Source organism: Elgaria multicarinata, chromosome 6 (assembly GCF_023053635.1).
Source record: "Elgaria multicarinata webbii isolate HBS135686 ecotype San Diego chromosome 6, rElgMul1.1.pri, whole genome shotgun sequence".
NCBI classification, from domain to species: domain Eukaryota; kingdom Metazoa; phylum Chordata; class Lepidosauria; order Squamata; family Anguidae; genus Elgaria; species Elgaria multicarinata.
In genome coordinates, this window is record NC_086176.1 from 44,615,416 (window position 1) to 44,729,154 (window position 113,739).

Sequence of the window (113,739 nt, forward strand, 5' to 3'; positions counted from 1 at the left end):
CCCTGGCTCACATCCAGTGATCATTTGGTGGCTTACTGGATTTGTGCAGTTTCTCCCTACCTTTCTAAAGGGGTGAAAAATAGGGCTGTGTATGGTTCTCCCCCCCCCCCCATTCACCTCGGAGGCTGTTTCACAGCACCCCAAATGGCCCCAATTTGCCTCAGGTTGCAACTCCTGGTCTCAGGTGAAGAAGAAAGAAAGAGCAAGAGCCTTTCCTCTGAGAGGAGAGACTTGGCAACTTTGGCAGCAGTGTGGTACCTTGGGGGGGGGGGGAGCGTAAGTCACCTAGTGGTTATCACTGGGAGTGATGCTATTTGCTGTGGGAGAAAGACATAACAAAAGAGGGTATTTTGAGATAATGGCAGTACTTGCCAGAAACATACTTTTAACAAAAGATAACTTTATATGTTAATGACTTTCTTAAAGACAGGCTGGAGTTCAACAACAGGAACACATTAGCATGTGCATGACCAGATATCATTCTTGCAATCCAGCATTCATATTGTTCTAAATTTTACTCCCACCTTTGTCTTTGGGGAATGCATTTTAGAAGGTCTTTTAGAAAATGGATTACTTGACCTAGCCTTGTGTGCTTTCAGTCCCATTCCTGTTCCTCAAGATGGAGTCAGTACTGCTCACTGACAAGAGAGCTAGTTTGTAACAATAACTATGTTGTTATCATCATCATCATCGTCATCTAATTTTAAGGTTTCTTCTCTATGTTATGTTTTCCAATTTCCAATTATTTTGCTCTATGTCCCATCTTTTACCACCTATCTTTTCTTTCATTTTTAAAAAACTTTTGTTAGTGACTTTTTTGCAGGAGTTATACAGCCATGTTTTATTCCCCCTCCCCGAGTTTTAATTCTTCTCATAAAGAACAAATACTCGAAATGAACCCTAGTTCCTATCCTTTGAAACAATTCCATTTTGGACATTGATTTTACCTTGTTTGGTTCCTATTGACTAGGTTTTGCTACTACTTCAGCAACAAAACACCATCATGGTATTGTAGTGGCAGTGGACAAAACAAGTGTATTGAGCATTTGTGTCTATCATGCTTCATTTGTGATTATCATGCATCTATTCATGGTGTCATTTAGATCCATTTCTACCAGAGTTTAGGGCTGGGGGAAACAGATGTGGGTGATAAGTTTCTCCCTCTCAGGTGGAAAGTGACATTGACAAGTAAAGGACACAATCCTATGCTTGTTTAGACAGGGAAAAGTCCTACAATTCCCAGCATGCCTCAGTCAGCTTGGCTGGCTGGAGGATGCTGAGAGTTGTAGGAGCTTTTTTTGTTCTAAACAGGCATAGGATTGTACCCTAAGAGATGCAGTAGAGGCAGAGGACAGGGTCAAGAGTGCATGGATTGTGAGAATTTCAACTCCTTTTATTTATTTGCAACATTTCTGTACCCACCTGTCAACAAAATCATATCTGGAAAGTCCACAAATAAAAGCGAAAAAGCATAAAAAAGAAAATAGAGACACAAAATTTTAAAGCCTAAAGCAGTGTCAGAATAAACCCAGCATAAAGCAAAAAGCAGAAAACAACAATAGTGCAAATAACTTTGAAATCACTACAGTTTAAAAGCTTGGGAAAATAAAAGGGCTTCACTTAGCATCGAAAAAGCACACGTGCTGGGAGATCATCTCTGGAGAGGCTGTTCCATAAGGAGGGCACCACCACAGAAAAGTCTCTCCAGGGACATCCATATCTGAAGATGATATCCAGGCAGAAAAAAAGTGTATGCATGACATCCCTGGACTTTTGCCTCAGCCCGACAGACACCTTGGTAAGAAAGGGATAGAAAGAAATAGTGTGAGCAAGTTCCTGGGAGTGAGTGCTATGCTGAGAAGTATGAGAGTAGGTTATGGCTACATAACTTTCCTGGAATAATACTCCACCCATCAAATCAGCATCAGAAGCCTAACAGAGCCAAAAGCCATTAACTTGATCCTAGCAACCGTAAGAATGAGCTGTCCCTAGGTCAACTTTCACCAACCTGGTGCCCTTTTGATGTGTTGGATTTCAACTCCTAGCATCCACCAGCCAACATGATCATTGGCCATCAATGACTCTTTTGACAGCAGGTATGTTCAGAGAGTATTTTCCTTGCACTGAATAATGTGTCTGAGATTAGGGTGTTAGATTACCAGCCTTGGTTTCCAGGCTCAGGAGCCTGGACACTTTTCATTTTACAGTTTAAATATGGCTTCTGATAATCTGGATTCTATATAATTTGTTTTCTCCCAAACTTTGGGATGTTACTCAGACACTATTCTGCATTGCAGGTCGACATTTGCATCAGAAACTCAGAGAGGCAGCAATTGCCTACTTTATATGACAACCCTGCAATGTGACTCTGAGGAGAAAATTTAGTCATTATGCTCAATTACTGTGTGAGCATGGTAAATGAGATCCCTCTTGAGCTAGCAATTACATTTTGGCTAAGGTTATGAAACTGAAAGGAAATGAAAAAGATCCTTGGAGCCTGAAAGAACCTCAGACCTGCACTACTAAAAATATTACTCAGAGTCCTGCGTGTCTTAATAACACTGTTTTGGCATGAACAGCCTTTGTGCTAATCCCTTTCTCCCTGGAAATTGGGCTTAGACTAATTAGAAAAAAGGGAGGCATTAAGTTTCCTATGGGAAAAAATAATCACAGGATCATACTTTGTTGAATGGTGTTTCTAATCATTGTGGGGTTAGGTTCCTGGAAGAAGAATACAGTGACACAAACGGAATGTGAAATATACAAGGAAAACATGAGAAAGAAATATGCAGCTCACCAGGACACACGTTTGTCAGCAATGTTGCACTTGCATGATTAGGTATTGTATTAATTTCCTCCTGCAAAGACAGAGGCAGTGGTAGGGCCAGCCCTACCATTAGGCAGAATGAGGCAGTTGCCTCAGGCAGCAGATGCTGAGAGGTGGCAGCTATGTGTTGGAGGAGAGCCCTGGGCTCACTAAGTTAAGTCTGTTGCTCTCAGATGGAAGATGCTGTCCCATTGCCATGGTTGAAAAAAAGTTCAGCTGTCAATCCAGGCAGCTTTTGTACATGGAATGGAAGAAGAGGCCATCTTGTTCTTCGTCTCAGGAAGCAAAATGTCCTGTCCAGGTAGTCTGGATGTGATTTGCTACTGGACAAGAAGATGCATTGTCAGTGCCTCAACTTTCTTTCTCCTTCCCAAAAGATCATTACAATCATTTCAGTAGAAGGTATTGTGTATGAGCATTAGCCTAGGTCACCAAACAACTGCCTCAAAACTGTGCTTTCTTCTGCTTCCTTCCCTAGAAACAGGTATAAAACTGGTTTCTGGCATTTAGCCTCAGCAGTAGCTAGAAAGGGCAGCCCTGTCCTCCATAGCTATTTTCTAGCTACTGACTTGAATTGATGAAGTACAGAAATATACAGTGGAGTTGGGGGGTGGGAGACTGTCCCCTCACATTAGACATTGCCTGCCTCCAGCTCTTCCCATAATTCTCATTTTTGATTCATAACCCCATTAGCTCACACACTCTCAGCCATTAAAAATTAAAAGCTGCAGAGAGAGGCAGCGAGATCCAGCCAGAGCCCAAATGCCTGATCTAGTCATGAAAAGTAAAGCTAACACTTTTGCCAAAGGGCCTGCCCCAATCAGACCTTGGGGATGGGGAAATGAGAGTTGAGAGGCTGAAGCCACGAGTTTATGTTTTAATTCATTTCATCCAGCTCTTAACATGGGCTGCTATCTCTCTCACAGTTTTCCAAATCAAAGGGTTTAAAACAAATTGGGAGACAGAAATTATCTTGCATAAGAAATCTCTTATATCTAACATGCCAGGAAACGTGACTGAATGAACCTTGGTTAAAGAATTAGCAGGAGGTGATACTGAAGACAAATATGGTTTGATAAGAGAATAATAATTCACCAGATTAGTTTCTGTTCTGCTACTGAATGCATCTCTACTTGTAACTTTTTAGTGCTCCAGCATAACCAAATGCACCTGCAACTTAAATATACTTAGAGAAAAAGAGAGGGTACTTTAATTTGAATTATGACAAAGTTAGGTTAACTCTCCAAATGACTCACAAGAAAAGCTTAAAACAACAAAACCGCTGTACATATAATATGAACAATCACATAAAATAAAATAAAAATTTCAAAATGAAGCAACTGGAGTTGTAGTCCAGCACCTTTGGAGGGCACCAGGTTGGGGAAGGGCTGCTCTAAACAAAAAAAGAGAAGTAGGTGGCCCTAAGTTGTTTGTCATCAGTTTCCCACAACCCCTCAGTCACCTCTGCATATCTAATTCTCCATCCTGTCCTCATGGTTTATTTGCTTTGGGAGAATGAGAATTTCACTGGCACTTTTTGCCTCCTTAGGGAGGATGTGGTGTTTCCCTGCTTTTTGGTGCTTGGTTGAAAACTGTAGAGCCTTAATGTTGTTTTGTAAACTGTAAATTTTTTGTTTAATGAATAACAAAGGCCCTCCAGAAGAGAACCATCTTTACTTGCCTTCTAAAGGCCAATAGGGAGGATGATAGATTAATCTTCTTGCTTATACATCCATGTTTTTTCCTACAATCATGTGGACTAGAAATGTAATTTGTATTCCAGATCAATCTTACTTGTAAGTTTCACTTAATTTGGTACTTATCCACAAGTAAAGATACCAGTTACTGCAACCTTACCTATCAGTCCTTACGGCAGTGGCCACAATGGTATTGATTTCAATTGCAGATTCCTGTCCTATTTTCTAAATCTGCTGTGGAAAGGAATATATTTTATGATCTCATTCCATATATCACTACAATGCTTTATCACTGTTGTCTCTACCCATCCAGATTAGTGTGTGTGTGTGTGTGTGTAGGGGGAAGGCTCAGGAAAACAACTAGCAATGGTTCTAGAAGAGATGTCACCAGTATAAGAAATACCTACACCTTTGATAGGATATTTTTCAATATGCATAGGATTTTGGAGCTGATTGTAATATTTGGAGGTTGGAAGGACTTGATGGGACACTAGTTTGGAGAGAGCCATGCTGCCAATATTGTATTACTATGAGGGATAAGCATACAAGGCCTCTCAAAATAAATGCCACAGTAAAATTGATATGGCATTATAATTCTACTGTCAGAGGATAAAAACCTGCTCTCAAGCAAAAGAAAAGTCATTTCAGCCATCACCACAGCTAAAAGACAACAGATGTTAATTACCAGCAACTCATCCAGGCCTTAGCTTAACTCTAGACCTCAGGCATAACACATGGCTCATTCTAAAGACATCAATGTCCAGTATAAGGCTAACTATGAGGAGACTGGAAGAAAAAAGAGTTTAATTTCTGTTTCTGAGTAAAGGGAGTTAGTTGTAACAGATGCAGTTGTGATATCATGGCCCCACTGGAGGAATCCTTTTCAGAAGAGGAGCTAGAGCTCCCAGGGACAAAGAGCTAAGAGCAGATTATGCCAGAAGCTCAGGAGGAACCTGGGGTCTTGGGGGGAAAGCCTGTGGGAACTCCATCTCTGGGAGAGGATGAGCACTGAGCAGGGGGTTGGACTCGATGGCCTTGTAGGCCCCTTCCAGATCTACCATTCTATGATTCTATGAGTATCAGCATCTTAAGAGGCAGGCCTGAACAACCTCTGTAAGAAGAGGTGCCTTTTTGCAAACGAAGTCTCCTCATGAGCGAAGGACTCCTTGTGAGTACTTCCCTGCTCATGAAGAAGACTTTTTCCAGAAGTCTCTCATGAGTTCTGGGGCTTGTCTATACGGCTTGTTTATTCCGACTTAAATGCGCATATTCATGTTTCAGGACACATGACGCAGCCGTCCATTCGCTGTAGTGCTGGGTTTTTAAAGCGATAATGCTCATATTCGCATTTATGATTTACTGTGACTTCTCAATCACATCCGAGTTTGCGCCGTGTTATGGTGATGTGTCTTTGGGGGAGTTAAATTGTATTTTGACATGTGGGTGGAGCTTTGAGGGTAGGACAATGTGATTGGCTGATTTCCCACCAATCGGCTGTTTCATTCCTTCATGCCATTTTTAGTTTGAATTCTCTGATTCTGCGGAGCTCCGCAGAGAAAGCTTGTTAAAACAAAGCGGGGGAACGGGCATCCTTGTCTGCAGCCTCGTTCCTTCCCCTGCCTGCTCCCGGTTACTGTTATATGTATCTGAGGAGCTCCGCATATGAAATTTATAGTTTCCATCATCTCCACTCCATAGCGTCATAATGCACATGTGCGCATTTATAACTGCACACTAAAAAAAATAAAATTAAGGAAATAAATCGCTGTTGCTGTGTGATGCTCTTTACCTACATTCAAATCAGTGGAAATTTGGGTTTATATTTAATGAGGAACAATCCCATTCTCGTATAGATGGGGGCCTACATGGAGCTCTGGACGCTCCAGATTAAAAACCTCAACCTTAGGCAGGAAGGGCTGCTGGAAGTGCATATCATTTTAGTTCCTTGAAATCTTACTTCTCCCTGGACTGATTTTGCATGCTGCCGGCCTTGGATCCCTGGTAACTGTTTCTTAAATTGTGCTTTTATTGGAATGTTTTCCAGAGCTTCTGACATCTGCCTGCCTTTTGACCTTTGAGATGGCTTTGTCCCATCGACTGCCTCAGGACTGAGCTGGAACTAGCCACAGCAGGACATGTAGGGATTTTCAAGCAAAACTGGCTTGGGCTGGTTAGAGGAACTCCAAATGCAAAATCGGATCAACACATATTCAAAATATTGGGTAGTAAGTGTTGTATCCGATGGTGGCTTTGAGCTAGCAGAAAGCACTCCCGGTTGTACAAAGCATGGCATCTGATTTTCACTGAATAAATGACCTGGGGAAAGATCAGATCAGTCAGTGAAGATACCCATCTCTGGTATACCATCAATGGCTGTGAGTTGGTAACTATCACAAAGACTTGATTGGGATGATCTGAAATGTAAATTAATTGGAATTTATTATAACATTTATCTAGTTTGGAACTCTTGTTATTCTCACTGGGAAGCTTAAATTAAGCCTGTTAGTCACATTCATAGGCAACTTAAATTGGCAACTTTACTCATTTTAGTCATATTTCTTCTTTATAGAATTACTTTAAGATTTATTCAGAAGGCTGCTTTCTCAGTATTGTGTCTCTTAATTACATTTGTTACCAGTCCTTGACAACGATGTTTAAAAGACCCACAAACTTTTGTGAATTACCAATCACAAGCAGGCTTGTTTAGAGGACCCCTAAGACTAAGATCTTGGTCGATCTTGGTGATTTATTATTTTCTGAATAAATTTATGGTTCTTGGGATGCTGTCAGGGGGTTCATGGAATTACACTCTTGGTGTACCTTTCTTAAATAGGTTCTAAATTTTGGTGAAAAGTTTTGTTTCATTTTCACCATAAGGACATTGTTCTAAGCCTCTGCCCACCCATATATTCAAGCAGGACGTCTCCTGCAGTATCTGTTGGAAATTCCGCCATGAAAAGAATTACTTTTAAAGTGGCAACATCCTGAAAAAAGTGGGATCTTCCACCACTAGATGGTGCTGTCTCAATGGAACTGAACAGAGGGGAAGTATTCAATTCAAACCATGTGGTCACCCATCTTGCCCATGTAATGCAGCACATAATGATCACACCAAAAAGCAGGAAGCACAAACACCCTGGGTAAGCAACACAATTTCCCCTTAATGTAAAGGCACCCAGAGCTGATCTAAGAGGATTTTTTTAAAAAACACACACATCAAAGCCTCCCCACCGCTCTTTATAGCCACCGTGCCTCTCTCTACAAGATTGGAACTCCGACCTCACAGCAGAGGGGAAACAGGTGTTTTAGGGGCATACCGGGTGGAGAGGGAATGGCTGAGAAGCTGAGAGATACTAAACCCTCCCAGCCACAAACTATGCCTCCAGCACTGATGCAAAGTTAGTCAAGCTCTGAGGCTTATCTAATTGGAGGATAGAAAGGCAAGAACTCGTTCTGCCATTGTGCCATTCCAATCCTACCACTTCATCGGCAAAAGCCCAGCAGAGCTTTGGATAGGGTAGAGGTTCTGAGGTTAGAATACTCTGTTGTTAGGGTCCTCACCATTAGGATTGTGCTCTAAAACAATATTAAATAGAATTGAAGATAGAGATCAGGTACAAATACCAATAAAGGTGATTCTATTCTTAACAATTTGTGTTGATAGCACACTAAGAATTTAAACAGAATCTGTTACAACTTTTGGGGGAGGAAGGGGTTGCCTTATGGTTCTCATTTGATTTGATAAATTTAGGAAACACACACATACACACCCTCCCCCATCCCCACCCCAAGAATTTGGAAGTTCAAATTCAAGATGAATATGACCACTACAGTGACCCAACTTTATATAGAAATATAAATGGTCACCACTCTCACAGTTGCTGTACATCTTGGTGACACAAAATCATCCTCCCAGTTAAAAGTCCAAAGAAAGGAATGTTCTTGATGCTCTTATCTTTCCTCCTCCTCTGAATAAGCAATGTTGCAAATATTTGGTGCCAGTTCACCAGCTGTTCTCTCCAGAGAAGTCTCATAAAAATAAATGGCGCTGCTCCAGAGAAAGCGGGTTATTGATCACAGCCATAGGATTACTGCCTGCATTTTCAAATCTTCTGTGTAGTCAACTGAACTGCAGACATAAATGTTTTCAAGGCCTAGAGCATTCGTCTCAGCATCTTAAAAGAAGGCTGTTGTTTTCTATGAACTAATGTAACAAAAGGCTACTGTTTATTAGAAAACAGTGTCAAGAACTGGAGGGAAAGTAGGAATTATCCTGTTCAGTTGTATGTTTTGCTTGTTTAGTTTTGGATTTACTCCTTGTAAAAATGGACAGAAGGAAAGTGGTCCATTGATTTTTACTAAGCAGGGGTCAAGTTTGGGTAAAACAAGGACATCAACTATCAAACCTAAGCCAAAGAAGAACAATTTGTATTCCGTCTTGAGCCTCTAGTGACATTTATCTTTAATTGTTTTGCCTCAGCTCTGTGACAGCAAGTACAAAGTCCAATTATGATAAGAAGCACAGCCCTATTGAGTAAAGCTTATTATGCCTACTAGAGTCTGATCACTATTAGTAATTACAAAACAACAAATACCCTTGTGAAAGCAGTTTTAGCACAAGCTTCATGAGCTGTCTCGAGGAGTAGATAAAGTATTTTAATCCAAATGTGCATGCATACTTAGGAAGATTCTGCTGTTTCATGGCTTTCAGGTTCTATTATTACAGAAAATAAAGAGAAAGAGGAGTCAGTGAAATGCTCTGTTCATATTTTGCGCTAGAATAAAATCATACCTGCTATTCCTGTTTTTTTTTTTTTTTTTTTAATATTTCATTCAAACAATAGAGAACACAGAACAGTGCTGGCTCCGGGTTTGTGGGAGCCCTCAGAAAAGGGCCAAACATGAGGCCCCATTTATGTCAGTGGGGCACCCTGTCTGTGGATTTCCTTGGCAAGGGATGGTTACAAGATGGGTTGTCATGTTAATTTCCCACAATACCCTGGAGCAATGCTATGTCACATACTTCAGGGCTTTCTGGAAAAATAAATAAATGGTGGCTAGTAGCTGCCCTTCACCCAGTGAGGGAGGGGGATCCAGGGTAGGCAGCAGCACTGGTGGGTCCTGGCAGGGTGCTGCCTAAGGATACCAGGTGCTGACATTAGACCTGGGTAAGAGCACAGTCCACAAGGAAGGGTTTTTTCAGGGCAACTCCTGCTAAAATAAATTAAGAACACAGTAGTGCTATCAGGCATGGACAGGGTTTCCTAGTAGATTTTCCCACTCCCCTGGAAGAAATTAAATCATTTTTCCCCATTTGTGTCCTCGGCTAATGTATGATACAACAATTTAGGTTCTGCAGACTTTTTTCTTTCCTAATTTATAAAACTACTTAAAGATAAATAGCACAGATCAAAGTATTATTAGCTTGATCCAAAAGTGTCAGGCTTTGGCCTCATCTAAAACCCACGTGGTCTTTATCATCAGTTATATTTTATTTCTGTGGTCTGCCCCTCAGCCCAAATCCCGTTTGTTTAATGTTAAACACAGCAAGTCTACGACAGTGAGGCACATTAAGTTGTCAGTTCAAATGTTGTCAGTATTGGTTTCTCTTGAAAAGATATCTACCCTATATGGCAGGGACCAACCTGGCTCTATCCATTGGCTATCACTCTCCCTGCCAGACAAGTCTCAGCTCCAGCTGACAGTTGCCTTGGAACTGGAGAGGGAAGCATACTCTCTGGCCTCCTCCATCAGCCAGTAGACTAATGGCCACTAGGATGCTGCCCACCCCCACCTCGGTCTCCCAAGAAGAACATCACAGCAAAGGGGAAACATTGGCCAGAGAAGGAGAAGGAGCTCCTCCTCCAATGCTTGCTTCCTCTTCCCTCCTCATTCCTTTTTTCCTTTTATATCATGTCTGTTAAATTGTAAGGGCCCTGCAGGCAAAGGCTATTCTATCTGTCTATCATTAATACAATTTTAGGTGCTTTATAAGTGTTTAATAATTTTTAATGATAGTACCTTCTAATATGACATATTGATGTAAAATATCCTTTAGAAAAGAGTGGGCAACTTGTGGGACAAAACATTTGGAGGGTGAAAAAACTCCCATCAGCCCTAGCCAGCAGTAGCCAACCGGGGGGGGGGATAATTTTGTTTAATTTATTTACTGTATTTCTATCCCACCTTTTTCCCTCCAAGGAACCCAAGGTGGTGTACATAATCCTCCTCCTCTCCATTTTATCCTCACAACAAGAACCCTGTGAGGTGGGTTAGGCTGAGAGTCTATGACTGGCCCAAAGTCACCCAGTGGGTTTCCATGGCTGAGTGGGAACTAGAACCCGGATCTCCCGACTCCCAGTCCAACACTTTAGCCACTACACCACACTGGCTCCCAGTGTGGTGATGAGAGTAGTAAACCAAAACATCTGGAGGGCCACAATTTGCCTACCGCTGTTTTAGAGTAGGCACTAATGCAGCGCTGGGCAGAAAGTAGATCTCCAGATTTATGTACATCAGCTCCCAGCATTCCTGACCATTGGACATGCTGGCAAGGTCTTCTGGGAGTTGAAGTCCAATGCATATGCAGATCTGCCTTCTGCCCACCCCCTTTTGGTAATAAACAGTTCCATACTATGCAGTGGCAGCTACATATACTCTATCCAAGTAAGCAGAATTCTGTCTCACCAGCTGCAGGCTTCTTGGCTACCCGAGAGACTTTGACTATGTATAATTAGCATCATTTTAAGATAAATCAATTCCAAACAGCCATGTGGGCCCCTGTTCAGATGGTTTGGGAGGCAATCCTATGCATGCTGGCTGGGGCAGGCTGGGAGGTGTTGCCGTTTTTTCTGTCTAAACATGCCTAGGATTGCGCCTTTACTTGCCCTTTGCCCCTCCTCCACACCAAGCACAGCTTTGAAGCTGATAAGTCAGGTGTATTTACTGCCATTGTCACAAGTGTAATGCAAGGGGAGGGAGCATGTGTCACTACTACTGGAAGAATAGATCACTGGACTGGTAGAATCAGATGGGAGGGCTGTACCTTTGTCCATTAGTAGGGTAAGCTCTTTACTGTTGCCTCACCTTGGCCAAGGAGTATAAATTCTAAAGATTATTGCAGCATGCCAAGAAATTCCATTGTTGAACTATGGACTGGAAAAAGCAGAAACACTGTTGTGTGTATTAGGCATGAACACAGTTCCACCGCAGAAAGAGCTGTTGGTCCATTCATCACATCACTGGGGTGGGTGGGGGTGGGGGTTCCAGATGAGGCATTTTACCATCCTATTGCCCTGCCTCAATCACAGAATGTTACAGGGGATCCAGATAACATTGTCTTTGTTTTCTTTAGTCTCCATACATATGCCCTAAAGCAGGGGTGGGTTGAAGGTAGATCTTCACATGCTTTGGACTTCAATTCACAGAAGCCCCTGCCAGTATGGTCAGGAATGCTGGGAGTTGAAATCCCCCCCCCCCAAATCTGGACACCTTTCTGCCCACCCTTGTCCTATGGTCAGTTGTGCTACCCTTTGTACTCTTCTGGCTCCTGTTGCTTTGCTGACACTCCCTATCCAGAGCTACACATACTGGCAATCTCCGGATATCTTGGACTACACCTCCCACAAGCCCCAGCCAGCGTGGCCAATGAACAAGAATCATAGGAGTATCATGCTTCCATACCTTCCTCTCCTTGCTCTCCCCAACACCATCCTTTGGATTCCTTGAAATGGATGTAGTCTTGTCTAAGGAGAAATTACATATTTTTTGCCTTAAAGATCCATAGTAAGATAAAACCTATTAAATTTGTTCTGCAAGATCTGTGTAGATTCAGCATTTCACTGTAATGTTTCTCACATATATTCCTTTAAGAAGGAAAACACACATCAAAAGGGGCTTTAAAAGCCACTCTGGAATTTTGTGAACCACCCAGAGAGCTCCGGCTATTGGGAGGTATAGAAATGTAATAAATAAATAAATTGGATCAGGAGAGAAAGGGTTGTGTTTTGAGCTATGTTCTGTATATAGTAATAGGGTTTTGCAGCTTCTGGGAGATCTATGGAGCTGGGATGTTGTGGAATGAGGCTGTGCCAGACCAGCTCTTTTGCTACAGTTAGTTTCACTTTCAACCACACAACTATCTTTATTAGGATCATAAATACCCCACCCTTCTGTTGCAATTGGAACAACAATATTCAGGGTAGCTTATAAGGAGTTTAAATTTCAAGAAGTTTATAAAAATGAAACAAAAATTAAACCACTAAAACATTAAACAGAAACAAGTGCCTCAAGACAAGAGGAGCATTTTGACAAGTTTAATTTTGTGCAGTTCCTCTTAATACATGCTTCTTTCCCAGTGCTGGCCTTATTATGAGGCAGAGTGAGGCAGTTGCTTCAGGCAGCAGATGGGTGGTGTGGTGAGGGCAGTAGTAGCAGCAGCTGCCCCCAGTTACAATAAAAAGATACAATAAAAGACTTCCTTCCAGATCAGTCACATGGAGTTTTGTACATGGTTCACACATACAAACAGGAATAGTTTTACTGTGACAAAAGATGCATTGCATCTGATGAAGTGGACCAAAGCTTATTCCATCATAAATCTGTTGGTCTTTCAAGATGCCACAGGGTTCTGTGGATTTCACAATTAAACAATATTTGGCAATCACTTAGTCCCTGGACTAAGGGGTGTGTGGCCTTGAGCGAAAATAAAACCCAAGTCCAAAACGACGGTTAACTTTTTTTCCTTTTTTTTTTAAAGGATCTAGACGAGGAGTGGCCAGATAGTGGATCTGGATCTGGTTGATTTGCAGTAGACTGGCAGGGTTCCTGGCTCCCAACTGTTTAACAACTCATACTGCTGAAATGATGAAGGCGTGGGTTAACCGCGAGTGGATTTTTATGTGGAAGGAGCTCCATTCATTGTTGCACTCTCAAAACCGATTCCGGGACTCAGCATTCTTTAATTTTAAGCGTGTGCGCTTTTGCACCAGACTCTGGTTGGCAGATGTCTCCGTTCTCGACTAAAACAAAGTCGATCCCGCAAGCCTGAGGTCTGCCAAAACCCTGTTCCAGTCAACAAAATCCCTCCTCGCCACCGCATTTGGAACCCAGAAGTCGTGCATGGCACTCCGTGAGTCTCAAGGCAATGAGCCCGGCTCGCCGCCTTCCCCAAGGCAGACCTTGCGCGATCCCTTCCTCCCACAGAGGCCTTGTGCGTCTCCGCCGGAGCTCTCGGGCAACACGTCGTGCTTTCACACGCCCTCCTTAGAGCGCGAGCGAGCGCCTGGGGTGGGAGGGGGCTGGGATTAAGGGGAGGACGAGCGCGGGCAGCCGGCGAGAGCTGAAGGCTGCGTTCAGGCGGGGAGAAGGAGCGGTGGGAGGGAAGAAAGGAAGGGGAAGAGCCTTGGTGCTGCCGGGCGGCGGGAGGGGCCTGAGCCGACGACAGCGCAGTTTGGGGGCTCCCTTCCCCCTTCCCCCACGCCAGACCTGGAGCTGGAAGGAGGAAGAGCGAGAGGCCGGCGGGCCGTGTGTGCGTTGCGCAGGGCTCCGGGGAAGCTGGCCGGCCGCTCTCACCTACAACGCAGGGGACTCTTCAGGCAGCAGGGCCGGAGCAGAAAGGCAGAAGGGAAGCAGCCCAGCGTGGGACTGAGCGGCGCGAGCAGGCTGCAACCCGGCGAAGAGACTGGCCGCCGCGGTGCCTTGGGGGAGCAGTTGCCGCCAAACGGCGCAGAGGCGCAACCGGGCAGGAGCGAGAGCGGAGGGCGAGAGAGCGAGGCAGTCGGCCGCCGCCGCCGCCGCAATTCCCTGCTGCGGCGGCTTGCCTAGAGTTGGTTTGGGCTCTTGGAATTGCGTCGCCTGCGGCAAGCTCGGAGTTGCTGGAGGTGGGTGTGCGAAGAGTCGGTGCGGCCGGCTGGCCCGTCTTGCGGGGCTGTCTTTCCACCGAACGCCCCCCCTTTTTTTCTTGCCTTTCCACCGAACCGGAGCTTGCTGGAGGGGAGGAAAGGGGCGCCGGGGAGTTGTGTGGTGGGGGATTACGGCGCGTTACGGTTTCAGAGGGGGATTGGCGCCAAGGTGAGTGGGGGGCCGGGGAGGCTGACTGGCGAAGGTGGGGGCCCTGAAGCGCTAGATTGAGGAATGGCACCCGGAAAGGCTCTTCTCCTACCCCTACCCCTTTTTGTTTCCTGCCTTGCTTTTGAATCCGGATTGAACAGGTGGAGGGGTGTTGCTGTTTTTGCCATCAATATACTGCACAGCTTCAGATTCCCTCTTTCTCTCTCAAAACAAAACGATACCCAAACCAACCCTTCACACGCTCACCGGTCAGTGAGGGTTAGGAAATGGGGGCTGCAATGCTCGAGATTCTTCTCGGCTTCAGAAACGAGACGTAGGGTGCTTTTCTCTCTCCCCCCCTCCCCACGTTTTCTTTTTTCGTGTTCAAATTGGGCAGTTTTTGCAGGTGCTTAACTTGCTATCTTGCGTGGCAGATGTGACTGATGATTGCAGGGTTCGAGGAAGTTGGGTGGTTTATGGCAGACAGTAAAATCAGAGCTCTGGAACACTCATTACCCCACTTACACATGTCACAATTTGTACGACAGGACTCTTCCCTCCCCCCCACCAAACTGAAAAGAAGCTTCCTGCTGGATCCGTAGGTGGCCTTAACAGGCAAAGAACACAGCAGTTCTTCTTAGCAGCTTGTAAGAATCAAGGCATTTAATAAGTTCTTTCTTACCCCCTACCCAGTTTTGCCTTCTGGTAACTGAAGCATCCTCTTGTGAAGAAGAGCAACAGTTAGACCTCTGTTAATGCTAGGCCATCTCCCTCTAATCATGATCTTGGTTCTTTATGGCTTGAGAAATCTTTCTAAAATGTGCAGCTGAAAATTGGTTGGTCTGTTCATTTGCTCTATTTCCCAATAAGATGAAACACTACTACAGTAATAGATTTCATCTCATTGAATCACTCCTGTATCCCAATCTTAAGCACATCAGTGGAAGAAAGACCCATCGATTTCCAGGGGTGCTTCAGAATGGCATGTTTAGGATTTGGATGCCAGATGATTTTAATGAATGTGTAAATGAGCTATTTGTTAAGTAAAAGAGTACCTGCTTTACATGAAGATTAAATCTCTGGACCTTGGAATAATTTATAAAATAGTGTTTTGTAACACCTAACTGAATTTCTTCTTCTAAATGTTAAAGATAAGGGGTGTGGTAAGAGATAATTGATTTTAGTGGAAAGAATAGGCACTGGATAATTCTATTGCCAACAGAAATATAGGAGAAAGATATTCATGTGCTGCCTTTTCTTTGCTGTGGGTGGGAGTACCAATAGCTCAGGACTGAGCTTGGATGTATGGAGAAGTAATGAAGCAGTTATACAGATGCACTTTTGACATGTTTAATTTTGCTGCATAATGCCCTTTAAGGAAGCTTTCTGCTCAAAATATGAAGTTTGCCTTGCATTATCACAAGGTTATTTGCCTAAAATAGCATTGCTTCCTGGAACCAATAGGTATTGCAGTGCTCTACGTAGTCAATGCAGGGGAGAGTTTTCTGTTTCACTATATGCAAAACACACCTTGTGTATTTGCTGTTCTTATCTTTGTTATATATTTTTCCATACAAGTACTGTTGAAATAGGTCAGCTGAAGAAAATGTCAATAGGAGCTAGTTCATGTTACCTTGAAAAATGGGTTGGAAACCTTACCTCAATTGGTTTTTATATGAATCTCAGAATGTTTTGTGATGGGAAGTATGAGAGAAAGAGAATCTTTAAGGGGTTTGTCAGTAATCCTCAAATGTGGAGAGCATGACATTGGGGTGGTTCAGATGTAATACTAAAACATCCTTTAGTGTTATGAGAATGAGCTTAGCATCTCCAAAAGCTTGTGTGTTCCATTCAATCCCCTTCTCTTTTGATACAGCCATGAACATTTAAGAAGCTTTTGCTTCTGTTTTAGATTAACTGCAGCTTGCTATATCACCTGAATCTGGATAAACTGTGGCTATTCTTAACCAGGGTTAGTGGAAACCAGCAAACTTCAGGCCATAGGCTTAAATCCAACATTAAGCGAAAAGTGTTATGCTTGCATGACTAGACTTCCCCATTCTCTGCACACACACCAAATCTGCTCTGGACAGTCCCCCAACCCTCCAGACCAATTTGGGGGGTGCACAGGGAGGAAGGGAAATATCTTCCATCAGTAGTTTTTGTTCTGCTGGTGGAAGGACACCGTTAGAGTCAAACCAGAGTTTATGAAGGTGGCTTTTTTTCACTGTCCATAATTAAGCTTAATTATAGTTTAGGGTTTGGACAACATGCTAAACCATGGTTAATCTAAAATGGAAGCAGGACTTCTGATCACTGCTACACTGAAGGGCTGGGGAGAGAGTGTATGAGGCCAGGCTCATTCTCATAACACTAATCCATTGCTTAACATTACATCAGAATGCAGCTATTCAGAGTTTACAGAGTAGCTAGGAAACATCAAGTTATCCATGATGTCTGCTGGTTTGATCCATGAGACACAGCCTACCCTTGCCTCCTTCCGGTTCATGCAAAATATGGGGAGACGTGTTCCCCAACTCTTATGTTGATGAGCAGTGGTGAGGATTTGCTAATTAGCATGTGAAATCTTCACTATGCACTATAAATCTTTCTGTGACCCCATGTGGCCGGTCTGTTTTATTTCATTTGATGGTAGTCATTGAATTGATTGCATGACCTCTGTAACTGTGTCTCAAGCTCAGTTTAGACAACACATTTCCACAGTGTTTACACCACTGTTGAGAAATGTGTTGTATGGAGGGAAAACTCCACCCTGCAGTGGAGGTTTATTTTGGAAAACACTCCATGCTGAATATCCACGCTGTGCAGAGGAGAGTTCCTGCACAACCGTTGTGTTGTGTGGAGGGCAGTGTGGAATCTCCTGTTGGGTTGAGTGGAATTTTTCCACTGGCTAAAGAGTTCCCTGGGAAGAGCGGCAAAAGGAGCGAGTGCCGCTCTAGGAGAGCTGTCGGGATTGTTTTTGGTTGTTTTGCAGCATGGAGGACTGGGGGAGGAGAGAGGGCGGAGGAATTGTCAATCAAACTTTGTGATGGATTTTACTCAACTCCACAGTAGCCCACACTCAGAAACGGTGGAGTTAGAACATGTTGTGTGGGGAGTACCCCCTAGGAACTCAACTGTTGAGTGCAGTTTTCCCACTGCATAGAGAAACGTGTTGTCTGAACTGAGCATCAGTCTTGATTTCCCATTCATTAATGATCAGAAAATCACACCCCTTCCTAGCTTACTCTTGTGTCATTGCAGCTTGATCTGCAGAAATCGGCAGCTGAAGCTTTTCATTAAAATAAGCACTTGGTACAGGTCAAGGTGCTCTTTATAGGCATAGGAGAAGAATAAAAATAGGAACTGTAAAATAGGAATAGTTGTAACAGAGATATTAAGGATGAATGGAACAGTTTTTAAAACTCTTCATAAAATCAAAGTTATGAAAAATTGAGCATTATAATAAACTATCTGCTTGCTTCTGGGATGTGAACAAAAGCTAGTATTTCTGATGGTTTCTTCTTTCTTTCTAAGGAGAGTTTTAACTCTGGGACATTACTGGACCTCATATAAATTGAGAAATTTCTTCTATACATTACCAGTGCAATCTTATACATGTTTACTGAGAAATAATTCTCATTGAGTTTGTATAGGATTACAGCCTAAAATTATTGTCTTGAAATCATTGAAGACTCAATGAAAATACAAGCGGTGTCAAAACTGATTAGTACATTTCTTCGATGAGATTCTTTTTGTATCTAGAAGAGAAATGTGTAGCATTATCTATTGTATGAGACAAGCATTACTATGTCTGTCAACAACAATGGGAATGAACCCCCCCCCCCAGAACACGCTAACCCCTTGTGGGTCACTCCTGAACCCAACCCACAGTGGGTTAGCATGTCGTCTGACCTCAGCTGTGGTCTACCACTGAGTGGATCAGAAAGGATAAAAATTCATGATTAATTTTTTAAAATCATATTTCTAAAATTTTAATTGGGTAGTTTTAATTCCTTTTTAAAAAAATATAAATACAATATTACAATTTTCTCTTATTTAAAACAAATCACATAGTTACAATTGTCTCATCATAACTATGATAAATTTACATTAACAGTCTCATAAAAAAAGAATTAATGGCTCTGTCACACTCACACTGGTAGGAAATTCAATCAAACATGGACATTCATTTTAGTTTTACATCTCATGAAAATGACTCTGTCCAGACTAATTACCAGCTCTTGCTGCTTGAAAGTTCTGGGCTTTCAGTTTCTGTTTCTCTGAATAATTATGTGTGCAAAGACACAGGCAGGGTAGGACTGTTCTTCTTTGTTCATTGTGATGGTAGACCTGTGTCAAGCGAGACAGAGGAATTAACTCAGAGAAAAAGACAGTGGCTGCGTTTGAACAACACATTAGTCAATGGTGGCTTAATAGTCAACTCCACGGTTGATTATTGAGGGGGTACTCCCCACATGACATGATTATAATTAACCGTGGTGTGGATTAAGGCCAGCGTTGAGTTGACTATTAGTCAACAGTGTTTGATTGACACATCCCCTGCACTCTCTCTCCCTCAGTCCTCCCATTGATATCCCATCAGCCATTGCGAGTTCTGCCACCACTTTGTCACTCCTGCCAGGGGACTCTAGTCGCTGAAAATAACTGTGTGACATGAAATAGTCAACGGTGTCTGACACATGACACAATAACCAACAGTTGTTCAAATAATCAGCTCTGCAATGTTGGTTATTTCAGCCAAATAACCAACCATAGGGTGAAAAAGTCCCGACAGATGACACAATAACCAACTGTTGGCGATTTAACACACCGTTGGTTATCGTGTTGTCCGAATCCAGTCAATATAGCAGAGTGGATAAAAATCAATGTTTTTTTTAAAAAATGGATTATTATTTTTTAAAAAATTGAATTTGTATTTTTTTTTTAAAAATAACTAGGTCAACATTAAGTAATATGCATATGAGTATGAGAGACATACACTTAATCTCTAAACCAAATCAACACCTCTACCAGTTAAAAGAGGCTCTTCTAGGGAAATGGCGAACCAATTCTGATTATTTCTCAAATACGACTATTGACACTGTACCTACCAAACATAGGCATTTCATTTCCGCTGATGAAAACAAACTAGTCTTCCCAGAAACTGTCAAACCTTAGTTTGACCTGTCAGGCAGGGTCCTGAATATTTCCGGGGCTGTGTGTGTTCTGGACCCTCTTGCATTATCTTGGGTAAATTTACAGAGAAGTAGCTGTGTTAATTTATTATAGCAAAACTAAGAAAGAATCTTGTCGCACCTTAAAGACTAACAAATTGATTATGGCTTAAGCTTTTGTGAACTGAGTCCATTTCACCAGATGGACTCCATTTCACTTTGGGCTTCGTTAAGCATACAAATGTGTAGCCAGAGATGTGTAGCTTTCTTAGTTCTTAGTCAGTAGTCAGTACACAGTGGTACCAATTGTGAAAAGGGGCTCTTTGTTTATAATCTGAACAAACTACTTTAGTACCCTAATTATGTAAACAAGACTTGAAGCTACTTTTGTGTAACCTACTGAAATTGAATATGTACGTTCATTCTTCTCATGCTATCTGTATCTTCTTTGCACATTCTCTTTCTTTTAGTAGTTCTGATTAGCTTATTTTGATCTGTGTATTCTGAATGTGTCAGTGTGAAGCGTAGCTGCATACAGCTTCACCTTCTACCATATTCATAAACTCACCCTGCAAATTCTATACCCATTAAAATTACATAAAAGCTATTAATAACGTCTGCTTAGCTAGATTTGAAGATATTATATACAAGATCTGTTGGGGTGGGGTTTGCATTAGTGTTTTTTTTAAAAAAAAGACACTGGCAGCAGAAATTATACAATCTATACATAGAAAAAGATATTTTGAGGCTGTTTCTAAAATTTTAGATTTCTGCAAATATGTGATTTTACGTTGCTCTGGTCAATGGCCAGAGCAGTGAAATAAACCTGCCAAAGGTTATATTGTGACTAATTCAAAGGTATACTTTTAGAAAATCTGAAGGAATATATGCAGAGAGTCTAGATTTTACTTGCAAATTCATTTTCCAAGTTTGTTATTAATATAATGATAACAAGAGTGATACTGTATGACTGAGGTTTTCAATAGGAGCACCTTGACCCTAAACAAGTTTATTCAGAGATAAGTCCAATTGACTTAATAGGGACTCATCTAAGTAAGTATCACTGTGGTTTCAATCCTAGGCACACAGTGTTCTGCTTCACAATACATGACTCTGGCTTAATTTACCCCGGGGGCTGTTTGCCTCATGCTGGGTGGCTGCAGATACCAGTTTTGTACAGTGCCTGCAGGTGCCTGTCTTGCCATGTGAACCCAAGCGGCACGTGGTGTTTGAGGATTAGACAACCCTCAAATAACCCATGGCTTGTTTTAGGGTTATTTGAGGGTTTTCTAACCCCCAAACAACAGCTGCTGCTTGGAATCGCATGACACAACAAGCCATGATAAACCAGGTGCCCATGGGCACCATACAAAAGTGCTGCCCACAAGTACCTAGAAAAACTTGACATCTCCCGAGGGTAAATTAAGCCACTGTGTACTGTTGTGTTGTACAAACCTCCACTGGGGGTAAGCCTCATTGAACACAGTGATACTACATTCTGAGTAAACATGCATGACTGTAATTGTATGTATGCTTATTGACGAGCAGGTCATATTGAATTCAGTTGGACTTTTCTGATGCATAGGATTAGATGATGAGTTTTATAACTCTGTATGTAACCATTTTCGGGTATGATGCATATATTATAGAAGCCAATTTTTTGCTTTGCCAGATTGTTGACGGATAATGACTCAGTGCTCATAGCTAGCTGAAGCTTTTGGCTTTTACTTGTGTTTCAGGTCAGAAACTTCTGTTGGCAGTGTGCATGTGTTTTCTGAAGTGATATAGGAAAAAACTTTATTGCAAGCCATTGGGGAATCCAAGATTTTTATTCTCTAAGGCTGAGGTGGAGAACTTATGACCGTTGGCCTAATTTCATCGCCCTTCGCATCATCTTGATTTCCAGACACTGTGAGTCCACTCTTATTCTCCATGCCACCCCTCTGGGAATTGCTTTCTCTTCCAATTTGTGTGTGTGTGTGTGAGAGAGAGAGAGAGACAGAAAGAGAGAGACTGAGACTAGGAGAGGTAGAGAATGGATTTGGTGACACAGGCAAAAAAGCTAAGTAATATAATTCTGTAAACGCCACCCACCATCAACTCTGGCTCTGTCCTCAATTGGCTGTTGCCACGGTTTGACTTTTCTCATAGGTTAGTGGCCCTTCATAGAGAAAAGATCCCTGCTCTTGCTCTAAGACTTGCTGGTGCTTGTTTCCTCATATAGCAGTGTGTATAGCTATCTCTCACCATGAGGAATAGGAGTCCCAGCAGCAGTCCTGGAGGGCAGCCTTCCAGCATTGTGGCCTCCGCTTTGTTGGTATAGTCACTTCACTATACCAACCTGGTATACCAACCTGGTCAACCTGAGTTGGGGTATGTGACCTTCCCATGTCATATGGTATGTTTTCTCAGAAGTAGGGGGAAACTTCCAGTCTCTCCACTGGTCAAGTTGTTATCATGTCTGCCCCTCCTCATCTCCTGTGAACTGAAAACTTTATAGTGTAACCCAAATGGTTAAGGCAACATAGAGGGAACTCTTACCTCTTTGGATGGTACAGGAGTCAAGTCAAGCTTAGATTTTCAAATTAATAAAGTTTAAGGGGAAAAAAACCTATGAAGGGGAAATAAGAGAAAGGCAGCAAGTATGCCAGTTAAAACAACATCAGTGACCTAAAATAGCTTGCTGGTCTACCTAAATCTATACAGAGCAGTCTGAAATAGCAGGTACACTTATATAGAGAGTCAGGGTCACTCTGATATTCCATGGAGCTTCTTGAGATGGTCAGAGAGTGACTTAAATAGGGGCAAATATTCCATATTTTGTGTCACCTACCAGAGTTGTTTTATTGACAGGTAAGGGGTGATCCACTAATAGGGAGAATGTGGGTAATCCTTTCCTGCCAGACAAGCTTGTGGATTGGTAGTATATGTGATCTGTAGGGTTGAATGAAATGTTGTTTAGGGTGCAATCCTATGCATGTTTAGACAGAAAAAAGCCCTAAACTTCCCAACATGCCCCAGCCAGGACTTATAGGACTTTTGTCTGGTGAAACATTCATAGGATTGCACTCTTAGTTACTCTGGCTACATGTATGGGGAATGTTCTGAATTCAAGTTTTACATCAAAGCATTCTTGTTCAGTATCTGGTGTATAATTTGCAACAGAGGAAGGACTATTGAAAGAGAATGGGAAGAGAAGCTGCTACTATGAAAAGCTGGGAGGTTTTGTTAATTAAGGGCGCATTCCTATCCACGTTTAGATAGAAAAAAGTCCATCATGTTGAGACTTTGGTAGGACTTTTTTCTTTCTAAACATGTAAAGGATTGTGCCCTAAGTGTAACAAAGCTAAAAAAAAATTTTTTTAAAACTACCTGCAATGTTTGCATGTCCCTGAGCCAGAGATAGTAACTCACAGCATTTCAGTTGCATACAACTAATTAGAGGCAAGCAATAACCACATCTGGTAACTCTAGCTAGTGGATAGGGAGCATATTACAAGACATTTGAAGGTACTAAGTTTTGTACTTGCGGATAAGATAGTGATCTGTTTGTCAACAATTGTCTGGATTATGTTCATGAATTCTGTGTTAGAGAGGCCAAAGTCAGCCATATAATGACTGTACATGTTCACACCATTCTCCCATTGTTAAGAACATTTAAAATGGTTCAAGGATTTTACTTGGAAATAATATCATTGTAGGAAAGTCATATGTGAAGTAGTCCTTGGAGCAGAGGCAGTCCCTCGCCCTGTACAGGTATATATCTGTTTTTACAAAATAAGCAAACCTTGAATTAATGTTGTTTCTCCAAAAACAGTCCTAAGAAAGCAAGAGAGAGAGAGAGAAAACCCTCAGTTCTGTTTTATTAATTTTATTAAAAATAGCAACAAAGAAGCTATTATGAAGATGTTTTGACTATGAAACAGTAATCCTTTTCGTGAAACAGCAGCTCCTAGCATACTATCCTCCTTAAAAATAGAAATGAGGTAAAATGCAACACATTTTAATGTGCATTTAAATTTATGTATTGCACTTAAATGCCAGCTTATACCAGAAACATACGTACACACCATGCAATCCTGCATGCTACTATATCATACAGTACAGTCTTCAGCCAGATCCTGTGTTATAGCTACATTTGTTCCAGACCCTCAGGTAAAACGACACACAGAAAGGGATTATAACAAATGTTCTAGAAGTAACAGTACCCACTCAGGTAAAGCAACATATCAGTAAGGACAGACAGGACCTAAAAATAACTTGTATAGGGCCAGACCAGCAAACTGACTGAACACTAACATTTCTCAATTTAAACATGTCTAGAGCATCCTTAAGGACGCACTGCAAATCCTAAGAAATGATAATTCCATCATGGAAACCTTAGGAGGTAGACTTGGTTTTGGTTCCAGACAACCACCCAACTGAAATCGCTATTCAGCAGCAGTGAGCCATGAAACAGGTGCAAACCAATCCTCTAACAAACTACTGGGCTTACATACACTCTCTTGCCTCCTCCCTCATGTGTGGGGAAAGTAAGTTTGAAGTTTCTGTTTCTGTTGTGGAACTAACCAAAGTTCCGCAATTCATTTGGAAACTGGTTTGTTCAATCAAACCAGAATATTAAAAACATTGTTTGGTTCTGATTTGATTGAACTAACTGTGATTTAAACAAACTATATTTCTCTGTATTTGGATTTAGTGGAAGCTAATTTGTTCCAAACTGCAAGTGGACGCTTTAAATGCCATCCTTCATTCACACAGGAGGAGGGGAAAAGAAAGAGGGCATGTGAGCTGAGGCTTTTGCCTACTCATTCTCATAATGAACCTGCATGTGATACAAATTAATCAAAGCACAATAAATTCAGTGGAAATGGCCCATGTGTTGGGCTGGTTGCTTGTCATGCAAACTTTAAATTGATACACAAAATATACACTTCAGCACAAAAATACAAACATGCATCTTGCTATTTCCTACCTCAATTGTTCTCATAATAAAGATCCCCCCTCCACAATAGAAATGGAAGTAGCACAATTTTATCATGCTGTACTTATTGGCTAAAACCTGGTTATTGTTGAATTGGCTTTCCTTTTCCTTTGTGCTGGGGATACAAAAGACAAAGGTATAAATATTTATTCAAAATAAGTGACATAATGCTTTAAGAATCTTAAAGTTGCAATCATATTCACAACTAAAGAACAAAACTATAGGAGGCTTCGCTTATGAGGCAAGCAAGCATTAAGTGCAGATCTTAAAGTCCTATCCCTGATTATTTTTATGTGGGTTTTTAAATTGTTGTTGTTGTTATATTTATACCCCATCTTTTGCCCAATGCATGGCCTCAAGGCTGCATTACAAAATGTAAAACATATTCATTTAAAAACCTAAATGGTTTTTAAATTAAAGGTTTTAATACTATGTTGTTTTGAAAGCTGTCTTGAGGGCTCTTGTTAGGGTCCAAAGACAGCATAGAAATGTCTTCTGGTTGATTGTTGCAGTTGTACTCATTTGTTCAGTTGCAAGAAAGCGCCATGAAAGTTCTATGCTGTCTTTGAACCCTAACAAGGCCCCTCAAGACATTTTTCAAATCGGGAGAGGCCGTGCACGTTCTGAACCAGTGCTTGGATACAGTTATGGCTTGGATGAGGGCCAACAAACTGAAGCTGAATGCTGACAAGACAGAGGCCTTGTGGGTTGGTGGTTCTCAGGTCTAGGAATTGGGGTGTTTGCCTGTTCTGGATGGGGTTGTACTCCCTCTGAAGGAGCAGGTCCATAGTTTAAGGGTGCTCCTCGAGCCATCTTTGTCACTGGAGGCTCAGGTGACCTCGGTAGCCCGGAGCACCCACTATCAACTTTTGGTTGGTATGCCAACTACAGCCATTCCTGGATGAGGATAGCCTAGCCATGGTCATTCATGCACTGCTAACCTTACGATTAGACTACTGTAATGTGATCTATGTGAGGCTACCCATGTGTGTGGTTCGGAAGCTGAAGCTAGTGCAGAGCGCAGCAGCTAGGGTGCTCACGGGGACACCTAGCTCTGCTCATATAAAACCGGTGTTAAAAGAACTGCACTTGCTGCCTTTTAGCTACTGAACCACATACAAGGCTATGCTGTTACCCTACAAAGCCCTAAACAACTTGGGACCAGCATACTTAGCAGACCACCTTCCCTTATATACACCTGGACGACAACTACGATCCCCACAGAAGGTCCTACTGACCATCCCGAAATGAAGAGAATTCTGCTTTGAAGAACCTCGGCGGCCGGCCTTCTCTGTAGCGGCACCCACCCTCTTGGAAACCCTCCCTCATTCGATTCAAGAGGTGGAAAACATAACATTTTTTAAACGCCTCCTGAAAACATAACTTTTCACACAGACTTTCCCTGGTTTTTAACTTAGCTGGTTTTTATATTGCCTTTTTAACTTCTAATGTTTTAAATTGATCTATTCTTGTTATATGTTATGTTTTTTTAAAAAAATTGCATTGCTCGGAGAGCTTCAGCTGATGGGCAGTATAAAAATGTAATAAATAAAGTAAAATAAATAATACTACAGTGTGGAACATAGGCAATAGCAGTGCTTCTGAACTTCTGTGTGGGAGGAAAATCCTTCAAGAATATTAATTGATGTGTAGTATGACCAACGTTTCTCTTGATTGTTTTTGTTTTCATCTATCCTTCATAGTCTGTTCTTTGCATGTTGCGGTACACGTACACAAAAAATCAACAGATGAAAAATGGGGAGGCAGCTGATATGAGACAAAATGTGTTGGTTCATTTGCTTGTTGATTCTTGCAGGTAAATTTACTGGTCCAGCATTGTTGAGGAACACTGCATGAAAGTTGCTATCGCTTTTAATGATAACCAACAGGGTTTTCAATATAAGCATTCAGATTCTAATGTTATGCCTTTTTAGTTTGTGTGTGATAGTGGTGTGGGGGATGCCTGTATGATGAGTGCATGCCATCTATGATTGGTGTGTACAGTATATGATTATTTACATGCTGAAAGAAATCATATTAAAAACAATATCTAATTGAATTTGAAATAGCCATTTTCTCCACATAAGACTGTTTCTGCTAATTTCCTACAGTTAATATCTTCAGTGGTTCTTTAGCTCTAATAGGAGTAGCTTTTGTGGCCTTCTACTGCCATTTTTAACAAGCTTGAAGTGAGCGCTTTTCTAGTTATCATTTTCGTTAGACATTAAATACACGTGGGAATTGTGCAGTGTGCCCTTTATGTTGCTGTTTTATAACTTGTTTCTGGCAAAGTTGTAGCTAGCATTTCTAGATCATGTTTGCAGATACCGGGACAGTGAAAGATGGAAGTATATTTGCTATTTCTGGTTTCATGGGAATGCAGCTCATAAATAACGACTCAAAAACAAGTCTCTTTGATTTTATTGAGAATCAGAAAGTTATTTCTTTGGATTGGTAGACTGAAACAAAAAGAATGTAGCTTGGGACCAACAGCTGAATACTGATAGTGTACTGTGACTAGGGTTTCCTGTTATTTCAGATCTGCTTTCTCCCCTGCCCAAGTGGCAGAGGGCTTTGGAGTAAAAACTAAATAATACATTGGTTCATTTTTAAAAATTGCTTGTTGGTGAGTTTAGTACAACGTATCTTTTAACATGTGGTTACTGAGAATAGTTCCTTCAAGGATTGTGGCTTCGTGATGGGCAATTGATAGAATGCTGAGTTTGGACATGAGAGACAAATATTTGCTCTCTCTTTTGGACTGTTGTTGAATAACTAAAGCCTGATATAAAGTCTTGTAACTTTCTGAGGAGTTTGGTTTAGACAGCAGGTTTAAGAAGAAAAACTTCATTGTTTTAAATGTAAATATCTATAAATCCCTGTGTAGAGGCATTCCTTTCTCACTCAGGAGAGATGCCTCTTCTGAGGATTGTGCCTGCTGCATTACGTGTGTGCATTGTTTAAAAACAAAAAATGTCCCCAACCCTACTTTAGACTGCGCTGTCAATATGCAAATGTATGCAGATTTAATACATTTAATCTATTAGAACTCATGATTAATTGATTAAGATTTCTTTGATTGACAGCCCTTCACTAATTGCACTGACAACTGGAAAAGGGTTTACAGTTAAGGCACTTGGAGAAACTTGAGAATATGAAAGTAAGATGTGACAGTTCTAGCCTATAGCCTGTCAGGATCACTTATGCTGAGAAAATTTGAAATTTCTGTGATAATTTTTGGATGGGAGATTAATAAATGTTTCCCTTTGGTATGGTAATATTTATCTTCCCTTCCTGGAAAATGCTTTAAATTCAGTTATGTATTGTCTCATGTCCAGTTGGAAGATCTTTGAGTGAGTGAGTATTTTGAAAAGTACCGTAAAAGATGCAAGTATAAGCAGAAGTTATGTCTTGGACGTGAGCCGCTCTTGCCTCACGACTCTGTAGGTATGGGAAATAATCAACAGAGCCCAACAGATGACACAATAATCAACGGTTGTGCAGATAATAAACTCTGCACACTGTTGATTATTTGTGTTGGTTATTTCATGGAAACAGTGAACTATTTAGTCTACAATGGTACAACCGTTGGCTGTTGTGTCCTGCAAACCCAGTCTTTGGGTTCCCTGAGTGGAGGGGAACAAACAGGAGACAGGGTGATGAAGCAGAGTAGCAAGGATGCATTGAGATACATAAGATAGTCTCTCAAGATATATGTTTGTTTCTTATGTCCAGTACTTTTTCTCAAAATGTTATTCTGCTTCACCCTGTCATGCATTTTTATTTTCAAGTGTTGCTTGTGAATGTGTGTGTGACATTCTATTCTGCTATTGCTGTGTTTATTCTGCTGTATGAATAAAAAGTTTCTTTTTCTTTGCAGAAGCAGAAAAGGATAGGTACATATCAATATTTTGGGGAATAAAGCTTTTTGATTGGGGTTCCTCCTCACTGACATTTACCAGAATCATGTGAGCTGAAGTTTAGCCATGTAGAAATGGGTTGGTGTCATGATGGTAAAGTAGTATGTGTTCTCCTCTTTATATGAAAAATGCCTAGGACTCATAGCTGTTTTTAATATATAAATACGAGGTCTCCTGAATTTTACCATGCTAGCCAAGCATAGCCCCCCAAACTTCTCTCTCAATAAACGATATTTGAAAAGAAAACCTGACATTTTCATTTTTCCTAAAACGTGATGGAGAGTTTGAATCTACTGGTATTTGCTACCATCACTAATGCACACAATCTAGACATGTTCACTCTTTCCAATGGATGAAACCACAGAATACCACACCGGAAATCATTCTTTATTTCTGTTATTTTTGGAAAGCTCTAGGTCCCCTTTCCTGCTTTTCAAAGTATTTCGTACGTTATGTTCCTTAAAGTGCATTCATTGAAGGTGATTTGGAATTATTTTTGGGAATAAAATTCTTGTTTTTTTGCTGCTTGTTGGTATGTTGAATGGCAGCAGATGCTCTGTGGTGAAAAAACCCAACCTTATTCCCTTGCGGCTGATGTATTGGTTGAAGCCAGTGGAGTGGTGAATGAAGAGCTTGAAACAATATGTTGACTTGACACTGCCTTGCTTGTTTCTGTTCTTCTTATTCTTCAGTTCATGTTAGTGAATATTCTGGTGCTTTAGGATTTGCTAAATAAAGTCTGAATGGAAAATAATTTTTATTATATTAAAACCAGAAAAAAGTATTTACTTTCTGAATTTCTTAAAGTACATGCTTTTTTGAAATTGTCACGTTAAAGTAAACATTTGTATAGCTTCCATGTTTTTATACCTAATTCATTTCTTATTTATCTTCCTTTTAAACACCAGTCAAGTCTCTGGCTCTGTTAAAAATCTAATAAATCACTGAATGTGATAAATCTAGCTTGGATAAATTTCTTATCTGTATAGTTCATTATACAAGCCAGCTGTAAAGTAGTATATCTTCCATGAAACTAGCTTGCATTTCTTTTACATTGTAAGACTTACATGAACAATGACTTGTTCTTTGCACTGCATGCTAAAAGATTGTTACAGGAACATTTACTTCCTCTTTTGTCTAATAGAATCTGTTTTAGTAGTGAGGGCAGGTCTGATTTAAAAGCTTATTCTCACCTTTTGTAAAATACAAACTAGATGGTCCCTCCGTGCATTGGCACTCAATAATAATTAGCACAGCTAATCTTTAGCTCAAATAAGTGAATCTTTTTAAAAGAAGGTGATTCTTTTCCCTACATTCCTCTACATTTTGTATTCAGTACAGCTCAGACATTGTTTCTCCTAACTCAGACCACATCCCTCATCATCCTTGATGAGGGATGTAATCTAGTTAGGGATGATGGGAGTTGTAGTAGTCCAAAACATTTGGAGGGCAGCATGATTGGCTCACCTGTGTATCAAAAAGTTTGTGTTAAATGAGATCTCTTCCCAAGTATGTCTGGGTAGAATTGCTATCTAGCACAGTTAACTTAGCACAACACTGATAAACTTGGAAAAGATGGATGCTTATAAGGAGTGCCTTACATGACAACTATTTACGTTTTATATCTTGTGGAAATAAAAATAATATGCCAGTCTCATTTTAATTGCGATAGTTAGAAATAATAAAACAAGTATTTACTTAGTATTTACTTATTCAGCAAAATAAGTATACAATAAAATATATGTATTTCGAGGGTTTAAGTTATTTTATCCAAGTACCTAGTATGTTTTGAATGGGTTTTCTTTTTGCTAGAAATACAAAACAGCTTGTGGTACAAATTACCTATAAAATAGCTCTGAAACGTGTCATTATTTCCACAGTTTTTTAAGAAACAATATTTTAGCACTATCTGTAAAGTATCTTAGTATCTGCTTCTGAAAGAAGGTTGTCAATGGTCACATATAGAAAAACACTTTTCCTGGTCGAAACTAAACCATTATTGGATTCTTCATTATGCTGTCCTTGTTATAACTGTGAAGACAATATACTTAGAGTTGTTGAATGCTTGTATGCTCTTGGTAGTTTTAAAATTATTTTGATAAGGGCTTTGCTAGGTAAATTGCATCTATGGCCTTGGAGAGAGAGAGAGAGAGAGAAATTGCTATTTATCAAGTAGGGCCAGTTTCAAAGAAAGCGCTAAATGTTTACTAGGTTCTCCACTACATTTCAATATGCAGAGAGGAACTTTTTTGATCTGTGTCCCATGACTGCACTAGCTAATTAGCATACTCAGCTTGAGGAATCCATTCTGATATCATGCATCTGCTCATTATCAATACTAAAAAATGGATATCAGTGTTGTATCCATGCTATGCTAAACTGAATCAGATTCAGGCCTTAGCTAGACCTACCTTTTATTCCACAACGGAAGAGGGAAGATCCCACGATGTGATTATTGCGAGATCCTCCTCTGTTTACATGTGAGGTGCGATGACCTCAGGAGGAGAGGCATTGTGCCCACCATTTAATTTTTTTTAAAGCAACAGGAGCACTCAAGCACTGAAAGGTAAGTTTTTTTTTTAAAAAAAAAAATAATTTCCCCGCTTCCCCCACCCTACCCCTGATGGGCACAGTGCTCCTGAGGAGCGCTGCGCCCCGTGTGCAGAATTGCACGGAGCCGGGTCAGCCTGCGGCAATGGGCCACATGTTCCATGGTCTCGGCCACGGAAAAACCGGGCCCAAAGTGTAGGGCTCTATCCCAAGGCAAGGGAGGGATCATCCCTCCCTGATCCCGGGATCTCCTGTGCGTCATGTGGACGCACAGGGGTGATCAAGGAGTTCGCCCCAGGATAAAGCCCGGTCTAGCTAAGGTCATAGTTACTCAATACTCAATCTAGGTAAGTTCATCCCAGAAGGACCTGCCTGCAAAAAGAATGTAATTTCATTTTTCAGGAGCAGAAGACTAGATGTCAAACATTTGTGGGGCACCACAGCTGAAGAATGGATGTACTGTGTTTTATCTAGGTACCCCATTCTGCAAGAATATGCCTGCCTGTTTCATTTTTGATTTTGGAATTGCTCTTGTATATATAGAGGAGCTGAGGAGACTGCGAGTTTCCGTTCATTTTAAAAATAAACAATAGGAAGTATGGTCATAGCAAGCCCATTTGCCTCCCCCCATTCCCACAGCTGTGTGCAGATAATTCCTTATCTTTGAATTTGACTCATAAAAAGGGCACAAGTTCATCTGCTATGAAGATACTGTTGAAGGATTCCTACTCAGATGTTTTTCTGGGTATAAACTTCCATAATCTTTGGTACTGCTTTTCCAGCCCAATCTTAAGCATATTTATTTGGAAATAAGCAATCTATTCAGTGCTACCCACTATCTAGTAAGCCTGCTTTACTACAGCTTTACTCTAGTGCAATATATTATAGTTCACTTTAACAGATAAGGAAATATAAGAACATAAGAGCCATGCTGGATCAGACCAAGGGTCCATCTAATCCAGCATTCTATGCACACAGTGGCCAACCAGCTGCCCATGGGAAATCCACAAGCAGGACATGAATGCAACAGCACCCTCCTGCCCATGTTCCCCAGCAACTGGTGTATATAGGCTTACTGCCTCTGAAAGCAGAGGTAGCATAGAGCCATCAGGACTAGTAGCCATTGATAGCTTTCTCCTCCAGAAATTTGTCTAACCCCCTTTTAAGCCATCCATATTGGCCATCCATGGTAGCAAAACCATGACTACATCTTGTGGTAGAGAATTCAGAATTTAACTATGCACTCTGTGAAGAAGTACTGCCTGTTATCTGTCCTGAATCTCTCACCATTGAGCTTCATGAGATGACCCTGGGTTCTAGTATTATGGGAAAGGGAGAAAAATGTTTCCCTATCCACATTTTCCACACCATGCATAATTTTGTACACTACTATCATGTCTTCCCTTAGCCCCTTTTTTCCAAGCTAAACAATCCCAGCTGTTGTAACCTTCCCTCATAGGGGAGATGCTCCAGTCCTGGTACAATTGTTCAGACTTGTAGTGCAGGAGTTTCAAAGAGAAGCTGACAGAATTTGCAGGGCTTTTTTTTTATATTGAACACGTACTGTTGCATTTCTTCCCCTTTCATCCAAAGATCCTAAATAACATTTAAAAGGAATTTTGCTGTGTGCCCAGAACAGAATGAACTTGCTTATTCCTTTAGTTTAGCAGCTTAAAAGCCACAATCAGATTTTCAGGTTGCACTGTGCCAGTCTCCTACACTAACTAAAAATCCTATTACAAATCAGGAACATAACTGAGCCATTTAATATGCAACAATAAGGGTGGAGAAGTTTCTGTGTACTATGTTTCCATCTGCTTGAAATATGGCTTAATCTTAAAATTAAAGGCATATAAGCTGGATGAATCAAAGTATTGCTCTTATGAGGATGGCAGTTGCCTTTATTGTGGTGCCCACAAATGCCTTTATGTAATATGCTCAGGTTTTCTCCGTTCCAGTCAGGTATGTCCTGGTCTGATTAAGGTATACTTCAACCAGCTAACATAGGCCAGTTCTCTGCTCCTGAAGAGTAAAATTGTGTTTATTTTGCAGGCAGGCCCTTCTGACCACAAAGAACATGCTCTTTCTGTGCCCCCATTGGATCACTGTGTAGCCAATTCATAAGCCAATTCAGGAAACTCTAGTTCATCTACCATGACAGGAGTAGGCAGAAGAAACATCATGGCCTGCTCCTGTTGGACTCTTCCCCCACCCCCACAGGGCAAACTGTCATCTTGGCCCTGTGGGGAAGAAGAAAGAACAAGGGGACAGGAGCAGGCAGAAGAAACATCATGGCCTGCTCCTGTTGGACTCTCTCTCTCTCTCTCTCTCCTCCCCCCCTCCTGAACTCCTGTTCCTTGCGTGTCATGTCTTTATTAGACTGTAAGCCTGAGGGCAGGGACTGTCTTTTTTGCTAAGTGTAAGCTGCTCTGAGAGCCTTTTTTGGCTGAGGAGCGGGGTATAAATATGATAAATAAATAAAGAGTACTGCAAATATATGTTCTGTAGCTTTTTTAATGTTTTACTGTTTTTTTATGTTTTTGTTTTAAGTTTTTGTTTTTGTTTACACTGCCCTGATGGCTAGTTAGCAAATTAGGCAGTTTATAAATGCTAATAATAAATAAATAATAATTTTGTGGTATCCAGTAGCGTTCTACAGAGTCATAAGAAGAGCCATGCTGGATCAGACCAAGGGTCCATCTAGTCTAGCAGTCTGTTCACACAGTGGCCAACCAGCTGTTGACCAGGGACCCACAAGCAGGACACTGTGCAACAGCACCCTCCCACCCATGTTGGCCAACAACTAGTATATACAGGCTTACTGCCTCGGATACTGGAGGTTGTACTTAGCCATCAGGACTAGTGGTCAATTTTGCATCCTATGCTCTTCAATACTTTCATAATTGTTTACACATAATAGTGATTTCTTTGATCCTGGGTTCTCCTAGTTCCTGGGGAACATGGGTAGGAACGTGCTGTTGCATCGTATCTTATTTGTAGATTTCCTGTGGGCAGCTGGTTGGTCACTCTGTGTTCAGAATGCTGGACTAGATGGACCCTTGGTCTGATCCAGTATGGCTCCTTTTATGCTCTTAGAATTTGGTTCCATGGTCAAATCTGTTTTACAGTGTGTGTTTATTGTCTTTTACTTTCTTCTGGGTTGGCCTCATGTAGTGCTGTTTAAAGACAAGAGATGTACTAATGGCTATTTTAATCACTTTACTTCTGTAGTGAAGGAGGGTCCTGTCTAATTAACCTTCTTCCAAAACTTCTTCATACAATAATAATACAATAACAAATATTATTGTAGCAAAAGAGCATTCAAAAGCAGTACCCAAAGAGCATTGTGAAGTAGACATTACATATATACAGACATGTTTTATTGTATTAGTCATAGGAACGTGGCGGGAGGCTGAGGATTATAGGTGGCATGATCAAAACATTTGTTGCCGACAGTTTACACGTTTTTATCGCACTAACATATCTAGTTAACAGGGTTGCATAATGTTTTGAAACAAAACAAAAACCTGTGAAACTTGTTTGACCAGAGTTTATAGTGAGATATGTGCATATTAGCCTTCTTGGACATTAAGATAATCGTCTGACGCCCTTTTCTTGGGGCCACTACCAATGAGGCGAGACTTGTGGCTACAAGAGAGGGCCTTTTCAGTGGTGGCATACTATTTATGGAATGATCTCCCCAGAGAGGCTCGCCTAGCATCTACATTACGGTCCTTCTGGTGCTAGGTGATGACCTTTTTATTTTTCCAGGCATTTTAAGAACTGTTTTAAGTGCTTTTAGTACTTTATTCTACTGATGGTTTTAATTTGGGAGTGGTGTTGGTTTGTTTTTAATGATATCATGGTTTTATTCTTTACTGGTGGTTTTATCTTGGTTTTTGAAACAGGGTGGGAGGAGTTGACTTTGAGAAAAGTGGGTGACATGTTGTGGATTCCTCTCTTTTCTCTATTGCTTGCTGTGTGTTTCCAGTTGCAGAAACATCTTATGAACTGGAAAGCAAATCCTTTCCCCTCTGTCAAGGCTCCTTCAGGCTTATAAAGCAGGGAGAGATTTCACTAAACACAGCAGCACTTTCCTATTAAGGAAACACATCGGCTCTGACTGTAAGGCTATAAACATCTTACTAGTGCTTCATCAATTAAAAAACAACAACACAATTTTGCTATTCTGAAAGAAGAGGTACTCCAAAATTTTGAAAAAAACATTTTATTCGGTTTATTTTAAGAGACAAGTTAGTAGAACATATACACAGCTTGGGAAACTATAAGCCAAAGGAGTGTTGTGGAACATCATGAAATTGACTAGAAAAATGAAGCAGGCTAGTTTCCTAGCCTACTTGTGAAACTGACCAGAAAAGGTCAGGGCTTATAACCCCATCATAACCATGTTCACTCAGAAATAAAGCTGCAATCTACTTGTCCTGTGTGGTAGCACTTTTAAAAGCAAACAAAATTAGGTTAAATGCATGGTTGTGCTTAGAAGTTTTGGGAGTGTGTAATGACTATGAGGGATTGGGGAAAAGGGAGAGGCTAACATTGCCCAGTCAGTTACATCACCCCACTGTGTGGATGGAACAGTGAAATGAACATACCAAAAAAGTGCAAGACCACTGAAGTTACCGTCAATGAAAACTCCATTTGTAGGTTACAGTGGAAGAGGAATGATTGACAGGGCTAGGAGCTTTCAATCTGGAAGCATCCCAATACTTGAATGACAAAAATAATCAAAACTGAAAAGTTGTACAAAATGTAATTATCCGTTCTCCTTATTTGAAGCTAAGTCAAATTTAAATTTCACCCTGTGTGACTAAAATACTCTGAATGTCCTGTTCCTAGCAGAAGATTGGGTTTTATTCAATTAGTGTTTTATTTTTATTTAGATTTATGGAGATAGCACAAGTTAGCTCTTAGCTCATGACTACTTTTTTGTGTGTGTGTTTTTAATTTCATGATCTACAAACATCATAGACACGGAGAAAAGACTCTTATTTGTATTCAATGTTTACACTTCATATGGACTTGTTCAGCTTTATGCATACAAATTGATTCAATTTATATTATTTTCCGTTTGTTAGTACACTGGTAGAGACAGCATCTTTCTCAAAGGCTTCTATATATTTTAGTTATTTTCTTATTTAAAATAAGAGCCTCCTTTCATTTAGTAAGAAAAAAAATTAAACAATTTGCCACAATGTCCTCTGGAAACTTTTTTTATGGATTCTCTTTCTGAAAAGTGTCAGGCTTCTGTCAATACAAATAGAATTTTTGCTTCTTCAGATTAAGGCTGCAACATTAATTGGTTTTAATCAATTTAAATGTGAACACACTAAGCATATCTCTAAGACTTCAGAAATCATTTTTTATTTTTAATATTTTACTTGTGTACAACAATCAAACAATGGCAACAATAACATTAAAACATTAAAACAGTAGACCATCAGTTAAAACAATAAAAAACAGTACTAATAAGCAAACATTTTCATTGCAAAATGGTTTGGGGCATAAAGTGTTTCCATCCCCCATGTTTATCTGTGTGCAGGCCTATCCTTCTTTGTAGTGGCTTGGGCTGCATTTTTAAAATCTGTGTTGCTGGCCCAATACCAATGACCAGCTTACTGAGTAGAAAGGTTTTCTACCACCAGTTTGCTTGGGCATTTCTTTTAACAAAGTGTTGTGCTTTTCTTTTTCTGGCCAAGCATTCTAATATTGATAAAGTGGTAAGCCTTCCTTGCACTAACCAATTTATGTTAGTCTTTTGTATTCATCCACAGATTGACTGGAAATGTGATTCCTGCTGATCAGGGGTTATGTAATGAACATAGTGACATCACAAATCCTATTTAGAGTGAGGACAATGTTTCCTGCTCTCACTCAGAATTGGCTTTGGACGTATATAATTGTCACAATCAGGTTATGCTCTGTGATTTTGTTTCAGAGCTAGTTCAGAGTAAAGGGAAGAACATTGTTCTTACTTGGGGTGGGTGGACATAGCAAGCACCTAGGCTATGCAGCCAGAGACAGTAGATAAGCCATTGCAGGCACTTATCTGCTGTCTCAGGTCATCTCATCCTCTAGTTCCTCTGCCGTCTGATTATCACATCCATTAGATGGTAACCATCTAATATGTGCAATATGTTCTTTTGTACATATTTGATGCAAATATGTACAAAAGAAACATGCACTATGAGCCATTTTAGTAAAAGCATTCATACTTCTTGATTGTATAGGAAGCAGTATTTCTTCTCAGATGTTGTCTGCTGCAACATCTGCATGAATCATTGAAAAGTGAATAATTTCCCCCTTCAGAGCTGGTGTTTTATTAAAATGAATATATATGCAGGTTTAATTGACTAATCAAAACCCATATAATTAATTGACTAAGACTTTTTTAATTAGGTGGCAGCCCTGAAGCTCAGCAAAACTAGTATTATAAAGTTATTTCTCTTTTACATACTTATTTAGAAATTGAATTGTGTGAGGGGTATAAAACCTAACAAGGCATTAAAGCTGATGTGCGTCCTTTCTTTTTTATATACAGTTGTACTGAAGTTAATAAACTGAATGACTTATCTGTATGTACTGCTTTATAGCGATGTCTGAAGCTGCACGTCTCTGGTATTGCTCTATTGAAACATATAAGCATTTACAAAACTATATAAAAATACAAAGATATCTCCATTCATTCTCCTAGTTTCATTAACATAGATTCTGTCAGTTTAAATTGTGTGTGCGCGTGCACACACACACACACACTTTGGAGGACAGGAATTTTCTGTTCCTCTTTGTGGTTCCAAGGAATAGGGTTGCAGGCTGACCAAAATAAACCCTGCTTGGCCTCTTCCTGTGCCTTCTTAGAAACAGCCTGACCTGTAGAAATTGGCAGGTGAAGCTTTTCATAACATGGAGCTAAAGCATAGTTATTATTATTATTATTATTATTATTATTATTATTATTATTATTATTATTTATTGCATTTTTATACCCCCCAATAGCCAAAGCTCCCTGGACGGTTCACAAAAATTAAAACCATTCAAAGTGTAAAACAAACAGTATAAAAACATGATATAAAATACAATATAAAAACACAACCAGGATAAAATCAGTAGCAGTGCAGAAATACAAATTTAAAATACAAATTTTAAACAGCAAAGTTAAAACTAAATACTTTTAAATACTGTTAAAAACAGACTGTTAAAATGCTGAGAGAATAAAAAGGTCTTCACCTGGCGTCTGAAAGAATATAGTGTCGGTGCCAGAAGGTTCTCCCTAGGGAACTCATTCCACAGCCGGGGTACAACAGCAGAGAAGGCCCTCCTCCTGATCGCCACCTGCCTTACATCCTTACTAGTCTTCTAATTCCTGCAAAGGTGCAGAAGAATGGGCCAGTAAAAAATAAAAATAAGTTAGCACTGCTCACTCGGAAGTTGCTCCTCACTTTTTGCCTCAACATTTTATTTCAAGGAAGGAAACAAATGCTGTTGTGTATTTTTAAATGTTGTTAATACCCTGAACCATGATGGTGTTCTGTTTATAAAAGAAGTTGAGTTACCAAAGTATTTCCAAAAAGCATCAGTACTGGTCTGGACACAGCAGAACTGGTGCTATAGGGAAAAGGATGGTGAACTTTCCTTTGAATCATGATTTGTTGTTTCTTTGGGACAGGACATTTAAGTTTTCAGCTTGTACTGAGAAGCCTAAATAACCACTTGAGTCATGTGCCTTAAGAGTTCTGTGCTGCTTCTTAGTCAAGCTTCTCCTCAGACTTTCCATTATGCTGATGTAGCTCAGTGGTGTAGTAGAGCACGTCCTTTGAATACAGAAAGTTTCAAGTTCAGCCCCAGGCATCTTCAAGTAGGGGTGGGAAAGACCCATACCAGGAACCCCGGAGAGTCACTGCCAGTCAGTGCTGACAGTACTGAGCTAGATGGTGCAACAGTTTGACTCTATAAGGCAGCTTCATATGTTCATACATTCAGTATTGGGAGGGGGCCACTAGGGGTGTCACACAGGCCTGAAGATCCTAGTTAGCCATTCCTGTCTAAAACCATAGAGTGAAATTCATCATTGTGCTAATAGATGTGTGCTAGACATTCTCCCTCTCTCCTCCCCACTGTAGACCTCCATGCTGCCCTAAAACCAGTCCTCCAGAGCAGCTTTTGAGGGTAGTTGGGGAGCTGCAGGAGGTGGGGAATCACCCCCTCACAGTTTCACTGACAGAACTGCTTCTGCTAGTGGAATAACAACACTGAATCCAACAGCTACTCTTGCGTTTTAATTATTATCAGATCTTGCAAAACTTTGTATTTGCATTAGTGGTGCTGAACATGAAGCCTGAAGATGTTAGATTTTATCTTGCCATCTTTGATGTGTATTACCATGCAGTTTTGAATGTCATTTAGAGAGATTCAGTATGTGAACTTAAAAGGTATGCTTGATATTTTTAGCACATTTGTCCAGCAAAGTAATCAAGACCAATAGATAATTTCATGGCAAAATGATTTAGTTGTGCAGTGATTTGAGGTTATTAATAAAGCTATTGTTTCCATGACTTCAGTATCATTATGATTTATTTTAAATAATTCTTTATAACAGGCATTTTGACTTTGACATCTACTGCTATTAAATAGGTCAGATAATATTAAGAGGAACAGCTGAGGTTTTTCACCATTGAATGTTGCTGTTAAAGATGTAGCAAGTTTTTATTAGGAAATGGCTATGCCTGAAAAATGCAGTTTACAAATTTTACACATTGAAGATGTTTCACTGGCTGTGTTCTCCGATTGCTGCTGGCGGTGGTGGTGGTACTACTGCTATTAGTTAGGGTGACCATATGAAAAGGAGGACAGGGCTCCTGTATCTTTAACAATAATGTAGAAAAGGGAATTTCAGCAGGTGTCAATTGAAGAGGATGAAATTCCCTCTTCATCACAACAGTTAAAGCTACACTAGCTATAGTAGAGTGACCAGATACAAAAGAGGGCGGGGCTTCTGCAGCTTTAACTGTTGTGATGAAGAGGGAATTTCACCCTCTTCAATTGACACCTGCTGAAATTCCCTTTTCTACATTACTGTTAAAGATACAGGAGCCCTGCCCTCCTTTTCATATGGTCACCCTGTATTAGCGGTACTAGCACTAATCAGCTCAATGAAAATAACCACCCAGTGTACAGTTGCTGTAGAAAAGGCAAATTCCATGTTGGACATAAGGATGTGCTTTGGATTCAGCTGAATCCCAAGCCAAATCAGGCTGATTTAGATAGTTTTGGGAGATATTTGCATTGAAGCTGGGGTCCTCCGAATCCTAATCTGAAGGTTCATGTTTTGGAAGGACACAGCTGGTTCATATGATCATTGTAGGCTAACAAAACCACAGTGGCTTGTTCAAGTTGTGGTGTATGCTGGGTGCAATTTGCATAATCACCCACCCAGCTGAAGCTTGTTGTGTTGTCTGAACCCAGGAAGTATGGCTTGTTTGATTGGGAAGCAGCCCTCAAATAGCCCAACAGCCCATGGCCATGTTCTGGTTCAGACCACACGAGAAGCTGTGGCCAGGTGGGTGATTATGCACATCGTGCCCAACACACACCATGGCTCAAACAAGCCACTGTGGCTTGTTTAGCCTACGATGATCATCGGAACCAATTCAGAGGCACATTCCTAGTTCACTTGATCAAAACAAGCTACCGTGAGCTGTGGCGCATGCTGGGTGCTATTTGCATAAACAATGCTCAAATAACCCTACAACAGCCCATGATTGATTTGAGGGTTATTTCCCTCTGAAACAAGCCATGCTGGCTGGGTTTAGATGATATGATAACCTGCAGCCAGGCAGTGATTATGCAAATCATGCCTGGCATGTGGCTCACAACAAGCCACCGGGTTTTGATTGTGTGAACTGGATAGGTCTCAAAAGCCTGATACATTTCTCAGAAAGAGCATCTATCCGTACAAATTTAATTCAATTCTGCCAAGAAATAATTTTTTGGCCCAGAAATCTTTGGTTATTGGATGGTATAAAAACATAGTAAAGAAAGTAAAACATACATAATTATTTTTTTAAAAAATAATAATTTAAAGGTGTATAGCACAACCCTTCCTGCACCTATTTGTCTGCAAATTGGCAGTCTTAATCCCTCCATAAGGAACTACTATGACCACAAATGCATTCCATTCTGACACAAAGAAAAACAGTTACAGCCTTTTGTTGATTTCCAATGATAGTCAATGGGAGGCATACAAATTTGGATTTCTGAACTGGGATTCGGATTTGGACTTGAGTCAAACTGGGCAGCCTCCAGGTAGGTCTGAGCTGAATTGGGCTGTTTTCTGAATTGCCGAGTCAGGATCCAAAGTGAATCTTGTGATTGGTGCACACCCCTAGCGACCACACTTGGAATATTGTGTACAGTTTTGGTCACCAGAACTCCAAAAAGATATTGTAGAGCTAGAAATGGTGCAGGGAATACTGGAGTAAATAGGTCTTTGGTCTGATCCAGCATGGCTTTTCTTGTGTACTTATGTTGTTGTTATTTTTCTATAAAAGAAAATCTGTGCACTTGATAGTGACAGGAGAAAAACAGGGATGTTCTCTACATTTGTGACTGTCATGACTTTCTTTCCGTGCTCGAGAATATATATAAGGCTGTGACTGGCCATGAGGAAACATGAGTTTGAACTTTCATGTGATCGCTAAGGCTCAGTGGACCCTTGCTCCTTGCATGTAGGAAGCCAGGAATGGTGCTCTGTCCGGTTTATTTGGTGGTATCAAGACAGGAGCTGGCTCTCCATATGCTGGTAAATGAATGTAATGTCTTAGCAATTGAGACCATTCCTCCAACGTCTCGAATATAGATAATGCATCCAGAAGTTCCTGATAGAATAGTCTTCTCCTATAGTTCCCTGCCATTTTTTTTAGCATGCCTAACTGGAAAGGCTCTAAATTAGACCTTCATTATAAGCCTGCAATATTCACTGAATATGAAGAGCTGATTCTGAGTCTCTGTGTTTCCCCAAACACCTTTTTCCGGTGTTTCTTTAATCTGAGTGAGCACATTTCTAACAAGACAGATCAGTGGCTTGCAGAGATCAAATACGGTGGCACTCCAGGAGTTTCCTTTTGCTGTAATCAAATGAGGGCTGCACAAAAGTGACAAGAACTGGTGGACGTGCAATCCCGTTGAAGAATGTATTGTGCAAATGTGCCGGAAAGTGCCACACTGTGCAGCAGAAATATATTAAGGAACTAAGTTTTTAGGAAATGTCTACTAAGCAAATATAGAGCTTTTCTGGTTTGAGAGGGTCAGTAGCATTCCAGTTCTCTTAAGAATACTTTCCCAAACTTAAATTACAGTGAGATTCCTAAACCAGTTTGCTTAGGAATGCTTCTTTAAAGTATCTTCCCAAATCTTTTGGACCCTGATACTGCACAACACTAACACTTTGTCCAGATCTTCATAAGATGTGGGAAAATGCAGACATACAAGTCAGTTCAGTAAACAGAACAGCTTTTACAAATAGGCAGTCTTTACTTTATTCAGTTTAACTTGCAGGGTCAATTGTTTCCTCTATTCAGGAGATCCCCATCTATCTCCCTAACCTTGGCAGCATTACAGATCAACATTCACATGGATTAAAACATTGTTGAATAATTTTTCCAAATATATTGGGCACAAACAAGCCTTTCTTCCACATTGCGCACAAATGGTTCCTTCTAATTAGAAAGACATTCCAAGTCTGCGTTTGTAATTGACCTGATTATGGCTCAGTTCAGACAACATGTTTCTCAATGGTGGTTTTAGAACTCCACGGTGGATTCAGCACAGATGGGGGCGACTAATCAATACACTTGTCATCCTCTTATGACTGGTACGAACGGGCACTGTTAGTATGAGCAAGGCTGGTGAGCATTCTGAGGCACCTTTTTTTGCGAAAGGTGATGTTTGAGGCCTCCCGCTCAGGGTTTTGCAGCCCCAGTGAGAGAATGAGGGTTACCTGTAGGGCCAACTCACCACACCCATCCTGTGTTTTGTGGTCTGGGAGGGAGTGACATGGGAAGGGCCTCCCTTCCCCAAATGAGGTAGTACTTCTAGACACCACTCAGCAGGCATAGAATGTTACACCCAAATATAAAATGCTGGGCTAGTTGCTGACATAGATAAGGTGCTCGCCCAGGAATTTTGGCTTTGCAGATTTTCAATAAATGTGGCCCAAGTTTTATATCATATACATGTGTCTCATATCTTTATTTCCCTCCTCCTTTCATCCGCAAAGGCTGGTTCACATAGCCATGTGCTTGAAATAGCCACGTGCATTGGCTGTTTCCTGCTTGAAGTGAGCCAGCTATGTGCAGGCACTCCTATGCATGGGATTTGGCCTTTACTCTGCCTCTGCTAACTATAAATAGGGTGATATGTGTCAGTGTATGCAGGCACCTGTATGCAGCCAGCTCACTGCAGGCAGGGAGCCTATGTACACATGTGATAGTCATGCAACCTGTGTAATAACTTACAGCCCGATTCTATGATCTGTTTAGTGCCAAGAGAGAACAGTACTGTGAAACGTTCCAATGCACTTTCAGGAATATTATGCAAGGAGCTTTCTGGATAATAGGAATTTCCTGAGGAGGCATTGCTCATGCCCCTGCCATAGGATCTTGACAGGTATGGGAGCAACCTGCCCATCTAACAGTGGCACAAACTTGCACTGGAAAAATAGGATAGAATTATGGTGAAGCCTCTTGCTCGTGCTGCAATATATGTGGCATGGGATAGGTTTCAGCTGCTCCTTACTAATATTTCTATCTTTGTTAAACTTTTCATGAGAGAGGGTTCTTAACTAGTACTGTTGTATTGATGCCTATGTGCCTAAATTTTCCAAGGGCTATCATCTGGTCTGCTTGCACTGGCTGCCTGTATGTTTCCGAGCCCAATTCAAGGTGCTGGTTTTGACCTATAAAGCCTTACACGGCTTGGGACCACAATACCTGACGGAACGCCTCTCCCAACGTGAATATACCTGGTCACTACGTTCAACATCTAAGGTCCTCCTCCGGGTGCCTACTCCGAGAGAGGCTCGGAGTGTGGCAACAAGGGATAGGGCCTTTTCAGTGGTGGCCCCCAGACTATGGAATGATCTCCCTGACGAGGCTCGCCTGGCACCAACGCTGCTATCTTTCCGGCACCAGGTTAAGACTTTCCTCTTTGCCCAGGCATATGGCGGCACATCTTAATCACCCACATGTTTAGTTTTTAATTGGTTTTTAATGCTTTATGTGTGTATGTTCTGTGTTTTAGAGTTTTAAATTTTGTATACTTGTTTTTATCTCAATTTTAGAATTTCTGTAAACCGCCCAGAGAGCCCTGGCTATGGGAGCGGTATATAAGAGCCCGCCGCTCTGACCATGTCACTCCGCTTCTGAAATCTCTTCATTGGCTCCCAATTCACTCCAGAATCCAATATAAACTTCTCCTGTTGACCTTCAAAGCTTTTCATGGTCTAGCTCCTGCCTATCTCTCCTCTCTCATCTCACACTATTGCCCCGCTCGTGCTCTTCGCTCCTCTGATGCCATGCTTCTCGCCTGCCCAAGGGTCTCTACTTCCCTTGCTCGGCTTCGTCCATTTTCCTCTGCTGCCCCTCATGCCTGGAATGCTCTTCCAGAACACTTGAGAACTACCAACTCAATCACAGCTTTTAAAACTCAGCTAAAAACTTTTCTTTTCCCTATAGCTTTTAAACTTTGAGTTTGTTCTGACTCTATACTGTTAGCTTCACCCTACCCGGTGCCTGTTTACACTTCCCTGTGCCTGTTTGCATTCTCTTTCCCTCCTTATTGTTTACTACAACTTTATTAGATTGTAAGCCTATGCGGCAGGGTCTTGCTATTTACTGTGTTATCTGTACAGTACCATGTACATCGATGGTGCTATATAAATAAATAAATAATAATAATAATAAATAAATAAATAAATTTCTATCTCAATGCATGCCTTTTTCCTGAGTGCACAAAATTCAGTAAACGAGCTCTGTAATTTTTCCTCCTTGGAAACGCCCTATTCAAGTTAATAAGGGGTTAATTGATGGGATAATTGGACTGGATGTTAACTGAAACATTTGAAAGGTCATGTGATCTATTGAAAAATGCTGTTGTGGCATTTCCAAAGGATTTTCTTAAACGTTCTGTTTTAGCCTCTAATGCAGACTCCATGTTCATAACATAGCACTTCGGCTGGTTTTGCCTAAGAAAGGGAGATTTCCGTGGGTCATTTTCAGAACACGTCAACTGAACACATATTTGCAACCATTTGTGTTGTAGTTTAGGACTGTGTGGTTATTGGTTCACAAATATTGTCATCACTGAGAATGGCATATTGTTTAATCCAGGCTCTGGAAACCCCTTAGCCCGTGGGTTGAATACGGCCCACTAGAGCACCCCATCCAGCTTCTTTCTTGCTGATCAGCAAAAACGAGTTTTTCCTTGCTGAGCACAGAGTAAGGTGCTCTTTCTTATTGCTCTACAGGAAAAGCTTTTATCTTCAATCAGCTGCTGATCCGAGATAAGAGCTTTTCCCGTTCACTTCTGGATAGACATGCAGAGGCTTTCTCTGTTTACTTGTGAGTAGTCATGCTGCTCAAGCTTAGTTCTGAGTAGATATACAGAGGCTTGGTATTGGGGATACTATTTGAAAGTGCTGGGAATTATTAATTCCTGTTTACAACTGAGTAGTCATGCAGAGGGTTGCACTGCTTACTTCTGAGTAGGTTTAAAATAAGTAAGAACCACATTTGCCTATGGCCACTCTGCCTTGGGCCGTGCTCACAGATGGAATGCAGCCTGCCAAAACCTTTCCCAGACTGGAATTTCAGCTCTTGGACTGAAAAAGAATTCCCCACCCCTAGTTCATTTGAGGCAGGTCTCAGAAACTGAGGCCAATTTCCAGGAGCAAACTTCGTATTCCCAACATGCAGTGTGTGGTGAGATCCTATAATTATGTTATTCATGAAGTTACCCAAAAGAAATAAGAAAATGCAGGGTTGGTTTTGGCACAACGTTGTTATTGGGCACTCACTTGGTGGCTGGTGGCAAGTAACAATTGTACCTAGATGTGACACCGATGCCACTGTGCAAGGCCTTGTCCTCTCCCCCTTGGCCCTGCAGGAGAAAAACACACACACAGTGTCCGCAACAGCTTTATTATCCTGCTGTATATACACATATTCTCTTTTGGTTCAAGATAGAGTGATAAAACTGTCAGCAGAAACAGCTTCCACTTTGTTTCCTGAGTTAGATGGAGGGGGAGGGGACAAAGGAGAACCCTGTCTGTTGTGTCTGCGCACAACAATTCCCTCTTCTACTATGAGAGGGATCTCACAAGCTGTGGCAAGCAAACAGAACAGGGTTGCTGACTGACTAGACTCTTACTGCATTGTCCTGGTCAGCTGATGGTTTGGCTGAGAATTTGCACATTTGTGCTAGAGTTATAGTATATGTATGCACTCTGAGGCATCTGTGTGTGTATGAGCCCATTAGGTGTTTAGTGCATTTTGATGCATCAACACAGCCTCACAAGTGAGATTTGAGGGTATGGTGACCTTCTCCATGCTCTGGTAAGAAGGCAGCTACATGGGTTCAGAGAGCAGATCGGACTGTGCTGAGGAAAGGAGGATATGGTGCTTCCTAATCAATGACCCTGTTCAGATGACACGCTAAGCCAGAGTGGTTAAGCTTTTTGAGCTAAACATTATGGCTTAGTGTGTCATGTGAAACATTCCTAACCATGGCGACTACATAACCATGGTTTAAACACGTTCACTAACCCTTTGCTGAAAAAGGGTTAGTGGCCTAACCATGGCTTAGCTTGCAGTCTGGACAGGCCCAATGTGCATCACTGTCTCAAGCTCCCTTGCCAATTTTGGACCAAATTGTGGGGTAGTTAGCTGCCTCTTCAAACGTGACTTCCAAACACATAAGTACATAAGTCATAATTTTCAGTGGTTATATATGAATAATATTGCATGTATTAGAGATTTAAAATACTCATATGTCATGAGCTGTAACTATTTGCTGTTTGATTAGCAAACTTGCATTTAGACAGAATAGACTACTAAATTGAGTTAGTTACTTGCACCATTCTGGATCACTTATATGATAACATAGTTACAGGATGGGGGGGAGGGGCTTAGGGAAGAATTCCAACAATTTTTATAAATAGATCCATTGAAATTGGCTCACCGCTCCCTCCGTCATGTGCTTTCTCCATAAGCTCTTCAAGATGGGTGTTATGTTTTGACTTTATTTTGCACAATGCTTTGTGCATTTATTTAATCATTTATTTTAATTTTTTATTTAAAATTCGTTTCTTAAATATTCTATAAAATATTTATAATAAGTGGTCATGAATGCCATAGCACAAAGGCTATATTTATGTACAGAATGGAGGACCATATTGATTGGCTCTGCGTACCAAGGCATGAATATGTAATGTATAACATAATTTACATATGTATTTTATATATATATATATATAAGTTTTTTTGTTTTGTTTTTTAAATAGTGCCTTAGAAAAATTGACAGCATCAATGAATGGGTTGACTGTCTCTCTCAACTCCAGATTATTTGCAACATAGCTAAGAAAGGTAGGTTCATTCTAATATTATCAGTAATAATCTAGTAAGGTTTTAGAGCCTGTCTTTAACTGCTGGTGTAGGTGGTATATTTAGACATAGATGGGGAAAAGAAGAGGAGTGATTTGTGACACTGCAGAGTCCAGGCAGTTTCCAAGCAGTATCTTTATGTCCATGATTATTCAATTTACTGTACGTATTTTGGATGTCCAAACTATTAGATCAAACATCTAAATTGGAAGTACATCTTTCTTGTTTAACAACTTCTGGTGCAGGCTTCCTCAACCTGGTGCCTCCAGATATTTTGGACTATAACTCCCACCATTCACCAATGGCCATGCTGGCTCAGATGATTGAAACTGATTGAAACACATCTGGAGGGTGTCATGTTGGGAAGGCTCATTCAGTGCGTGTATCAACTTTTCCCCCCAAATGGGATCGGTAAAGAAGCCAAATTTCAGTTTTTAAAGAAATGCTTTAGTAAAGCAGTATTTAGAGCATGAACTGAGAATTTGTATTTTCATTTCTTGTATATTGCTTTATAGTAGGTGTGGAGAACCTCAGGTACAGGGTCCCAATTTGGCCCTCTGAGGTTCCCAGTGGCAATGTCTCCTCCCTCTAGTCACCCCCCTTCCCCTTAACCACTGATAGTTGGTGGTTTTCTGGCCTCTCCTAAGGCTTAGTTTTTGGCAGTAAGAGTTTTAAGCAACAATATCCTGGTATATTTTGTATGTTTAGGTACTTTGGGTCCTACCTCTTTTACCTTTTACCTTGCCCCCACCCACCATTGGGAAGGAGCCCACCATTGGGATGTGGCCCCTGAGAGCTTCCCCCAAATTGAAAGAGGCTTCCCACCCCAACTTTATAGCCTGACTGCAAGGCCCGATGAAACCATTTAATTGTACCTATTTATAATTATCTTAAATTAAAATATTGTCCATGGTAGCATATATACCAATTCAAAACAGTGTCACTGGCTACCAGTTTGTTTCCTGGCAGAATTCACAGTTTTGTGATTGCTTTTAAAAGCCCTAAATAGCTTGGGCCCAAGATACTTAAGGGACCGTTTCCTCCCCTACCAGCCTGTCTACTCCCTAAGATTTGCTAGGAGGCTCTTCTTTTTGCCCAGTAGTGGCTGAAGCACATCTAGTTGGAAGGGGACTTCCCTATGGCTGTGCCTAGATTCTGGAATTCCCTACTTCAGGAGACTATTTGGGCTCCTTTCCTTCTTGCTTTTTGCAGCCTGGCAATTTTTGCTTTGTAGTTGAAATCTTCATTGAAGACCTTTCTCTCTGTTCCTGGAACCTTCATTATTATATTTTAGACACTAGGCACTTAAGGGGTCTCCTGGGCTTTTAATAGCATTTGATCTGCCTTTTAGGATTACTCCCTCTGTTCTTCTGTCATATTTCTACTGGCCTGTTAACATTGATTTTAAAATGTTTGCTTTTCTTAATTTTGCTTTGTTATGAAGTGATTACTGTTTTATCTTATTTGACTATTATGTTCCTTGAATCTTATTTTAAAAGGTGGGATTACAAACCATAAGTAATATTTATGTTTTTTTAAAATATCTTTTCAGATGCAGACAATAACGGAAAATGGAGATCCTTCTTCTGGAAAACAAAATGAGGAGAAAACGTATAAAAAGGTTTTAAAAGTTGCATGTAACTTTGTTAAGATTATTTCATTTTATGCCAGTTCAAATAGAGCGCTAAAATTGACACAGTTCTATCTTTTTGTGAACTATATATCATCAAAGCAGAAAATGTATTGCCCTAGAGTTTAAAGCTAGTACTTATAGACTGGGTTCGAAAAACACGATAACTAATGGTAGTTTAAATAGTTGAACCACTGTTGGTTATCATGTCATGTGGAGGGCACTGTTGGTTATTTTCTCAGCCACCATTGGTTATTTTCATCAGCCACAGAGTCTCAAGGCAAGAGTAGTCAAAGCAGCATTTGCTGCTCCAATCCAGCTGGCAGGATAGATTTTTGGCAACAATGGCTGATGGGATACTAGCAGGAGGACTGAGTGGGGGAGAGAGTCAACTCAGTATGAATAGTCAACTCAACGCTGATCCTAATCCACACCATGGTTGATTATTATCATGTTGTGTGGGGAGTACCTCCTAGATAAACACCTGTCAAATTGATTATTACGCCACCATTGTCTATCACAGCCATCTTGTCCTCTTTATGTAAAGCTAAATGTACAAAATGCTGCCTGTACCAGCCACGACAAACACAAGCTGATGAGAAGCCATTTCCTGGCACTTGCCTTACCCCTATGCCATCAAGAGGGAAGTTTAAGTGCCACCTGCTCACTTTTGTGGCAGCATTTTCCTTTTCTTGTCAAGAGAGGATCCTGCCACAATTGTGTTCTCTCCTTGGCCTTTCTGGTGTTGGCTGCTCTTGACTGTTCTTTCCTCTCCTGAGTGCAGACAAAGAGAGAGAGAACAAGGAAAGAAAATAGCTGGGACCGCAGTTTCCTTGATTTTTATAGACCAGAAAAAAAATTAAGGGCTTCTCATCAGAGGAATCTCTTTGATATGTGATGAATCCAATCCCTGACCTAGAGTGAAACATTTCGTTTAACTGGCACCCTTGACTTAAAACAAAGTTATCGCTGGATAATGTTGGGAATACTTTGTTTAAGGTGCCAGTGTTACTTGATGGTGTAAATCTCTTTATTTAGCCTGAAGCAAAAGCACTTTTAGACAGGTAAATCTCTATAGTTATGTTATGTGTCTTTAATTGGACCACATTTATACCAGATCAATGAACATTTGAAATTCATTTGAAGCCAAATTATGGCAGTGGGATTTGCTGGCCTGCACAATTCCATCTCAGTCTTAGAAGCACTGGCTCATTTCTAGTGGTGAATGTTGCTGGCTTAGTGTTAATTTAATGACTTGATTGTTTCTCATAATGCTTCCACAGGATTATCTCTACTTTTGAAGAGAGCTAGCTTTCAGCATTGCTAATCTTGCCCACTTGCAGTTTATGTGGCCCAGTATTCTCACAGTTCAGTAAATGTGCTTGATTTGAGTTACTTACAGTCCTATAGAAATTAATATTTGTTTAATCAAGTCTAATATTTACTCTGTAGAAGTTTAACATGGCAAAGGTAATCACTGAGCAACTTTAAAGCTGCAAATGCTCAGTGGGTCAGTCTGTTAAAGACTAAACAGGTAACATTAATTTTAATGTCTTATCATCAAATGGAGAAGCCTTCAGATTGTTTTGAAAATGCCAGTGCAATGCCAGGATAGACAGTAACTAGGTTCAGACAACATGATAACCAATGGTAGTTTAAATAATTGACATTTGATTATTTAACCCACCATTGTGTTGTGTGGAGGGAGTTTTTTAGCCAACGTTTGGTTATTTGGCCAAAATAACCAATGCTGTGCAGAGTTGGCTATTTGAACCACCATTGGTTATCATGTTGTGTGGAGGGCACCGTTGATTATTTCCTTGGCCACCATTGGTTATTTCGTCAGCCACACAGTCACAAGGCAAGAGTGGTCAAAGCAGCATAGCAATGCTAGTTGGGGGGAAATGAGAACCAAGAAAAGCCTGTGAAACACATGTAAGGAGCAGGGTTTAGTGCCAAATTGGGTCTTGTATACTTTTCCACACTGCTGAGACGTTTGCTGGTCTGCCATTTCATTGCCAGCAGCCATACAGCCTCCTAATGAGTAAAGATGCGGTCTATTGGTGTAGAGAATTTTTGAACCATTATGGCAGCTAATACGGAAGTGTTTTACCACAAATTCCATCCCTGCAAGCATAGCCTTTCATTTTTTGCTCTACAAGGTCAATGACTCTTGCAGACATCTTTGCTCTGGGATATTTTATTTAGCTTAATTTTCTTAGATATTCCTTTCTCTAATCCAAAGCTCTGACTGTAGGTTGACTAATTTCAGATTACATAAACTTCTACCATTTAAATTGGCTGAAGTTGATTTTTAAGGGTTGGAGTTAGCTAGTTATTGTAGAATAGATAAAGCTATTAATTCTTTCAGGGCTCTTAAACCAAAATGGTACACTGCCATTTTTATAACTATTTCAAACATACATTGTAGAAATTCAAAAGCAGGCTTGTAGTTTATGCTTTAATACTATTATTATGCATGAATATACCATTTCCTGATATTCATTCTACAGTAAATGAACCATTTACAGAGGCTTGGTTCTATTATGAAGCTATATATAACAAGGGAAACAGACCCACGGAAAGTTTTAGTTTCTAATTTGCTATGCAATCATCCATAGGATAAAATGTAGTCCTACAAATATGCCTTGAGACTTAGTAGTATTTTCCATGTGCTGTGCTTCAAGAGGTAACTTTAATAATAATATTTCTGCATTTGTAAAATTATGCAGTTCATTTGTTTGGGATAACAGTAAAATTGGCCACTGTAGCAAAATCTCACTATAAACAGAAATATATGTACATAGAAACCAATCACAAGATGGTGTAATGTTTTTGTGTCATTAAATGCTTCAGTTTACTTTCTTGAAGCTTATTTACATAGCTGGCTTGGATGGATTTGAGGGACTATTCCTTCTAAGTTCCAGGTAGTAGAGTTAAAGATTACAAGGGCAATTCATAAACTATTTACACATGCCATGGACCTCGGTAAGAGACTACATCAGTATAGGCTGAGTGGCATCTAATGTACTTTATCTAGGTGCTCCCGACATTTAATTCCTAAACCTGTTTCTAGGCTCCTTTTCTCCTCCCTTCCATTCCATATAAAATCTCTTATAGTGTAATCCTATATATTCAGACACAAGTTCCATTTTTTTCATTGAGGGTTGCTTCCAGGTAAGTGGGTATAGGATTGCAGCCTTAAACTACAAAGCTTCTCTAAGTTCTTGAATCACTCAGGACTGATAATCTAACCTAAAGGCTTTCCCTCTTCTATATGATAGCTGCATATAAATTAGTTTGTGTAGGCATTTAATTGGTTGTGGCTTCTGTTAGTTAACTGTAACCGTTTTGGCCTTGTAATCTGCTTCAGACAAAGGGGCTCTGGGTCAGTCTAAATTCCCCTAGATTTTCTGTCCACAGTCAAAAATGTAATCTGAATTCAGTCATATTCTAGTATTTAGCATTTTCTTCTGTGAAAGAAGAAAAATGTGATGACACATCTTGGGGCCTTCCTAGACGAGGCCTTAGCGTGCTTTGAGACCCGGTTTCCCTGCTGTGCGTCCAGATGACGCACAGGGGAATCCGGGCCCAGGCTGCACTGAGGCCTCCTCTAACGCACCATAAGCGAAGTCGCTTAAGGCGTGCCTTTTTCGCAGCCCCAGCCTCAGGCCGCGGCTGTGAAACGTCTAGGAAGGTCCATGGCTTTTTGCAGCTACTCGCTTACTCGCGAGTAGCCGCGAAAAGCCATGGACCTGGCACAGCGCTCATACGAGCGCTGTGCCCATCGGCCCGGGGCGGGGGGAAGAGAGGGGCAGGGGGAAGGCCGGACCCGGCAGGACGGGGGGGGGGAGAGCAGGCATTGGGGGTGGCAAGGGGGGAGGGCAGGTGAGAGAGAAAGCGGCGGGCGCCGCTGCCCGGGCAATGCCCGGCATGGAGGGGGTGCACCGCCACCTGAGGAAGCGGCGGGTGCTGCCGCCCGTGCAAGGCTGGGGACAGGGAGGGCGGATGGCACAGGCATCAGGGCTGGGGGGATGTCTTGGGGGGACTTAGTTTTTTAAAAAACCGGACTTACCTGGTCCGGAGTCTTCGGGCCGCCAAAAAAAATGGCGGATGCTGCAGGGATGGAAGCTGGGAAGCTGGGGCGGGGCGTACTAACGTCAGCGCGCCGTCGCCCCGCCGGCTTATCCCGGCAGGTCTAGCAATGCCCTTGGACTAGCAGCACTCAAATCCTTTCTAGAGTTTGACACATGTGGGAATTCTTTATTGTCATAGTTTAAAAGGTTTCACAATGGTTACTGATTATAAACAGGATGGCAAGAATAAAATCAACACTTTATTCTTTAGCTCTATCTATTTCCGGTTCCTTCTCTTTTATATTTTAATTGCCAATGGTTTGCATGTTGAGCATTCATTAGTTGCTGACTCTTGTATAATGTATATACAGATTACACACAAGGCGCTTATAGATTATTACATGGCGAGAGGAAAACGTTTCTCGAAGAGGAAAAGAAGCCCTTTAAGGTTTTGTTTAGTCAAGTTGAAAGGAGGTAGGGTAGGTCTTATTGAATTGCAGACCGTTCGTAGAATGTTGCTACTTATAATATTAAAAGTGAACTAAGATTTCCTTGCAAGCAGATGTTTCTAGAGCAAGATGTGGTTCAGACTTGCCCTGTTCCATGGGACTAGAGTTTTAGAAAGTCTAAGTAGGCTTGGCAGCAATAAAGGAGGAAGTCAAAAATGGTGTCCTTTCTGCAGGCTGGAATTCTCTTCTTTACTGTGGGTCGATTCATAAAACATAGATGCCTGGTTCCAGATTAGAATTGCAGTTTCCTAGTTAACATCCCTGTACACTGCATTAAATGGATAAAAAGGGTTTCATTTTTTTTGTTGACGTTTAACAATAAATGTATATATTCTTACATTCTATAAGGTACCTGTGGCAACCTCGATCCAGCTGGCCTGATCCATATTATGTTCAGGATCAAACATGGAGCCTTTCCAATCCTATCCAGCTCCATGGAGTGCTTCCCCAAAGTATGTTCCAGAGGGTTGGGGGACCCTTAGAACAATGGAGGAGAGGGCACTATATCTGTAGCGGGATGGGAAATTGATGAAAGTAGTGTCTTTCTACTTCCACTGGCAGTAGTGTTCTGCATGGAACCTTTTTGGCAAAAGGAAATGCTGGATTCAATGCAGTGCATGGTGAGCACTCTTCCTTATAGGAGGTAATGTCAGTGGTTTTTAACCACAGGGATAGCATCAAAGGTAGGCATGGTTGGGTATTTGCCAAAGTCCCACATCCTAGCAGGAGCCCCGTATAGTTGCCCCTCCTCTTCACCATGGCAACCTGCTTGTTCACCTGTGTCTCATTCTGGCCCAGACAATGGTGCTGGTGAGGAGGAGAAGCAGTAAATCCCCCGGCCTACTTGCTCTCTTGCTCTCTGCCTGTCAAGCAAGCAACTGCTAGAAATTGTGGGAAATAGGAGGAGGAGCAATAGCAGCTGGTGACAAGAGCAGTGAGAAGGTAGACTCATTGAGAGAGGCAGGGTTTTTTTTAGTGTGCAGTTGGACACCAAATGTGCAGTTGGGGGGAAAATGTGCAGTTAGAAATTTGATAATGTGAAGTTGAAAAAAGTGGTGAAAAAATAAGACACGTGTTATGTGTATGTGTTTATTAAGAACTTAACAATAGACAAAGTCAGGGATGGCATGTAACACAAATTATATAAGGATGCAGGTGAAAGAGTCCTTGATGGTCTGATTGATGTTGTTGGGTCCCGTGACAGTGTTGCCTGAATAGATGTGGGGGCAGAGTTGGCACTTGGGTCTATTGCATGTCTGGTCCCTCTGTCTGTGTCTCTGCCCTCTGTACTGTTGCTGGTTAGCATCTGCTTCAGGTTGGGAGGTTGTCTGTAGGCCAGGACAGGTCTGCCTCCCAAGACTTGCGTGAGAGAAGTATCTGTACTGATGATGGGTTGGAGTTCACTGATGATCCGTTACAGTGGTTTCAGTTGGGGGCTGTAGGTGACAACCAGTAGTGTACTTCTCCAGTCAAATTGATCCACCATCATAGACTACTATTAACCTGAAGACAGACTAGTATCCCTGGTATATATATTTTGTTCAGTGCAGCTGTAGTATCTAGCTTTTCGGTAAATTTCTTTATCTTCTATAGGAATCAGATAGATAGATAGATAGATAGACACGTAGATAGATAGTTTCAGTTAGCATCCATTTTCTGTGACCATACTGTAAGGACTGGTTGGTTAACGAAAAGGCTCAGTGTGAAACAAAGCCAAATCAAAGTTACATAATTTAGTTCTCATGCAGGACATTAATCTTTTATAAAGACCTTTTCAGGAGAAGAAAAGGGAAATTTGTAAGCAAACCATTCAGTTCCTTTACCAATTAAAGTTGTATTTTAGGAATGATCAACTGTGCCTTGTTTGCAACAAACTGCCTGTTATGAACTGTTATGCAACTTGCAAGATTTGCTATTAATTGGCTTAAATAAAACAATAATTACCCATCAGCACTTTGTTTCTCATTTGAAAAATAAACCAAAACTAGAGAGATGCATTTTGGAGTACTGAATAAAGCTACTGTGCCACCAGTCTTTACTGTCAAGTTTCTTCAAGCCATAGGTGATATGAACTTTTATTTATTTGTTCCATTGCAAAGTCTCTGGAATCAGGCTGTAGTTGCAGAGAAACAGTAATTGGTAGATTGTTCCCTCTGCATTTTCTTTAATACAGCGTTCTATGAAATCCAGTACGAATGTGTGTGTGTGTGGCCATTTCTACACTGGCCTTTTCCCCTGGGATTGTCCCTGGGTGCTCCCTGTACATCCAAATGGCACACAGGGACTTCTGGGGGCAGGGAGGAGGGGCACGGGTTTTCCCAGGGATAAAAAACCCTGGGAAAAGCCAATTCTTCCAGTGGTCCCAGGACCATCCCAAGACTGTGGGAGGTGTGGGCACCCGTCCCGCCTGGTGCCTGCTTTCTTGTGAGTAAGCACGGCACAAAAACGGGCACGGAGCCATGAGTGTGAGTGAGTGGCAGGGAAGAGGAGGGGCTTCCAAGTCATGGTATTTTGGTTTGTTATCTTCTGTTTCTAAGGTTTAAAGTAATCTGAGCTGCCAGCCATTTCTCTGGCTAGCCCCTAACTCTACGCAATCTAATTAGCTAAATGGATGGTTCTAATTGTCTTGGTTTTGAGAATAGCAGGCCCAGTCAGGTACCCACTCTGTTGGTTTCATAATGAAATCAGCTTGGTTTTATTTTGTTCTGAATACCTATAACCGATAAAGAATGTGTAAACTTGAAATACTTTTTTTTAAAAAAAAAATCAGTTTGTCCAACAAAAACATGTCTCGGCTTTGTGTGTCTCTTAGATAACTCAGAGACTGGTGAGAAGGAACATTCCTTAGGAGATCTGTAGGAATTTTTGACTTCTGCATACTAGAGATCCACCTTTTCTTTAAAGAGAACACAACTCTCTCCAAAGCCCCTTAACCATATTATTCACTGAAACCCCAGCATAACTTCATTGTGTCAGCCTCAAGCACCACCAGAATCTGATTTCCTCACAAGTGGTACAGCCACCATCTCCCTACAGTAACCATCTGGCTTAAGCTCTTCAAATCAGATTCTAGGACTGTGCACTGACGGTTCTTCTTATCAGCTGCCTCACCCACCCTCCTGTTTTGCCTGCATAGCACCATAGTTCATGCACATCTCCATTTGCTTTGATAAGAGCCCCCAACAAATAAAAACAGCTCTAAAAGCAAGATAGGGGGACCTTTGGAGCTGCAAGAGTATAGAGCCACTTTGATTTTTACTGTTACATTTTAGGGTGTGGCGGGGAGGGGTTGTCTAGCACAGTTTCCCTCTCATCTCCTAGAAAAGTATAATGGTTAGTGAAACCGCTTAAAGTTCCTAGGAATCTCAAGCTCTTCCTTTTGTTAGAGACCACCTGCTTGTGAAAGAGCCAATCCAGACTCAGGAATGTTCATTTTTTGGGAGGAGGTTTTTTTGAGAGCTTTCTGCAGTTTGTGAGATGGCAGGTTTGAATACTTTGTTCAGTTCACTGTGATGTTTGTGAATAACTCAACCGTCATTTGCATGCTAGATTTCCATTTGCTATTACAATTTGTAATTGTCTCCAGACTTTTACTTCTGAGTAGTGACCTCCGCTTATAGATAAACTAACCTGTTATATATTTGGTGGGATGCCAAGGCAAATGGAAATTTTATAAATTTCATATGGGTCAAGAAAATCCATTTACAGAAAGCTGACACTTGCAAATGTTTTGTCTTTCTTTGCAGACTGCATCCTCGGCTATTAAAGGTACCATACAGCTGGGAATAGGATACACAGTGGGTAACCTCACCTCTAAACCAGACAGAGATGTGCTTATGCAAGACTTCTATGTAGTAGAAAGTGTGTTTCTTCCCAGGTAAGGGCAATATTTCATTATATTTTTCTTCCCCCCCACACCAACACCCCCATCTTTGCCAATTTATTTATTTACTCAGGCTTTATCCCAGTTTTCTCCCAAATTTCTCTTCCCCCCCCCATCCCTTTTTTAATTTCCCAACAACTGTGTGAGATTAAGCTGAGAGATGCTAACTGGCCCATAGTCTCCTACTAAGCAATACCACTGGCCACATTTTAAGGATGAATTTTAAAAATTGCTTTAAAATGGAATAATCTACTTCCCTTAATGCAAGGTAAAAAGGATTGTTTCATGAATATGCTAATAATAATAATAATAATAATAATAATAATAATAATAATAGTAAATTCACATAAAATGAAAGATGTATTGAAAGGAAGACCATGCATTCATATAAAATAGAAGATTTATTGGGAAAACAAATAAGGAGTCAATGTTTAGTGGGCCACAGTGTTATATTAAACTTCAAAAAAATGCATATAGTGTTGCAAGTACAGTTTATTTGTTCTTTTTGTCAATAATGAGAACCTGTTTTGAGGAAACAGGATTGTTATATTGTCTTAATTGCATTCCAGTGCAATAACAATGGTCATATGATGTATTTCTTTATTGTAAGTAATTACACAAAGCAAAGCTTACAGACAGTTCTCTACCTATTGAACTTTGCCCTTTCTCTATGCAACTATGTTTATTAACTATAGCCAAGCATATTCATTTCAGAGATTTTATATTTGAAACTATTATTTCGAAACACACCAAATATGGTTTTAAACTATCTACTAATTAGTTAATTTCAAAGGAAATTAAAATGGTTAAATGTAGGTTCTAGTTAAATGACATAGACAAGTTTGGCTATCCAATGCATTTGCTAACTGATAGTTACAATGGCACAAAATGTGACAGGGTGTTTGCTTTCCATTTAGGTAGTATAGGGGGCTGCAGAACCTCTTTCAATTTTGGAGAAGCGCTCAGGCGTCGCATTCCAGTGCTGGGTGGGGTCAAGGCAAAAAGAATAGGGCCAAAACACAAAAAAATCCAGCATATTGTAGCTTAAAGCTCTTACTGCCAGTAAGAAAGCCAGAGGGGAGGCATTTCAACCTTTTAGGGTTGGATCTGGCCTGTGGGCCTGACATTCTACACCTCTGGGGTCGTGCCATGAAGTCCCATTGGGATATCATGCAGATGGTCTTTCATCTTCCTTGCAAACAAACATCTCTAGACCAGTTCCGGTTTTTGCTTTCCTAATCTCACAGGAGAAGCTCTAACAGCAGAGTAGTTTCTGGGAATAATAGATGAAGACCAGTCATTCCATTTTTGGTACTTAACTATTTGGGAATTCCCAAGCAGAGCTGCCTAGAGGGTTTACTGGGCCTGGGGCAGGGGTCTACAAGGACCCATGCATGTGTGGTGAGATATGTCTTGATGCAGGATTACAGGACCTGAAATAAGACTTTTTGGGAGCTGGAGGCAAATTGACTTTGTGGCCTCCCCCTCAGTGGAGCCCTGTCCCAAGCAGATGCTGATAATTGGTAGTTTCTGCTAGCGAATACAACGGTTTATGTAAAAGTTTTTAAAAGGAGTGAATCTTCATTCATTACATAGCAATTGTATAACTATCCAGTGGACTTGCTGTTAAAAGGTGAGAATTGCTCTTTCTGCCCCTCCAAAGAATGCTTCAACCCATAATGTTTCCAGCAACCAGGGTGTAAGAGGCTACCAACACACAAACATCTGGACTTCCTACAGATCAGTGACACTGAACCAGAAGAATTCTTCATAAAAATATAATTTGTTGTTTATATGCTTTGTACTCTTCTTGGGATTTATAGATAGATGTTTAGTACATAATTGGGTTTTGAACTCAATCTGCTTCTGTCTTTGAAAACAGAACTCTCAATAAATAACTAAGAGAAGCTGTAGTCTGCATATGCTCATGGACCCCACATAACTGCTTTTGAATGTGAAGTTTTGCATATTGCAGCTTCCCCTTTACAAGTGCCTGTTGCTTGGCAAGATGATAGAAACAATCTTAACATTCTAGGGAGGTAGTACAATTCAGTCTTGCACAGTTCCTGATGCCAGAACTGTTACCTAAGTAGGTTGATCTGTGGGTCTGAGATGTGGATTTGAATACTTAATGGAGTTATGAGCGTATGATTCTAATTGTAACTTTCTGATGTCAAGAAAGAGACGACAAAGAAGCCACATCTTAAATGACATAATATTTCATTTTTTCTGTTGCTTTCTTTTTGAGTGTGGAGGTCATGAACTTTCACAGGTGGTCTCAGATATTGTATGATAGCCAGGTGTTTTGGAAAGCTTGGGGAGCGTTTTTCCTAGGAAGGGCCATTGACCCAAAGGAAAAGTCAACCAGGGGGCGCAGTTGATGGTGGGTGGAACAGGGCCTGAAGTGTGTGGAGTTTGCCGCACTGCAGGATTGTACTGCTTTTTCTTTCCGTGTGCCACCTGTTCCTTCCCTACTTCTTACTCTGTCTTGTGCACATACACAAAGCAGAAGCAATTCCCACAGGGCACTCCAGAAAGCAAGTGTGGGCCTGCAGTGTCCAGAGAAGTGACTCTGAGGCCTGCAGTTTCCCCACATTAACCCTTTGCAATGCATGGAGTAATTTGTTAGCATTGGGGTCAGGGATTCTTGTCTTGATGGCATAAATCCAGTGAATCAACCAGAGCTCCAAATCCAGTCCTGCATATTAAACAACATGATGTTTGTTACACTCTATATTATCTCAAGGCATGCAAACTTAAAACAAAAATAGTACAACCAATCATAATCTACAATCTACAAAATCTTTTGCTGGAATAAGCAGAGACAAGACAGAATGTTGCATAATTTGCATTCCCTCCCCTTGCTCAGTTACACAATTCAAGTGTTTTGTAGCATCAGTAAAGGCTTAAAGCAGAATAGGAGAATCCTAATAAATTCAGAAGTCCTGTACACATTTTAATCTGGAATATTTTTTCTCCCAACTGCTATCCCTTCTTTTTTGTTTCAGAACTGTACTTTTACTCTCCACTCCCCCCACCACTATGTTTTATCATTAGCCTCAAGGGTTTCCTTTATCACAGTATTGCTGTTCTTCAACTCAGCTGGCAGTGTGTGTGAACCAGTTACAGCCCTTCGTCATTCAATGTGCTGCATGTTCTGACAAAGAGAACCTCAAACTCCTGTCTGGCCTAGCTCTTCTGCATTATAATTGACTCTTCTGCTGTCTGAAGAATGCTATGTTATACTTATTTGCTTTGTTGTCTAAGTATTTCGGAGCAATATGTACCTGACTTAATCTGTAATACTGGATTATGCACAAAGTTTGCAAAAGAGCGTCATATTTTATTTTCAGGTGCAAGAAACAAAGTGACTTTAGAACTGTAAAGAGTGATAAAAAAATAAGAATTACTTACAGTCGTGTGAAAAAGAAAGTACAGCCTCTTGGAATTGTATGATTTTACATATCAGGACATAATAACAATCATCTGTTCCTTAGCAGGTCTAAAAATTAGGTAAATACAACCTCAGATGAACAACAACACATGACATATTACACCGTGTCATGATTTATTTAACAGAAATAAAGCCAAAATGGAGAAGCCATGTGTGAAAAAGTACGTACACCTTATGATTCAATAGCTTGTAGAACCACCTTTAGCAGCAATAAGTTGAAGTAATGGTTTTCTGTATGACTTTATCAGTCTCTCACATCGTTGTGGGGGAATTTTGGCCCACTCTTCTTTACAACTTGGCTTCATTCATTGAGGTTTGAGGGCATTTGTTTATGCACAGCTCTCTTAAGGTCCCGCCACAGCATTTCAATCGGGTTGAGGTCTGGACTTTGACTGGGCCATTGCAACACCTTGATTCTTTTCTTTTTCAGCCATTCTGTTGTAGATTTGCTGGTGTGCTTGGGATCATTGTCCTGTTGCATGACCCAATTTCGGCCAAGCTTTAGCTGTCGGACAGATGGCCTCACGTTTGACTCTAGAATACTTTGGTATACAGAGGAGTTCATGGTCAACTCAATGACTGCAAGGTTCCCAGGTCCTGTGGCTGCAAAACAAGCCCAAATCATCACCCCTCCACCACTGTGCTTGACAGTTGGTATGGGGTGTTTGTGCTGATATGCTGTGTTTGGTTTTCGCCAAACGTGGCGCTGTGCATTATGGCCAAACTTCTCCACTTTGGACTTGTCTGTCCAAAGGACATTGTTCCAGAAGACTTGTGGTTTGTTCAGGTGCAACTTTGCAAACCTAAGCCGTGCTGCCATGTTCTTTTTAGAGGGAAGAGGCTTTCTCCTGGCAACCCTTCCAAACAAACCATACTTGTTCAGTCTTTTTCTAATTGTACTGTCATGAACTTTAACATTTAACATGCTCACTGAGGCCTGTAGAGTCTGAGATGTAACTCTTGGGGTTTTTGCAATTCCTCTGAGCATTGCATGGTCTGACCTTAGGGTGATTCTGCTGGGACGTCCTCTCCTGGGAAGATTGGCAACAGTCTTGAATGTTTTCCACTTTTGAATCATCTTTCTCACTGTAGAATGATGGACTTTAAATTGTTTGGAAATGGCCTTATAACCCTTCCCAGATTGATGGGCAGCAGCAATTGCTTCTCTAAGATCATTGCTGATGTCTTTCCTCCTAGGCATTGTGTTAACACACACCTGAATACTCCAGACCAGCAAACTGAAAAAACTTTGGCTTTTATAGAGGTGGTCATACTTGCTGATGATCAATTAATCACGGGCATTTGATTAGCAGCACCTGTCTGCTACTTAGCATCTTAATTTCTATGGAAGCAGTAAGGGTGTACTTACTTTTTCACACATGGCTTCTCCATTCTGGCTTTATTTCTGTTAAATAAATCATGACACAGTGTAATATGTCATGTGTTGTTGTTCATCTGAAGTTGTGTTTACCTAATTTTTAGACCTGCTAAGGAACAGGTGATTGTCCTGATATGTAAAATCATACAGTTCCAAGAGGCTGTACTTTCTTTTTCACACCACTGTATATTTTCAATTTCCCCCAGCTTCTGAGTATAAATGCTAAATGATTTGATCCTGCTTCTTTCTTTGCCTTGACCTGCTACCTTCTGAACAGATATGCATAGGTTTGATATTTAGGATGCTCTTTTAAAGTGCTGCTGAGTGATACTTTCCTGGTTATGTCTAAGCAGGCACACAGGCGCTTGCCTGCTTACTTGTGAAGAGACATGTTGCTTATGCTTGCTTCTGAGTAGACATGCATCAACTTGATATTTAGGGTGCTATTTTTAAAAGTGCTGCTGAGTGATTTAGTCCTGCTTCTGAGTAGACACGTAGTCCTGCTCATTTATTAGTAGGCGTGCTTCCTAGTACAAATTGATAGCAATGGAATTACGGGGGAGGATTAGGCCCACCCGCTTTTGTGTGTGTCAGACACACTTTCGCCTTTGGTCCTGCCCATCAGTGGAATGTGAGCCCTAAGAGCTCAGGCTGATAAGGGTTTCTCACCCCTGCCATAAACAGATGTTGTTGTTGGCTGATTGGCATACAGTGCAATTCCATAAATATGTGAGCTCTATTGAATTCATTGGGGATTGTTCTTAGGCAAATGACTATAACTGCACCCATAGACTCTTTTTAGGAGAACACAGAAAATGATATTAGATTAGAGTGGTCAGAAAATGTACTGAGTCTTCGTACGCTTGTTGATTTGACAACAGTACAATCATGTTCGTTCGTTCTTGATTTGCTCTTACCTCGAAAGTTGGGATGTGAAGACCTTGGGGGGAAAACAGAAAATAAATTGAGGGTGGGAACCAAAACATTTTGAGGGGAAATTTCCTGATTTTTCCTATGATTTTTGAGAAATGTGAGGAGAAAGGATTTCCCCCCTCAAAATACCCTGTTTTATTCCATTTCTCCCCCGCCCCCTAAGCCTTCTCATTGTGGGGAGAGGGGAAAGAATTTCCACAAGTAAGCTATTTATAGTAAGATTTTTTTAATGCATATGTGTAATGTTTTAAACTTCTCTTTCAATTCAGTGAAGGGAGCAACCTGACTCCTGCTCACCATTATCCAGACTTCAGATTTAAGACCTATGCTCCTCTAGCCTTCCGCTACTTCAGAGAACTTTTTGGTATTAAACCTGATGACTACTTGGTAAGAATTTGCATTTCCCCCCTCACAAATAGGGAAAGAAATAGCTGTTTCTGAACCATTGGGGGCCAATTGTTTTACTCTAGGAGGAGACTGAACAGTATTCTTTGCTGCAGTACCATCTCCAAGCACCTGTAGCTGAGTTCAGGGTGAGAAGGTATGCCAGGTTTTGCTTGATTCACACAAAAAGAGCTAGTCTAACCATCTGTTCTTTCAAGGTGGCAGGGTGGTAAGACGAATTCCTTAGTAAGTGTGATCTACAGGGCTAAATTCATGAATTCCAGGTTGGGTCAGAGAGGGAGGTCCAATGTTGATGTGCGTCTGTGTGTATTTAAAGATTTTCTAACTTCTGTATAAATTTAGTTCTTGGCCAAGCATGTAATTGTTCAACTTGTAATTAGCTGCCCTAAAACCTGATGTGTTAATTGATAGCTCAGCAGCCAAACTATAGTTGCTGCTCAGGTCATTATTTCTACCAGAATATTGTAATTGAAGTTAAATACTCCTGTGGATTTTCCTGATTGAATTCTCGTTGAGGGACCTCCGGCTGTTAATTGCAATGTAATTGTCTAACAAAGTATATAAATATTTGCTTCCATATGTTGTAACCTTGACCTGGAAAACATGCATCCCATAGCATATCTTCACTATATTTTAAAACACTCATGCAGTTCTTGATTTTGAAGCTTTACACAGTCATTTAATGATTGGAAAAGACATGAAGCAACAGACGTTTACATGCAGATCAGCTGTAGCAGACAAACAGCAAGCAGTTGTACAGGGAAAAGACTGAATTCAGCAAGAGTTAATATAGTTGGAACCATACGCATTGCCTCATTGAGATGTGGCACCATGTTCTGAATAGCTGTAAGAGAAACAGCATATATATGTACTTGCAGTTGTCAGCAGTGTGTGAATTGTCTCTTCCTTTTGTCTTTAATATGACACTGTTATCAAAGGCAAGGCTAGAATTCTGTAAGGCCCACAGTGTGTCAGCATGAAAAAAGGAGGAGAGGTGTACTGATTTGCAAAAAGCCTGGAGTTCATCTTTTGCACTATTGATTCTTTAGTTAATGGTGACTTTTATGCTAATAATGAAATAAACCATAATGCATCATTAAGTGAAATAAAAACATTACTTTAAAAGTACTAATAGATAAAAATACACAGATACCAGCAGCTATCTGGTATGTAACGCTAAACAAGAGTTGGGCAATTTTGGCGGGGGGCTGGGGCCACATCTCACCCTCCCAGATGCCTGTGAGTTGTTGCTGCTGCACCACTGGCAAACTGTGATGAAGGTTTAAAAGGGACACATTTAGCTTGTTTTCAAACTAATAGGCAAACATTTCAGCAGTGCGACAGGGGTAGGGGGGCACTATGGAGGCCAGGGGGGCTTCCGTGGGCTGCATGTTGTCCATACCTGTGCTAAACCATAATTTAGTGCTATCCATATGAGCAAAATGGAGCCTCTGTGAAGTTCCCCCTCGCGTATCTTCCTCCCAGATGACCATGAGGAGGAATAAACCAAAATAAGTTTTAGCAGATTGCTAGTTTATTGTAGTGTGCAAACCAGGAATTGTGTTTTAAAATAAACTCTAGTTTGTTAAGCCAGCAAAAAAGCCCAGGTTTTGTTGTTGATCACTTTAGCAATTGACTAGTGTTTAATTTTGTTTTTGCTATAATTAGACAATTGGGGGTCAGAAATCCTTCCTAATCTAATCACCCAAAGATCTACCAGTAGATCCTGAGCTGTCTTCTGGCCACTTCTGGACTAGAGATGGTTTGGATAATCACAGCTCATTAATTCAAGCTATGGGCAGGCCTTTTTCCTGTGTATGCAGCCTTGTTGTTTCCCCCTTCGTGCAGCTTGCAGTTTCATCAGGAAGTCTCATTTCATTTTTTCTGAACTGGGAAAGTATGGTTTAGGAACAATCCAGGATATTAAACTATGGTTTGAAATTGGTTTAATATCCTGGCTTGCTCTGCAGCTCATAACCATAGTTTCCTAGTTTAGACAAAATGGGAGATTACTATATTTATTACTGCATGCCACAAGTGGACTGTATGCATGGGCAGAAACACTCATGCATATCTCAGTGTTCTAGGTCATGTTTTGTTTTTATTTACAGGCAAATTTCTTGTTAAAAGTATGATTAAATGTCAGCATAAAATATATCTCAAGTAATCCACTATGGAATTCAAAGCAATAAAAATTTGATATTTATGCTACAATTATTGGCAAGAAGAGAACTAGTATCTCGATCCACAGTTGCTGCATGAAATACCAGGGAGACTGTGCTGATTCCCTTGAACAGACTTGCTGGATTGGTCTTGGGGGCTTTCTGGTCCCCAGACCAAGAATCACAAACTCTTGCAAATATCAGATATTAACTCTGATCCTTCCCTCAATACTGCTATGGCTGGGATGAGGAATTTTCAAAGCCATGTTACAGAATGATGTTTGTTGCTTTTTAAGTGATATAACTTACTTCCATGTCTCTTGATATGGTTCTGTATATTGGTGGGGTGGGGTGGGGTGGGATGGAGGCGAAACTCTTACATGTTCAATTGTAGAATTACTTTGCCATTGATTACTTTTGTTTTTATATTGCTATTTCTCTCGTCTGTCATTAAGGGAATGCACAGTCTTTTGCAGAGAAAAGTTATCCATGTAGAAAACACTTCTAACCTAGTAAAACATTCTGTTTGTTGTAAGAGGTATATGTACACTAATGCATGCAAAATAAATATTTATAGTGAGTTGCCCCACCTCAGACTTTTCCATTGACTTAATATCTACACCTTCTTTGATGAAACTGCTAATAAGAAAAAAATTAGATCTACTTTGCTGGAGCTTTGGGATCTAGTTTGCCTCAGGTTTTTTTTTACTGCAACAATTCATATAGGAGTGAATCTCTGTTCTTAAGAACAAATAAAACACAGATTCACAGAATAACATACAAATTGCCTAGAAAGTAAATTCAAAGAGTGTTACTTAAATTCCAATTCCTATTTTGTGGGTGTGTGGGTGTTGGATTAAACAAGTTCCTGACAGGTTGAGAGAGCGCTCACAATAGGTCGGCCTGATCAGCTTGGAATTTTTCCTGAGCATGTTCTCTTGTAGAGAATGGGAATTGTGCAAGAAAATGGTTGTGCTCTTGCATGTTTTCTGTAGATTTTAATGACTCTTGCACAGAAGTTCCCAAAGATATGGGCCTAGTAAAGAAGACATTGAAAGCAGCACCAATGAAGTCTTATGAGTTACTTGCATACCAATTCTGGGAAAGAATGCATACCATGTAATGAGGAAGAACCTGTTTGTGTTCTATAAACTCTCTACTGGCATTGGCTTTCCAGAGTAACTGACTATTGTGATATGTTTAAATAGCAGGTTCATAAAGGTCTCCTTGGCCACCTTTTATGGTTAACCTACTTTTTAAAAAATGGCTTTTATATTTCCGTCACTCACAGTGGCATTAAATTTCTCTTTGTGTATTCAGTATTCAATATGCAGTGAACCTCTAATAGAACTATCCAACCCTGGTGCCAGTGGATCCTTGTTCTTTGTCACTAGCGATGATGAGTTCATAATCAAAACAGTTCAACACAAAGAAGCGGAGTTCCTTCAGAAGTTGTTGCCTGGCTACTACATGGTAAATAAATTCAAGTCCTTGACTTTTCCTTTTTGGTTTCTTTTGTGCATGTGAGATTTTACTTTGCTCTTTAACGATTTATTCAATACTTCCCCATGTTCTTGTGAATTGTAAATACTGCTTTCCCCCTTCCGTACTTTATACATGAAAGTAGGTGAACTTTTAAATATTCAAGGTTAATAGACAAACACCCTTAACTATAACAGTCAATATAACTGGCCATGATGCTGATTGACCACTTGTGTAATACCACCATTATATTCTGTTTTGTTATGTTGTACTTGCACTGATATTGGTAAAGCATATTGTTTGCATTTGTGTGCTAGTTCAGCCAGTTGTAGGAATTGCACGTTACATATAACTTTTATTTCCTCTTGTTTCAGAACTAGTCTATCTTAGGCCATGGCTAGACCAGGCCTATATCCTGGGATTGCCCTGGGATCATCCCTGTGCATCCAAATGACACACAGGCGATTCTGGGAGCAGGCAGGGACAACCCCTCCATTTGCTTGGGATAATCCTTAGGTCTAGCTAAGGCCTTAGTCTCCTTGAGTGTGTTTAAATTGTGGTTAGGTAACCTCCATGGTTAGGAATGGTTCACATAACACTCTAAGCTGTAATGTTTAGCTCAAAATGCTTAACCATCGCAGCTTGGCATGTCATCTGAACAAGATCAGCTTGTCATGTGAACCATTCCTAACCATGGTGGTTAAATAAGCATGGTTTAAAAATGCTCATTAACCATTTGCTGCAAAAGGGTTAGCAGCCTAACCATGATTTAGCATGCTGTCTGAAAAGGTCCATTGTATTCAGTGGGGTTTACTCCAGAATAAGTGGGTGTAGGATTGCAGCCTGAGAGAATTGTGTCCTCGCCAGTCCTAAGAGTGGAGACCATCTGATTAAGAGGCAACCTTTTTGTTAAACTTTAGAATGTTTTGGATTAGAATAACACATCTTTTTGAAGTAGTAGTCCAAAAAATAACAGCCTGCATTGTTTGGAATAGAACTGGTTCTCCTGTCTATATTTACATACATGTGGAAAATTTACCTTAAATATCTTACAAATGTTCATTGCTATTTTTTTGTTTTTTGTTTTGTTTTTAAGAATCTCAACCAGAATCCAAGGACACTCTTACCAAAATTTTATGGACTGTATTGTGTTCAGTCGGGGGGTATTAATATCAGGATAGTTGTGATGAACAATGTTTTGCCACGAGCACTGAAAATGCATTTCAACTATGACTTGAAAGGCTCCACGTACAAAAGGAGAGCATCCAGGAAAGAACGAGAGAAGTCCAACCCCACCTTTAAAGACTTGGATTTTCTGCAAGATATGCAGGAAGGATTATATTTTGACTCAGAAACCTATAGTGCACTGATGAAAACACTACAGAGGGACTGTCGTGTAAGTGAAACCTTTTGATACCAATTCCTGTTGTCAGACCATGATTCTCCTGTAACAAGGCACTGCATAAACACAGCAGAAAGATGAAGTGGGCTCTAGTCCACAAAAGGTTATGCCACCAGTTATTCATTTAAAGTATTTATAATAACTATGTGGGTTCACTATGGCGCTCAAAGCGATGCACACTTTAAAACAATATATGTGTTCACCTTTAAATCGCCACAGTACTCTTTTCTCTGAGTGCGAGCAGATATATAGTTTTTGTCTTGGACAGTATAGATGGTGTCATTCTGCAAACTCAAATAGTTCTAGCAGAGCTCCACTGAATCTTTCCGCTGTGCAAGTAGTTGCTCGTTACACTCGTGCAACTGTTTCACAATGTGCAACGGGTTGCACAAGCATGATGCGCAACAGTAACTTTAATTGGATTCCTAGTTTCCGCTAGTGCAACATCATATGCATTAACAGAATGACACATTTGGGAACTGCCCAATAACTAGTGCTGTGGCACAAGAGTTAGCATAGGTAATGTTCTTTGTATGTTTTTTTAAAATTTCATAGATCTTTGTTAACTTCTTGCCTTTTTAACCATACCAGCCATGTCCCCCCCATCCCCCGCCCTAGCTAGGTTCTCTGTTAAGCCTTCTGTTTTTTATTCTTTACCTTCATCCTTTAGGTTGTCTAAGGTTGCAATCCTAAGTACATTTACTTAGTAATAAGTCCCATAGAATTCAATAGGACTTACTTCCAAGTAGACATGCATAGGGTTGCACTTTCATTCCATGTTTTGGGATGAATTACCATGTCTATGATGATATTCTGTTACTCTTTTCTATCTCTAACCTGTCTTCTTCTTTGGTTAATCTTTCTTTTTGTAACCTTGCTATTTCCTGCTCATTCTTTTGAAACTTAATCTTTCAGATATAGTGTTTCTTATTTTACTTCTAGACCCTCCCCCTCCTCCTATGTGTATTCTGTTTTGTTGTCCATTGATGAACTATTTCTCTTCTTTCTCAAGCTCAAGATCATGGTGGTGTTTGGGTTCTTCCGTTTCCCCCCTCAGATTTTATCATTAACCAAATTTTGTCATTTTCAGTTGTTAAATGCGGGTTTTTTTTTCACTTGTTTCTTCCCACGCATTGGTTCATTCTCGTATTTTGTCCCAGTCAGACTGTTGTAATGCCTTTTTAATTGGTCTTGTTGGTTTCACCTTAAAGCTCTTGCTCGTGTTTTGCATTATACCACCCTCTTTATTATTTTTCTGCATGAAAACACAATCATGCTGCTTTATTTTTGTTTTCACTTTGCTAGCTACCTTTTTCCTCTGGAATCAGGTTCCATTGGGGGTTCATCAGGGGCCTTCTTTGTCCTGGGAAAAGCTCTAAAGACCTAATTACATCTTCTGCCTTTTTTGTAAGTTTTGGGCCTGCTGTTCTAGTTAACTTAAGTTTTTAATGATTTTTAAAAAATCAGTAATCTTTGTTTTTATTGACGGTTATTATATTGGTTTTGTATCTTGTACGCAGCCTTGTGAAGGTTTTACTCTTAAAGGTGGCCTAAAAATAATTTCAAACAAATAACTTTTGTACCTGGTTTTATTTATTTATTTTAAAAGTCTTGGACAATAAAAATATCTTTGCCTAGAGCCAAAAGGACAAGGTGAGCCTGTCCTGAGGAGAGTGTTCTGAATGTAGGGTGCCACAACTGAAATGCCTCATCTCACCTCAACCCAGACGGTGGAGGTCACTGGCAGATTAATTTTAAAAAATATATAGGAAATAACAAGCAACATTCAAATAGGTATAAACCAACCTTCTCCAACCTTGTGCCCTCCAGATGTTTTGGACTTCAACTCCCATCAGCTCCATCCAGCATGGCCATTGGTCAGGAACATTGGGAGTTGTAGTCCAAAACAATTGGAGGGCACCAGGTTGGGAAAGGTTGGTATTAACCAATAAAGCATCTATGGGCGTGGTGGTGGTGGTGGGACGCCTAAAGATAATCATTTTAAGATTGAATGTGAGGCTCTTGAAACTTGTTATTTTTCATTCTTCTAACGAACAGTTTAAGATCACACTGTTGTTTTTAGAAAGACTCTGTGTATTTAACTATCCGTTCCATTGCTTTTGTAAGTTTGTATCGGTTGCTAGATTAAAGTTGGTAGCTACCAACTGTATTTATGGTTTGGGACTCTTTCTCCAGAGGAGGACAGTAACTGGAATTTTGATTTTGCTGTTCAGTCCATAAGACCTTGCCAAGAAAAGCAATTGCAACCTCACATGTTGGAAGTTCCTTCACAGAAATCACTTCCACAGGAATTACCATGAAGTTCATGTGTGGTTTTTGATCTGTGTGGGCAGCTGAGGCCAATTATGGCTTACCCAGCTGTTTGTATATGCACACACACCCCAAATCCACCAGGAAAAATTCCATATGCACAAGATAATCAGTCATGACTATTTATTTATATACCATGAAATATAAATAAAATCCCTCAGCAGTTCAGATATAAAATACAATACTAAATTCTAATTGCACCAAAAACAATACAAGAAGCAGTAAGATGACTATATCAGGGGTGGGCAACGTCTGTGGGTCCAGGGACCAATTTCTCTCCCACTGGGAGCCACATCCTTCTGCTCCACCGCTTTAGCCCCTGAGGATTTCAGATACACGATTCTGCTTGCCAACAAGGCACGCTGTCCCTGCATGCCTTGTTTGAAAGAAAATGGCAGCTTTTTTGCTATAGCAGCAAATTTGTTGGTGGGGGCAACAGGAACTGCAAAAATGACCTGGGAGGGGCATATGTTGCCCATCCTTGATCTACATGTGGAATACATTCTGATTCCTCCAATGAAGTCTTTAATGTGAAGTGATCTCAGAGAATGGTGTAGGTGTATAAGGAAGACGGGGCAGGATAGATATTTTGATTGTGTGACAATAAAAGGAAAAAAAGAGAGGCAAGACTTTTAGGGAAAAGTATGAAAGTGCCCTGATAAGAAACTAGCATGGTTGAGACGGGGATTATATGACAAAAAGGGCATCCCTCATGAGAGGAGTGTAATGTTTGTTGGCACACTGCAGCGTTGTGTCAAGATTTGTTAGTGAACATGAAGCCATCTTTTGTTTGGATTTTGAGCGTGAAGTTGAGATGATCTAATAATCAGCTGCCTGCTCATCAGACTTTTTCCACTAACAAAGGACATTGTTCCATGTCCTAGCCTCTAGAAATGAATATTCCATGAACTCAAGCAATTAGTAACTACACATAAGAATCATGTCTCTGGAAACACATTTGTCCTTTCCACCTTTATAATTTCAAAAAGTTAATGATAGCATCAAAACCATAAAGCTATAGAAAAATGTACCATAGTGAAAATAAACAGATTACTTAAGTGAGAGAAAACCAGATTAAAAATAACAAAAGCTAGTAACTTCTTACATAATACATAGGAAAGCTTTTTGTAATTCCATTCTAGGCTGTCTGCAAATTCATGGGAGTGCCTAAAATATTTCCAGCTCACAGGATTACCTGATAGTCCATATATGTGGAGAAATGTTATCGGAATTTGTTGTCCACTGTAACTTTCTCTTAATGCAAATCTACATGCATTGTAATAGAATATATTGGGGCCTTCCTATTTAATCAACTCCTAAAATATTACATGATTAAATGGTTCTAATGCCTGTGTGTGTGTGTAAGTAAAATAATACACTCTTCCTCCCTCCCTCCCTCGTTGATCTCTGCCCCAAAGAGCTTTAGATGGAGGTGAGGTAATGTAAAGATAGCACAGGAGCTTTCGGACGGCAATAAGAAAGAGGTGGATTTAGAAGTGGTTTTGTGGGGGGCACATTAAATTAGAAGAAGCCTTCAAGTAGATGATAATTACATTGGTTATGCTAACATTTTTTTTCTTGACCAAAGGTGGTGCTTTAGTTTCCATTTATTAAAGAGGTAAGAATATAACTGTTGTATCTAAGCTAGACTGGTGATAAAGTCTGAGAATCAATATTGTCTGGCGAAGGATCTCTCTTATTTTAGGCAACTTCTCCTGTCCATTGGTACTTTGGTGCACAGATGGAGGCCTGGTGCTTGGGCTATCCAAGAGCAGTTCTGGCCAGATGTGTAATGAAGGGTGGGATCCAGTTATCCACTTGTATAACAGGGCAGGAGTAAGCTGAATTTCCCTCCTCTTCCTGTCCGCACCAGCCCCCAGAGCCCGCCCACCCCCAAAATACTCTCTGGAGGGTTGGGAGAATCTGCTGGGGAGGAGAGAGGGTTGTGGTGAAGGGGTGGCTGAGTGGGAAGGGGAGATTTTCCACGAGCCTAAACCAAGGGAAGATTATTTGAACCACATAAAACTGGTTTACAAATTAATCCACAAAAATTATTGACCCACAAAATTTTTGATTAGTGTGTCTGCCCACATGTCCCAATATCAATTATTTGTGTACTAAAAGAATTAAAGAAGCAACTTCTGCGTTTCTCTTCTTGATCACCCAGTGGTAATTCTGAATGCTGCAGAAGACTGGACAAATGTATTTTTGTATTTATTTAAACATTTCTATGCTACATTTCATAAAATGTCCCAAGGCAGTATACAAAGAAGATGTAAAATGACTGTATTAAATTTCCACATGGCACAAAAATGTACAGGTTCTGGAACTACATTTGCCATATGTAAAGCATAGATATGTAAATATCATTAGAAGTTATTTCCTGCTATTGTTGATCCAGTACACGTAAAAAGGTGGTATTGGAGAGTTGGAAAAAGTGCAGAAAAGGGTAGCTAAAATGATCACGGGGCTGGAGCAACTCCCTTATTATTATTATTATTATTATTATTATTATTATTATTATTATTATTAACCCGCCTCTCCCTCTGGATCAAGGCAGGGAACAACACCAAGCACAATATAATACATAAAATTAGTTAAAAGTACATATAAAACCAATAGAATATTAAAATAACTATCACAACACCTTAAAACTCTTAGGTTTAAAATTCATCTGGGTAGGCCTGCCAGAAGAGACTAGTCTTTATGGCTATCTTAAACTCAGAGAGAGCTTTAAGCTGATGAATCTCCTCCTGTGAGGGAAGTTGGAACAGCTGCGATTGTTTAACTTAGAAAAATAGTGAGTGAGGGAAGACATGATAAAGGGGGACAAAATTATGCAGGGTGTGGAAAAAGTTGTTTGGGAGACATTTCCGCCCCCCTTTCCTAATATTAGAACCTGGGCTCATCCCATGAAGCTGATTGGTGGGAGATTCAGGGCAGATAAAATGAAGTACTTCTTTACACAGTACATAAACTACGGAATTTTCTGTCACTAGGTGTAGTGACGGTCACCAGTTTAAATGGCATTAAAAGGGGATGGCACAAATTCAAGGAGGATAAGTCTATCAATGATGGCTGTGCTACCTCCAGTATCAGAGGCAGTGTGCCTATGTGCACCAGTTACTGGAAAACCTGAGCGGTAGAGTGTTATGCCACTCAGGTCCTACTAGTGGGTTTCTCACAGTTGGGCACTGTGTGAACAGAATGCAGGGCAAGTTAGACCAGGCTCTTCTTATGTTCTTACATTTCTTCTCTGTATATAGACTCTGACTGAAGACAGACATAATATAGAAAGGGAGCACAAAGCATGTGCAGTCTGTACTCCCCTTATAGTAAAGCCTGTATCTAACATACAAGTGAATTGAAGACAGACATATCCTTTTCTGCCCCTCCCTGTTTGCTCACCTGCCAAGTTGCTACTGCCGGCATCCCCCTCCTCCAAACAAAGCACCCCTGTAGCCACATCATGTGCCTGAGAGGGGAAAAGGTGCTGCTGCTTTTATCCCGAGCACGTGGCATTGGTTTGCTGTGTTTCCGTTCCTGAGAAGTTGTGGCAGCAATAGCATGCAAAGATAGGCAAAAATGACATGTTGGTGTGCAATTCATCGGTATGTTAGATACAGTGAGGTGGGTAGAACAAGAGACCTGTCAGCATGTCAGAGTATTTTGGGCTTTCTTTCAAAATTATGTCTGTCTTCAGCCTCTGCTTCTCAGAAACAAGACCTCCAAGGCTGTCCTCTTGGGCATTCTCCATACTTTGTGTTTACGATTAGAAGAATATTCAGGAAATGCTTTCATCACAATAGAATATTGAATTTCCTCCTGAGTTTTGCCTCCTTCATTCCACATATGACTTATTCGTGATCCCAGGCTCTGAGAGAATAAGGATAAAATCTGTTTTCCGTAGTGTTTTAAATATTTGGGTGAAAGGAGGAGTTCTGATAGCATAAACCCTGAAGCAATATATGTACCAGCAGGTCATACTCTAGGGTTGTGCAGATGGTAGTTTCATACCAGACAGAATTGATTATTCTTTTCCCAAGCTAAACACATTGCTAAAAAAGAATGAGCGCTCTGTTTTTTTTCCAAGAAAACTTCAGCTAACACCCCAAAACAAATATTAATCTCTCTTGTAAAACAATGTTTCTCAAACTTTTGAACTAAGGCCAGCCCCTTAAATGTGTTCTTCTTTCTGGACCACCCAGTCTAGAGTATCATCCAAAGAGCCATGTAACTGCACTTGGAAGGAGAAATCCTAAAAGTCTCAGTGCATTCATGGAACTAGCAAAGAGGTGAGCACACGGATCCTACCTCTAGATTTTCAGAATTTAATTTTGTTATAAACTCGCAAAAGGGAACAGGACTTTTTCTTTAAAACCCAGTCCTGATAACTAATGTGTGGTTTGCAAACCCTTCAGTTATACCCAGTCACCTTTCCACTCTTAAGTCTGCAAGCCAATGCAAGCTTGACTTGTGATTAAGGCCTTAGCTAGACCTACCGGTAAAGTATCGCGGGATGTCGCCCTCGTTTACACATAAGGCGAGGCGACCTCACGAAGAGAGCCATTGCGCCCGTCATTTTTGTTACTTTTAAAGGGGACGACGCGCACAAACGATCGTGCGCAAAGGTAAGTGGGGGGGTGTTTTTTTAAAAAAAAAATGGGTCTCCCTGCTCCCCCCACCCTGCCACCTGGGAAGCGCTGCGCCCTGTGCACGGCTCCCTGTGAGTAATCGCACGAGCCAGGAAAAACCACAAAAACGGGCAACACGCTCGCTGACTCAGGCTCAGCCGGAGACCGCAGGGAAAAAGCAGGCCCATAGGGGTAGGCTATATCCCGGGGGCAGGGAGGGTTAAAACAAATGGTTTAATTTGTTTTTAGCTGTGTATATTTACTGTTTTATACTATATGCTTTTATCTGTACGCCGCCCTGAGATCTTATTGATATAGGGTGGGATATAAATGTTTTAAATAAATAAATAAACCCCTGCCTGAGCCCGGGATCCCCTGTACGTCATCTGGACACACAGGGACGATCCTGGTTATCAACCTGGGATATAGCCTGGTCTAGCTAAGGCCTAAGCCTTGATTAACAATTTGGGCCATACTTTTGAGTAACATGTAGAGGATTGAACTGTGATAGACTCCCACATCAGAAGTATTTCTTTTCAGAACTGATCTTCATCTAACTCTCTAAGCTGCCTTTAGTTCTTAAGGATAGCTGATTCCATTCTGTCCTGTTGGACACTAGAACCCATTGGTTTGGGGAAATCCACAGTTGTTAGAAATTGTTTTACGTCACACTTTACTGTCTAATGTTCCATTGTGAGACATACTGCATTGAACTGTTTACATATAATTATATATAAACTGAAAAGCTAGTATATTAAATGTTTTAAATGCCGGTGTCTCTATGTTTGCTTTAGCAGCTGCTAAAACCAGACTTAAACTAGCTTTATAGACTCAGGGGAAGTCGTACAACAAAGTACTATCTGAAAGTAGGATATAATCTTCTCAGTTCCTTGCTAAGAACATAGAATCTCTGCATTCCCTTCTAAAGTTAGGCATGTTATATTCTGATACTTTTATTGATTAGGGTGTTTTATGTTGTATATTGAATATTATGTATGTTACCTGGTGTTTGTATATTTCCATCTCTATATAGTTAATTTTGGGGTTTAAGCATGTTTTATGTTTGAAAATTAGTTTGGCCTATGGCTAGCATCTTCAGTCATAATCCTTCTAAGCTTTGACACACAACTGAATGTGTATTCAAGGATCATAGACGAGAGTAAAAAAATTGCACAACTTCCTGAGTCAATATTTGCTTTAAGGAAAAGTGAAGAAATGTACCATCCGATTGAGCTGAAGTCAAAATCATTTTTTAACTGTTTATATCTCCAAATATTTATTCTGGTGTGGTATAAATACAGGATAATGATGTAGCTTTGTTTGTGATAGGGCATGTGTCCAGCTTTACCCTCTTGGGTGAATTGACTTTATTCATTATATGATCAATTGGATGTCACAGTGTTGAACTAAGCTATTTATTTTCGAATGCTAAGATCATGTTTTGTTTCTGCAGAAGAATAAAAAACAAAACATCTGTCAGAAACAAAATATTAATAACTCTCACTGAAAACATTAGTTGTGCTAATGGGACTATTTGGGAGGATGGTGCTATTGTTTCATATTAATAGTATGCAGAAGCAGTTATATCTCTGGGTTCATTCATCTTAAGGTTGGCAGAACACTTGTAGTAAATCAATTATACAAATAAATTTGTGCTTTTAAGATAACTGATACCATTGAAAGTGAAGATTAATGGTCTTTGTCTTTCAACAATATGAGCCTGTTCAGACAACATGTTAATCCACGATTAGGCTGCTAACCCTTTTGCAGTAAGTGGTTAGTGAGCATATTTAAACCGTGGTTAGGTAGCTATCATGGTTAGGATTGGTTCACATGACACACTAAGCCATAGGTCGAAACACTTAAACATTGTTGTCTAGCATGTTGTCTGAACAGGGCCAATGTAGCCCAAAAGATGATTTTCAATGAATTGTTGCATTGGACAAATTGTAGAAGAGTTACAGGTATTTTGGTCACATCCCAAGATTTGTTGTGTCAATGGACTATACCCACATGTATGTTAGAACAACCACCATAAAATATGACTTTCTCCCAACATTGTGATGATATCATAGGTAGACAGACAGGCACAAGTATATGGCACCAATGTTTTAAGTGGGCACATTTTTCAATTGTATTCATATGCTCAAGTCGTCACTACTCCTATAGAAGGGAATTATCAACTGTGCATGTTATTGACACATTATTGTTTCTTTGGAGAGAGAGAATGATACAACAGTAAAAAAAAATGCAATCAAGCAATGCCCCCAAGTTTTATCTTTATATACATGAATTAAGGTGTGCATTTAATGCTACTTTTTTCATGTATAATTTCGGATTAGAAAACCTAGTTTAACACGTTGATAGACTCAGGAGAAATTAATTTAATCTAGGCATAACAATGATCTAAAACCTTTGTACCACTAAGAATAACTTTTGTGGTGGAGAGGCTTAAGTGGGTAAGGGAGATCAGCCAAAATCAGGTCCCCCAAGTTGTGTGAGTGGAAGCACTTTCTGCTAAGACAAAGCCCGCCACTGTTTACAACCCATTTGTCTTTAACTTAGTTAGGGCCTTGCTAGACCAGGCGTTTGCGCGGTGTGAGGCCCGGTTTCCCTCCTGTGCATCCAGATGACGCACAGGGGAATCTGGGGTCAGGCCATGCTGAAACCTGCCTTAAGCCGGCATAAGCGAATTCGCTTATGGCCCGGCTTTTTCACAGCCCCGGCCCCTGTGCACATGGTCCCTTTAAACAAAAAAGAAATGGACGACGCTATGGGGCTTCCCGTTGCCCCATCGCGTCGTGCGTCTGGAAGCCGGCGACGGCGCGCACTAACTCTAGCGCGCCGTCACCCCTCCTCCCTGCCGGCTTATCCAGCAGGTCTAGCAAGGCCCTTAGACAAAGAACACCCTGAGCTTTCCTGTAGGGATTAAATTTTAAATCTGCTTTCATTATTTACTCAGAAAAGCAAGCAAGGAAATCCAGGCTTGTGGACAACACAGGCGTTTCAGGATCTGTGTATTGGTGATAGAGAACATGCTTTCCATTCAGAAGGTCCCTGGTTAAAAAGGACACTTAAGTTATAGGGCTGGGAAAGATTTCTGGCTGAGACCTTTGTGAGCTGTTGCCACCAGAGTAGGCATTGGGCTAGGTAAATGAAAGGCCAGACATGGCATATTGTGACATGGCATCTTATGATGGCAATGATATTGACAAAGCCATGGGGTAAGTGCTGAATTTCGCACACAGGTTGGCTCTAGCCAGCCATTTCTTTGACTATAGGCTTCTAGTATTTTTGTGTTGAAGATGGGGAAAGTATTGAAAACAGATCCATTATTAATTTAACATTCTTTTCAACAAACTTAAGGGGTTTTGTTTTTAAGGGGGAAGAATGACTGGCTTAGTGTGGTTTTCATAGAGAGTTGCTATTCTCCATTATATATTCTAGCACTTTTATCCTGCCCTTTAGCCAGAAAAGCCTCTCAAGATGGCTTACAAAAATAATTCTTAAGACAGTCCCTGCCCACAGGCTTACAATCTAAAAAAACATGACACAAAGGGAAAGGGGATTGGGAGGGAGGAGGGGGAAAAGCAAATTATCAATCATTTGTCTAGTTTTTATTAATTAATATTAATTATTTTAATTACCACATTTGCAAGTACTGGCCCATGCAAAGCATCCATTGGTGTTGGGGGTCTGAAAGATAGCATTTATATATTTTAAAATGTGTAAATTATATTACTGGATAGCCTTATATTGAAGCACATTGAAGGGTCCCCTCCTTCCTATCCCGCTCCCACAAAATGTGTTAACGGTAGACAGCATATCCAAATTGTTATGTTTGAGCATTGAGCACTCCATGTCTGCACATGGATGCAGCTGTTGTACATGAAGTTGATGGTAACAGTTCTCTAAACAAACATAATCCTTTAAGGATATTGAACAGAATGTTTAATTTCATAATGGATCTCTTTGTAATTACTATAGAATAGCTGCAATTTGGAACATATTCAATGATGTTTATTCTCTGCATAGGAAACGGTGGGGTCGAAGAGAACTAGTCCATGCATTTTGTGTCTGTGCACTGATGTGTGTGCTTTAGAGTCAAGGTGCCTTTATGCCTCTCACTTCAGAGATTTAACTTCTAAAGATGCTGCTTCCAGGGAGGGGTCACTTTCCGAGATAGGCAATCAGACATAAGGTTCAGCTATTGGCTATCCAGGCAGACTGTGGCAAGATCAATTCAAAACCCCGAAAAGGAAGAAACATGTGATGCTAGAACCCTGAGTGGTGACTATCCCTCCTCCTGTTCTTACCATCCACCCATGTCCATATATTGTAATTTGTGATGAAATTTAACTGTAAGCTGTTTTGGGAGCCACTCTTGTTTGAAAAGTGGGTTATAAATATAATAAATTAATTCCTACTTGTGTAAAATACTTCCTACTTATAAGCAAACTTACTTGGTTATCTAAGAAATCTGCCTTATCCTCTGATCTCAGTTACCCTCTTTTGCTATATTTAGTGTACAGTTCTATGTGGATTGCCAGGAGCCTCTGAACTCAGAAGCTGCTGAGTATCCAATGCAGGGTGGGAGGACAATGGAGGCAATCTTCACCTCCAACCTCCAATTGCCCTGCATTTCTGCAAGACAGGTGATTTCACCTGTCTAGTGGCAGCGCCTCAGAGGGGAAAGGAAGGAGGCTGCAGTGACCATAGGATAATCATATCACAACTACCCCAATCTTCTCCCTTCCCTGCTTCCGGGAACACCCCTTTTCCCCATCTCTTCACGCTATTTTCCAAACATGGAGAGGTGGCCAGTGCGATTCTCTTTGAGGCGGCTATGAGGAGGGGGAGAGGAGTGTGGTTTCTGGCTCCAAGGTCAGACCTCTGTCTCCAACCTTGGAGCCAGGAAATCGAACTATCCCATGCCTCCCAGGATGCTGTTATAGGATTGTTCCCTTATAAAATAATAAATGAGAACCTTCTCTCTTCGAAACTTAGCACATGAATTGCTCATATGAATGCCTCCCTATTGAGTCTTTTAAAAATGCATAGCAGAAATGTTGTGGTCTTTGCATTTCATAGTACAAAAGTTCTTTATGTTACCATATGTTCTGGTCTCTCATTTTGTGTACCGCTCCCCCTCTTTCTTTCTGTCTGTCTGTCTGTCTGTCTGTCTCTCTCTCTCTCTCTCTCTCTCTCTCTCTCTCTCACACACACACACACACACACACACACACAGCATTCTGTAGCACTTTTGTTTGAATTTGATATTTTACCATTGGTTTATCAAACTGCAAATTATTTATCTATTTGTTTATCTGTTTAGCACTTATACCATTTGTTTTTTCTTGAATACTCCTGGTTTTTCAGCTTTTGCCACACAACCATTTTCAATCTAGAAAATCTTTATTGCTAGGTGCTGGAAAGCTTTAAAATCATGGATTATAGTTTGCTGCTTGGAATCCATATATTGGACAGTGCTGCAAAAGAGAGAGAAGGCGAGAGTTCTCAAAATACATCTGATTCTAAACGCCCAGGAGGACAAAGAGTTCTCTATTCTACAGCTATGGAATCAATACAGGGTCCAGGAAAAACTGGGGACTGTGTTATCACAGAAAGTACCAATACGTAAGTCCCGAAAAATCTATACTTAAACAAAAAATTATTGGATGTTTCTAAATCCTTTTTCCCTATTCTGAATATTACATCTAAAATGGACCTGTCTATCTTTCAAGTTGTGAATAATGGAAGGATAGATTAAATTAAATATCTTTTGGAAAAAGGATTGAGAGTGTTCTGCTGCAGACTAGAATTTTTTTTAAAAAATTGGATTATCCATTATGTGCTTTAGAAACACAAAGCACAGGAACATCCTTAAATCCCGAACATTATTGGTACTATGACACAACATTTGGGCAAATAAATACTAGAGAACTAATTAATACTGTTAATTATATAAAGGAACACGAATGTATCAATTATTGGGACAGAAACACAATGAAGTATGTGAAAAGGGAGGGGGGAGATGCCTACTTTTAAAATTCATTTTGTTCTCCAAATCATTTTGTCCTTGCACGTAGTATTAAGCTAGTCAATCTAAATGACATGAGTTCTTTCATTTTTAGTTGAGTTAGCACACTTCAATGGTGACTTTTGAAAGAAGGTTTAACATACAATGTCTTGAAATTACTTTGTTGCTGCCGACAGAATGGGAGGCATTCCAGCTAAAAGCCACAAAGGAGAAAAGCTGCTGCTATTTATGGGCATTATTGATATCCTGCAGTCGTACAGGTAATTTAGAATAATATTATTTTGATACCTATTTAGCCACTAGATTAAAGTGCTGCTCGTGTAAGATAAAAGAGCATATTTCACTAAGCGGATTTGTTTTGGTGTGTCATCAGGTTAATAAAGAAGTTGGAGCATTCCTGGAAAGCACTTGTTTATGATGGGGTAAGTCATGTTGAAGCTTATCAGAATGTTTCGATATGTGATTTTGTGTTAATTACTCCTTGCTACTAGCAATTATATGCTACATGTTTTATTAGGATGTTTATGCTGTTGCATATCAGTGGTATTTATGTGTTTGCTCATTTATGTATACAGTGTTATCAATGTACATATGGTGCTTTACAGAATAAAATAAGCAAAATAATGCAGGCCCCAGTCCCAAAGAGCTTTATAGTCTACATGTTGGTAGTTGGGGAGAAATCACATGAAAGGAAAGAATGAGGCAAAGGTCAAAGAGAGAATGTATGCCAGTACACACTTGATTGAGCATAAAGACTAGGCGGTTATGTTTTTCTGTGATGTTTGCACTAATTATCGTGCAAATACTTTTCTTAAATTAACCGACAAGACATAAGTTAAACTTTCCATTACTGAAGCATGCTAGATAACATCCTAATCCTTCTAAAATCATAGTGTTGGCAATTCATCCAGTGTGCACACCTATTCTTCCCCTTTTATTATTTTTGACCTCCTCAGACTGTATCTAGAATGTCTGTCTTCATTATGGGTCTGTCGGAGAATGGATGCCATAGTCAGCCTTAAGACAACACTTTGGTGTTTAAACAGAGGGAGTAATGTTAAGGTTGTTAATGTGTTCTTCTGTAAATATTATTATGAAATTTAATAGATAGAAGACAAGTCATCATTTTTGCCAATGAAAACTTGATAGTAAGAGACAAGCATTGAATTTAGTTACATGATTTACTGATGGTTTCACAATGTAATTAAAAACCTCCTCTATAAACATTGTAGTCTGTTGTTAATAATTTTTCCTCTTTTATTTCCAATTGTCATAATATTAATTCCTTTTTTTTGTCTTGCAGGACACGGTTTCAGTCCACAGGCCAAGTTTTTATGCTGACAGGTTTTTAAAGTTTATGAGTTCCAGAGTATTCAAAAAGAATCAGAGTATGTGCCATTTTATCATTAACTAACTTAGAGCCAGCCTTCATAATGACCCTGTTCAGACAACACACTAAGCCATGGTGGTTTATTGCTTAGCGTGTCATGTGAACCATTCCTAACCAGGGTGTCTACATAACCATGGTTTAAACACACTCACTAACCATTTGCTGCAAAAGGTTAGTGGCTTAACCATGGCTTCGCCCAATCTGTTTATCCCATGGAGACTACTTGCAAATAAGTTCTGTATGATGACTTCATTTCCAAGATAGTGAACACCATTGGTGGATGCTCTACATAAGGTTCCCCCAATCAGGTGCCCTGTAGATATTTTGGACTACAAGTGCCTTCATTCACCATGCTGGGTGGGTGGGGGTTGTGGTTCAACACATCTGGAGAGCACCAGATTGGGTAGGGCTGCTCTATGTGATAAAGAATAGGAAGTAGAGACCTGTCTTAAACATCTGCGGGAGACAAATGACAAGAGAGGACTGTTGTCTCCATTCTCTGTTGTGGCCTTTCCAAAAGGACCTGGCTAGCTCATGTTGGAAACATGATGCAGGACTAGATGGAGCCTTGGTCTGGTCCAGCAGGGTTCTTCTTCAGTTATATACTGAAGTTGGTTATGCTTCAAGTCATCCCAGAGGAGCTGTTTTCAAATCGTCTCTGCATGATGGCAACAATATAGGCTGTCCCTCCTATCCTGATCCTAATATTTTGTGATGGTGTTTCTGCCTTTGATTCTAATTGTGATATCCTGCCAAAGGTGTGGGGTGCGGGGAAGAAACAACAGGGCTCTTGTGCGCTATCTCCAATGGAGATCTTTGCACATGGCCACTGAACCTACATGCCTGTGTAGCCACATGAGCAGCAGTGTGCAACCTCGTGCTGCCCCTGCAGCTCTTTGGATGCAGATAACCTTTTTCTATTTATACAAGCACAGGTATCTGCATTTATTTTTAATGGGAAGATATGCAGATTTCAGATTATTTCACTAAAAAGCTGTTGCAATGCTTTTCAATAAATAATCTACATTTTGAGGTTTGTTTTGGATTATGTTTTGAGTCAAACAGACTTTTCCCTTATAATGTTATTTGCAAGAGGATTTAAGCTTATATAACCCTAAAATCATCTATGTTGTAAAATATATTCCAGATTTTTTTTAAAATGGAGAAATGCCATTCATTCTTCGATAAAGAGATTATGTGGCAAAATGATGCCAGATACTTAGCCTCTTAGCAGCCCCTTGCCATTAAAAAGTTCAGTGCAAGTACTATTATTTTATTGGTAAAAAGCCAATATTTATCAGATTTATACTGGCCTATATTGCAGAGTTTTATGAAGACAATTACATTCTTGCATAGTATTAATGTGATAACCTAGGGTTATAAACAATAAAACTGAAGTGAACTGAAGCATAGTATTTATGATAATAGGAATCATTTGAGTGATCTGATCAAACCTCTTGCGACAGCCAGCAACATCGATGTGAGACTGAACCAGAAAGGATTGTGAAAGAGTTTGTATAACGATGAACATTTCTGCCTATTGCTTATGAGAAAAGTCTAGACTTAAATTGTTCTGCCTTAATTTCCCCCCTTTTAAATACAGCTTTAAAGTCCTCACCCTCCAAGAAACGATGCAATTCCATTGCTGCTCTAAAAGCTACATCACAAGAATTTATGTCTCTGGTTAGCCAAGACTGGAAAGATGAAAAACATGACTTGCTCACAGAGGGTCAGAGCTACTGTAGCCTTGATGAAGAAGGTAATGCTTCAGGCACAGCTACGGTGCTCTTAATGAAGTCCACCTGCTTAAAAAAAATTTTTTTTAAAGGAACAATAGGTATAAAACAAGAAGAAAAGCTTAAATCCATGTTTGGAGAAATCTGTGCATTGGCTTTCAGTCCACGGGTGTAGAGTCTCAGCAATGCTGTGGCATCAAACACTCCCAGTCCCTTTGTGTTGCTTTCAGCGCAAGCTGTAGTGAGCCATTAAGGAGTAGAGAGAATAAAAAATAAATGTATAATGATACAGTGTGAGATCCGAATTATAAATGAAACCAAGGAAAACACAGAAACTTTATATTGACCACAGTCACGTTTAGTTTGGTGCATTCCTATAAAAAAAGTACAAGTTTGTCCCATATTTTTGTAGAGACTACAGTAGAGGTAGGCAACCTTTTTGGGCTATGGGAGCATTTGTCAATTTGAGAAACTGTCTTGGGTACCAACACAAAATAGCTGCCATGGGAGACATGCCAAAGGACAAGTAATCTGCCCAAATGACTGAATACAAGGTAGGGTGGGTGAACATTTTGAATGCACAGTTTTCCGCAGTGGTGGAAACTTATTCCACAGCAATCCCAGCTGCCAGTAAGGAAATGTGTTATTTAATTTTTTTAAAAAAAGTGGGAGTACTTTGGCGGGCGTCAAGAAAGGTGTCTCTGGACATCATGTGGCCTACCCCTGGACTGTAGGTACTTGCAGCTCAATATGAGGTATCATCAGTTATTGATAACATGCCACTGAGAATCATCTTTAGAATCCCCCCATTGGTTATATCTGGTTGCATTCAGATGATTGTTCAAGGCTTCATAAACCATGGATAATTTTGTGCCCCTCACTCACTTCTCCCCTTTTCCCACTGTGCACTAGCCACCTAAATCTGACTTGATTACATCTTGGCCAGCTTTCCTGATTTTTTAACCAACCTTAAGCCACAGTTCCTCAGTTTGGACGGAACAGGGAGCTCTGGCTTAATGGAAGCCATCATCTTTGTGCCAAGGCGAGCATACAACAAGAGGAGGGGGGGTGGAGGACCTCACTGTCATGGCGCTCATCCACAACTTCTAAAACCATAGTTTATGATGCCATGGACGATCATCCAAATGCAACCGAAGTATGTGTATTTTTACTGTAAATAAACATGTAATCTTTCCCAAGAACCATGAATTAATTTCACATTTTAAAAATAAAATATATGCAGAAATGAGTTATATACACCTTTCCTTTCCTTTTACAGTATTAGCCTCCCGACATCGGCCTGATTTAGTCCCAAGCACAGCCTCCCTGTTTGAAGCAGCTTCTTTAGCAACCACAATTTCTTCTTCTTCCCTGTATGTAGATGACAGTTATCAGCATGATGGAACTAGGTTTTATTCTAACAGGTAATACAAATATTTTATTTTTTATCTATACTAGAAATGAGTGACCCTCCCACACTTTGAGAGGTTCTAATTCATATTTAATCCAGGGGGAAATAGATAAATGTATTAGAGATAGGATCCTGACTAGACCAAAGCTTGGGTCCTATGAGCCTACAATATCTCAGCCAGAATAGTCGAACCATTGGTTGTAGGAACATTAGAGAAGCCCTTATTGTATCTTGTTGGCCGAAGAATAACAGTGTCCTTGGACTATTGTTCAGAATTCTTAGACATAAAAGTCATTTTCTAATCTGTCCCATCTAGTTATTGACTCTCAGTTAATCCTATAACTGTCTACTCAGAAGTAAAATCCATTGAATTCAATCGGACTTACTACCTGACAAGTGTTTATAGAATTGCAGCTTCTGCTTTCTTTTTGCCTTTCCTGCTCGTCAAAACACAATCAATTTGTTCTATCATCCTTAGCTTAAATTCTTCCTTCTGCCCCCCTGACGGCTACCCTGCATTAGGGATTCCTGAACTACAACTTCCTCTTAGCTAGTGGAGTTGTATTTGTGAGATAGAAAAGAAATTAAAAGCAAAGGATGAAGATGTTGTCTTGAGTGTTTTCGTATACTCTGCTGGTAAACGGGATTATAGGTACTCTAATTTTTTGTTCTGAATTGTGCTTTGCCAGGTGTTTTGTTGGAATGTTTGATAACCTCAACATTTTCTTCTGGAGTAATTGGTTTTTCAAGCTATTCTTTATTTGTTCAACCCAGGGGAAGGTAATTGAAATGTGTTTAGGTTATATGTCAGCTTCCTCTTGAGTGGCTTAGAAACTAGTACTATGCACTATTAAGGTGCTGAGTATTTCTGTTTGAAGATAAGCTAACTTAATAGATAGCCTCCAGCTGTTTACATAAAAACTTTGGCTCATAAATGCTTTTTAGAAAACTGCCTTGACTGACGACATGCTGCAGTATTTTTTTGTTTCATGAGGGAAAATAGCTTAAACATGTGCTCATGGGATTGATATTTTCCCTCCAAAATCTGATTTGCATTTGGTTGGAATGCAGAAAAAGGCCTTCTGGATTATTGTGCCTAGACTTCAAAACTCCCAGCCTAGTGAGGTCCTCTTTGCCTGCTCTTCCAACACAAACAATAAAATACTTTGCAGCAACAAGCAATGTACTGTGGGCTCTCCCACACTAGAGGCCTTCAAGAGGCAGCTGGACAACCATCTGTAAGGGATGCTTTAGGGTGGATTCCTGCGTTGAGCAGGGGGTTGGACTCAATGGCCTTGTAGGCCCCTTCCATTATTCTATGTTGTCAGCAAAATAAGCACTAATATGCTGTAACTGGGAAGATACTTCTTTATGCCTTTTAAATGAAGCAAAATTTTCATCATCACTGCCAAAGGTAAAACTAGCTATATTGAGGCAGGATGACCAAATGAATATAAAACATCTCCAATCTTCACATCTTTGCTAATATTCACACAAACCCCTACTACTATGTAAAATGGAGTATTTGTCTTCTCTATCCATCGCTAGCTCCCTGAATGTGGAGACATTCATCATATACACACAGTCATACTAATATTCTCTGTTAATCTGGAACAACTGCCATACTTCTTATTATGAGTCCATACTTATGAACGCAGAGTAGAATATGTGGCCAACTCACTGAAAGGGAAAAGCCATCCTTTTGCTACTTCATCCTGATTGTAGAAGTGACAGAGTAAATAAACTGTGCTAAGAGCCAAAGGCCTTAGCTAGACGGGGCGAAATCCTGGGGCGATCCCCGGGATCGTTCCTGTGCGTTCACATGACGCACAGGGGATCCCGGGATCAGGGAGGGATGATCCCTCCCTTGCCCCGGGATCTCACCCTACCCTTTGAGCCCAGTTTTTCTGTGGTCCTGGGTTGAGCCTGAGACTGCGGAATGTGTGGCCGGGTGTCGCGGTTTGTCCCGGTAGCTTGCAAGGAGCCGGGACCCGCACACGGGGCACAGAGCTCCTCAGGAGCACTGCACCCATCGGGGGTGGGGTGGGGGGAGCGGGGAAAATACTTTTTTTAAAAACTTACCTTTTGCGCACAAGCGCTCGTGCACATCTTCCCCTTTAAGAAAAAAACCACAAAATGGCGGGCGCGACGCCTCTCCCTCTGAGGTTGTCGCATGCCATATGTAAACAGTGGGGGGATCTTGCAATAAAAGCATCACAAAATCGTCACCCCTCCGTCGCACAATAACAGGTAGGTCTAGCTAAGGCCAAAGAATCTCCATTAAGTGATCTTGAGCATGTGCCTAGATGTTCTCTGGATATGCAGATAATTCAGGTCATGTGCCCTAAAGGGCTCTGTGCTGACAAAAATAGCTATTTGGATTTGTATCAACTGCAGGTATTAGTATGGCCTGAAAACATTATATTTTACTATCTCTGTTCACATTGAAAGAGGGATGTAGGTGGGATATAGTCAGAGATTCATGTTCTCCTTAAGTTAGAATGTGTCCCCCTAACTCCACTATCCACTTGCCTCTTGCAAGACACAGGATGTTGCTGATTTATACAGCACTTGTGCAGCATGAGAGGAGCTGTCAGGGGGCTGCTTTCCAGCCCATCTGGAAAAAGGAATTTTGTGGGACAGAAAGGGCTTGGCTGGCATTGCTTCATCTTAGAAGGCTGATTGACATTGGACTGGGAAATAATCACATAAGTCCTCTCACCTGCATGATTGCCTTCTGCAGACGTGACCAGAGTGGAACTGGGACTTTAGTGCAAAAGCAATCAGCACCTGCAATATTTGATAAAATGGAACCCCCCAAACAAGCTTTGAAATGGAAAATTAACTGTAACAGTCTGTAAATGCATGTTTTATTGAATTGTTTTCAAATCTCATGTAACAGTCAAAAAGGGACTTATATTGCAAATGAGCAAGGATGTACCACATCCAGAAACAGTGAAGTGAAATCCATTTTTTAAATATTAAAGGAGGAAAACCATTGCTGTTTAATGCAATGTTATAATTATAATCACATTAAAAACAATAAAATCTGCATGAAACCCAATCAAGCTTTATGTTGGAGGAAGTATGAAGTTGTTACTCTGGGTTGTAGAATCTTGCCTCCATTTTCTATTTCGCCGTTATTTCTTGTTTTAGGGGTTTCAATCCAACAAGGGATGGTGTCAGAGTTTTTCTGTTGGGCTATAAATGCCTTAAAACGCATTTTTAAAAGATATTAACAGCAAATATTGAGACTTGACTTCATGTAATTGACAACAGGACTTAGGTATTGATTCCCTGTAAAGGTCATTTTGCCAAAGGCTATTTTGCGATTTTTAAGGGCATACTGAGGGCAATCTTTTTTAAAACACTGGAAACAGCATAGGAACGTTTGTATGCAGTAACTTGTTTAAATAATTGGAGACCTGGGTGAGATAGTATTTTACCATATCTGCAACCCTTTTCTGTTTTACAAGAATCCCTACCATTCTGTTTTCACCAGTACATCGTGCACAAGGCTTCTATGCATCAAGGGCTGTGTTGTGACAGAGAATATAACAGTCACTTGGGTCGGGTTTACATGAGCCTTTCTTCTGTCACTCAATAATTTATATGCTCGTCCTGCCTTGTTAAAAGGCTTTAACATAAAGTTGTTTCCCCAATCTCGATGCAAATAGTAAACTATTTTTAACTAAGTTGCCATTTATATGGTGGTTAGGAAGCCAAATACCGTTGAGCTAGTTTACAAAATTGTTGCACATGAATCTTGCCCCAAGGTGTGTGCTCATGCAAAAACTGCTGCATAGTGGGAGACTAAGTACATGAATCAGGCTGAATTTGGCTTAATGTTTTATTGCTACATTTGAGAATTGTAATGGGAAGATGTTTTTATTACCAAACATGTTAATTTTTAATTACAGCCACTAAAAATTATCTCCGTAAAGAAGACAAAGTTTGTTTGTTTATTTATACAATGCTATCAGTGGACAAAGTTTCATATATGGAGTCCAGAACAGCTATTTTCTACAAGGTTACTAAGTCAAAAGAGTTTGACAAAATACCTTTCATATCATTGGAGCATACAGTCCTAGCTTTCCAGTGGCACAAAAGTCCCATTAAAATATGCAAAGAGTGAGAAAGAGAGACTAGAGGTAAGCATCAAGTTTAGACGAAGCCTGACTACCAAATTGAAATTGGCTGCTTCAGAAGCATTTGGATGTTCTTCAGAGCGAGTTTTCCCCGAAGTGAACTGAGCTGGTCCAGAACACCAAACCTAATTCAGAGTTTGTGAGGGGTCAGGTCAGCACAGTCCCTGTTGGAGTGCATAAGAGAGAAATAGTTGCACCCCCTAGTAAAGAGCCTTGGTGCAAAAGTGTCCTTGTTGGGGGTGGGGACTCCCCTCAATCATCTGTTTCCATTGTTTCCATCCTTTTCACAGCTACCCTGATATGCATGATATCACAATTCAGTTGAAATTTTCTTCAGATGCTGATGCACTACTAAGATTTATGTAGCTTCACATTTATTCTTATTTATAAGAGGGACATTTTTGCATGACTTTGAATGTTTGACTTTGTATGGATCATTGATAGCAAGTGACTGAATCTAACAGGAGCATAGTATCACACTAAGGTTTTATTGCTTTCAGCCAAAGGCCGTTGAACCTTTCCAAAAATAAAATATATATTAAAAAAAAAAAACTCTCAGAGATTACAGGATTGAATTAAAACTTTGAAACAATTAACAGCCTAATGGCCATTTATATTAATAAATTCAAAGGCATCATTATGGCAGCTAACTAGTTCTAAAATCGTTTCTGCACAGATTCTCAAAGCCACCAAGGTGTAGAGAGAACCCTATGGTCACATAACCATCTGTATCGGACAGTAGATAACTTTTCTGAAAGAAGTATCAACTGAAGATGGGACAAAATAGCAGCAAGAGGCTTTGAATGCCATTTCGAGTATTGCTCCTCCTCCTCAATGCCTTTACTGTCTGGGTTAGAGTAAGAGGCCGGTGAGCAAGCAGCTTGCAATGATGAAGAGGAGGAGAAGCAACTTCAGGGTACTCCTGTCAGCCAGGTCCCCAGCCATACCTACTCTTGATGGTGGCCCTGAATTATAAAGTGTCTAGTTGTAGGTGGACTGGAAGTAAATCATCATCATCATCCAGATCATGGTATGCGCCATGGAGTGAATGAGAAGTAACCAAAAGAAATAACAGTAGTTTGCTCATGATTTTACACGGCTACATCTCACATATTCCAAGATAAACTCCACAGGTTTGCTGGGCAGTCTGACCTTGGGGAAATTCCTTTTTGAATTATAAATTTAAATTATAAATATTATAAATTATAAATAAATCAACTAGGTTGACCCTGTACAGGAAGCAAAAATCATCTATATCTAGATATTCTGAAGCTGACCTTCCTTGGTCTTCTTGTGCAAGTTTGCCTTCACTCAACACACTATGCTACGGTGGTAAAGCATTTTGAGTTAAACATTATGGCTTAGTACATTGTGTGAACCATTCCTAACCATGGTGTCTACACAGCCATGGTTTAAACACACTCACTAACCATTTGCTGCAAAAGGGTTAGCAGACTAACCATGGCTTAGTATGTTGTCTGAACAGGCCCATGCTTAGTTTGGGAAATCTCTGATGTCTTAGAAACCAGAAGTACACAAAATTGGTGGGGGAAAAGCCTTTCCAAGTATAGTAAACTCCAACTGGGGTTCCACATTAAATACACCAAAAAAAACCCACCCTGTTTTCAAACCCTTGTGCTACACACACACACACACACACACACACACTGTGTATAGTATTCACCATAGCAGATTAGTAGCCATGTCTGTTCCACAAAATGCAAAATATCTAGTCATCTTTTTTAAACCATCTAGCAACAATCTATACTATAAGTGAGCGTTCAAACTGCATTTCTTTGTGGCAAAAATCAAGTGACGCATTTGCTGGTACCCTAGAGAAACCATGTTGTACTGAAAACAATTTTCTCTTTGGAAACATCGTGACAGATGCAATTGCCAATGTCCACCCTAATTACTGATAATGCAAACTTGCTTCTGCAATTAACTTAGGTTTGGTAGAACAAAAGAACCTTTAATGTCAATCAACTTCACTTCAAATCCAGAAAGTGTATTAAAAAGTCAATTCCACTTACTGCTTTTCAATAACAACTGTAGTGCTTTGCAAAACAGTAATTGCAATGCAAATGAGGTATCACCACCAGAGAGCATTCTAATGATATGCTGAGTTGCTTTTCATCAGTACCTTGACCCTTTCTGTAGCTGGAAACAATGTCAGGTTTATAAAGTGCTGCTACTATTCAGTAAAGATTTATTAAACCAGGGCTATGAAAAATCCAATTGTCCTGTTGCCTGAGTTTTTAATAATCTGATTCTTGTGCTTAGAATTATTACTTTTGTCAATCTTATGAAGGGCTGACTACTAAATATTCGAAATGGCAGGGGTGTTGTCTAAAACTTCACTAGACTAAATTCACTGATGGCTTCATCATACTTGATCTTTTTTTTTCTTATACCAAGACAAATTTAAGGGGGGAAAACAAGTATGTTACATATGGGAAAATGCATCTATTTTGTCAACTTCTATTTAACTGTGATAAAATAGGTATTTGCACCATTTCTACATATGATTGAGTACACAGGTTTCCCTGCAAATAGGTATTTTCTGTAGAAGAAATGTCACATGTGAAGCAGCCCTGAGGTGTTGGAAAAGAAGTTTCTCTTCGAAACATGTACATGTAAGGCATATTAAATAATTGTTTGTTCAGTCTTTACCATTTACATGGCCCCTGTTGAAATGGTTTTGCATTTAGGGATATATCTGCATTATATTGGTTTTATAAGAATGTGACTGTCATTACCATCCCCTAAAGGATCCCAGGAATTCTGTTTAACTATGAATGTTGAAAACTCTGTTAGATATTCCTGTAGCAAATATTTTCCTGCTCCATGTTTGAGTTGAAAATAGCTAGTCTGATGGGGTAAATTGCCCACCCCAAAAATCCCACTTTATGCAAGCCACCTTTTCAATCCTTTTTCATGCCATACACCCACTTTTCCCTTAATAGATTAGTCAAGTAGGTGACGAGTAGTACACCACAATACTATGTAGTTATTTGTCTTATATGTTGCTGTCTTTGAGGGCAAGTGGGGCAATGTAAGTAAACACTTTTGCAATGAGTGCCAAAAATTTATTGAAAAAGTAAGGGATTTTCAGCATTGCTGAAAATGTTCACAAAAATGTCTAATCCCAAGTCTAGACTGCCTCCCTGCCAGCAGAATTTCAGTTCCCAATGTTCCCTGGGGAAATTGAATTACTGTTAAACCATTTTAAGTCTGTAAGTCAGATATTACCTAGGAATAACAGCCTTGGAAAAATCTGCTGCTATCAGCATTGTGTTAATGTACTACCAGAGCCACCTTCTGAAAATATACATGGGTGTTTCATCAGTTGCATTGAGTCATATGTGGCACACATTTGATAAGAGTCAATGAGCTGGTTTGAACATTACAATTTCGTTTGTTGCTGGGTTAGCTCTGGATTGTTTAACTCCTAAACAGTCCACAGTTTTGGGGTTTGGATGTCACGAAAACAACCTAAGAACAGGGCTATTGTAGGCTGGTAATTGAAAGTGGAAATGACGAACATGCCAGAGGAAGAGCACTTGCTTTCTCCTGCTAGATTTTTGCAATTCGTGGGTTAAATAACTCAGAAATTGCTGTTACGTGCAAATCAGGTCACTGTTATGGGAAGTGGTCATTGGCAATTCATGTCTGGCTATTCTACTGTCACTTTAGTCTTTTCCAGAACGAGCAAGAAGGTTGGTTTGTCTGATACAATAACATATGCTTGCTCTTCATTTCAGATTCAAGCTAGTTTGCAATGCAAATCCAAAATATTAAATTAATCTCTATACATTTGCTTGTTTTAGAGAAGGAAGCCTGAAGATGAATGCCTTTTTCCTGGGGAGATTTGCATTCTCACTGTGCACCTACAGGAGAACGGCACCAATCGTCCTGGGAAATGCACTCATGTGCAGGGTTTGAAGAATATAAGGGCATGTTAATCATGTCCAGATCCACCCCATGTATAGTAAAACAACCAGGAGATCTCCAAAAAATGTGACCAGTAAAATAAGCACATTACTTAAGTATAATTTAACCATATCAGGGAAAAGATACCATTATTGACATTACCTTTAATGGAGTGCTCAGTGAATTAGGTAAATGAACTGTCATATAGGAATCTATTTTGAGCAATGTGTGCTCAGGGGCACATTTTCACTTATCAGAAGGTTACAGCTATATTTCACCCTTTAATTAGGCAAAAACATGTTCTCCAACTACCGCTGCATTTCAAGATACTGGTATTAACCTACAAAACCCAAAATGGTTTGGGGCTAGGTTACCTGAAGGATTATCTCCTTCCATATATATCTGACCGGACCTTAAGTTCACCATCAGAGACCTTTTTCTGGGTGTCCTTGGCAAATGAGGTGAGGCGGATGGCTTCTAAGAAGAGGGCCTCTTCAATGATGGCACTCCGGTTGTGGAATGACCTCCCCAGAGTGGCACACCTAGTATCTATGTTACCGTCTTTTTGGTGCCAGGTGAAGACTTCTCAGGTGTTGTTCAGAAGGAGGTTTGCATAGTGACTCTGGAATTCTTGTCCCTTGAAAAAGACACTTTTTAATTTTGACATTGTAGCTGAACGTAATGCTACTGCTGTGATCAACGTTGCAGTGGATTCAGTCTCCCATTCCTTTGTCCGTTAGCCTCTCGTGTCCCCTTTTACTTTGGGGGGTATATGCTGTGCATATCCTCAAGCTTACCTTTGGTTCCAGCTATTTATTGCCTCTCATTTAAAACAACCTAGGCTGTTGTTTTCTCTCTCCTGTCAACACAGGTTTTTTGCACCAGAGTCTTTATTTGCAAAAGACGATGAAATATGGTGCACTTTAAACAAGCACTTCCAGTGTTCTTCTGGCAATCAGCCTATGTTTGTTTGCATTTAGCTCAGCACTGGCAAAAATGCCAGCATGAGTGAAATGTTGTTGCTATCTGAGATATGAAAAGGGGACTTGCTCCAGCCCTTTCAGATCTGAGTGTGTGTGAAACCATGGAGACTATACATGCAGATAGGCTCCTGGATATAGCTGCACCACTTGTGTTCTAGTTCTCATTCAGATCTGCAGTCACATATGTCTTGCTGTGGGGACACTTCCCATTCTAAGAATCTAATTTGGAGTAACTAGTCTTCAGCATTCAGTATTATAAACACTGCTTTCTGTCTTTTCTCTTCCCTTGAATTACACATGGACATTGAATCACCATAAACCACATTAATAAAACCTTCAATGTTTTAGACAAAATAGCCATAGCACTAATAATATCTTTGTTTATAGTGTAAGATGAGTGAAACAGGAAAAGCCCTGACATACCAGTCACTGTGAAGCCCAACCCATTCTATGGGTGTGTCGGCCTTTGCTTTTCCTGTTTCCCAAATAACTAACAACTGACCATCTCTTAGATTGTGTGTGTAAACAGACTGAAAGAATGCGGAAATGTCATTATGCTGCCTCAAGCTTTGGAAGAGCTGGAGTATAAATACATCAATTTTTTATTTTCAAACATTTAAAAACACAGGTGATACCTGTCCCATTTCCCCCCCTACAGTAATCTTGGGAGGTTTGTTCTGCCAGTTGCAATCCAACCCAGATTTATAAAGGTGCAATTTTCAAATGAATTTGAACCAACTTGACACCCTTTTATTTTATTTTACCTTACGTATTTTAGTACAAGGTAGAAATATGTATAGAAACGTAAGTTTAGGGTGCAGGACTGTGCTCTTTGTGAACAGGTTTCAAAGCAGTTCCAGGGACACTATTAGCTTCTCCCAATAGATGCTTCTATATGCAGTTACTCTTCCAAACATGCTTCTGTCTGGAGAGGGGGGCGGGAGACATTCAATTGCAACTGAAGCCTTTCTGTTGCCACCTCTTTCCCAGGCTTTTGCACACAACTCCACTCATTCTTCAGCTAGGAATAGGAGCCTGCATACTGGGGCCTTGAGGCAGATTGAATTTCTGGATGCTGAGGGAGAGCCTCAGCTGCTGTTAAGCAATCCTGCAGTGTAATTAAATGGCACACTAAGCTCACCAGGATCTGAAAAATGTGCATTAAATTAAATGATTTATACTAGAAAAAAAACATAAATATGAATCTTAACAGAAATTCTTTATTTTATTTTCATGTTCATTGTGTGTTACTTTTATATCCAGTAAAGGATTGCCTTCGAGTTCAACATTCACCTTAGAAGACAGTGCTATCTGCTTGACTTCAGAACAGAGCACAGTAGAGACAGAGAATGATAATGCTTCTGTACTGGATGTATACTTAGTAAGTTGTCCAACCATGCTGCTATTTCTTCTTACCAAGTTTCATTCATTTTTAAATTGTCAACTTGCTTTTGATTCAATGTGGTGATGTTTGAGGGGTGTTTCTTTTTTAATTAATATACATACTCTACATGAATTTGTATTTATCCATAGCAATAAATACATATGATTTTTTTTAATATATATATATATATATATATATATATATATATATATGAATGATCCTGTTCAGGTGACACACTAAGCCATGGTGGTTAAGCATTTTGACCTAAACATTATGACTTAGTGTGTCATGTGATCCATGACTTAGTGTGTCAGGTGAACCATTCCTAACCATGGTGGCTACATAACCACAGTTTAAACTTGCTCACTAACCATTTGCTGCAAAAGGGTTAGCAGTCTAACCATGGCTTAACATGTTATCTGAACAGGCCCAATATGAAAGTACAACTTTCTAGCAATTATACATAGGCTTCAACAAAAGCGTAACAGATATCCAAATAAGTATCCATTTGAAGGTGGCTTCTGTATACCACCCATTCAACCGTGGAAAGCATTGTAAGGTCTTCAATCCACTGAAGCATAGGAGCTGGGTGTTTATTCTTCCAATGTTGTAATATCTATATTTTACCTGACAAAAGGGTGAGGAGAATTGGTTTGTGCTGGACATTCATTAATTACTGTGAAGCAGGTAAGTGATTTAAAACAGCAGGTATTCTGTAAATGTATGCTTCAAATGTTTCATTCTTAATCATTCTCCCCCATTTTGTGAAAAGTAATTTCCCCCTTACCCTTGGTATCTTTACAAAACAGAAAACATAAGGTTCTCTGAGGAAGAGCTGTTACCAAAGAGAGAAGATGAATAACACCAGTATTTAAACTATACTTGTAGTTTCGTTCGTAGTTTTTGAAGCTATAACTGAAAATCAGTGTGGAAGATTCTCATTCTGCAAAGGTTAACAAGGGTCTTCTATTTTAATACAGACATTGGTTGGAATGGAGAATGCTTAGGGTGCAATCCTATGCATGTTTAGACAGAAAAAAGTGGCTAGCTGGGGAATGCTGGGAGTTGTATGACTTTTTTTTGCTTCAACATGCATAAGATTGCACTCTAAATGTACTTCTGTATAGAAAACTCCCTCATCTCGTAATAGTTTGGCTCAATTTAGAAATACTGTATGGTCATCTTTTGCTTTTTGTATGTATATCAGAGAAGGCAAGAGGAATATCTATAACATTTTTAAAAATTTCTTTTGGAAATTCTCATGGGTTGTTGTAAATTTCCATTTTAATAGATTCGTCTTTGCATACCCTCTTCTTCTAGATCAGGGAAGGGGAACCTGTTGCTTGACCCTCAACACTTTTCATCCCTGACCATTGGCTTTGCTAGCTGGGGCTGATGGAATTTGGAGTCCCAACATTATCTGGAGAGCCACCAGTTCCCTACCCATTCTAGATTCTTGAAGTGGTCCAGATCTCATCTCATGAAAACTAGTAGCTAAATGCAACTTGTCATATTCAGACAGATATGTTATCACTATCTTTTGGTTACAGTTTTACTTTTCAGACTAGAATCCATTTAAATGTAACACCCTGCATTTGAACTGGTAGCAAATAGTAATATTAACTGGGAAAACAGTTAATATTCCTTAAAAAACAGTTCCCTACTCCATTTATCCACATATGTAATGACTGTAATATCCAGAATTGAGATTGTTGGTGAATGGAAAATGGAGCCCTCTTTTCCTGCATACTGATTCGTAATACTGGCTCAACGGTCTGTTTAAGGCCAGTGTTATTCAGGGCATCAAAGTGAATACAAATCACAGTATGTTTTGATCCAAGATAAATGTCTCAAAATGTTTGTGTGGATAAAATTAAACTGTGTTAATGATATTTGTGGGATTATTTTGTTGTTGTTGTTGACCTTCAAAAAAAAAAAAAGATTGTGGACGAAGCTCATTTTCTGTGAGCAAGCTTGCCACTTAAAGTATATCTAGACAACCACGTTGAGAATTGCGAGTGGAGAAGGAAGCATAGAATAAAGACATGGACACCTGAGCTTGGGAATAAACTAGGGCTTCTTTATTTAAACAATAAGGTAGATTCACCCCTCACTGGATCTGCATGTGAAGGTGCGGGAATCAATGTCCTTGCCTCACCTCAGGCTATTGGCATTATGGGCAAACCACTCTCTTAAGCCAGGAGTCAGATAAACCCGGCCCCTCTCTTATGCGACACTTTAAAAGTGTGGGGAGACCGCCCCACGTCACCCCCACTCAGAGCCATAAAACTCTGAGTGGACAAGGCAGGAGGATCTCTAAAGGCATACCATATCCTGACACGAGAGCTGTAAAACTCATGACAAGCAGGACCTCCAGATATGCCAATCACCAAGAGGTGCCAAAGTGGTCACCGTCCCTATGTGAACTGCTCAGAGAGCTTTGGCTATTGGGCGGTATAAAAATGGAGCGACTGGCTAATCCCATACTAGATAAAGGGAGGGAGGGTGGGGGCCAAAAAGCAAAAGAGGCCGATGTTAGTTGGCCTCGGCCTTTATAGCTCGCCCCGCCCTTGCCTCATGTGTACGCGTGGCAATCACACGAGGTGCCTTATTCTGCACCTCCCCACCCACAATGGCTGTTTTCCCGCCAAAGCTGTCCCAGCTGGGTGGGTACTGGATTTATGGACACATGATTAACTTTTTTGGTTGTTTGAAAGGGATTTGGTCAAGGTAGCTTTGTCACATCTCAGCAAAAATCAGCTTACCACATGCTGGGAAACCTTTGGAACATGAATGAGCACAGAACACATTGAGCCTGATTGCGGCATATATCAGAAAGTATTCAATAATTAATTATCACCACCACCCCAACCAAATGCAGCTCTTGGTGTTGTGCGAATCCATCCTTGTGCCATTGTCCCAAAAACGAGACCTGAAGTTTTAATAAGCCTGTTTTGGAATGAAAGTGTTTAACTATGCCAAATACAAAGAACAATGGGTTCAGTGGAGATCCTGTCTTTTTAGAACAGTCTATAATTCCTACTAGGTAACAGACTGTTCTTCAAATTACTATGTGTACTCATTTTTGTGACTTTAGATAAATTGTGTCTTAATGGCAAAATCAATTCTTGGTAAATATGTTTGCATGCTGCTGACAACTGCTAACAAATCTGGTCAATCGTATTGTAAGCCTATGCGGCAGGGTCTTGCTATTTACTATTTTACTCTGTGCAGCACCATGTACATTGATAAATAAATATATAAATAAATAAATAATAATAATAATAATAATAATAATAATAAACTGTACCACAGTAGTAGCAGCAGTCAAAAAATATGGCATATAATACTCTCTTCTAGTTTTTGAAACTTGATTCCCTCAGAAACTATGTGTGTGAAGGGGAAGTAATCTGTGAAGGAGTGTCATCATGGAATACTGCAGAGTTCTATTGGATACCAGGGAATGCACCAATACAATTGGAGTTGTAGAGTGCTCACATTCCCTTGTTGTACCAACACAGACCCTTACACTGGATCAGACTGGGAGTGTGTACACTGTTAGTTAGATGAATTATAGCTCCTCATATGAAGAAATCGTTCTACACTTTGAGATCCTGAACCAGAGGAATTTCTGCACCTTCTTTTTGTCCTCTGCAGTCTAAACAATTATTATGTTTCACAAGCTGTCAGATTAATGTAGGAGAAGGGAGGGAGGCAAGTAGCATTGCTGTTCTCCTTCTTGAACAGAAAATATCCTGGATTATTGTTGCAATGTTAGAGCTGTACACAGTGGGCAAAGTCACCAACATGGTTGCATTCAGACAATAAGATAGTCAATGGTGAAGTAATAATCATCTCAACAGTTGTTTATCTAGGGGTTATTCCCCACACAACATGATAATCAATTATGGTGTGGATTACAATCAGCGTTGAGTTGACTATGAGACCATGCTGAGTTGACTCATTAATCCCCTGCCCTCTCTCCCCTTCTGAGCCATCCCACTAGTATCCCATCAGACAGTGCACCAAAAAATCTATCCTGCTGACTGGATTAGAGTGACAGCCACCGCTTTGACCGCTTTTGCCTTGCGACTCTGTGGCTAACTAAATAACCAACGGTGGCCGAGGAGATAACAAAGGGTACCCTCTATACAACATGATAACCAGCAATGGTTCAAATAGCCAACTCTGCACAGCATTGGTTATTTGCATTGGTTATTTCGGCCAAGTAACCAACCATTGGTTAAAAAACTGCCTCCACACAATACGATAACCCACAGTGGGTTAAATAACCAACCGACAACTATTTAAACCACCATTGGTTATTGTGTTGTCTGAACCCAGTCATTAAATGTTAAGAAATTAAATACAACTTTAAAAAATGGCACAGGTTTCGCAGAGTGAGAGCTACGTTGTTAATAACTAATAAGGTCACAGAAATATCCAATAGCTGCCTATGACATTAATGTTTCCATGAAAAATACAAAGGCATTCTTTAGAACCAGTTCTTAAATGCTCTTTAATATCTTTCCTCCTTGACACAGTACGATTTGTATAAAACATGACATTATGAACTCCCTTTGCTCAGGTAATGCAGCTTTAATGTTTCAGGTTAGATTGACTTTAACTACCAGACACGGAGTGAATGCAGTGTTGTTGATGCTTAGCTGTCAATCCATTGTATCTGCTGCTTAAATTAGTTCTCAGCCCGTTTTAGTGGAATTACATAAATATAGCTAGCAAAAATGGGGGGGAGGAGACTTAAAACATTCATATGCTTCTTTCATGCTTTCTTTTTTCTTCTTTGTACACAGCAGGTCTAAATATTAGTGTATCTTTATGACTGTGTGCAGTATGTAGGCACTGCTGTGAATCATTTGTGGAAGTGGTTGCAGCAGCAAAATGCGTTCAGGTCCATTATTTTCTAGAATGAACACAGCAGCTTCTTCTTGAATCAAACTTTAAAAGGTCTGTAGCAAAGCAACCAAAAGTGGAAATCACCGATAAGCCGCCTTTGTTGGTTTGGTTTTGGTCCTAGTTTTAGCATTCATATACACAGGCAGCCTAGTTACCCAGAGTGAAAAGCTTTATTCAAGCAACCAAGATTCTGTTTGAATCATTAGAAATAAACTGCTTTCTTTTTAAATAAAGCATTGTTGTAAGTTGTGTTTTGTGTTTTGATGGGGTGAATTGCTTTTTGCTACCTATGCACTGTTGTATGTCTACAAACCCTGTAGTAGTTCTTCATTGCCTCTGTGTGGTTACACTTGTATGTTCTGCGGCCGCACAGAGGCGTCTTGGAAGCTCTTCGACCTTAGAAAAACATATTAGTATGCTTATTTCTTGCTTGGGCCAAAGGCCATTCACATACAAAACAGCTAAGACAAATACAACATAAAACAAAATCTAAAATGCTTAAGCTAAAATAGATTCACAATACATTATGTAAAATTAATTTAAATTAAACTGCACCCATTGTTGAAAATGGATAAATACAGCCTGAAAATTAAAACAGCTAGGGAATTCACAATTTTCAAAATGGTACTGGCTCTACAAATATGATCACCAAAGAACTGCCTATTTGACAAACATTACATCACCAAAACTCAGGCAAGTGCTTACAGCTCTTCGTTTTCAAACTATGCCAACAGCTATTATTGATGATTTAATTTAGCACTTATGTATTTGTGGCATGCCAGAAATCGAAGACTTTCCACATTATTTGCTGCCTTGCCCCTTATATTCTGAACCAAGGTCTAAATTTCTGTGTTCTATCTTGTCTTACCTGCATAGTAATACTGTCCCAGAGAATTTTTTTTTATCTTTTGTCTGATTTAAATTTTATTGTTAAAAAAAAGGTCTTTTTGCTTTGGCAGCATCAAGAATTCATGCAAAATTCATGTCTGACAATACTTAGAAAAATATGAAATTAGTATTTCAGATTCATCCTTTGGGTGGGAAAATGTACATTGTGCATATTCCTACACAGTTGTGTTTTGACTGCCACCTGAGCATCTTAAACAATGCTCTCTAGCTTGTTTTTCCTCCTAAACCCTCTCCTCACCTCTCATTCTCTCTTACTGTCAACGATGTCACGCTTACTCCGGTCAAGGAAGCTCGTAGTCTTGGCTTTATATTTGACTCCTCGCTCTCCTTTACTCCTCACATCGAGGCAGTAGCTAAATCCTGTCGTTTCTTCCTGTATAATATTGCCAGGATTCGACCATTTTTGTCTGTCTCTTCTGCCAAGACTCTCGTTCACGCACTGGTTATCTCTCGGTTGGACTACTGCAACCTTCTTCTCTCTGGCTTTCCTTCGTCTCACATCAGTCCGCTGGTCTCTGTCCACCACTCTGCCGCTAAGATCATCTTCTTGGCCCGCCGCTCTGACCATGTCACTCCACTTCTGAAATCTCTTCATTGGCTTCCAGTTCACTCCAGAATCCAATATAAACTTCTCCTGCTGACCTTCAAAGCTCTTCACGGTCTAGCTCCTGCCTATCTCTCCTCTCTCATCTCACACTATCGCCCCGCTCGTGCTCTCCGCTCCTCTGATGCTATGCTTCTCGCCTGCCCTAGGACCTCCACTTCCCTTACTCGGCTTCGTCCTTTTTCTTCTGCTGCCCCTTACGCCTGGAACGCTCTTCCAGAACACTTGAGAACTACAAACTCAATCGCTGCTTTTAAAACTCAGCTAAAAACTTTTCTTTTCCCTATAGCCTTCAAATATTGAGTTTGTTCTGACTCTATACTGTTAGCTTCTCCCTACCCGGTGCCTGTTTACACTTCCCTGTGCCTGTTTGCATTCTCCTTCCCTCTTTATTGTTTACTACAACTTATTAGATTGTAAGCCTATGCGGCAGGGTCTTGCTATTTACTGTGTTATCTGTACAGCACCATGTACATTGATGGTGCTATATAAATAAATAATAATAATAATAAATAATAATAATAATAATAATAATAATAATAATAATAATGATGATGTTTGTCCTATAGCAGAGTTTTTAATTGTTATTTGTTGCCCTTCTGGAGTTTTGTCATCTTTTTGTGTGCTCATCTTCCTCATTTGCTGGGAATCTATTTTAGCTTAAGCATTTTAGATTTTGTTTTATGTTGCATTTGTCTTAGTTTGTCTTATCTGTTTTGTATGCGAATGGCCTTTGGCCCAAGCAAGAAATAAACATACTAATATGTTTTTCTAAGCTCTAAGAGATTCCAAGATGCTTCTCTGGTTCTGCAGAAACATGTCTGAATGATCAACATCCTCTGTCAGAGTGCTGATCAATTACAGATTCAGGAGGGATCCCTCTTTTGACGCAACAAGTCTAGACAGACTCATGTAACGGTTCTTAACGCAGTGCCGGCAGGGACTTCTAGTGGTGCCCACAAAGCTCCCCTCTCCTTGCCTCCTTCAAAAAAAAATGTTTTAATTAAAACATTAGAAAATATTATAGAAGTCTTCTTTCTCTCTTCTAGCCTCTAGCCTTCCTCATTCTCTCCTCTACCCCTGTGCCTTGCTGTTTCCCCCTCTCTCCCAGCTTCTAGCTTCACTATTTCTCTCCTCACTCTAACTTCCTATTTCTTACTCCTCTCAACATTTAGCCTTTCTCTTTCTCTCCCTTCTACCCTTTTGCCTTGCTATTTCCCCCTTCCATCCGAGTCTCGAGCCTCACTATTTATTTCCCCTGCCCCTCTTTAGCTCACTTTTGACTAGTCAGGCCCCCACAGAGCAGTCATTATATGACTAGCCATATCCTCTGTAGGAGCCATTTTGTGGTGGTGCCCACAGCAGTTTATCAAATTTCCAAATTTCCCCATGGGTCCGAAAAAGTTGAGGACCCCTGCACTAAACCTTTGAACCTGGTTTTCAAAACCAATAGAAAACAATTTCACTGCAATCCCAGCTACCACTAAGAAAATGTGTTAATTAAAAAAAAAAGTAGGACACCTTGGTGGGCTCAAGAAAGGTATCTGGTGGTGCATTAGTGCCCATGGGTACTGTGTTGTCTACTTCTGTTCTATCCCCTGAATAGCTTTTCAAGCCTGAACTATGTTGAGGCTGTCCAGTTACGATAGATAATCAAATCATTAATGTACATCGTGTGTCACACAAAATGTTGGCTGGAATTAGCCAGCTGGTAATGTTAGCCCCAGTAGCTGTCAGTGGGTTGTATCCAATGATGTTCTTCTGCCAGTGGAACAGAGACCAATGGCAAAAGGTTTGGAGGACTCTGGAGTAGATTTGTCATGGGGAGAAGGGGAACTCTGCCCATGCAATGTTGGATACAGCCCACTTATTTAGAATTAAAGCTAGAATTAAAACCAATCCACATCATTATTTTGTTACATGAATTATCACCTAAACAACTTTGATTTGAGTCCTCAGTGGATATATAAATAAATGTTTGGAGAAATTGTATTTCTCCAAATACAATGCTGCCACCTATTGCTGCTTAAAACTGAGCAAGAGTTATGCCTTTTATAAGCTTGCCTTTTCACTAAAAAAAATTGTATGCAGTTTTTTAACGTTTTACTAACTTTCAGGCATAGAATTTATTTATTTATTTATTTATTGCATTTCTATACTGCCCAATAGCCGAAGCTCTCTGGGCAGTTCACAAAAATTAAAACCATTCAAAGTATAAAACAACAGTATAAAACCATAATATAAAATACAATATAAAAGCACAAGTTCAGAACAGTAGTAAGAACAGATGTCATATATTTTTAATATCTGATGCTAATACTTGATGTATTGCTTCATATTATCAGCTTCATAATTACAACTTTAAGAAGTCTTTTCTTTATAGATTTGTCATTGTAGTATAAATCACTTTTGTTCTGAACTTTTTTTTAATGAGCTGTTCTTAGAAATCTAAGTAACTCATACCTTTTATATATAAATGGTTTGTTGTGTAATTTCATGGTTAGTTGTTGGGTTAACTCTCAGTTGTTTAACCCCTAAACAGCCCAGAGTGTCTGGGTTCAGATGTCATGCTGACAACGAATGAACGGAGCTATCACAGCTTGTTAACCAAAAGCAGAAGTGAGGAGTGCACCAGAGACAGCAATTCTCGTTATGTCCGAAACCAGTCATTCGCTGCAATATTGAAGCATGGTGCTAAATGCAATACAAGACATTCTGGAGCTTAAAAAGATGAATTATATCAGTATGACTTTTTACAGAATCCTAACATAGTAGTCGAATTCCACTGGTTTTAGCTTTGGTTTGATGGGCATTTTAACAGTGAGAGCTAGTGTTACTCCATCTATATGATAAAGCTTTAGTATGAACACTAAACTGGAAGGTGTTTTTTTTTCTATAGGATTGGTCCTTTAGTAAGATAGATAGATAGATAGATAGATAGATAGATAGATAGATAGATATTTGCCCTTCTTATTTAGCAGTAGCATTACTTTGACAACACCATAAACATGTACTCAGTTTGTACCCGGCTTCTTTTAAATGTATAGGAATGCTTTAGCTTCTCAAGTCTGTACAGTAAGGCAGGATTACTTTAAAAAAAAGGGGGATGCTGAGTAAGTTCTGGATGTAACAAAATATTCTCACTCTGTCTTCAGCTCAGGAGTGCTCCAAGACTTTTTGATGTCTCAGCAAACTGCATGAACTAAGAGGTGTGCACAAAGATTTCTTGTTGCAGATGATGCTGGGATGAAAGTCTCAGCTTATATGTGCCGGTTGCAACAGATTTTGAGGTGTTCCTCTGATAGCACACTGATTTGTTGGAGACTCTAAAAATATTGCTGTCCAATATGACTTCTGCTAGCGATCTGATGTATTTTGTACTACTTTAAGAATGCAACACTAGCTTCTTATATTTAGTCTATTGAGCACTGTCATTGGTTTTATGATCAAACACACTGTTAACAATGAGGATTGCAGTATTTTTTATGGTCTTCATGCAGTTGTATGAGATTCTCTAGTCAATGCATCAATGCTGCTATTCAAGTATAATTGGTAAATAACATGCTGTGCACAAATATCACAAATATCTCTTGCAGTATCTAATTATGGAGCACAATATGTCCCCTATGCTTTGTGCCAGGAACATTGGATGGTTATCTGCATTTTGAGTATAATTTGTAGTTGTTGAGTGCACTTCTCTCCAAGTAACATAACATTTTCAACGTGCTTCATAATATTTATTTCCTTTTTAATTAGTTTAGCTGATCAGTTTTTAATAGTTGTTTCTACCTAGAAATATGACATTCTAGTTGAGCTATAAAAGTGACACTATTTTCTTTTATAAGATGCTGAAAAATTATCTTGATTTAAATATATTAGTAATGCTTTATTTTAAGCAGCACAAAGAAATACTTTGCAAACAATATCAAGCCTAGTCTACAACATAATTTAAGCTGAAATATTACAATTTATGGCATTGTAGTATTCTTCATTTGATATGATCTATGAAGCCCAAGTTCTGTTCAATATTTGGAACTTATGGAATTTGGGTTGTATCCAGTGTTAGTCCTACTCAGAGTAGATCCACTGAAATGTATGGGACATATGGTATGCAACTCTTTTGATACAACCCATTAGGTTCAATACAATTTCTGTGAGCTATTGTTTGGGCCACTGTTCTTGATGTTTTTGCGAGATGAACATTTTGCACTACGAGGATCCTAAATACATGTAGTACAAATCTTTTAAGGGGTACTTTAGCATCCAGTCATGCATTTTCATGAGATTTATTTATTTAATAGATTTATATACCGCTGAGGCTATTTAAAAATACCTCTAAGTGGTTTCATGTGCTAAGAACCCTCTCAGTAGCTGTAGTTAATTGCTGCTAATCATCAAAGCAGCTATAGATAATAGTGTCGCAAGATCGGTCCTCCCCTTTCAGATGTCTCTTTTTCTCTCAAAACTGCAATATTCAGAAAAGCAATCCTGAATAGTCCTGAATACTGCAGTTTGGAAGAAGGAACAGACAGAATGCTTCCTTTTTCTGCACACATGGGGTGGAGCTGGTCCACTGGGACTATGCGCATGTGCGTTCTTTAGAAACCTAAAGAACCGGTCTCAAGGCCACTTAAATTCAGTGCTGCCCCTGCTTCAGAGCCCCATTGGCTCTGGTTTCAGCCCATCAGGTGCACCCCCATTAACTTGTCCTGTAGGATTCCCCACCCCTATGCTGGAAGGACCAAGAAAATTGAAATAGTATATGGATTTGGACACACACTTTTTTGTTGTTCCCTTTACCACGTAAGAGCAAGATGCTGCACTACTATACACATAGTGGCAGAGGAAGGAGGAGCCTGGAAGGGTGTGTGTTGAGGGATGGCTGACTATATCTGCTTTAGATACTTGTTTCCACTACAGGAACTGGGATCTTCCTTGCCATAGGATGACTTGTTAAGGGATAATATGTGACCTAGCACATAGTCATCATTTGCTAAGAAAGCACATCTCACGAAGAGTGATGTGTCCAAGTCTCCTGCCAGGAAGACTTGGGCACATCCTGTTTTAATGTGGTGGTGATCAGGTTCTAAAGATTGAGTCTAGGGCAAGACCACTTCCCATGTGAAGCCTTTTTCCAGTTCCCAGTACCCTGTTTACTTATTAACCTGCAATAAGGTTATGTAAATATAAAACTAATTTTAAATGCCCTCCTCCCAAAATGACATGAAACTTAAATCTTCTGAACTGTAATGAGAAAGTAGGGTGGGAGAAATTCAAATTCAAGCGCATATGTGAAAAATGCCGAAATAGTGTTCTTGCATAATTATGGTGTTCTAGAATCTGGTTTTAATTGCTAAGAGGCTGTGAAAAATGGCTTGTTGTCATACATTCTGGTCCTCGCTGTGTTACATTAAGTTGTATTGATTCCATCTTTATGTTTTAGAAGAGTAAATATATACTGCTGTGTAAAATCCCTTTTGCAAAGTTCCAAATGTATCCAGCTGTTAACTGATGGGTTTTAAATGTAATATTAAATTGGATTATGATGGGTACAAACATACCAAGTAAGGAAAAAGTTGTTTTCAACTATATCAAGAGAATAGGTTGTCAAATTTAGTTTGCTTTTGTAAAATGTTTTCATAAACCTCTTTTCTTTTACAGTAACAGCCGATAAAAGGAAAAGAAAAAAGATGAATTTTAAAAATGAGTATATTCAATGAAAAGCACTTTCTACACTCCAAATTTCTGAAGAAAATTTTGCTGAGCCTGGTAAACAAAAGTCATAATCAACAGAATCTCTGTGGAAGACATCAAAGGATTCTTGAACCATAGAAATAATACCTTAAGTCTCAGCAGATGAGACATGAAACATTCCACACTTTACTATGACATGCTGTTGCCTGCTGAACTGTGAAGAACTGCATACACCATACTTTAAGCTGCTTTCTCTACTATTGCCAATCATCTCTTCAGGACTTGAAACTGATATTTTCCTATTGACTCTCACGTGATTTTTCATTTGCATGTATTCAGTGATTATGCACAAACAAAATATCTAATCAGCTTCGCCTATTTAAAGAGCCATCATCACAGTGGTGATTATTATGTAAATCAATTCTGCTTTTCCCCCTTTCCTCCAGAATTATAATTGCTCACCTATTAATTTCAAACGAGGGTTAGTGTAATATGTCTGCACATACTTTATGGAAACTATCTTCTATAAAGAAATTTTCACTGTTTATTAGTGAAATGAAGAAAGCTATTTATAACAAGGCCTTATGTTGTGTACATATATTGTCTTTGAAATATTTGTGATTAGATATATTGCTTGTAAAGGACAAAATTACATAATTTATTTAGTATATTCTACTGTAAACTATAGTTTTATTGACAGAAATAAAGTATTTTGTTCTCAAAATAAGTGTGGTGGATAGTCCTGAAATCCCATAGTTTTTCAAAAATGGCTTTTTGTATGCCAGGCACTAGATGACAGCTACTACACATGTGATGTTGGTAGAGGTAGGTAACACAGACCATGATAAACCTTGGAGGAAGGAAAAGCTGCAGATAATGTATGTATTGCTTGATAATTTTGCAGACCTCTCAATGTGAAACACTCAGAAAAAAAGTGGAAAAGAGGATGAGGAGGTAATCTTGTTTTAGAAGCAGACCACAAAAGGACTGCTAAGCCATAATCTAAGGGCATTTCTTCCATCACACAAAAAACATTACTTTTAACAGTGCAATTTTATACATATCTACTCAGAAGCAAGTCCTACTGAGTTCAATGGGACTTACTCCCAGGCAAATATGTATAGAATTACAGCCTACACCTCTCACAATTAGTGCCGCAAGTGGGTGATGACAATGAGGGGTTAAATACAAATGACATTTGAGCAAATTTAGGTCTTACACTCACATCAAAGATCAATTTTAAGCACAAGCCCTGGGTGTGAAAATGGCCTCAGGATCTGGACACTGACCTAGAATAATTTCAGGACTTTCATAGGATAACCCGTGGATCATTCAGCTCTCAAATAACCCCTGCCAATAGGGTTTGCACAACACAACAAGCCACAGCAACCTGGGTGAGGGTTGTGTATTCATAATGCAATAATGTGTGAACCAGGTCACACAAAGTCCTGCTCTGGAGGGTAGGCAAGAACAACAAAACAAGCCTTTAATTAAGAGCAGGGGAGAACCGGAGTTAACTTCAGTCCTAGAATGGAGCCCTGCCTTACCCTTGCCTTGTCCTCCCACCCTCTTCCTAAGAGAGGCTCACACTCCTGTACTTTCCCAGGCTTTCCTGGGAAAGTACAGGATTTTGGCTTTCCTTCTTGTTTAGGTGGCTGCCCGGCCAGACTTACTGTTAGGCAGAGTGAGGTGGCCACCTCATGAAGATTTTGCATGACAAATCCTTAGTTTATTATGATTGGGTTGTTGTTTTTACTGCAGTGAACAGGAAGAGGCGTTGATGACATTTTCTGCCTCAGGTGCCAAAATAACTTGGCTGGCCTTTGGTCTTGCACCTTGACTTGAGAACAGGCTGGCCGTAGGAAAGCTGGTGCCCTGTGTGAAGAGCGCCTTTGGCTTCTCCCATTAGTTTACAGCTTGCTTTTATTATTCAACTTGTAGATTTTTTAAAAAAGGCAAATACTGTTTTTCTTTGCCCTAGCTCACTGTGGACAGGACACTTAACAATACCAAGTCACCAAACTCAGTGGCTCATTCAGCTTGACAACCCAAGGCAAGTGATTCCTAAGATCAATTCTGCTTAGGGCTGGGTTTTTTTTGTTTCTCTACCATAGGCAGCAAAATGTCTAGAGCCAGCTCTGGGGGGCTACTAAAGGCAGTGTTTGCTGCCCAATGGTCACTGTCTGCTGCTCCTCTCTTCTGTGAAACAAACCAGCATTTTAAAAGGTCTTTCTTCCAGGCATTTTTGCTAACCCTGACCACTGTTTTTCTCAAGTAAGATGAGTGATGGCTTAGGAAGGAATTCTGGAGGCAAGAGGGCAATACCTCATTAGTGTGTAATAGTCACCTTTTTATATAATAAGAGTAGTTGTAGAAGTGTAGTATTCAGCAGAGGGGTGATGGTGGAAGAGAATACTTTAATCCTTTCCCCTACACTAGCCACAACCTCTATGGGAATCATTTTGTGGTGGTGTCCACAGTAGTTTCTCAAAGTCCCAAATGTGCCCATGGGTCCAAAACATTTGGGGACCCCTGCCCTAGTCTTACTCTGCTCAAGATTGCTCCCCTAGCTGCTTTTCCACTTGGGTTGTGGGGCACATATGGGCTTTGATATACTGGGAAAGTAGCTGGAATCAGTAGGTATGTGTGTGGAGTTAGAAGAGGTAGCCCACTCCCTCAGCTGTTCTTTGCTGAATCTCGGAGTTCCCATGGCCGACATGTGCCTACCATGTAATTTCTAATTTTGCCCTAAGCCCTAGGTCTTGGTTGCATGGCAAGGAGTGCATCATCATCATCATCATCATCATCATCATCACTGTTACGGAAATACATGAATCCATTGTGTGTTGCCTGCAGAGCAGAAATTAGGAACGGGTTGCAAGTTGAGCAGATCATACTGCCACCCCACAGCCGTATTAACCATGCATGAAAGGCCATTACAGGGGTGAAGGGAACCAGGGAAAGAATGGAGGGATTCAATTACAGGTGGAAAGATATTGTCTGGACACCGGTTCTAGCTGAGAAACCACAATTAGACCTAGTATACAAGTTTCTCAAAGTAGACTTTATACCCAGTCCCTTGTCATTATCAAAAATGGTTTTGTTTTCTGCATATACAAAATGTGCAACTACTACACGAAATGTGCAGTTCCAGGAAAAAAATATGCTATATAGCTGCACATGGGACCTTGGGGACTAGATCATCTCCAAGGACCCTTAGAAACCTTTAGATTCTATAAAGCTAGTGAAGCCATAAAATATCCAATATGATATTCTTAAGACAGCTGTTCTGTTTATGTATCTATTTCCTCCTCTGGTTCTTAGGTTTTTTATATCCCTCATTCCAAAGAAATTTAGTTGGAGTTCATGATGCCTCATGTGTGAAACTTGACTAGAATACTCTTCTGCATTAGCACTGTCAGATGCCATTCTGCATAGGCTTCTAAATGTCATGGGATATTACTCTTAAGCACCAAAGTATGTGCAGACCAACAAGGAAAATGCACAGGTGTGTTGTAACAGTGCATGCTTGTGTATGAATTACCATCATACACCACTGTATATGATGCCCTCCCATTTTGGGAAAAATCCCTGCTGATACCCATAGGTATCCTAGGGCTTCTTTTGTGAACAAAGGGGCTTTGGATCCAGCAGAACAAAGACAACTCTCATCCTGCCCATGGAATACCCCATTCTGGGGCATATCACCAGAGTTTTCCATGGGCATACCAGGAGCCTCTACAGCAGATGTGTCTCCACCACCGAAGTTTGTCTCAACCTGCAGAGGGGGACCTATACCTTATCCGAATTCCCCTTGGGTTATCTAAATGTTGGTTAGAATTATAGTTAAGAAAGAAAACGCAAATACATGTTGATTGCTATCTTTCTGCCTTTCCGCCTCTAATACTATCATTACACCTTCCCGTCTGATTAGAAAATTTGTTCCTGTTCCTACTAAAATTGAGAATGAACTGGGCCTTTGTTTTGTTAACTTTTCTTTCTTTCTGTAAGCACCAACTATTACTATATGCCACAACCCAAACTACAAAAACACGATAAAAAGGGCAAGCAACTCTTTTTCCATTTGCTGACTCACTTCTGTTACATGAATTTTCTTTAAATGCATTTTTTTATTGAGGGAAAGGAACGAAAGAGACTGAACCTGCAAGTACTATAGAATAACTTAATCAATGAGCATAGATGGCTTTTCTCCAGTAATGTGTGTCATCCTGCAGGTAGAAAAAAATTCTGGATGCAGTTTTGTTCTTCTGCTAGTATAAAAACTGCACAGAGTGGAGGGAAGATTCAGAGTGCAGGTCTCTCCTAAAATTTGTTTATATAATGGTATATGGAGTTGGGAAGACGTCTCGAGAGTTAGACAATACTGGGCTGACCTATCAAATAGTTTGCATTCCTATACAGTTTGGTTCCTT

The 113,739-nt window shown here is 40.1% G+C and overlaps 1 protein-coding gene across 8 annotated transcripts; it reads left to right on the forward strand.

Annotated features, from left to right (window-relative positions):
- The first annotated feature begins 13,959 nt into the window (after positions 1–13,959).
- Positions 13,960–109,999, forward strand: PIP5K1B (phosphatidylinositol-4-phosphate 5-kinase type 1 beta). 8 transcript variants are annotated; one of them, XM_063129307.1, is made up of 15 exons: positions 13,960–14,411; positions 47,779–47,860; positions 49,431–49,499; positions 57,840–57,970; positions 64,011–64,128; positions 67,629–67,781; positions 68,887–69,186; positions 81,583–81,794; positions 82,374–82,457; positions 82,571–82,619; positions 83,501–83,585; positions 85,191–85,346; positions 86,603–86,747; positions 97,062–97,179; positions 109,274–109,999. In XM_063129307.1, exons 3-15 carry the CDS (start codon positions 49,431–49,433, stop codon positions 109,274–109,276), a joined length of 1,623 nt encoding a protein of 540 aa, XP_062985377.1. In that variant the 5' UTR covers positions 13,960–14,411; positions 47,779–47,860; the 3' UTR covers positions 109,277–109,999. The 8 variants fall into 8 exon arrangements, with proteins under 8 accessions (XP_062985377.1, XP_062985382.1, XP_062985378.1 ...); XM_063129312.1 differs by having other exon boundaries at positions 97,067–97,179; XM_063129308.1 differs by having other exon boundaries at positions 13,960–14,405.
- Positions 110,000–113,739: the final 3,740 nt, after the last annotated feature.

Coding starts and splice junctions, on each gene's coding strand:
- PIP5K1B (XM_063129307.1), top strand. CDS start 49,431: ATGCAGACAATAACGGAAAATGGAGATCCTTCTTCTGGAAAACAAAAT. Junction 67,782..68,886: donor TGTTGCCTGGCTACTACATG/GTAAATAAATTC, acceptor TTTGTTTTTAAG/AATCTCAACCAGAATCCAAG. Junction 82,620..83,500: donor AAGCACTTGTTTATGATGGG/GTAAGTCATGTT, acceptor TTTGTCTTGCAG/GACACGGTTTCAGTCCACAG.